Source organism: Pteropus vampyrus, unplaced genomic scaffold, assembly GCF_000151845.1.
Source record: "Pteropus vampyrus isolate Shadow unplaced genomic scaffold, Pvam_2.0 Scaffold818, whole genome shotgun sequence".
Taxonomy (NCBI): Eukaryota; Metazoa; Chordata; class Mammalia; order Chiroptera; family Pteropodidae; genus Pteropus; species Pteropus vampyrus.
In genome coordinates this window covers 881,971-1,002,838 of record NW_011889599.1, presented here as the reverse complement: position 1 = coordinate 1,002,838, position 120,868 = coordinate 881,971, and the positions used below count along the sequence as shown (strand labels likewise).

Genomic DNA, 120,868 nt, shown 5'->3' with positions numbered 1-120,868 from the left:
TATATATATATAACTATCCTTTACATATTCATAATGGTAACCACATGCAAAAGATTCAGATACGAAATATTATAACATAAAACAAAAAGGGCCAGAGGGAAAACACACAAAAGCCAACCAAAATAAAAATAACAGAAACACAAGGACAAGTAAGCAATGGAAACATTGAGCTACCACAAAGCAAAAGATAAAATGGCTATAAGAAGACCTCATATTTCAATAATCAGCCTAAATGTAAATGGATTGAACCCACCAATAAAAAGGCACGAATTACAGAATGAATCAAAAGACAAAACCCAACCATATGCTGCCTCCAGGAGTCACATCTCAGATCCAAAGACAAATATAGACTCAAAGTGAAAGGGTGGAAAATAACATTTCAAGCACATGGCATTCAGAGAAAAGCAGGAGTAGCAGTACTAATATCAGACAAAATAGACTTCAAAATAAAAAAGGTAAAGAAAGATACTGAGGGACACTTCATAATGATAAAGGGAATCATGCACCAGGAAGACCTAACACTTATTAATATCTATGCTCCCAATCAGGGAGCCTCCAAAATATGTAAAGCAATTAGTAACAGAACTAAAGGGAGAAACAGACCAAAACACTATCGTAGTAGAGGACCTAAATATCCCATTGTTGGATATGGACAGATCATCCAAACAAATCAATAAGGAAATAACATCCTTAAATGACACATTAGACCAACTGGACATAATTGACATTTACAGAGCCTTCCATCCCAAAACAGCTGCTTATACATTCTTCTCTAGTGCACATGGAACATTCTCAAGAATCGACCACATACTAGGACACAGAGATAGCCTCGACAAATATAAGAGGGTTGAAATCATACCAACCATGTTCTCTGATCACAATGCTTTGAAACTAGAGGTCAACTGCAAAAGAAAGCAGGAAGAAATACAAATACATGGAACATGCTACTGAAGAATAACTGGATCAGAGAAGAAATAAAAAGAGAGGTCAAGAGATACATAGAAATGAATGATAATGATAGTACAACATATCAAAACTTTTGGGACACGGCAAAAGCAGTCATAAGAGGAAAGTTCTTATCATTACAGGCCTAACTTCAAAAACAAGAATGAGTCCAAATAAACAACCTAGCCCTTCATCTTAAAAAACTAGAAAAGGAAGAAGAAATAAAGCCTAAAGTCAGCAGAAAGAAAGGAATAATCAAAATTAGAGAATAAATAAATGAAATTGAAACAAACAAACAAAAGATAGAAAAAATAAATGCAACAAAGACTGGTTCTTTTAAAAGGTTAATAAAATTGACAAACTCATGGCTAGACTCACTAAAGAAAAAAGAGAAAGGACACAGATAAACAAAATCAGGAATGAAAGAGGGGAAATTACGACAGACATTGCAGAAATACAAAGGATTATGCAAGAATACTATGAAAAAGTATATAATAACAAATTTAATAACCTAGAAGAAATGTATCAGTACTTAGAAAAATACAACCTTCCTAGATGGAATCAAGAAGAATTGGAAAATCTAAATAAACTGATCAGCAGTATGGAAATTGAAACAATCATCAAAAACCTACCAAAAATTAAAATCCAGGACCATATGACTTTACCTGTGAATTCTACCAAACATTCAAAGACTTAACAACACCTATGCTCCTCAAACTCGTCCAAAAAACAAAATGGGCAACAACAAAACAAGAGTGGAAATAAACTCATGGATACAGAGAATATTTGGGGCCATACTAGATGGGAGGGGTTGGGGGGATGGCAAAAAAAAAGGCAAAGGGATTAAGAGGTACAAATGGACAGTTGCAGAATAGACATGGAGATGTAGAGTGTAGCATGGCAAAGATGGTTAATAATATTGTAATAAATATGTAAGGGGGAAGAGGGGTACTAGATTTAATGGGGTGATCACTTTGTGAGTTATTTTGATCTCTGATCACTATCCTATACAACTGAAACTGGTATATTATTGTATGCCAACTATAATTGAAAAACTACTCATTGAATTGTACAATGTAAATACGAGCAACTAATTGTCTTATATTTCAATAAAGCCATGGGGGGGGGGGAAGCCATCTCACTTCTGCGTATAAGAGAAGATGTGTGTACTCTGCATCCATCTCCTCACAGGGCTGAGCAAACATACATGAGTTAAGGGCCTATAGTTAAATGTGGTCGATAATTTTAATCACATCTTGCAAAATGCTGTTAAGTGCAGTTCGCATATTTTGGGCTAGCCAACATTTCTCTATGGACGACACAGTGCGTAGACTCACATTCAGAAGTGACCTCTTTGACCTGAGTAGTGAAACCAGAAAGCCATTTAGTCATGACAGCCGTTCTGTCTGTGCAGATACTGACGCAAATGACCAATTCAGTTTTCCTGATATGTAATCATTCAAAGACTTGAATAGTTTCCGCAGCTGTGGTGTTAGTTGGCAACAAAAGTGCACATATCCTCATGCACAGCCTCCTGGAAAACATATCACACAAAAGCAAGCATTGTTGCCTTGTCAACATCAGTAGACTTGTCAACATGGATTGTGTACCACAGTGACTCATTAATCCTTTCTAACAATTGTGCCTCAATATCTTCTGCTATTTCATCAATTTGCCTAGTTATGGTGCTACCTGAAAGAGGAACACATGCCACCTTTTGAACTGCAGGCTCTCCTAAAAGTTCATGCAAATGTTCTTAGCCTGAGGCAGGATCAACTCTTCACCAATAGTAAAGGGCTTCTTAGCTTTAGCAATGGAGTTAGCCACTAAGAATGATGCTGGCAGGGCAGACACATTTGATGAAGTTGTGGCCTTCAATAATTGCTTCTGTTCTTCGTCTTCACATTTTTTTTTCTTTTGAAAACCTCCAAACCTTTTAATTCAGGGTGCTTGATCTCCAAGTGGCGAAATAGTTTTGAAGGTTTCATGGCTTCATTGGATAGCCAGTCACCACATATTACACAAAGCAGGCTTGGAGAACGTGAATCACCTGTTGCAGTGAACTGTAATTTAAGTAGAACTCTTGGTATTTTCTTTTAAATGCAGCTTTCTTTTTGTTGGCAGTCTTAGAGTCTTCTGTCTCATCGTTGGCTTTTTCCTCCTTTTCAAAGAAGCTTTCCAGTGACGTTTATTTTTTACTCATTTTGGCTAAGGTTAGCTTGTGGGCTTACTAAAACTGTGACTGAGACAAGTGCACAGTGTGGGAAAGAGGCACCAACAAAAGTGGTAAATAAAATAATGGGCAAGCCATGCATGGACTAAAATAAATGTCAGATTCTGACTTAAAGCCTGCCATCAGATGCAGCTGTACAACTGAAGTACATCAACTCACTTGCCACTATAAAGCCTGCCATCAGATGCAGTTTAATTATCACTTGTCATTCACTAATTGAGTTGCTATATGAGTCTGCAAGCAATTGATTTATTATGGTCTCTGTGCAGTCATACCTCTCTGCTAATGTTAATCTGTATTTGCAGCCACTCCCCAGTGCTGGCATCACCACCTCAGCTCCAACTCAGATCATCAGACATTAGATTCTCATAAGGAGTGTGCAACCTAGATGTGCAGTTCACAATAGGGTTTCTACTCCTATGAGAATCTAACACCTAACGATCTGAGGTGGAGGTGGAGCTGAGGCGGTGATGCCAGCACTGGGGAGCAGCTACAAATACAGATGGAGTTTCTCTCCCTTGCCCATGCTCACCTCCTGCTGTGTGGCCCAGTTCCCAACAGGCCAAAGTCTGGTACCATGGGGGAGGGTTTCCAGGTGAGAAGGCCTCTCTCCATAGGAGAACTAGGAAGGTGAGTGGTTTCCTGGGAGGCAGCCAACCCTGGGGACAGACTGGGCTGGTGGGTGGGGTCTCTAAGCCTCCCTGGGAACTTGGCCACATCCTGAAGCATTCCTTGGGGAGGCAAAGGATTGGCATGATCTCAGTTCCAGCCTGGTGGGTAGTGACTCCATTGGGATGGGATGGAACAGGCCAGAGCTGTTCAACTCTACTCCCAATACACCCTGTTCCTCCATCCATGGCTCAGCCCAGATGGGAGACCTGGGTACAACTTGAGAGCTCAGAGGACAGGGCTTCTGTCAGTGGTAGAGCTGGGGGTGAGGTGAGGGCAGCTAAGATAAAGCCTCTGGCTGGGAGGGGCAAGTGGCCTCTCCTCTGTGGGCTCCTGAGCCAGTCACTGTCCCTCTATTGGACTCTGTCTCTTCTTGTGGTAAATGAAGGGATGACTGCTCTGTGCTGCAAGCCTCACAGGGTGGTCATGAGGTTCAGGAAAGGACTGTGCAGAGCTTTTTGCCTTGCTTCACCTAAAAATGGCCTCCCATTTCTTCCTCTGGAGAGTGTGAGCATGAGAACAATTATGATAGTGACGCTCAGCCCTCTAGAGAACCTGTGAGCTAGGTAGAGTTCTCACACTCTCCAGAGGAAGAAATGGGAGGCCAAGCCCCAGGCCCAAGGTTACACACTGAGTGGTGTTAGAGCTGGGATTGTTCTAGAATAGGAGCATGCTAGAGTAAGAGTAGTATTGGTAGCAGCTGACTTGGGTCAGATGTCCAGGGTCTGAAGTCAGGAGTGATGGTAGAAAATGGGATGAGAAAAGTATGAACTCAATGACCCTGTCTTTGATGCTGGCAGAAGCAGCCATCCATATTTGTCACTCTGATAATGAACCTCCAGGGAGATCAGAAGAGGCTGCATTAAAAAGTGAGTGAGCCTGTCTGGCAGGTGCTCCTGGGTTAGAGGAGAGGAGGCTCTGCTTTCCCAGATGGAGTCCCCCAAAAGGGGGTGGGGGCCTTCCACCTCCAGCATGCTTCCTGTTGCCACAGAGCCTGAAATCTTTCATTAGAAGTGACTAGGAGGAGGGCCTAAAAGAACTGGATGCAGGATGTGTATGGGAGTGCAACTAGGCAGGAGACCACAGAGCCTGTGATTTGCCAAAAACAGATCCTGAAGGGGATTAGGATTCCAGAGTTCTTTGAGTGAGGGGAGGGAGGATTGAGGGGAGGCTGCTCCAGATGGGAACCCTAGGGTGGGCCAGGAGGCTGAGGATGAGACACTGTCAGAAGAGGGTCTGTGGGGGTTCCTGAGAGCAGGAGCTCTTGTCCTACCCTCATCCGCATGACACAGTGTGTGCCCTTCCTTGGACTCTTCCTTATCGACCTGGAGATGCTAGATACTGCCATGGGCAGATCATCTGGAAGTGGGTGACCTGGGGCCCAGGCAAGGGTGACCGGGATTGAAATCTGGGAAGACAGAGCCCTGTACTGAGCCCTGAGCTCTCAGTACTTGACAGTCTTCCTGTCATGAGAACCTCACAGCTGCCTCTGGGAGTTGGGACATCATGCCCATCTTAGGGAATTCATGACCTGCCTTCTCTGGAGCCCAGAGCCTGGCCTAGGTCCAAGTCTTGTTTTCTGTGTATGTCTCCCTCTCCTAGGACCTGGTGGCAGTACAACACGAGAAGGGGTGGGCACAGGGTGCCAGTCATGGCCAGGGGGCTCTTTATGATGGACTGTGGCTATCTGCCTTCCAGGGGAGCGAGATCACTTTAGGGAAAAAGAATGTGGTGAACAGCTATGGCGCTTCCTGAGGGGCAGGGGAGGGGAGTAGGAATCAGAGATGCCCAGGGGAGGGGAGGGGAATGGGAATCAGAGCTGCCTCTGGGCAGAACGCTCCTAGGCTCCATCCCCTGCATCCTACATTTATTGAAAGAGTTTAATAACAGAGAAGTGGGAGACCCCTCCAGTTGGTGGCTGGAGGTAGGATGACATCAAGGATAACTTCCTGGAGAAAGGGCTATTGATGCCTATCTCTAAGCACAGGTAGGGCCTAGATGGAATTAGGGAACAGAAGGATTCCTGTGTATGCAGAGACCCAGGACCAGGTCCCCGCCCCACTGCTCACCTCCCACAAGGCCTTACAGCATCCCTCACCAAGGCCACGTCTGCATCCTCTGCTTCCCTCTGGCCCCAGGAACACAAAGTAATGGAGGAGATCATGCTGCTGCAGAAGGCTGCCCATAATTAAACACTAGAGCCCGAGGAGCAATTTGGGGCCTGGTTCAGGGACATGGAGTACCTCAGCGAGAACACGAGGCGAGGCTGGGCAGGAGTTGGGCAAGGTCAGGGATGGATTCTCCCTGCTGGACAGTATAGAAAACTGGTGTCTCTGGCTCCCTGGTCAGCCCTAGACCTTGCTGTGTAGTAACTCCTGGGGCACCTAACACTGACAGAGACACCTGAAGTCTGGCTCCTGGAAGTTCACAGGTGCCACTTTGTCCTATAGTTACTGCCTATCCTGCCAGCTAGAGCCCAGTCCTAGTTGGCCAGCAGAATACTCAAGGCCGAGAACATCAGGGGCGAGTGGGTGTCCAGGTGAATAGTGCAACCTCTTCATTACCAGTGGTAACACAGCTGGGCGCCCAGGTACGCTGGGCCAGCTCCTTCTGTTCTGGATAGAGAACATTATGAGGCTTTCTCTGGTATCCCCTGAAAGCCAGGAGGAAAGGGATGACATTCTCTCCCTCACAACTCTTCCTCAATGCCTATCTGCCTATTGGGAAGGGGAACATTTATTTGTTACAAATAGTAAAGGCAGATTCAATATTATTAAAGTCCTGTTTCTATTACAGACTGGGAGTTGCGGTTTGTTTTTTTTTCACTTCCCATGCTCATTTCAATGAGGTACAGAGTCTCACATTCCTCCTTGAACTAAGAAATATTGCATCATCATCACCGTATTGTCTGTGGGAGAAGGGAGAAAGGCTAGCCCCCTCTCCCTGAAGGATACCTCCAAGTCCTCCTTCCTCAGAGGACAGGTTCATTTCAGTATCATGAAGCTGAGCCAGGAGCAGACACAGACCCTCAGAACCCCCAGGACTTAGAGGTTAAAGGTACTTTCATAAGTATAGCAACCACCACTGAAACTGGATGTCTTTAAAAACGTCACTTGCCAGGGCCACTGTCTACTCCAGGACAGTAGCTGCCTTGCTATGATTGAGGGAAAAAGGAAACATTCTCTGCTTCTCATGTTGAGGTTTCTTTTGACCAAATATTTGTAACTCGTTTTCTAGTTTAATTTCGGGAATTGTATCAGCACAAGTGGGGAAAAGCAAGTAAAAGGATCAAATCTTGGATGTGGAAAAAGAAAAGGCCACAGGAAGATCATTTGTAAATGGACTAAAGGCAGGCAGGACTGTCCATCCCCAAGCACCCCTCTAGGGGCTCAAGGTTCAGCCTTTACTGAGATGTGAATCCTGGGATCCCGGCCCATGATCTCCCCATTCCTATTCCTGCAAGTTTCTTCTCTAGGGGAAAGATTTGTGATGCAGCTTTTAGAGCTACAGCTGGGCATCATTCCATAAACATCTATACTCTGTTATTTAGGATGTCCAGCCTCCCTGCCCTTCCCTATACAATTCTGTTTAAGGCAGAAATCCCCTGGACGACCCAAGCCTCTCTGTCAGTTACATTGTGGCCACTCCTTCCTGGCTGGGTCCTGAAGGATCAAAGATGGGTTTTCATTTGCCAGATTAGGTGTTCATATCTTCAGCTAGGGAAAATCCTCACACACTTCCTTGCTGGCCAAGGTGACTTCTGGGCCATATGATTCTGAGGTCTATGGTCTTAGACAATCACCAGTTGGTACACTCAGTCATGTTGTTACTGACTTGTCCTAAAGTGGCAGCTGAACTAGAGCCCATAGTGCTTGTAGTCCCCGGGATGACTTGGCAGGGGGATTGGGAGATGCAGCAGGGAAATGCCACCAAACTGATGATCCATAGGCATGCATGAATACAGCCTTACCTATTAAAATAATGTACTGAAATGCTTCCCATCTGGGTGGAAAACATCCTACTCTGAGCTGACCCTGAGGACCCAGCCCATGATCTGGAGCTACAGGGTTATTGTGGCCTTTTGAACATTATCCCCTGGAAACACCCTGTAAAAGCAAGACCAAAGTGAATTGCTGAGCAGTTCTAAGTTATCGCCCTCTATCTGAAGGCTGCAAGTGTCACTGGCTCTGCCAGGGAGGCCTTTGCTGTGCAATAGGGTGCTGAGTATAAATCCTGATTCTTAACAACTCAGGCCCTTCCTAACATAGCACGGCCATCCACAAACATGATTTTGCTTAAGGAAAGACAGATAAGACTAAACCTCCAAAGAGAAAGAGATGTCCAAGTTCCAGGGCTAATTGGGAAGGCAACGGTTCCCAAAGGGTTTCTACTGCAGGACTGTGAAACTCTTGCCAATCTTGCTTGAAGTAATATTTAATAACTCTTGTGCCTAATGATATAGCAGAAGAGGAAGAACTTATTGCCTCCTTGGGCATCCATTTTTCAAAAACACCCCAATAGTCATCCAGAAGAGAACCACATTTGCAGCGAGGGTCACATATCATGCAATCTATTTTTTTACATTTATGTAAATTTAACTGACATATAAAACATACAGAAACATGCAAACTTATTCACAACTGAATACAAAAAATATAACAATCAAATCCATGCTTTTGCAGCTAGTCACTTTTTCAGAGCTGATATTTAAAACTACTTTCTTCCATTGCCCATTTCATATTCTCTTTGTTCTCAGCAAGCTCCTCAGCCAGTCCTGGGTTTTGCCTGGTTGGATGACCCTAGGGCCATCATGCCTGGATTGGTTTCTAATAGTTTTCAATTGATTGTATCACAAGGCATGGTAATCCTAAGAAAGCCCCAAAGAGTCTCCTCTATTCCTGAACTCCATTGTGGAGCAGTTCTCTTATTTCCCTTGGTAATCAGAATTACTCAACTAACTAGTACAGAATCTCCCTCTTTACTTATTGATTCAGAGGCATGAGGAAACTTAAGTGGCCGGGTAGCAGTCTTAATTCCCAGCCCAGTGAAATCAATGTGTTTCCTAGAGGAAGCTTTCCTCCCTTTGGAATGAAAACACCCTGATCATGAGGTCACATGGACATGAAGCATAAATTATGCTAGTGAATCACTAGCAGCAACAGAGATAATAATGGGTGGTGCCACACATGTATGTCCACATTGATTGATGGACTTCTGAATCCTGACTCTGAAGAAATCAGTGTTATATAAGGGACACTGATTTAGAGCCTAAAGCAGCCTCCTGGGGACATTATCTCAATCATCCAAGGTATCACAACCTAGGTGGTGCTTCAACTGACTTACAAGCCCTTTCTTCTGTTCTATCAGCTGCTTCAGGATGGGGAACAGGGAAAGACCAGCAAATTCATGAGCATGAGCCCATTGGCACACTTGACTCCTGTGCAGTGAGTCCCTTGATCAGAAAACACGTTGAGTGGAACACCATGATGGTGGATAAGGGACTCCTTGAGTCTATAGATGGTAGTTACCAGAAACACTGTGGGAAGGGAAGACTACTCTGTATCCAGAGTAGGTGTCTAACCGAATAAGAACAAAACTAGTTCATGTATGATAACCAAGCATACAGAAAAACTGAAGTTGGTGAAAGACCTACATCAGTACCTGTTCTTGCTAACCAAAAGAAATCTGAGATCTTTTGCTTTTACCAAAAAAAGAGGAAAGTGAAAATAGAGTTCACCATCTGTTTTGCAGCAACTGTTATGAAGGCAGTGGCACTCAAGCAGCAAAAGTGGCCCTGCCTAGTTTCTTCCCTCTCAGCATCTCAGCATACAGCCCCAGGACTCTGACTGTGTCTGGGAGAATTTGGGCTTTATCTCCATTGACTCTGTACATCTGTTATCAAGATGTGTACTAAGGTATCAGAGAAGCCTGAGAGCAAGTGAGGGTGTTACACTTATTATAAAACTGGGTGTAACTAAGCATTTTGATCATGATGAACAAATTAAAGCCATTGTGCCTGCACTGAATTTTGGGTCTAGGAATGCTCAAAAATTCTCCCATAGAAATTAATGGTAATCACTTCTCTGCTTTCCACCGGGTTGGCTAACAAAGTTTCATGGGAATGCTCTACCTTTGGATATTGGAGGACACACCCATACTTGTTGAAATAATGAATGAATTATAGATGGCTACTTACTTCAGAATTATGAGGAGACTGGCAGGTGTCTTACCCTGATAATTTTCCCATTCTTCCTGAAAGAGTTATAGGAGGCCATTCTATTGTGCATGCCTCCAGAATTACAGACTGGAGGAGCTAACCTGAAGAAGTGTTTTATGGATCCTGTCAAAGAGAAGGATCAGGGCTCATCTTTCCCCACAGCGTTCCCTGCATTCTTGCCTGCACACTGAGAGAAAATGATTCATACTTGGATCACAAAACCAGACACATTTATTTGGTACTGCTTGCCACTACGCCTAATGCCAACCTCTCAGTGTGTGTACTGTGGGGGCAAGTGAGTGAGTTCAGCACAATACCCAACCACACAGAGACTTCTCTTCCTACTTCCAATAGCACAGGGGAACAGGCTGGGAAACAAAGGCTCTGGCAGTTAAAGACTCACAGGGTGGGCACAGGCCCAGCAAGAGTTTTTCAGAGGCAAAATTCAAGGACCTATTGAGGCGAATGCTCCGTTTTAATCATAGCAAAGCTACACCTTTTATGGGGGCTGTAGAATGTAAAATGACTGCTCTGTTGCTTAGAGTCCTGGAGCTGCAGAGAATACCAATTCGTTTACATGCTTTAAATGAACTTACAACCAGTAAAAGTCTAATACTGTAAATGGTAACATCTTTTCCCTTGGCAAGCACTTCAGACAGCAAACTAAACAGTGACAGTTAACGTTTCACTCAAAAAACACTTGTAATGAATTCACTCATTACACATGACTATTCAGCCTGTTAATCATCACCTCAAAGCGAGTTGACCATTATCAAGTCTACTAAAATGTCCCATTAAAGCAATGCACCCAGCAGTGGGGGAAAAAAATGGACCCAGCAGTGAGGGAAAAAAATGCAAACTTTCAAGCTAGGGACACAGTGGCTCTTTAAGAGGGATTTTAAATCTTACACTTCTCCCTCCTCCCCAAAAGCTTTCTCCCCGCTGGTCAGAATTTCCTCCCGCTAAAGTAAGGGCATTTCTATGATCTCTGCCAGCTCTGTGTTCCTAAGGTGTTCTCATATTTAAGGCTCCAGTGTACATGATCTGGCTTATTTTTAGCCAAAGACCATTTAGTGATGAGGCAAGAATTTCAAGCAAGGTTCAAATTTGCAATAACACCAGTAGCCCCGGTGTTACTCGAAGGTCCTCAACAGGACCTAACAGCAGGTCCTCAAATAATGTTGTTTCATTCAACATCGTTGTTTTAACATTGATGAAAAGCCATAGGAACTTAACTCATTTATATCAATTAGCCTGTGGTAAAATTCATTTTACCATACTTCATTTCACTTAAAGTTGTAGAACATATCAACAACATTGAGGACTTACTGTACACAACCTCAGGCTGCCAAACTGGCTTTAAAAATGTCTTAAGAGCTATAGAACCATATCAAACTCTGTATATTACAAATGAGGAAACTGAGACCCAGGAAAATTTAGTTTCTTCCAATCATCCAACTTATCTTTCAAGAGCTAGTTCAGCCACCCACTCAGACACCTTTCCTGCCCACTGCCTGCTATCATCAACACCAAACTTTTACTGAGTGTTGTGTGTCAGCCCCTGCTGTCAGCACTTATGATTCACCAGTATACAACTGAGACAAAAATCTCTGCTTCGAGTAGTTTATGTGATAGCGGGTGACAGGTAATAAACAATATGAGTAATGAGTAAGTAAATCCTACAGCACATGGAAGGCAGTTCAGTGTTATGGAGGAGAGGAATAAAGCAGGAAAATGGAGATCAGGAGTGCCAGAAAGTGTGGGTTGGTTTGTTTTGTGATTTTAAAGTAGCCAGGTAGGCTTCATTGACAGCTGACAAACACCTAAAGGAGGTGAGGAAGTTAATCATGCATGTTCGTGGGCGAGGAGTATTCCAGGCAGGGGGACTGCATGTGCGAATATTTTTAGGTAGCACTATGCTTGGTGAGCCTAAGAAACGGTGAACAGAAAAACAAACAAAACAGTAAGCAGGCCAGTGAGAGGTAAGGGATAAGGTAAACTGATCTTACAGAGCGCTATGGACCATACAGGGGCTTTGGGCACTGCAGAGTTTGAGCAGAGGTGCTGAATGGCCCAAGTTCTGATTTCAAAGTCTTACTCTGGCTGCTGTATTAAGAACAGAATGTGGTGAACAGATAAGAGAAGCACAGACATATGATGCGGCTATTGCAGTAAATCCGCTAAGAGGTGATAGCAGCTTGGACCCAGCAGTGGCAATAAAGTGAAAAGTGGGGAGAAGAAGTGTAATTTTGGCCATTACTGAAAAGAGAACAAGACAATAGAGTACAAGATGATGGAGTATGAGAGAAAAAATGTTTCTGAGGGCTTTTTCTTTTTAAAAATCTAAGCTACACACTTTACAAACACCAATTCGTCGGTGTGTTGTAATCATTTTTTTCTATGTCTTCACTCTACATTATGCTGTCTGAGGGTAGAGGTTGTGCTTTATTCACCTCTGCATTCCCACTGCCTACTGCAGCACTCAATGAATGCTGAATAAATGATCACTAAGCGTGGCGGAGGCGAATTCACATTGGACCCAATATTGTCTTTATTATCTCCCTACTAAATCAGGTTTTGCCTGAAATACACACACATATTGGTCAGGCCCCCAATCTAAGGGCTCAGGCTTCACGTGTGGGTCTCCCTTTCATTGCTTGATTCTTTTTCTTTTTAAAATTTATTGGGGTGATATTGAAACTGGAGGACAAACAAGTCCAGGGCTTGTGCTTCCTGCCTCAGCCAAAAAACCGACACATGAATTGGGCTAGATACAATAAGTGTTTATTTTCAGAGAGTTGCAAGTCCTAGAAACACAGGTCAGCTAGTGCTCATAGGCCTGGTCCTCGAGTATCTCAGAAGCACAGATTATATAGAGAAATAATCAGTTATCATGGAAACTAAGGGACTTGGTGTCATGGGTGCTACTGATTGGACAATTAAAAGGAGATGAGGTAATTAATCATTGTGTTCAGTTCTGGAATCAGCCATGGCACCATCCTTTCTGGTCCTGTGACCTGGTTCCTTGGCCAGTGGGGTTGTAGTTTTGCCTCAAAGGGCCTGGGGCTGAAATACATCTAAAGCCAAGATGTTATCCTTATTCTAAAGTCCAACCAAAACCTACTGTCCTCATGATTGTAGACCTGAGGCTTGGTTAATCTTATGTCCTAAAGCTTAATGATTAAAGGAACAGGCAGACAAAGGAAAAGCACAGAAAAAAAAATGTGAGTCATAATGCCATTATCTGGGCAAAACCAGCTTGAATCAGAGGAAAGAAAAACTATATTAAAGAAATGAAGTTTGTGTGCAGTTACAAGTTATAGGGTAAGAAGAAGTGAGGCCAGGAACACCATGCGGCCCTTAATGATGCAGGACAAATTTCCCCAAGTTGGCGGGGTGGAGACTAAGCCCTGCACCAAGAGAAGAGAGTCCTTTGGTGGAGAGTGTAGAAAAATTTCAACACACACACCCTTTATTAGTATTTTATTGCTGGTTAGCAAGATTAACACAACACACAACTATAGCAATCTCAGCTTCCTAAGGTCAGGAGTCCAGGCACACGGGTCATCTAGCAGAGTCTCACAAGGCTACTGTCTAGCATCAGCCCAGCTGGGTTCTCACCTGGAGCCTGGGGAAGACTCTGCTTCCAAGCTTATTCCTGTTGTAGGCAGTTAATTTCTTTGTGGTTGTAGAAAGGAGGGCTCCAGCTTTTTGCTAGCTGTTGGCTGGAGGATGCCACCATTTCTAGAGGCCAGGGGTAGTTCTTTGCTATTTGAGCTTCTCCAACATGCATGCTTGCTTCACCAAGCCAAAAGTAGTCTTCAGTCTTTTAAGAAGTTTTATGTAACATAAAACTGATCACTGGAGTGACATCCTAGCACGTCACAGATCCAGTCCACACTCAAGGGGCAGAGCCTTCTCAGCTTCCTCCCTGACCGCGTGTTCCTTTTGACCCTGCCTTCGCAGCAGTAGGCGGCTCTGGGCACGCCCCGCCCCCAAACCCCCCGTCCCGCCTACTCCAAAAGCGCCTGCGCCTTTTGACCCCGCCGCCGCGCCGCAGGCCATACTGCAAGCCTGGTGACTGTGATGGCGGATGTGTCCGAGAGGAAGCTACAGCTGTCAATGCTGTTGGCCTTCGCCTCAGGAGTGCTCGTGGGTTGGCAGGCAAACCGGCTGCGGAGGCGCTACCTGGACTGGAGAAAGCGGAGACTTCAGGACAAACTGGCGGTGACGCAGAAAAAGCTGGACCTGGCTTGAGCCCCTTGCTTTCGGCCCCAGATGGCCCCTGCGTGGCCCCCTTTCTTGCCCACACGGGGCCTCTAGCCTGAGCCGGGCTCGCCTCACACTGCCCGCCTGCCGAGCCAGGCTCCTCCCGGAGTGTAGGTGAGTAGTACTTAGAGTGGCTCTTTGGCGTTGGGCAGATGTCTGGGGGCAAGGAGGATTTTTGGACAGCTCACAGAAGGTGGCTTGCTCCCGCAGGCACCAAAAAAGAGGAGGATGTTTTGTTTTCCCCAATAACTTGCACTTTGGTGTCGTAGTTCAGTTCATTGCAATGTATTTAATGGGAACGTCCTACCACGTGCAATATCTCACTGTTGGCAGTATTCAGCTTCAAAATGCAAATACTGGAAAGAACGAAGGAAAAAAGAACGGACTGTGGAGGTGTTCCTGCCATCATTTTTCCCTCTTATCATTCTTTTCAATAATATTCTAGGTAGCACCATAGTACATCTTTGCATTCCTGTTTTGTAATCTCCAGTCTGAATTCTTAGGTTATTGGTAGCCTAGTGGAGTGGAAAGAGCAGTGGCCTGGGTCAGGAGCCTTGCATCTAGTCCTGGCCTTTTCATCAGAGCTGTGCAAATTTTCAGGGTCTCAGTTTTCTTACCTGTAACACTAGATCTTCTAGTTCATGGTATAACTCTACAATAAGATAATTTAAAGTTAATGATTATGATTTCTAATTTTTTTCTCCCTCTTTTTTCTGTTGCCAACAGCATGTTGAAGATGGATACAGAGCACTGGACAGAAATCATTTCACCTTGTACTCTATAAATCAATTTTATTTTTAAAATAAAAATATTTTAAACATCTTAGAACTTTTTTTATTAAAATGAAAATTGGCAATGAAGAGGCTGGGAAACTCCTGCCGTGCAGTTTACTGCATTAAGAGATCTGGGTTCTCAAACTAATATATTGGTATTTTTGAGCAGCTATCTTTTTTTTTAGGGAATCTATGCTTTTTCCTTGGTACAGTTGCAAAGTAGAGTTGGGCCAGGTACCATATTGAGTCATTTTGGTCAGTTATTTTACTGGATCTGTTCAGGAAAGCAAGAAGCTATAAAAACAACTGAGGTAAGGATGATCTATGTGAGAGTTGCACTTCTGAGAGCGACAACATACTGCCAGTACAGAGCAAAAGTTTCATTGGCAAAAATTTTGTTTGTTTCATTATGGAATATACATGCGAAGGAGAAACTCTCTTGAATAGAGCTTAGTGATAGATCCCAACTATATCTAAAAATCAAGAGTAAGTGACCGAGTCCCTGGTTATTTTTGATTTGCAAGAGAGTTTTCTAGAACACTGCTCTTGCTTATTTCTGTAAAGATTAATTTCATGTCGTAGCAAATTTAATTGTAGCACCATGTTAACTTAAGAAAAATCAGAAAAGCTGTTTCCACAGGAGGTTCCCCCTGCCTCCCCATTTTACAGGGGTCATTATGCATTGCTATTTCCAACATTTGTTCATTCTGTGAATGCAGTAATTAAAGACTGAATTGCTGGTTCTTAGAGCTCTGTCCCATGCAGGCTGCAGTTTGCTGAAGTATACTAGTCACCATTGCTCATTGAGGCTCTCTAGGACAAGGTAGGATTTTTTAAGGCACATGGTGCTCCGACAGTGTTGGTATATGCCCTGTTGAACATCCGGGTTATTATGACTAGTTCTGCCTGTTCATATGCCATGTTACTGGTGGACCTGGTCTATCCAATGTTGTTTCCTTTCCCATTACTTATGTGCAGCCCCTGACATATTCAGTTTCCCTCTCCTGTCTCACCTCAATGTTGTCATCTCTGCCTTTTTGGGCAATTGCTGCTTCCCTTAAGTCCCGTCTAGGTCTTTATATGGTTTTCAGCCATACCATGCCACTCATAATCTTCCCCTTGTTTTCTGCTTATTGCTTCTTTACACTGTGGCTGTTTGTCCCCAGCTCTGTGGTGGGGAATTCCCCCTTGGCATTGCCTCTGTCACCATTTTTCCTCTAGCTCTATACCCCTTGCCCTATTTATGTGTTTGTTTGTTTCCCTAAAAATATCTCACATGGAGATGTTACTTTTTCCAAATTAGCTGAAATTGACAGTGAGGAGGCTGGAAGATGGGTTATGATGCCAGTCGTGTATCCTGGAAATGACAAATTGTTCACATATTGAAATACATGTTTTACCCCCTCCCCACCCTACCCTGCCATTTGATGTTAATGCTGTTCCAAGACACAAGGAATAAATGCTTTTAACCCTGAATATGTACAAAAATGTATAAAATCAGCTCTTCCCATAAGCGGCCTGAGGTGACCTCTGAAAATGGTTCATTATTCACTTGACCCAGAAAACCCCACAAAATGATGCAAATCAAAAGGTTCAAATCTTCATGTTTACTTTAAGAACACTTGTGAAACTGCCCAGGCCATCAAGGGTATGCATATCTGAAAAGCCACCAAGTATCAGAAGGATGTCACTTTACATAAGCAATGTGTGCCATTCTATTGTTACAATGGTGGAGTTGGTAGATGCGCCCAGGCCAAACAATGGAATGGGGCTGGACACAGCGTTGGTGGCCTAAAAAGAGTGCTGAATTTTTGCTGCACATGCTTAAAAATGCAGAGAGTAATGCTGAACTTAAGGGTTTAGATCTAGATTCTCTGGTCATTGAACACATCCAGGTGAACAAAGCTTCCAAGATGCAGCACAGAACTTAGAGAGCCCATGGGCAAATTAACCCACACATGAGCTCTCCTTGCCACATTGAGATGATCTTCACTGAAAAAGCAGATTGTTCCTAAACCAGAAGAGAAGGTTGTGCAGAGGAAAAAGATATCCCAGAAGAAACTGAAGAAACAAAAACTTATGGCCTGAGTAAATTTAGCATCAAATACTAATAAACATAAAAGCAGAAAAAAAATGTATAAAATCAAAGTCATCTTTCCACCTGAGGTGAATAAGAGTAATGAACTTTTTGTCATCCTTCTTCATTGCTCATACATATACACATATGTAGGGGTTCATTTTTCTTTTTACCAACATAGAGTTAAACTATATTCATGACTAATTTTTCCACTTAAAATATGGGAATCCCTACAAATCAGATACAGAATATTTTCTATTTATAGACATTTAAAATAAGGATTTCATAAACAGATGGTCTTTAGTGCAATTTTTTTGCTTACCTCTTACAAGATAACTTAGAAGTACTAATTTATTAATCCATTTAAAAATATTTTACAGCACTTACCACGTTCTCATTTGTTACAGGTGTTTTTAATGGAAATACTATGTGGTATTTAAGTGAACTTTTAAGTATGAGCTGTAATGGAGAAATTAATTCAAAATAAAGACATGAGCCACAAAAAGACAGTACCAAGTATCAAGGGCATGAAGAACACAACATACACCGATGGTAGAGAGTAAATTAGTACAACTTTGGGAAAATAGGCAGTATCCACTAAAGCTGTACATAAAACATGCCCTGTGGCTCAGCTTTGTACATATAGGTCCTAAGTACTTGCAATAGCCTTAAACTGGAAACTACTCAGGTGTCCCAACAACAGTAGAACGAAGGAGTGTATTAGAGTACATCACACAATGAAATCTCACAATGAACAAACTACAACTATACATACTAATGGTACAGATGCATCTCACGAACATGTGGAGTGCAAAGCCCTACAAGATGCCAGGACACATTGCTAGTGTTTACTTTTGGGGTAGTGGAGGTGGGTAGAGACTAGGAGAAGGAGAAGAGTACTAGGGTGATGGTAATGTTCTGTATCCTAATCTGGGTGATGTTACGTGGGGGTGTGTTCAGTTTGAAAATTCAGTGAGGTGGACGCTTGTCACTTTTCTCTATATTATACTTGAAGATAAAAGTACAAAATAGTGTGGTAGTTGGGCCCGTATGTAATATATGTTAGTGTAGTTCCCTTGAAAAGTGAGCGCAAATAGTGGAAAGTGGACGTTGGATTTTAAAGATTCAGTCCCACTTGGGAAAGTGTTAGTAAAATCTCTCTGAGAGTAGGTGTAAAATGGGTATCATAATTACTTGCTCACAGGCTTGCTGTAGAACACAAAGAATCACCATCCTCACAGAATTCCGTATGGACAACGTGCAAAACCGGGGTGAAATGAAACTTCAGCAACACTCCAAATGGCAAAGAACTAAAAACTACCTTTTGAAATTAAAGTATGCAACAGCACCGGGTATCCCATGAAGGCCATATTGGAAAACTACCCTTGCAATAAATTTAAGAGTTTAAGATGCTTAAATGGTGTAGCTTACGGTTTAGCAAAACTGGCATCAGAAAACCAATGCCATAACACCGAGTCCCCAGCCGGCATGTGGGAGCAATATTGCGGTATCGTGGGACACAGTCTCCTACGCCTTGAGCATTCCCCCAGCTCTACCCCAGTTAGCCAGGAAAAGACAACCACTTGGGCAGGAAAGCTAAGAGCTCGCGCCCCCTGGAGGAAGTAGGTACACACACAGAACAAACCTCATACTCCGCCCACCCGCACGCACGGCGTCGAGCTGCGAGACGGGCGCGCGCTGATGGCGTCACCCAGTGACGTCACTTGCCGGGACCGCCGCCGTGGTTTCCTTGGCGACCGGCGCGCGCCCTGAGCGGAGGTGAGGAGATGCTGGTTCGGCGGCCGCGTGATCCCCTGCAATCGTTGCATCGCCGCGGCCAGGAGCTAAAGCAGCAGGTATCGTCCGGCTGTCCCGCGGGCCTGGATTGTGCCGCGGCCTGGGCGCTGGTGGGGCGATACCAGGGCACCCGAATCTTGAAAGCCCGCCCGACCCACAGACATTCCCTACTATGACGCTCCCATTCCCAGTATCCCCTACCAAACCCGGGTTCTGACCCCTCATCCTCCCAACCCGACCCTGAGGGCCAAACCACCCGAAGTCGTGACCTTCGACTGAGCCCTCCCCCTAACATCTCAGTCTCAACCGGAACACCTCCCTTAATCCACTTTACTCCCAACCCTAAATTTAACAGTAACCATTTCAAACCACCTCTACGCCAACACTATTCTCTATTCTCCAGGCCCTTTTTTCTTCAGCCTTGCTCCAGTGGAGGCTGTTATTGCTTCACGTGAATTCAAGCAAAGTAGACGAAGAATAGTCCTCATGTGTAAGGCCAAAGGACTGAACTAAAGAAATACAAATAACTCATACATGAAAAAAGTTAACTTCAAAGATAAGTAATTGCAAAGGAAATGAGATATCACAGACATTTTAAAAACCATAATACTCAGTACTGGGGAGAGTGTGATGAAATAGGCACTTAGTACACTCTCCAGGGTATAAGTTAACAGCATTTCTGGATAGCAGTTTGTAGCAAATATTCATGCTCCTAAACTGAGTGATTACATTTCCAGTTTACCATGCATAATAATAATAAAAAAAAAAATGGGACAGATATTGATGTATAAAAGTGTTCATCACAGTGTTACTTATAAAGTAATAGACTGGATAAAACTTAAATGATCAGTAATGAAGAATGGATACATAACTTAGGATAGGCTATAACACTGCGATTAAAATTTTGTTAAAGAGATTTTAATGTGTTAGGGAGAATATTTGTGATAAAATGTCAGTTGAAGAAAACAATTGAATATACAATATTTCAATAAATATATATATGTAGAAAAAGGAAACATGGTAGAGTGGTCACTGGTAGCATGCTGATGGTTATGTTTCTTTTAATACTTTTTGGTATTTTCATAATTTTGAATACCAAATGTGAATTACTTTAAGAAATAAAAAGTAGGAAGTAATTAGTGGGTTGTTAATTTGTTTTCTGAAATTCTTACTTCACTTTGCTAATTTTACTTTTTAATTTTCATATAATCTATTTCTAAGTGTTGTTTTCACTAAATAAAATATTTTCTAAATTTTGGCAGACAAGATTTACTGAATGCTCATATTTTATCCAGTTTTGGACTCTCATTTAAAAAGTACCAAAAATTTGATGGATAAATATTTCTTAAGTGACTCCATTGGAATTACAGTAGTGCAACAGAAACAAAATGCCCTGTATAAATAAAATAAAAAACTCGACAAGACATTGACTTAAGCTAAACTTTGGCTAAATGTGAGAAGTAAACTACAAATATTGTTGTTAAAACAAAGATGAAACAATAACTATTAGGTTTATTCAATGTGGATTATTCAGGGTGAAGAACTGGCTGAGGAGCCTTTAGTACCCTGAATGTCCTGAAAGGGCTCTTTGATAGTGTGAGCAAATTTCTCCCCATCTCCACAGAGGATGTCTGAAGCAAAACACAGAACGGATTTCCAACTTGGTGTCTAGGGGACAGGTGATCAAGAGCTCATGCCTGTGATGACTCATTGTCACCAGGTATGAGAATTTTGTAACCACTCAGGCAGATGCAAAATAGCAAGAGTAGAAAAGAAGATAGTGAACCTTTATTTTTCTTTCTTCATTCACTTTGTTTTCTCTCCATCATTTATAGAGAAGAATCCAACAAAAGTATGTGCCTCTTTTGTGGATACATTGGCAAAGTTAAATGTAGTGTTTGGAAAATACTAAGTCAAGTTATAAGAACAAGGATAAATAAAACGTGGTATGTTCATAAAACGAATACTAAGCAATAAGAAGGAATAAACTAATGATAACACAACAATATGAAGTATCTCAAAAACATGCTATGTGAAAGGATTACAGAAAAGAGTCCATGCTTTCTGGGAACTTTCCAGTGTAATGGTACTTTTCTACGATGGGGTTTGAGTTACACAGGTGTATGTGTTTGCCAAAACTCAGCAAATGTATACTTGAGATTTGTACATTTTTACTGTATGTAAATTTTACAGGAAATCTGAACTCTAGTTAGTGATACCCATGGTGCATTATTTAGGAGGAAATGCATTGATGATTGCAGTTTACTTTGAAATATATAAAAATGAGATGGACTGATGAACCGATGGATCAAATAAGTATAGTAAAATGTTAATGATGGAATCTAGTTGGTGGGTATATGGTGTTCACTGTAAATTTTTTTCCACTTTACTGTATGTTTAAAAGTGTTCATCATAAAATATTGGGAAAAAAAGATTAGAGTTTTATTTCCTAAGGTTATATGGTATTTTACAATTGATATTTTAAACAATCTCCATTTATTGTAGGTTAATAGTTTGCTTTTTGAGAGTCGATTAAAAGGAGCTCTAGAAGCCAGTAAAAGGAGAGAGATTTACCAAAGGTAAAGCATACTAAATTTTATAAGTTTTCCGGGAACTGTATTTGCATTTAAATGAGCAGTGTTTACAGCATAGAAATTGTTTGAGGCATTATTTCTTTCCATTTTTTTTTTAAATACAATTCCTAAAAAAGACAAAATAATAATGGAAAATAATATTGAGGTAACAATGAGTGAAATTTTTTAAAACACATTCTTAAATATTTCTTGCAATTATCTATATCTACCAGGTCTAAATATTGATAAATGATAAGATTAAATAGAGAATTACAAATGTTAAAAAGATGAAACTTAATTTATTTTATTTATTTTATTTACCAAGCAGTATGGTCCACATTTGAGAAACTTTTTCTTAATTTTTGCAATAACATCATGCGATGATTATTAATATAATGTAAAAAATTAAGGTTCACAGTGGTTAGTTAACATCTCTAACATTACTTTGCTATAAGACATTAAGAGTGAGAAGGCAATACAAATGTTTTAAATCTCCTAAAAACTGCAGAATTCAGTCAAGCAAGAGAGGGAACTTCACTAAATCTCAGTAGAGTCGCAAGCTTTGGTCCATTTGAACAAATGGAAAAATTACTTCATGGTTTAACTTAGATCTAGGAGAAAACAACCAAAACCTGAAGGCTGTGGACTTGCTTTCATGAGAGCAACTAGAAACACTGCTCAGAGTGAACCTTAGTGGTTTAGGCAGAGTTGTGGTAGATCCTTGGCCTGTGTAACTCCAATCCTGTGACCTGGTCAGAAATCTCTATTAGTATTTCCACCATGCTCAGGATGGTGACCTTAACTCCTTTGAGGTGGGAAAACTGTTCTCTTGGTGGATAACTTTTTTCATTTTGTTTTGACTTAAAAAAAAAAAAAAAAAAAAAACCTCCCTGGGAGAGTTTAAAATTAAATAGTGTTTAAAATTATGCAGTCGTGATGAACGAAATCGAATTAGACTATTAATACTTTTGTATTAAGTTTAGGACATTGTTAAGATAATCTGAGTTTGGGATATTTAAAGAGTGTATAACATTCAAAAAGAATGTGAGATTCATTCTATTAGTTTAAATGATTCATTCGAATCATTTGAAAAAGTTTTATTTAAATCAGGCATTCAAAGTACTTAAAAGCAAAATAAAATTTATACAAATTTTAAAATGTTGAAGGGAAGTTAATTAACTGCATTTATTAATAAGATTGATTAAGGAATTTAGATCAAGTTGGTAATCAAACAATAATGAAAAAAGTAGAGGTAATTGTACTTGCTTTACTAGATTTTTAAATAGAATAAAATTTATAGGCTGAATTTAGCCCTTATGTTTGATTGATAATTGGCTGGGTATAAAGTAAAAATAATTTCTACTTAAATCTTTGAAGACACGGTCAGGTTTCTTTGTACTACGTTTGGGGACCATTCCTTTATAATGTATGGAAAAACATTTATATGTGAATTTTTAAATGTAAGCCATACAATTGCTCATTGTCTTGCCTGCTTAAAGACTTATGTATGATTTTATAAAATTACATTCTGGTTTTGACAATAGAAAAATAAATTTTTTTTTTTTTTTAAATTTAGGTGTATCCAATTGAAACAGACAATTGATGAAAATAAAAATGCTCTTCAAAAATTAAACAAAGTAAGTATTATGATTAATTTCTTTTTACAAATATTTTCATAAAGTGGGACTTCATTAGAGTGGGGAAGTTCTTGGGTTTTCCTTAGTGGTGAAGTCGGACTGCAGTCAGTGCTGACTCGTCCAGCAGGCTTACTGAGTATGAGCTTTAGAGGAGAAAAGCCAGGGCTGGAAATATTGATGAAAATTCAGCTTTGGTGAATTTACCCAGCACTGAGGACTCAGAAAATCCAGGAAAAAACTATTTTTATTTTTATATTGTGTAAATTTCACATTTTACACCTTAGGATTGTTTTCATTTGAATTACATTGTGGGAGAGAGTAAATTACCTGGCTGAGGGTAAGTGGTAAATAAGCTGCTTCTATCACATGGCAGCTCTAACATCAGTGACTCTGCAGAAATAGGAGGAACTTATTCCTGGCAGTGCCTTCAGGAATTTTTCTTTTAACATAAGCCTGAGCTTCAGATAGGTGCCAGGGCTAGAAGGCTCACAAGCATTTATAGTGGGAAGGCATATACTAGCCATGTCCTATGTATTACTCTCCTGTACTGCATCTGAGACAAGTGGTCACTGAGCAATACTTAGCAAAGAAACAAAACAAAAAATAAGTTATAATTTCATTTTTCATTTGGTTTGCATTCTAACATGATAATCTACATTTCTCTAGGGTAGGCGTAGTCTCACATTGATCTTTACTTTGTCTTCTAGCATTTACTGGAGTTTTTTTCTTTTAAATATAATATGAAACCAAAATAAATTTTTCAGTGAAATGGACTTATCTTCTCTCATAGGCCGATGAACTTGCACCTGTCGGAGACTATCATCAGAAAAAGGAAAAGGAGCACTATCTCTTGGATAGACTTACTCACCAGCTGCAGGAACTTGCCATGTCCTTAAGTGGAGAGAATATAACAGAGTATGCTTTTTTCCTTCCTTTCTTTCAGATACTATGTCCCCAGCAGTTTTAATGTTTGACTCAGGATAAGGACACAATAGTATAGCTATAAACAAATGTCAGCAACAGGATAATCAATTGACATTTGTTTATTGAGTGTGGTAGAAAGTGTGAGATCCCATGAGAGCTGTAAAGGATATCAGCCCGGATTGGTTGATGTTCAGTGACTTCAAACAGCTGTTGTGTATATTTTGACCAGATTTAATAGCTGTTTCCGTAGGAAGCCTAAGTCTAGTACCAGCTACTTTGTCATTCTCAGCACTGGAAATCAGTGGAGGTTCTAGAGTCCTTGCATCTTCATCCTTCAACATTTGAAGACTGAATAGTTGATGTTTTCCTTTTTGCTTCTCACAAATTGAATTTGTTTATACCATCAGGTTTTTTACTTTGCAAAGGCTGTTATTAACATCTACTTCAGCAGGAAAACAATGCATGTTTCTGCCTCCAATTTTTAAAGAATATTTCTGAAAGGAGGAAATATGCAAGTATATAATCCAAATAATTTTTCTGACATATCAACACTGACATTAACAACATCATCCTTTTTTTTTAACATTTGTTTATTTAGCTTATCAGATCTCTGCTTTTTTTTCCCCAACTAGATTATAAATTATCTAACAGCAAAATTATAACATCCTTTCTTTACACCTCTTATGGAGTCTCACACTTTCTACTTTATATGTAGGAACGCTACACAGTATTTTAGCAATATGTTTGGGAGCCACTTTCAGTGGCAGAATTACCAACAATAAGCACAAAAATGCAGAACTGGGGTACTTGTCTACAATACAAGAGCCGGAAAAAAAAAAGGCAGAATGTCATCTTTTTCAACTTCAGCCAGGAGCATGTGCATCAGGAAATTCAGAATTTTTGCTGCTTTGCACACATCCCTGAATGACCACAAAAGTCCTGCAAGTATTGATTTGGGATTACAGATAAATTTTAGCAAGTAGATGAATTTAAAAATACAGAATCCACAAATAATGAGGGTTGACTCTATGTGAAAGTAGAATATATGACAGCAGTGGCCCAGCGATAGCTAAAAGAGCCAGCAGGGTCCATGGAATGATATCAAAGTTCTTTCATTTTTGGTGAAATGTAATATTAATTTAGGTTAGACTATGATAACTTAGGGATGAATATTGTAATACCTAGAACAATCACTATCAAATAATAAAGAAGTACCTGATAAAAACAACATAAATGATAAAATGGAATACTAAAAATGACTCCACTTTAAAGATAAGCTTCTCTGACATAAGCTGTAGGAGAGCAAAGGTCTGTATTTTGTTATAACCCAAGCACATAGTGTCTGTCACACAGTAGGTGCCCCATAAATGTTTGTTGACTTTGCTGAATCGTAAATCAATAAATAAAGCTCAGAGAGATTTAATGACTTATCCAAGCCGTATTATTTGAGCTCCTCTTTCCTCCCTCACCTTCCATTTTACTTCTTTATTATTTTTGTAAAATGTCTTTCTCTTCCACCTCCTTAATGCTGTTTTCCTAGTTTATCCTGTTGTCATTTGTCATTTTTAACGGCCACCTTTCCTTTAGCCCTTCCTCCAATGCATTCCCCACATTGTAATTACCTTTTTAAAATGCAGAGCAGATGCTGCCCTTCCCTCACTTCTTAGGGGCTGCCTTAGAGATGACACTCATGTGGGCATCATTCTGCACACCTCTTCACAGCTTCACCTCTTTCTCATTTCTCCAGCCTCGTCCTACCATCATGACCTCCTTGAGGTTCCTTGACTTTGAGCCTACTTTCTCTACTCCCTCTGCCTCCTTGCTACTTACTTTTACCTGATAACTCCAGCTCACCTCTCAAGACCTAATTCTGACTCTTTCTTGATCCTCACACATGCAGTCTAGGTGTCCTCCTTGCGTTTCCTTAGTACCTTGTGTAAACCTCTGTTGTACTACCTATTGAACTATGATGTAATTATCCATTTTCTGGATTGATTCATTATAAGCTTCCAAGGACAAGAATTGTGTCTGGTTTACCTTTGTATCCACTGTGTTAGACGTGGATCATTATCATCATAGATGACTTTTGTTAAAAGCTTGTATAGGCAAGCATTGTTCCAAACACTGTGAGTGGGTAATTGATCTAATCCTTATGAAGAAGGTTCTATTATTATCTCCACTTTACTAATGAGAAACCAAGAACTTAAAACTGCTGCCTGTAAATCATAATTATTACTCAGTGAGGAGGGGATAGAGCCAGAATTTAAACTCAGAGGTCATACTCTAAGCACTACGTAATAATGCTCAAGCAGCATATGCTGAGTAGATGAATCCAGGTCTCTAAGCCTGTAGTCCAGTGCATACTCTGCCCTGTCACATACCTTCTTCAGGTATATTACTTCCTTCACCACTTAGTCCCTCGAGCCACATATTCAGTTTTTAAAATTTATTGGGGTGACATTGGTTAATAAAATTCTATAGCTTTCATGTGTACAATTCAGTAATATGTCATATGTATATTGCATTGTGTGTTCACCACCCAAAGTTAAATGTTACCATATATTTGACTCCCTTTACCTTTATATCTGCCATCCCCCATTTCCCTCTGGTAACCACAAAACTGCTGTCCATGTCCATGAGTCTCTTTGTTTTGTTCTGTTTCTTGCTTTCAGTTTTATATCCCACATATGAGTGAAATCATATAGTTCTCAAAATTTTCTATCTGACTTATTTTGCTTAGCAAGATAATCTCAAGATCTATCCATATTGCAAATGGCAGTATTTCATCTTTTCTGATGACTGAGTAATATTCCATTCTATAGATATACCACAGCTTCTTTATTCAGTCATCTATTGAATACATGTTTTCAAATTTTGGGGGGTAAATATCCAGAAGAGAGATTGCTGGGTCATTTTTAATTTTTTGAGGAACCTCCATACTGTTTTCCATAGTAGCTGTACCAATTTACATTCCCACCAGCAATGTATGAGGGTTCCTTTTCCCCCACAACCTCTCCAACACTTGTTATTACTTATCTTGTTGATGATAGCCACTCTTACAGGTGTGAGATGGTATCTCATTTTGGTTTTGTTTTGCATTTCCCTAATAGCTAGTGAAGTTGAGCTTCTTTACATTTGTCTGTTGGCCATTTGTATGTCTTCTTGGAAGAAGTGTCTATTCAGGTCTTCTGTTCATTTTTTAATTCAATTGATTCTTTTCTTTTTTCCTAGTTCTATTTTTAATTTATTTATTTCTATTTTTATGATGACATTGGTTAATGAAATCCAATGTTTCATCTGTACACTTTAACAGTAAAGCATATATATATTTACACTGTGTGTTCACCTCCCATAGTTAGATTTCTTTCTGTCACCACATATGTGACCCCCTTTACCCCATCTACCTCCCCCTTGCTCCCCACCCCCCTACCCTCTGGTAACTACCAGTTTTGTGGTTACCAGAGGGAAATGGGGGAAATGGGGGAGTCTCTGTTTGTTTGTCGTATTCATTTGTTGCTTTTAGGTTTATATCCCACATATAAGTGATATCATGTGATTTTCAACCTTTTCTGTCTAGCTTATTTCACTTGGCATGATTAGCTCGAGATCCATCCATGTTGTTGCAAATGGCAGTATTTCATCTCTTCTTATGGCTGAGTAATATTCCATTAAATGTATGTACCACAGCTTCTTTATACAGTCATCTATCGTACGACACTTTGGTTGCTTCCATGTCCTGGCCAATAATGCTACTATGAACATCGGTGTGCAAATATCTTTTCCGGTATGGATTTTCAAGTCTTTGGGGTAAATACCCAGTAGAGGGATTGCTGGATCATATGGTAGATCAATTCTTAGTTTTTTGAGGAATCTCCATACTGTTTTCCATAGTGGCTGTACCAATTTGTAGTCCCACCAGCAGTGTATGAAGGTTCCTATTTCTCCACATCCTCTCCAACATTTGTTATATCTTGTCCTGTTGATTATAGCCATTCTAACAGGTGTGAGATGGTATCTCATTGTGGTTTTGATTTGCATTTTTCTAATAGCTAGCGATGTTGAGCATTTTTTCATACATTTGTTGGCCATTTGAATGTCCTCTGGGAAGAAGTGTCTGTTCAGGTCCTCTGCCCATTTTTTGATAAAATTCTTTGGGGTTTTTTGTTGTTGTTGTTATTGATTTATGTGAGTTCTCTTGTATATTTGGATATTAGGCCTCTATCAGAGGTGTTGCTTGCAAATATATTTTCCCATTTGGATGGTTGTTTCTTTACCTTGTTGATGAGCAGAAGCTTTTCAGTTTGATGTAGTCCCATTCATTTATTTTAGCTTTTACTTCCCTTGCCTTTGAGGTCAAATTCATAAAATCTTCGTTAAGTCCAAGGTCCTTGAGTTTAGTTCCTATGTTTTCTTCTATGCATTTTATTGTTTCAGGTCTTATATTCAGGTCCTTAATCCATTTTTGAGTTAATGTTGGTATGTGGTGATAGACAACAGTCTAATTTCATTCTTTTGCAGGTGGCTTTCCAGTTTTCCCAGCACCATTTATTGAAGAGGCTTTCCTTTCTCCTTTGTATGTTTTTGGCTTTTTTTGTCAAAAATTATTTGCCCATATTCGTATGGGTTTACTTCTGCACTCTCGATACTGTTCCACAGATCCATGTGTCTGTGTTGCTGCCAATACCAAGCCATTTTGATTACTGTCACTTTGCAGTATAATTTCAAGTCAGGCAGAGTGATGCCTCCAGCTTCATTCTTTTTTCTCAGGATAGCTTTGGCAATTCAGAGTCTTTTGTGCTTCCATACAAATCTGATGATTTTTTTTGTTCTATTTCTTTAAAGAATGCCGATGGGATTTTGATGGGGATTGCATTAAATCTGTATAATGCTTTAGGTAATATATGGTCATTTTAACTATGTTGATTCTTCCAATCTAAGAACACAGAATATCTTTCCATTTCTATGTATCTTCTTCAACTCCTTTTAATAGAGTCTTATAGTTTTCATTACATAGGTCCTTCACATGTTTTGTTAGATTTATTCCTAGGTATTTTATTCTTTTTGTTGCAATTGCAAAAGGAATTATTTTTCCACTTCTTTTTCTGACACTTCATTATTAGAGTATAGGAATGCTATGTATTTTTGAATGTTGATTTTGTATCCAGAAACTTTACTATATTTGCTTATTGTTTCTAGTAGTGTTCTTGTGAAGTCTTCAGGGTTCTCTCTATTAGAGAATCAATTGTTTTTTAAATTGTTAAGCTGTATGAGTTCTTTGTATATTTTGGATCTTAGCCCCTTATTGAAGGCATTGTTTGCAAATATCTTCTCCTGTTCAATTAGTTACCTCTTTTTCTTGTTGATGATTTTTTCTGCTGTGCAGAAGCTTTTTAGTTTGATATAGTCCCATTCATTTATTTTTGCTTTTACTTCCCTTGCCTTTGAGATCACATTCATAAAATTCTCTCTAAATTCAAAGTCCATGTTTTTTTTCCTGAAATTTCATTGTTAGTATATAAGAATACAATAAATTTTCGTACATTGATTTTTGTATACCACAACTTTACTGTATTTGATTATTGTTTCTCTATTTTTTTTATTGGAGTCTTTAGGGTGTTCTATATAGAGAATCATGTCACCTGAAAAAAGTGACAATTTGACACCTTTATTCTGAATTTGGATGCTTTTTATTTCTTTCTCTTGCTTGATTGCTCTAGCTAGGACTTTCAATACTATATTGATTAAAAGTGATGAGAGCAGGCAGCCTTGTCTTGTTCCTGATCTTAGAGAGAAAGCTTTTAGTTCTTCACCATTAAGTATGATATTAGCTGAAGATTTGTCATATAAGGACTTTATTATGTTGAGATACTTTCCTTCTATACCCATTTTATTAACTGTTTTGATATTAAATGGATGCTTTGTCTTGTCAGATGCTTTTTCTGCATCTATTGATATGATCATGTAATTTTTATCCTTCATTTTATTTGGTACTGTATCACACAGATCGATATGCAAATGTTGAACCATCCTTGTGCCCCTAGAATGAACTCTACTTGATCGTGATATATAATGTTTTTAATGTATCGTTGTATTTGATTTGCTAGTATTTGGTTAGGATTTTTGCTCCTGTATTCATTAGAGATATTGGTCTATAGTTTTCTTTTTTTTGTGGTATCACGTGATGTTGGTCTCATAAAATGAATTAGGAAGTATTGCCTCTTCTACAGTTTTTTTGGAAGAGTTTGAGAAGAACTCTTCCAGGTATTAAATCATCTTTTGTTTGGTAGAATTCACTGGCAAAGCCATCTGGTCCTGAACTTTTACTTTTGGGAGGTTTTCGATGATTGTTTCAATTTCTTACTGCTGGTCAGTCTACTTATATGTTCCACTTCTTAGTGATTCAGTCTAGGAATATTGTATATTTCTAAGAACTTGTTCATCTAGGTTATTGAATTTGGTGGCATATAATCTTTCCTAGTAGTCTTGTATGATACTTTATATTTTGGTGGTATTTGTTGTAACTTCTCCTCTTTCAATTCTGAATTTGTTTGTGTCTTTTCTCTCTTTTCCTTACTGAATCTAGCCAGGGGTTTGTCAATTTTATTGATCTTTTCAAAGAACCAGCTCTATGCTACATTAATTTTTTCTATTGCCTTTTTGTTCTCAATTTTATTTAATTCTGCTCTAATTTTGATTATTTCCTTCTGACTTTGAACTTTGTTTGTTCTTCCTTTTCTAGTTTTTAAAGATATAATGTTAGGATGTTTATTTGGGCATTTCTTTTTTCTTGAGATAAGTCTGTAATGATATGAACTTTCCTCTTATTACTGCTTTTGCTGTTTCTCAAAAGTTTTGATATATTGTACTTTCATTCTCATTTGTTTCTATGTATCTCTTGATCTCTCCTTTCATTTCCTCTTTGACCCAGTTGTCCTTTAGTAGCATGTTGTTTAATCTCTACATTTTTGTGGTTTTCCCTTCTTTCTTTTTACAGTTGATCTTCATTTTCAAAGCATTTTGGATGGAGAGTATGCTTGGTATGATTTCAATCATCTAAAATTTGTTGAAGCTAGTTTTGTGTCCCAAAATATGGTCTATCCTTGAGAATGTTCCATGTGCACTAAAGAATAATTTATTAGCTGATGTTTTAGGATGGAAGGCTCTGTAAATGTCAGTTATGTCCAGTTGGTCTAATGTGTCATTTAACATTGATATTTCCATATTGATTTTCTGTTTGGATGATATGTCCATAGTTGTCAATAGGGTATTTAGGTATCCTACTATAATTATGTATTTTTCCGTTCTATCTTTAGTTTGTTGTAGTTGCTTTATATATTCGGTACTCCCTGATTGGGAGCATATGTATTGATAAGTGTTATGTCTTCTTGGTGTATTGTCCTCTTTATCATTATTAGTGTCTATCATTGTCTCTCATAACCTTTTTTATTTTGAAGTCTATTTCATCATATATAAGTGTGGCTATACCCACTTTTCAGGATGCCATTTGCTTGGCATATCGTCTTCCACCCTTTCACTTTGAGTCTATATTGGTCCTTGCAGCTGAGATGTGTCTCTTGAAGGCAGCATATGATTGGGTTTTGTTTATTGATGTAATCTGCTACTCTGTGCCTTTCTGTTGGTTTTACATTCAGGGCGATTATTTATTTATTTATTTTAATTACGTTTATTGGGATAACATTGGTTAATACAATTATATAATTTTCAGGTGTACATTATCATTTGACATCTGTATATTTAATTGTGTGTTTACCACACAAGTCCAGTTTCCTTCAGCTACCATATATTTGATCCCCTTTACCCACCTCACCCTCCCCATCCCCCTATATTTGACTCCCTTTATCCCGTCTACCTCCCCCCTCCTCCCTCCACCCCACAAGTAACCACTAGTCTATAGTCCTCTGGTAACCACTAGTCTATAGTCCATGTCCATGTCCATGAGTCTCTGTTTGTTTGTCCTACTCGTTTGTCATAGGGAGATTATTGAAATATGAGGTTCCCATTTTATCTTTAATTTTCTGGTAGCTTGGTGTCTCTTGCTTCTTTGCCCTTTTCTTTCTGTCTGTTATTTTAGTTTGGTGATATTATATGATTTTTTCCTCTGTTCTCTCTTGTTTTATGTTATGTGTCTCAGTTCTGGATTTTTTGTGTGTGGTTGCCATTAAGTTTATGTAAAAGAAAATTTCACATGTATAGTAATCCTTTTTTTTCTCCATGAGTTTTATCTCCATTGCTCTTTGCAAGTTCAGACCTTTATTCTCTCCCCGTTCTGGTTTTGTTGTCTCGAATTGGCCCTATTTATGCTGTGATTCCATTTCTGAGTTGCAGTAGCTATTGTCTCCTCATTTTAAAATATGTTTACCTCCTTTAACCATTACCTAATATTTAAGTTTATAATACCCTATTCTGAATAAATGTTGCAATTTCCTGTTTCTGCCTGTTGTTAGTCATCTTACACAAAGTTTTGTATCATTTTGGTCTTTTTGTTTCAGGTATAATAACCTTCTTCAGTATTACCTGTAATGCAGGCCTTATGGTAGAAAATCTCAACTTCTCTGTCTAAGAATTTCTTTATTACTCCTTCACATCTAAAGGAGAACTTTGCTGGATATAATATTCTTGGCTGGTAATTTCTCTCTTTCAATAGCTTGAATATTTGATTCCACTCCCTCCTAGCTTACAGAGTTTCTGCTAAAAAATCCGATGGTAACCTAATGGGTTCTCCTTTGTAGGTCTTCTTTCCCTGGATACCTTGAGAATTCTATCTTTGTCATTAATTTTTGACAGTTTTAATATAACGTGTCTAGGAGAAGGTCTTTTTGGATTGAGATAATTAGGTGTTCTGTTTGCCCTTGGATTCAAGGATCCAGTTCTTTTCATAGGTTTAGGAAGTTCTTGTTGACTGTTTGAATAGGCTCTCTGTTCCCTTCTCCCTCACTCCTCCTTCTGGTATAACAATTATTTTTATATTGCTCTTTCTGATGGTGTCAGATAGTGCTTGTAGAGTTCTTTCTTTTTATTTTTACTCTCAAGTCTTCCTCTTCTTCTGTGTCATTTCCAGATTTCTGTCTTCAATGTTACTAATTCTTTCTTCTATCTGGTCACCTCTAAGCTTGCTACTTCGTTCTTCATATACTTTATCGAATTCTTCAGCTTCAGAATTTCTATTTGGTTCTTTCTTAGAGTTTCATTCTCTTTGGTAAAGTATTTCTATCATTCGTTGATTTTGTTTCTGAGTTCATTAAACTGAGTTTTCTTGCATCTCATTAATTTTTTTTCAGAATTGCGGTCTTGAAATCTCTGTCATTTAGGCCTTTTGAGCCATGCTTCTCTTGCTTGGGCCCACTTCCATGTCTGGAAGTGTACTTTCTCTTCTAATAAAGCTTTTCTTTCCTGCTGTGAAAAAAAAAAATCTCTGTCATTTAAATTGCATATTTTTATATCTTTAAGTTTATTTTCCGGAGACTTTTTATTTTCTTTCTGAGCTGCCTTGTCACCTTGGTTGTTCATGGTATTTGATAGATTATTTCTTTGCCTAAGCATTTATGGGAATGAACTCTGCTTTCTAAAAAATTTTATTATTATCAATAGTACTCCCTCATTAGCAGGTTGATAAGAAGAGGTTTTTCTTTTGTTTTTCAGTAGGTATTGCACAAGCCTCCTCCACTGCCTAGGCTTCCCAGATCTCTACTGTGTGGCAGAAAAAAAAAATGTTCTTTATTTCCTGGGGAAGTGTGTGTCTCCCCTGTGATCAGGTCGCCTTGGTCCCAGGGCCCTACTCCTGTGGGAGAATGTGATGGATGATGGGGTTCTGAGCCCCTAAAGAGCCCCTGAAGTCCTGGTGCTGCTCCAGCAGCCAAATGCAGTGTTATGCTGCCTGTGGTGGCCCAGTGCCTCCATCAGGATCAGCTTTGATAGGTGGGCATGGGCTGGGTTTGGAGAGCCTGTCAGTGTGCCTAGGGCTAGTAAGAGTGACCAGGCCTCTGTATCTCCACCCTTGTTCCTAGGACTAGCTGCAGTGAGTACATTGTGTCTGCCACTCGGAAGCCCTCAGTTCCTGGGGCTGCAGACTCTCTACTTTATAGGAGGACACTAGCTGCTGCACTTTTTCCTGGGGCCTGCTGCTAGCTCTGAGAGGGTTCAAGGAGGCAGCTGTCGAAGAGTCAGGGGAGGTATCCAGGCTCCGTGACTTACTTTTTAGAACACAGCTGTCACACTTCTTATTCTGTCTCTGCCCTGGTCTCTGTGCTGATTACTCAGGCAGGAGTGCTTGGGGCTACAGAGAGTGCACACCACAACCTGATTCCTCCACTCTTCCCGAGTCCCACAGGGAGCTCCAGGATGTGTCTGTTGTACCTGTCTCTGCTCCTCTCCTTTCCTCCTCCCTTACTTTCCCAGTTTGCCCATCCTCAAATGCTTTGATGGGTAGATCTCTCAAAAGTGTTTGTGTGTTAAGCTGGGAATCTTCTATTGGATTATAGCTGTCCAATTTGTTATAGTTTAAAGGGGAGAGATCAAGGGGGCCCCTCATGCCACCATGCTTCTGACATCAACTCTCTTGAGGTATGTACTCTTAGCTAAATGATAGAAACCATTAACCATGCTTTCCCCTTGTCTCCTTTATTTTCCAGTTCCAAATATAGGCCAGATCTTCTGTATAGAGAATTTATACTTGATATATTCTAAAACGTTATTTCAGGTGATCCTTGTCACAGAATTCTTTTTTTTTTTCTTTTTTGCAGAATTGGGGCACTTAGAGAAGAAGAGGGTGTTTCTGCTGAAGAAGATGAAGACGACAGCGAAGAAGAAAGTGAAGAAAGTGATGGGGAGGAAAAAGAAATAGAAAAGGAGGAGGAGGAGAAACAGGAAAATGAAGCTCACCAGTGGACAAGTAAAGAATACATTGCTGTTGAAGGTTTTACTACTCAGCAGGCTGGGGATCTGACATTCAAGGCAGGTAGAAACAAGACTGGAACCTAACCTCAGGAGCAATTTGCATACCTAACAGAATAAGAAAACTCTACCTGTGTACCTGTAGAACATATTCCTGATACTAAGTTTCTAAAGACTCAATTTGTTTTAAGTAAAACAAATAATAATTAATGATTTAGAGGCAGTATTCATGCAAAATTCTGTTATCAAAGTTACCTGGTAAAAGAGTAAATGCTCTTCTATTTTCGAAAATAACTTTAATGTTGATAAATTCCTATTTCAGGGCTAAATTTTAATTAATATTTTAAAATTCTGCTTTGCTTTAAGAAAGGAGAAATTCTCTTTATAATTGAAAAAAGCCCTGATGGTTGGTGGATGGCTAAGAATGCCAGAGGAAACATAGGTCTTGTTCCCAGAACCTACCTGGAGGTTAGTATTTGTTGTTTATTCTTTCTTTTTTCTCTTTCCAAAGTTTTTCATTTTTAGTAAAACATTAAACTGTATTATTGGATCAACTGAGTAGTGAATGACTTGAGATATAGAATTTGCATTAATTTTAGAGGGACAGGGCATGGGGAAAATATTATGTGTTAATAATCCTGGGACCTATGAAGTACTCTCATGCAGGTGAACCCTGGAATGTTAGCCCACAATGAAGATGCTTTATGGATTAATGCTAATTATAAAGATTAATAGGCATTCATTGTTTGTTGTAAAACAAAACCACAGTTAACTTTCTGTTAATGTCCACAAATATACAGTCCTATACTAGGATATGAACATACTATACATGCATGTTTGTAGCCTATTTTTTCATATTTTATAATACAGCATGGTCATTTTCTGTGCCAATATGCATAGATAATCTGTCTCGATCAGTGCTATCCATTAGAAATCTACTGCAAACTACAAATGTAATTTAAAATTTTCTAGTAGCTATACTGAGATGTCTTTTTTTTTTCTCTGATACCAAATATCTGTTGTTTTTCCACACCCATTCTCTGAAACCAACCAGGTGTCTAATAGTTCATTTATTTCAATTCTGACATTAACTACTGGAGTTAGTACAGACCCCACAAGTTACAAGCTTGGTTCCATAAACCACCCTACTTCAAATGCCAGTCACAAGTCCCAGGGGCCTCCTGTACTTCTGGGTTACCAGCTATAAATTTAGGGGTTCCCAAATTTGATAATTTGCTAGGACTTGCAGAACTGAGGGAAACACCTTACTTGTGTTTAATATGAAATACAGACTCAGGAAGAGCCACATGGAAGAGGTGCATAGGGCAAAACATTGAAAGAGAGAATGGGAACTGGGTCTTCCATGCCTGTTCTGGGTGCCACCCTCCCAGCACTTCGAAGTGGCCACTGACCTGATAGCTCCTTAAACACTGTATTTTAGGGTTTTTTTTATGGAGGTTTCATTACTTAGGCATGATTGATTATATCATTGGCCATTGACGGTTGAATTCAATCTCCAGCACCTTTCCTACCCCTGAAGGTGAGGCAGTGGGTGTAATGAAAGTTCCAGCCCTCTAATCACATGGTTGGTTCCTCTGGCAAGCAGCGCTCTCCTGCCAATACCTCATTAGCATAAACTTCTGTCACTCAGGAAATTCTAAGAGTTTTAGGAACTCTTACCAACTGGAAATAAAGACCAAATGTATATGTTTTGTTATACCACACATTTAAAAAAAGTAAAAAGAAACAGGTGACATTTTTATTTATCTTATATATTTTTAAATAAATTTAAAAATTTTAAATTACAGTTTGCACATAATATTATATTAGTTTCAGGTGTACAACATGGTGATTAGACATTTGTGTGTCTTATAAAGCAATCACCCTGATTGCAATCACCATACATAGTTATTACAATATTGACTGTTTTCCTCATGCTATATACTTTACATCCCGATAACTATTTTGTAACTACCAATTTGTACTTCTTAATCCCTTCCCTTTCGCACCCAGTCCCCCAAATCCCACTCCATCTGGCAACCATCAAAATATTCTCTGTATCTATGAGCTTGTTTCTGTTTTGTGTGTTTATTTTGTTCTTTAGTTTCCACATATGAGAGAAATCGTATGGCATTTGTCTTTCTCTGACTTATTCCACTCAGCACAATACCCTCTAGGTCCATCCATGTTGTTGCAGATGGCAAGATTTCCTTTTTTTTTTTTTTAGGGCTGAGTGATATTCAATTGTATATATATACCACCTCTTCTTTATCCATTCATCTATTGATGGACACCCAGGCTGCTTCCATATCTTGGCTATTGTAAATAATACTGCAATGAACATATGGATTCACATGTCCCTTTGAAGTAGTGTTTTGGGTTTATTTGGATAAATACCCAGAAGTGAAATTACTTGGTCTTTCTTTGTCCCTAGTTATAGCCTTTGTTTTAAAGTCTATTTTGTCTGGTATAGGTAGTGCTACCCTAGGTTTTTGTTTATTTCCATTTTCACAAATATCTTTTTTTCATCTCTTTACTTTCAGAGTGTATGTGTCTTTCGATCTGAAGTGGTTCTCTTACAGGCAGCATATGGTCTTATTTTCTTACCTATTTAGCCACCCTATCTTTTGATTGTAGTATTTAATCTATTTACATTTAAAGTAATTGCTGACAGATATATAGTTATTGCCATTTTATTATTCATATTTTTAATCTTTTTTTCTTCTTAAAGAAATCCCTCTAAAATTTCTTGTAATACTGGTTTAATGTTAATATACTCCTTTAGCTTTTTCTTGTCTCAGAAGTTCTTTATCTGTCCATCTATTTTATGATAGATTTGCTGGGTAGAGTGATCTTGGTTGCAGGTCCTTGCTTTTCATCACTTTGAATATTTTAAACCAATCTCTTCTGGCCTGCAAAATTTCTGTTGAGAAACCAGCTGACAGTCTTTGGGAGCTCCCTTGTAGGTAAATAGATGCTTTTCTCTTGCTGCTTTTAAGATTCTGTCTTTGTCTTTAACCTTTGGCATTTTAACAATGATGTGTCTTGGTGTGGGGCTCTTTGGGTTCATCCTGTTTCAGCTCTCTGCACTTCCTGGGCTTGTATGTTTTATTTCCTTTGCTAGGTTAGGGACATTTTCCATCATTATTTTTTCAACTAGGTTTTCAATTCCTTGCTCTCCCTCTTCTTCTTCTGGTAACCCTATAATGCAAATGTTGGTATGCTTGATGTTGGCCCAGAAGCCCCTTAAACTATTCTCATTTTTTTTGGATTTTTTTTTTTCTTGTTCTTCTCATTGGGTGTTTTCTGCTACCTTATCTTCTAAATCACTGATTGAATCCTCTGCTTCATCTAATCTACTTTTGTTTCCTCCCTAGGGTATTTTTAATTTCAGTTATTGCATTCTTCATTTCTAACTGGTTCTTTTTTATGTTTACTATCTCCATTTTTTGTGTTTTCTATCCCTTTGTTAAAGTACTCATTGAATTCATCTGCTCATCTTCTAAGTTCATTGAGCATCCCCATATCCAGTGTTTTGAACTCTGTATCTGGTAGTTTCTTGTCTCCATTCTGTTTAGTTCTTTTTCTGGAGCTTTGTTCTATTTTCTTATTTATGACATGTTTCTTTGTTTCCCCATTTTATCTGCTTCCTTGTGTTTGTTTCTAATAAGGTAGTGCTCCTATGTCTTCCAGTCTTAGTAGATTGGCCTTTTATAGTAAGAGTCTTATGGGGGGCTCAGTGGCGTACTCTTTCCTAGTCAATTGAGCTGCGTGCTCCAGGTGTGTCCTATGTATGGGTTGTGTGTGCCCTCCTGTTGTAGTTGAGCCTTGGTTGCTATTTGCATGTGAATGAGATAGACTGACCTTTGGGCTAATCAGTTGTGAGTACTTACCAGTGAGGGGCTGACCCTATGGAGTCGGATTTGCTTTGGCAGGGCTCTGGTTCCTGCCCAGTTTGCCCTTTGGATGTGTCATTTGCAGAGGTAGCCAGGTAGTGCTCTGGTGGATCCAGAGCAGCCACCAGGCAGGCCAGCCTTTGGCCTCCTGGGAAGGGTCCCACCACAGGCCAAGTTTAGCTGCCACCAGCCCAGGGCCACCTGACGAGTCACCAGGCAATCTGAAGATGGCCACCACCCATGCTCATTTTGGCAGTTCCTTAATAGGCCAAGCCACAAACTGAAGCTGGCTGCTACTACTGCCAGGCTGGGCCTGCTTAGCAAGAGGTACAGGGCACACCAAGGGCAGATGCTGCTTGTTTGGGTTTTGTGAACCCTTGAGGGATTTTATGAAAGTCCGAAGCATGAGCTAAGGTATGCCATTTGTATGGAAAAGCCACTGGAAGCAGCCCACAAGTTTGGTGGGGCAAAGTCTCAGGGAATCACTAGGGCAAGGCAACCATTGTTAGCTAGGTTGTTGGAGACTCAGATATGAGGGCCACCTGTGTTTGCATGCTCAACAAAATACAGTAGACTCTGCCAGCACTTCTATCTGGGATAAAGCTGCCCCTCCAGCCCTCATCCTGAAGCAGGACAATTCACTTCCTCCCTGTATCTTCCTGGTGTCTTTCAAGCCACTGCCCCAGTGCTATAACTCAAAGTGAGCAAATCTATCACCGAGTAAGTTTACACGTGGGTCCTTCAATTTCAAGAGGAATGTCTAGGAATCCATCCACCCTCCATCTCATTCAGCCATAATCTCCACTGGTTTTCACAGCCAGAAATTTTGGGGACTTTTCTTCCCAGCACTGGAACCCTGGGCCCCAGGACCAGGACCCCTCACATCTCTGGAGAGACCATCATAGCCAATATATCCCTCCTCATTCTCATCTGCCACATGTGGATGTGGGGACCAATCTGTTCCTCATCTCTGCACCTCTTACCAGTCTCGAGGTTACCCACTTTGTATGTTCCCAGATATAAGACTTCTGTTTAGCTAGACTTCAGGCAAATCCCAAAGATAGCTATTTTGTAGTTTAGTTGCAATTTTGAAGTGGTTGTGAGAGAAGACAAGCACAGTTTTCCTACTCTGCCATCTTAACTGGAAACCTCAACATTATTTTTAATAATATATTTTGTATTCAGTATATCAGAAATATTATAATTTCAACATACAATCAATAATAAGAAATACTTTCTTTTTTTGTGCTAAGTCTTCAAATTTTAGTGTGTATTTTGTACTTAAATAGCACATCTCAATTTGAACTAGTCAAATTTCAAGTGCCCACAGGCACATGTGGTGAGTAGCTGCTGATTGCATAGTTCAGGTCTAGATTATCTTTTTCAATGTATTCCATAAGTAGTATTCCAGTGTCATAGAGATGGATATTTATGTTGTTTCCAACCTATAATAGCTATCAGTTACATGGCAACAAAGCTTTCGTTATGATTAGCTTCCCCTAGGAGTTACAAGAGATCCCCAGAATAGAGGCTTAAATAAGGTAGAAGCAGAAGTATAGAGGTAGCGGTCAAAGGGTGGTGAGGCCCAGTTCAGTATTTCACTCTATAAAGTGGGGGACAGCTCTTCCAGAGGGATTATCTCTGTAGTTTACATTGGCTACTAAATCTTTTAATGATTCCAGAGAGCAAAAAAGGAGAAAAGGGGAACAAGAGGCCTGAGCTGCCATTTTTTTAGGGCTGATTCCTGGAAATTATATAAAAACTTCCAATTATATCTCCTTGATCAAAATTTAGTTCTTGGCAACATCTAGTTGCAAAGAGGGCTTGGAAACTGTAGTTTTTTCACTGACTCCTTGCTAAAATGAGGGATTCAGCAGTAGACAACCTACAATGTGTGTTGTGATCAGTCTGCACAAATATCTTTGTAGACTTATCCCATTGTTACCTTAGATTAATTCCCAGATGCTCTGTGCTGGTTAAGAGGCTACACCTTTGAATTTTTTTAATTTTTTTATTTTTCAGTTAGAGTTGGTGTACGATATTATACAAAAGTGATTAGATAATTAACTTCCGAAGTTGTTACACTGAAAAAGCCTAGTACCCATCTGACACCACATGTAGTTATTACAATATTATTGACTATATTCTCCATGCTATACTCTACATCCCCACGACTACTTTGTAATTACCAATTTTTACCTCTTAATCCCTTCTCCTGTTTCACCAGTTTCCCTAACCTCCCTCCCATCTGGCAACCATCAAAAAGTTCTCTATACCTATAAGCTTGTTTCTGTTTTGTTTTTTTTGTTGTTGTTTTTTAGATTCTATAGAGAAGTGACATCACATAGTATTTGTCTTTGTCTGATTTATTTCACTCAGCATATTATCCTTTAGGTCTCTCCATGTTGTTGCAGATGGCAAGATTTTATTCTTTTATCTGGTGGCTAAACAATGCTTCATTATGTGTATGTACTACTTCTTTATCCTTTTATTTACTAATGGACACTTAGGTTGCTTCCATATCTGGGCTATTGTAAATAATGCTACAGTGAACATAAAGATGCATATGTCTTTTTGAATTAGTGTTTTCTGTTTGTTTGGAAAAATACCCAAAAGTGAGATAACTGGATCCTTCTTTGTCTCTTGTTATAGCCTTTGTTTTAAAGTCTATTTTGTCTGGTATGAGTATTTATGAGTATTGCTCCCCCAACATTTTTTTTGGTTTCCATTTTCACAAAATACCTTTTTCCATCCCTTTACTTTCAGTCTGTGTGTGTCTTTCGATCTGAAGTGAGTCTCTTTTAGGCAGCGTATGTAAGGCTCTTGTTTTCTTATTCCTTCAGCTACCCTCCATCTTTTGATTGGAGCATTTAATTCATTTACATTTAAAATAATTAAATATATGTAGTTATTGCCATTTTATTATTAATACTTTTGATATTTTTTTCTTTTCGTAAGGAATTCCTTTTAACATTTCTTTTTTAAAATTTCTATATTTATTTTTGGTGACATTGGACAACGAAATCCAACAAGTTTCAGCTATGCACTTTAACAGTAAGGCATATATATATTGACACTATGTGTTCACCTCCTATAGTTAGATTTCTTTCTGTCACCACAATTTGACTCAGTTTACCCTATCTACCTCCACTGCCCCCCCACCTTCGTAACCATTACTCTATTGTCCATGTCCATGTTTGTCCTGTTCATTTGTTGCTTTTAGGTTTATATCCCACATATAAATGATATCATGTGATTTTCAACTTTTTCTGCCTGACTCAATTCGCTTAGCATGATTACCTCAAAGTCTGTCCATGTTGTTGCAAATGGCAGTATTTCATCTCTTCTTATGGCTGAGTAATATTCCATTAAATGTATGTACCACAGCTTCTTTATACAGTCATCTATCATAGGACATTTTAGTTGCTTCCATATCCTGGCCAATAATGCTGCTATGAATATTGGTGTGCAAATATCTTTTCAGACATGAGTTTTCAAGTCTTTGGGGTAAATACCCAGTAGAGGGATTGCTGGATCATATAGTAGATCAGTTCTTAGTTTTTTGAGGAAACTTCATACTGTTTTCCATAGCGGCTATACTAATTTGCAATCCCATCAGCAGAGTATGAGGGTTCCTTTTTCTCCTCATCCTCTCCAACATTTGTTATTACTTATCCTGTTGATTATAGCCATTCTAACAGGTGCGAGATGATATCTCATTGTGGTTTTGATTTGCATTTCCCTAATAGCTAGTGATGTTGAGCATCTTTTCATATATTTGTGGACCACTTATATGTCTTCTAGGGAGAAGTGTCTGTTCAAGTCCTCTACTCATTTTTTGATTGGAACATTTGTTTCTTTGTTGTTATTGAGTCGTATGAGTTCTTCGTATATTTTGGATATTAGGCCCTTATCAGAGGTGTTGCTTGCAAATATATTTTCCCATTTGGGTGGTTATCTCTTTACCTTGTTGACAGTTTCTTTTGCTGAGCAGAAGCTTTTTAGTTTGATGTAGTCCCATTCATTTATTTTTGCTTTTACTTCCCTTGCCTTTGAGGTCAAATTCATAAAATCTTCGTTAAGTCCAAGGTCCTTGAGTTTAGTTCCTATATTTTCTTCTATGCATTTTATTGTTTCAGGTCTTATATTCAGGTCTGTAATCCATTTTGTGTTAATGTTGGTGTGTGGTGATAGACAGCAGTCTAGTTTCATTCTTTTACAGATGGCTTTCTAGTTTTCCCCACACCATTTATTGAAGAGGCTTTTTTTTCTCCATTGTACGTTTTTGGCTTTTTTGTCAAAAATTATTTGCCCATATTCATATGGGATAACTTCTGGACTCTCTATACTATTCCACGAGTCCGTGTGTCTGTTTTTCTGCCAGTACCATGCCGATTTGATTATTATCACTTTCTAGTATAATTTGAAGTCGGACAGAGTGATGCCTCCAGCTTCATTCTTTTTTCTTAGGATGGTTTTGGCAATTCGGGGTCTTTTGTGCTTCCATACAAATCTGATGATTTTTTTGTCCTGTCTTTTTTTTTTTTTTTAATTCAATGGGATTTTGATGGGGATTGCATTAAATCTGTATAATGCTTTAGGTAATATGGTAATTTTAACTATGTTGATTCTTCCAATCCAAGAACACAGAATATCTTTCTATTTCTTTGTATCTTCTTCGATTTCTTTTAATAGGGTCTTATTCTTTTCATTATATATGTCCGTCACATGTTTTGTTAGATTTATTCCTAGATATTTTATTCTTTTTGTTGCAATTGCAAAAGGAATTATTTTTTCCACTTCTTTTTCTGACACTTCTTTATTAGAGTATAGGAACACTATGGATTTTTGAACATTGATTTTGTACATTACTGAGTTTGCTTATTGTTTCTAGTAGTGTTCTTGTAGAGTCTTTAGGCTTTTCTATATAGGGAACCATGTCATCCACAAATAGAGATGGTTTGACTTCTTCGTTTTCCATTTGGATGCCTTTTATATCTTTCTCTTGCCTGATTGCATTCTCTAGGACCTCCAAAGTTACATTGAATAAGAGTGGCGATCGTGGACAGCCTTGCCTTGTTCCTGATCTTAGAGGGAAGGTTTTTAGTTTTTCACCATTAAGTATAATGTTGGCTAAGGGTTTGTCATAGATGGCCTTTATTATGTTAAGGTACTTTCCTTCTATACAGATTTTGTTAAGTGTTTTGATCATAAATGGGTGCTGTATCTTGTCGAAGGCTTTTTCTGCATCTATTGATACGATTTTTATTATTTAATTTATTTATGTGGTGTATCACATTAATTGATTTGCATATGTTGAACCATCCCTGTACCTCTGGGATGAAGCCCACATGATCACGGTATATAATCTTTTTAATATGTTGCTGTATACGGTTCTCTAGTATCTTACTTAGGATTTTCCATCTGCGTTCATGAGAGATCTTGGTCTGTAGTTTTCTTTTTTTGTGTTATTCTTACCAAGTTTTGGTATCAAGAGTAATATTGACTTCATAAAATGAGTTGGGAAGTATTGCCTCCTCTTCGATTTTTTGGAAGAGTTTGAGGAGAATAGGTATTAAATCTTCTTTGAATGTTTGGTGGAATTCACTGGTGAAGCCATCTGGTCCTAGACTTTTACTTTTTGGTAGGTTTTTGATGATTGTTTCAACTTCCATACTACTGATCGGTCTATTTAGATTTTCCAGTTCTTCTTGATTCAGACTAGGAAGGTTATAGTTTTCTAGGTACTGGACCATTTCTTCTAGGTTATTAAATTTGGTGTTATATACTTTTTCATAGTATCCTTGTATGATGCTTTGTATTTCTTGGTGTCTGTCATAATTTACGCTTACACACCTGATTTTATGTGTGTCTTTTCTCTTTTGTCTTTAGTGAGTCTGGCCAGGGGTTTGTCAATTTTATTAACCTTCTCAAAGAACCAGCTCTTTGTTAATTTATTTTTTTTATTTCTTTTCAGTTTCATGTATTTCTACTCTAATATTGATTATTTCTTTCCTTCTGTTGATTTTAGGCTTCAGTGATTCTTCTTTTTCTAGTTTTTTAAGATGACACGTTAGGTTGTTTATTTGGGCTCATTCCTGATTTTTGAGATAGGCCTGTAATGATATGAACTTTCCTCTTAGTACTACTTTTGCTGTGTCCCAAAAGTTTTGATATGTTCTGCTATCATTATCATTCGTTTCTATGTATCTCTCGATCTCTCTTTTTATTTCTTCTCTGACCCAGTTATTCTTCAGTAGCATGTTGTTTAACCACCATGTATTTGTGGTTCTTCCCATTTTCTTTTTACATTTGATCTCAGCTTCAAAGCATTATAATCAGAGAATATGATGGGTATGATTTCAACCCTCTTATGTTTGTTAAAGCTATCTGTGTCCCAGTATGTGGTCAGTCCTTGAGAATGTTTCATGTGCACTAGAGAAGAATGCATAGATAGTAGTTTTGAGATGGAAAGCTCTGTAAATGTCAATTATGTCAGTTGGTCTAATGTGTCATTTAAGGATGTTATTTCCTTATTGATTTTCTGTTTGATCTGTCCATTTCCGACAATGGGGCATTTAGATCCCCTACTACAATAGTGTTTTTGTCTGTTTTCCATTTAGTTCTGTTAGTAATTGTTTTATATATTTCAGGGCTTCCTGATTAGGAGCATAGATATTAATAAGTGTTATGTCTTCCTGGTGCATGATTCCCTTTATCATTATGAAGTGTCCCTCAGTATCTTTATTTACCTTTTTTATTTTGAATCGATTTTGTCTATTAGTACTGCTTTTCAATGCCACTTGCTTGAAATTTTGTTTTCCCCCCTTTCACTTTGAGTCTGTATTTGTCTTTGGAGCTGCAATGTGCTTCCTGGAGACAGCATATGGTTGGGTTTTGTTTTTTGATCTATTCTGCAACTCTGTGCCTTTTTTTTTTTTTTTTTTTTTGGTGAATTCAGTCCATTTACATTTAGGGTAATTGTTGAAAAGTGAGGTCTTCTTATAGCCATTTTATCTTTTGCTTTGTGGTAGCTCAGTGTTTCCATTGTTTCCTTGTCTTTGTGTTTCTGTTTTCTTTATTTTGGTTGGCTTTTGTGGTTTTTCCCTCTTGTCCTTGTTTTATGTTATATACTTCAGTTCTGAATATTTTGTGTGTGGTTACCATTATGAATATGTAAAGGAAGTTATATATATACAATTGTCCATTTTATTCTGCACGTGCCTTATCTCTATTACCCTTTGCAAATTTGGATCTTTGAATCCCCCCCTTTTCAATCATGATTATCTCAGTTTGTCCCTATGTGTGCTGAACATTCACTTCTATCTTGCTATAGCAATTCTCTCCTTAGTGTTTAAGCTTATAATGCCCTGTTCTTAGTAAGAGTTGCACTTAGTAAGGGTTGCTTCTATTTGCCTGATAGTCACTTTACTCCTAATTATGTATATTTTTTTGTCATTTTATTTTAGGTGAGCTGACCCTTTTCAGTATTTCCTGTAATGTAGACCTCGTAGTGGAGAAGTCCCTCAATTTGTGTATGTCTGGAAAGGTCTTTATTTCTCCTTCATATTTAAAGAGCTTAGCTGGATCCATTATTCTTGTCTGGTACTTCCTTTCCTTTAATAGTTTGAATATTTGATTCCACTCCTTTCTGGCTTTTAAGGTTTGTGCTGAGAAGTCTGACAATAATCTAATGAGTTTTCCTTTATGGGTTACCGTCATCTTCTCCCTGGCTGCCTGAGAATTCTTTGTTTGTCGTTGATTTTTGATAATTTTAATATAATGTATCTTGATGAAGGCCTATTTGGTTTGAGATAATTGGGTGTTCTGTTGACTTCTTGAATTTCAAGCTCCACCTTATTCCTAGTTTGGGAAATTCTAGTCAACTGTTTGCCTGAAAATGCTTTCTAGTCCTTGCTCCTTTTCCTCACCTCGAGAATGCCCATTATTCTTATGTTTCCTCTCCTGATGGTATCAGCTAGTTCTTGTATTTCTCTTTCATTATTTTTCATTCTTCAGTTTGTTCTTCCTTCTGACTTATTTCTGGATTTCCATCTTTGATATCATTGATCCTTTCCTCCATTTGGTCAACTCTATTTTCCAAGCTTGCTATTTCATTTTTCATCTCCTGCAGTGTGCTCTTTATCTCCAGAAGTTCTATTCAGTTCTTTTTGAGGGTTTCAATCTCTTTACTAAAAACTCATTCTGCTCATCTAGTTGTTTTCTCAATTCCTGAAATTGTTGATATGAATCGTTTTAGATCTCATTGAGTTTTTCAGAAGTACCATCCTTAATTCTGTCATTTAAGTCATATATTTCTATGTCTGTAAGCTTATTTTCTGGAGATTTTTCTCTTTCTTTCTGAGCTGCTTTTCATCTAGGCTGTTCATGGTGTTTAATGGAATGTTTCTCTACCTAGGCATTAATGAAAGTGTATTCTGCTTTTTTTCCAGAAAGATTTATTATATTAAGATCTCTCCTTAGCCTATGGTAACTCTTATGCACAGATCCCAAGCTCAGATGTGCTGTTGTGCCGTTTGAGTGTCTTTGTTGAGTTTTAGTTGTCAGCTTATTGGTGTTTCAAGGGGAGAGATCTCGAGACGTCTCTCACTCTACCTGAACATTTCTTGTTATACTGGTTTGCTGTTGATATACTCTTTACCTTTGTCTAGTCTCAGAAGCTCTTTATCTGTCTTTCGATTCTAAATGACAGCTTTGCTGGGTTGAGTGATCTTTGTTGCAGGTCCTTGCTTTTCATCACTTTGAATATTTCAAACCAATCCTTTCCAGCCTGCAAAGTTTCTGTTGAGAAATCAGCTGATAGTTTATGGGAGCTATCATAAACTGACTACTTTCCTTGTTGTTAACTGACTGCTTTCCTCTTGCTGCTATTCTTTTTCTATTTTTTCCTCCGTCTTTATTGAAATAGACAATTATTTGCTTGTATTTACATTGTACAATTCAATGAGTTTTTTTTTCAGTTACAGTTGGCATACAATAATATACCAGTTTCAGATGTATAGTATAGTGATCAGAGATCCACATAACTCATAATCACTCCACTAAATCTAGTACCCGTCTTCCCCATTACATATTTATTACAACATTATTAACTATCATCCCCATGCTACACTCTACATCTCCATATCTATTCTTCAACTAACCATTTGTACCTCTTAATCCCTTTACCTTTCTTTTTGTCCTCCAAACCCCCTCCCATCTAGTATCCCTCTAAATATTCTCTGTATCTGTGAGTTTATTTCTGCTTTTGTTGTTGTTGTTGTTGTTGGTTTTGTTCTTTAGATTCCATATGTACATGAAATCACGTGATATTTTTCTTTCTCTATCCAACCCATTTCATTCAGCACAGTACCCTCCAGGTTCATCAAGACAATATCTTTCTCCATTCCCTTCTTTTCAGTCTGTGTTTCTCTTTTAATCTGAAGTGAGTCTCTGGTAGGCAGCATATGTAAGGGTCGTTTTCTTATCCATTCACCACTCTATCTTTTGATTGGAGCACTTAATTCATTTGAAGTATTTGTTGGTAGGAACGTAGTTATTACCATTCTTTATTCCTGTTTTTGATATTTTTTTTTTCTTAAAGAAGTCCCTCAACATTTTCTGTAATACTGGTGTTGATTAATTCCTTTAGCTTATTTTTCTCTGGGAAGCTCTTTATCTGTGCTTCATCTCTGAGTGATAGCTTTGCTGGATAAAATATTCTTGGTTGTAGATCCTGGGTTTTCATCATGTCAAATATTAAGTGCCAAGTGCTTCTGTCCTGCATAGTTTCTTTTGAGAAATCAGCTGCCAGTCTTATGGGTGCACCCTTGTAGGTAACTAACTGCTTTTCTCTTGCTGCTTTTAAGATTCTCTCTTTTGTATTTAACCTTTGACATTTTAATTATTTAATTTTGAAGTAGGTCTCTTTGGGTTCCTGGATTTTGACATGGATATTTTTGCCTTTAATAGTGTCCCATAAGCTCCTTAAATTATTATTATAGTCTTGGCTTCTTATTTCTTGCCATTCTGATTGAGTGTCCTTGGCTTCCCCATCCTCTATATTGGTCATTCGATCCTCTTCTTTATCCACTCTGTTGATTCTCTCTAATGTACTCTTCATCTCAGATAATGTGTTGTTCATTTCTGACTGATTCCCTTTTATAATGTCCATTTCCATTTTTATGTTTTTTCATCTCTTTATTAAAGTTATCACTGATTTCATCTACACATCCCCTAAGTTTATTGAGCATCTCTATAACCTGTGTTTTGAACTCCGCAACTGTTAGATTGCTTGACTCCATTATTTCTGGATCTTTGTTCTGTTCTCTCATATAGTTTTTGCTTCTTTGTCTTCCCATGTTGGCTGCCTTTCTGTGCCTGTTTCTGTCTACTAAGCAAAGCTCTTAAGTCTCCCGGTCTTATTAGTGCAGCTTTGTTTAGTACATGTCCAGTGGCACAGTCCTGAGATGAGTTCAGCTGCAGGCCAAGTTTAGCCCCAGCCTGTGTCCTTCCAGGGCCACAGGCTGTTATGATTCAGCAAGCAATCCACAGATGCTCTGCTTATAGTTGCCGCAATAGGCCACCAGAAACTGAGGCCAGCTGCCACCAGTGTGTGTCTAGTCACTGCTTGGCAAGGGATACCTGACTAAGTGAGGACACACCTGGATGTGGTTTGGGTGGGGCCGCAAGTTGGGGGAGGCAGAGTTTCAGGGAATCCTCTTGGCAGAGTGACTTCTGTTAATCAGTTTGATGACATCTCCACTATGACAGCACTGGATCTACACACTGGGATGGGAGAGAGCTCAACAGAGAAACAATGGATGCCGCTGGCACTTCTGTACACATCAAGTCTTGCCTCAGCCTTCACTCCAACAACTCACTGTCCCCCTGTAAGTCCCTGGTGCCTTCTGCACAGCCGAACCAGCACAGGTGCTCAGAGCAAGTAGGTCCAGTACCATGAAAGTCTGCTCATGGTAATACCCTCTTTAAGAGGCGTCTGCAGCTACCGGAGCCTCTATCCCACTCAACCACTTGAGACTAGGCAGCCTCGCGTCCTTTCCCCATCCTACCGTCTGCCGTTGCAGGGTGATTTCTTGGATTTCTTCCTAGTTGTATGACTTGTTCATCTAGATCCCAGGTGATTTTCCTTGCTGTTTGCTCCTTGTTTCTTTCCCAACTTTGATTTGGTTGCCAGAGGGATGAACATAGCCTCTATCATTTACGCCACTTTTTTTCCCCACCATATCTCTTGCTGCTTTTAAGATTGTCTCTTTGTCTTTAATCTTTGGCATTTTAATGATGATGTCTTGGTGTAGGCCTCTTTGGGTTCCTCTTGTTTGGGTCTCTCTGCACTTCCTGGGTTTGTATGTCTATTTCCTTCACCAGGTTAGGGAAGTTTTTCCTTATTATTTCTTTAAATAGATTTTAAATTTCTTACTTTCTGTTTTCTTTCTGGTACCCCTATGATGTGACTGTTGATATGCTCGATGTTGTCCCAGAGGCCCCATAAATTATTCTCATGTTTTTGGATTCTTTTTTCTTTTTGCTGTTCTGATCATATATTTTCTGCTACCTTATTTTCCAAATCACTGATTCAGTCTTCTGCTTCATTTAATCTACTGTTGATTCTCTCTCATGTGTTTTTTTTTTATTTCAGTTATTGTATTTTTCATTTCTGACTGGTTCTTTTTTATGTTTTCTATTTCCATTTTTGTTTTCTATATTTTTAAGTTCATAGTAATCACCAAGCATCCTTATAACCAGTGTTTTGAATTCTGCATCTAGTAGTTTGCTTGTTTCCATTCACTTTAGTTTTATTTTTTTCTGGAGCTTTTTCTGAGCTTCATTTGGGACATGTTTCTTTGTCTCTTAGTTTTGGCTACCTCTCTGTGTTTGTTTCTATATATTATGTAGAGCTGCTATATCTGCCAGTTGTAGTAGAATGGCCTTATTAAGTAGGTGTCCTGTGGGCCCAGTGATGCAGTCTCCCTGGTCACCTGAGCTGGGTGCTCCAGGTGTGTCCCTTTTGTGGGTCGTGTGTGCCCTCCTATTGTAGTTGAGCCTTGACTGCAGCTGGCACAGGCTGATTGGTTGCAAGGACTGGCCATGACTACAGTGGGGGAGCTGTTGTGCAGGGGTTGACCCTGTAGAGCAAGATTCGCTTTAGCAGGGCTCTGGTGCCTGCTGCATCTATCCTTTGTGTTTGTCATTTGTTGAGGTACTGGTCTGGTGTAGTCTGAAGCTGGTGACGGGGTTTGTTGGTTCTGGGGCCTCTTGGGAGGGTCTCTGTTGCAGGCCAAGGTCAGCTGCTGCCTGTGCCCTGCCAGAGGCCACTTGGTATGAGCTACAAAGTGATCTTCAGACGGTTTCCACTTGTGTTGGGTTTGGAGGTGTCTGGAAGAGGCTAAGCTGCTGCTAGTGCCAGGCTTGGGGCTGCTTAGCAAGAGGTGTGGGGTATTTGAAGCTAGATGCTGCTTATTCTGGGTTTGTGAACCTTTGATAGATTTTAGGAACGTCTACGGCATGAGCCAAGACAGGCCATTTGTATGGAAAAGCCCTTGGAAGTAGCTTGGGTGATTCTGCAAGTTGGGTTGGGTGGGATCTCAGGGAATTACCAGGGCTGGGTGACCAAACTCATATAGCACCTGCTTGGGTTGGGGTAGGGCTCAACAAAGGAACAGTGGCTTCTGCCAACACGTACATCTGAGAAAAAGCTGCCACTCCAGCCCTTGCTCTGAAGCCAGACACTTTAGTTCTTTTCCATATATTACTGGTACCTTTTGATCTGCTATTCTAGCACTGGAGTTCAGAGAGAGTCAGTCAGTTCTTCAGCAATTAAGTCCATGAGTGAGCCCTTTTGAGGAATGCATGGGACTCCAGCAGCCCTCTGTCTCATTCAGCCATAATCTCCACTTTTTTTCACAGCCAGAAGTTGTGGGGACTTCTCTTCCAGGCACTAGAACCCTGGGAGGGAAGCTTGGTGTGGGACTAGGACCTCTTGCTCCTCCAGGAAGACCTCTGCAGCTAATATATCTCTCCCGATTTTTAACAACCATGTCTGTGTGGGACCAGTTTATTCCACATCTCTGTCCCTCCTACCAGTCTTGATGTGGCTTCTTCTGTATATCTTTAGTTATAGGACTTCTGTTCATCTAGACTTCAGGTAGTTCTCAATGATGGTTGTTCTGTAGTTCCATTGTAATTTTGAAGTAGTCATAGGAGGAGGTAAACACAGCATTTACCTACTCTGTCATCTTGTTTGGAAGCTCCCCTACACATTTATATTTGATTTAATTTGCCATTTTTGACTTTCAGGAAAGTTAGGCCTATTTGTACTCCCACCCCCCAGCAGCTGAGAGTATGTGTTCCCCACACATTTCCAACGATGGCTGTTATTGTTCTTTCTGCCAATGTGATAGGCAAATATAGGGTGCATTATTGTTTTTATTTGCATTTACTGTCCTGCTAATGTAGTTGAGCATCATTTCATATGCTTTACTGCCATTTCTATTTCTTCTTCGTAAATTGCCTTTCAGTTCTTTTGACTAGTTTTCTAAGGGATTTTTTTAAATCATTGATTTATAGGAGTTTTTGTAATATTTTGATAACAAAGATATCAACCCTTGGAAATTTCTGGCAGATAGTCTCTTCGTTGACTTTAAACTATGTTTATTTTTATGTCGTTAATTCTGTCAATGTTTCCATTCATATTTGTTTTTGGTATCTTAAGTGGAAAGGGCTTTCCCATCTCTAGATCATTTTCTTCTAATATCTATATAGTTCTTTTGTTCTACCCTTACTTCTTTTTTTTCATTCGAATAAATTCCACCTGGAATTTATTTTGATGAAACTTGCTCTCTACCTCTATCTTTGTTATTTTTTCAGTGGAGTCATCAACCACATGTTGAAATACTTTGCCCACTGATTTTTGATATGTCCTATCACATAAATTCCCATCTACACTGAGTCTTTCTAAAAGTCTTTTTATTGGTTGATTTTTGCATTGGGTAAAAAAGCACTTCATATTTCAATCGATTTCAGTCGTATCATAAAGAAGAAGGCCAAGAGTCAAGTGAAGAAGTCAGTGAAGAAGATTTGGAGGTGGGGGCTGAGACAGCAGAGGGAGTGGAAGTTAAACAAAGGTAAAAAGGCATGAGAGGATATAAAAATAATGTAAATAAGAGGGTTAAGAAATTTTTGTTTATTTTTACTATGATAAATAATTCAACAATTTCTTGCAATGGAAACAACTTGCAGTTTAAGAACAGTGCTTGTCATATTACTATTTACTTAATTTTGTGAATATTGTTAGTACATTATGTTATTCTGTCTTGATTTCATCTAGAGACTGTTAGGTTTTCAGAACTTACTGACAATTATGTACTTTGTTCTTTGATTGATGAATTTCTCTAACTGAGTGAATAGGTGGAACCTGTCTTGCACTCAACCTTGGGTTGTTGTTTTTCTTTTGCCACCCAGAACAGATTATCATTGGAATGCTGTCCGAAAAGCTCTCTCAGAGGTTAGTATTTCCTGTCTTGTCAATGATGTCTCCCTTTGTTACCTAACAGTATTCAAACAGGGTGGAGACTTTGGAAGATAGCATTGAATCTTAAACAGATTCCAGGGCATGGAATGTACAGAGCATACATTTCTGGTTTAGTAAGCCTGTGCTCCAAGTAACATTTTCTATTATGTCTTTTCTATAAGAAGAGTGGATTTGAGGGCTTGTAAATATCTCTCATTGATTCTGCCTGAATTTTCTATCATTTGAGTAAAGATTACTGTTAAATTTCAATTAACATGAAAAATTCCAAAAAGCTCAAAAAAGTAAGAAATTATCCATAATTTTGTCATTTAAAAATTATATAACAAAATGAAAATTCATTCCCTTCCATAAGTAACCACCTTTAACAGTTTAGTAAATATTCTTTCTGACCTTTTACCCTGCTTCTCACTTACATGGACATGCTCATGTGTGTGTGTGTGTGTGTGTGTACATATATACAAAAAAATCATTAGTTCTTTTGTGTGTATCAGTGTATGACATTAGCTCATCTGCTACACGGCATACATTGGAGGGACATTTTGATGAGGGTTGTGCAGGAGCACAGAGCTCTGCTCATTGGGTGCAGCATGGGGGTTAGGTCCTTGAGAGAGGCCAAGATTCAGTGATGGCCTCCTCTCAGGAATTTCTGTGTTCGTCTGATAAAGAGAATACTATAAATGTGAAGAAACATGAATAAAAACAAGCAAATCAATTTGTTTTTACCGTCTTCAGCAGATAAGCACTGTTGATGTGTTAACCACGATGGGAGCTATTCCTGCAGGATTCAGGCCTTCCATGCTCTTCCAGCTTCTGGAGGAAGGTAACAGGTGTCTATCAGCCACCACAGACTTTTAGTTAATTAGTCAAGCTTTATGTCTAATTTTCCTGTTTTAGCCAAAACAGATTGTTTAAAAAGATGTTGAACCTCACATCTCATTGGTGCTCATCTTTTCCTTATCTTTCCTGTGACAATGGAGAAGGACCCATGGTACTGTCAGAGGCCAGCCTGTCTACTTTTGCTCTTGGCTCCAGCTCCTTTCCTTTATTCCAGAAACATGACTGTCTTAAAGGTCAGCCCTTCCCTGTATCTTCAGCCCACTTCCCTTCTCTCACCAGCTTCTTTCCTCATCAGTAGTACTAGCATGCCCAATACCTCCCACCTCAAAGAACCAGCCTCTCTAGCCCTGTCCCTTTCTAGGTGAAGGCTCCCTTTTTTCACTTTTCTTCACAGCAAGACTTTTCTAAAGTTATCTCCATTAACCTTTTCTGTTTTCTTACTTGTTCTTGCATTTTCCTGTACTTGACAATATTTGTCCATAAGCTCATTTTAAAGAAGAATGATGTTAAGGGAGGATGTCCAGATACATTGAGTTGTGGAGTTATCCATGGAAGGGCTGCTTTGAGGTTCCTCTGCTCTCAGCACCCCAACTTCTCATGAATGCCCAACTCCTTCTCTTCTTTTGGGTCTCAGAGTATATTCCACCTTCCCAAAGAAGACTTCCTTGAGTAATGTAGGTCCCCTGACTCCTGTCCACCTGAGCACCTTTTATGGATCTGAGTCAGCTTATAATTATCTTATTTATTCTCTTGTCTACTTAATTTTTTAATTGTTTCCCTACTCAACTGTAAACAAATAAGGACAGGAACATATTTCCCTGTTCACATTGGTATTTCCAGATCCTAGCATAGTACCTGGCACAGAGTAGGAACTCAAAAGCTGATTTCTTGAATGAATATATGATTTTGTAGGTAAGTATTCTTCATGACTACAATATGGGAGAACAGTATCGAAATGGTTTTAAGATGTGAAATTAACTATTTTATATACATAGTTTAAATCTCCAAAAAGTGTTTACAGATTTTCCGCATATTTCAAAAAATATTTGAATGGATCATCTTTATCATGGGACATGTTATTGGCCTAACAGTCTTTCAGATCTTCCTTAAAGCTGCTCTGAGATCAGCTCTTAGGTGCTTCTATTTTTACATTTCATCCGTTGTTTTTATGTGTAAATCTCCGTTGGTACTTCTGTCTTAGGAAGCCCATTTCCAGCAAGCAGCTTGGCCTTTTGGGTGTCTGTTTCCTAAGTTGGTAGTAAAACGTAGATTTTTGACTTTGAATTTTATTCCTTTCTTTGTAAGAAAATAAAGGAAAAATTATTTTTGCAGGGAATCAGTTTCGAGCAAGTTACTTCTTACAGCCAGAGCTCGCTCCTTCACAGCTGGCCTTCAGAGATCTCATATGGGATGCTAAGACAGGCACTGTAAGTATAGTCACCACCAGTAGGATTATGGCTTTTCTAGATTGTGTTGTTATTGCAAGTATATTAGTAACATGTAAATTGATTAATACATTATAGAAAACAGAAAAAAAAATGGTTTCTGTATTGTAATTTTGAACCACTCAGTGAGTTTCAGCTAACGTAAAACTTGGGTTTGTTACTGTGACTTCATCTTGTTTCTCTTCTTTATTGCTCTTTTCTCACATCGTTACAAAGAGGATAGTACTATGCATCTATCTTAATCACTTTTTGCCTCAATTTCTTCATCTGTGAAAAGTGAATAATAATAATAATACTTCCAACATAGAATTATTGTAATAATTACATTGTATGTATGAAGAGGCTGACGACAGTGCCTGGCTCATGATAACTCAGGAAATGTTAGCTAGTATCATTATCAGTAGTAGTAGTAGTAGTAGTAGTAGTAGTAGTAGTAGTAGTAGTAGTAGTAGTAGTAGTAATATTATTTTGATTAAGTAGGATTGAGGACATTGGTAATACTTTATGATTATACTTCTTTGGGTATAGCTTAGAGTAAAAGATTCTTGTATCCTCAGTATTTGAAGAAGGAAATACTCTTGATATTTAATTGTACACTCTGACTTTTTAGCAGGTATAAACCACATTAGAGCACATCACTCTTCTTCTTGTTTACCTTCTACTTTTTCTCCCTTCCAGAACCTCAGGGGAAGAATAAAAGGACCCAGTGTGGCCACATTTTGTAGGGTGGGGTGGCACAGAATTTTAGTACCCTTTTCCCTGTCAACCTGAGCATTGCCTGGAATTTTCTTAGTATTAAGTATCTTTTATTACAAGTCAACAAAGATGTTGTATTTGGTCCGTTAAGTGTACAAGTACTAGAATAAATGGCATTTTATTGTGTAGACTTCTACCCAAATAACTAAATATTCAGCTCCCGTTTCTTAAATTGCAAAAGTGACAAGCTTTTACATGTTATGTTATTTTTTTCAGTGATATAATTATTTAAATGGAAAGGCCCATGACCAATAAAGAAGAATGTTAAGAATTAAAGATATGCTTAAATAAGAAACCAGAATGCCAATTTATTTATTTGCATCATGAACTATACCTGTGAAGTAGAACTGAATAATTGCTTCCAATGCAGGTCATTTTCTTTGTCAAAACATCTGCATAAGGCCTTTGAGCCACATTTCTCTTGCTTAGGCCCACTTCCATGTTTGGAAGTGTACTTTCCCTTCTAATAAAACTTTTTTTTTTCGGCTGTAAAAAAAAAAAGTCTGCATAAGAAGCCAAGTAACAATGTAGATGGAATTAAACCAATGAGGAGCCAGCTGGGTACTATGAATACTAGTTTGACTGTCTACACTCACCCACATTATAGAAGAATGACTGTGAATGAACCTCGAGTAGAGTGATTCAATGGTCAAGTTACACATTTTATCTGATTCTACTGACTGTTCATCACAAATTTTATGCATTTACCACCCCCAAGCAAGTATTTTACATATGTATGAAAAATTTACCTAAAGTTTTGATTTAAATTGAACATACTGTTGACATTTTTCTTGTGGATATATATTTGCAAGTAAACTTTTTCCTTTTATTCTTTTTTATTCTATATACATATTCTTAAGTATTTATAAAAGATGTTTTGAAAATGATTTTGTCTTATAAGTCATAAAAGTAAACTTTTTTAATGACTAATTTCTCTCTCAGATTAGGTCGAGACCAAGTCGTGTTTCATTGATTCTGACCCTGTGGAGCTGTAAAATGATTCCTCTTCCGGGAGTGAGCATCCAGGTTCTCAGCAGACACGTGCGCCTCTGCCTGTTTGATGGTAATAAGGTGAGCTACTGAAGATCACACTGGTTCATTTCAGAATGAAAAATGTTTTGTTAATGCATGGGGTCCATCTGTCTCTGTGTCTTTCTCTCAGTCTCTCTTTTTTGTCACATGTTTACGTGTGTGTGTATGTGTATATTTATGTGCAAGTGTATGCATACGTGTGTATGTATGTATGCGTGTATATGTTTATGTATATGTGCATATGCATGTATATGTGTATGTATGTATAAGTGTATGTGTGTATAGGTATATGTGTAGATGTATATATTTGTGTTTGTATATGTTTATATGTATGGATATGTGTATGTATATGATTATGTATATGTTAATGTGTATGTAAATGTATATGTGCACATATATGTGTACTGCATAGGATCTGTCTCTGTCTTTCATTCTCTCTTGTTATATGTTTACATGTGTGTATGTGTATGTATATGTATAACTATGTTTATATATAAATATATGTGTTTGTATATGTCTGAATATGTATGTGATTATGTGTATGTATATATGTATGTATATGTGTGTGTTTATATGTGTATGTGTGCATGTACATGTATGTATGTATATGCTATACTCATATATTTGTGTGTATGTATATGTTATGTGTATATGTATGTGTATGTCTATAAAATAATGGTAGAATACAAACCACATGGGTTTTGATGACATAGACTTAATTCCTGGCTCTTTCAGTTGCTAGGTATGTCATGTTGGTATATATATTGCAGTTAACTCCTCTGATCCTTATATTTTTCACCTACAAAAAGGTACTGATGCCTGTCTTCTAGTATTCTATACAGACCACTTTTTAAGTGCACAGTGTGTTGCATTTTTGACAAATATACAGGATGTGGAGTATTACCCTCACCTTGCAATGTTTCCTTGTATCCTTTTCCATTTAACTCCTCCCTGATTCCTAAGAGAATATTTTTACCCAGTACCAAGGAGAGAATTTGAATGACTCTAAAAAAATCGATATGCTCATGTGCTACAGTTTAAATAGTGCATAGATGGAAGTTAATATCTTTAATTACATGTGCTAGACAAGAAGAAAAATTTTAAATCAGTGATCAAAGCTCTCAACTCAAGAAGCTAGAACAGGAAGAAAAAAGAATGGAGGAAATAATAATATAAGATTAGAACTTAATGAACAAAATAGAAAATCAAAAAAGGCAAAAGTTTATTCTTTGAAAAAATTAGTAAAATCGAGAGATGCATAGTAAGACTCATCAATAAATTTTAAAAAGTGATAGAGAAAGAAAACAAATGATCAATATCTGACATGAAAATGGAGACTTCATCACAGATTCCACAGACATTAAAAGGACCATAAGGGATATTATGAACATCTTTATGCCAATAAATTTAACAATGTAGATAAATAGATAAATCTCTTGAAAACCGTAATTACTGAAACTGATACAAGAAAAAATAGAAATTTTAAATAACCTTTGTTAAAGAAATTGAAACTGTAATTTAAAATCTTCCAACAAAGAGAACTTTTGGCCTACATGGCTTCAGTAGTGAATTCCTCCAAACATTTAAGGAAGAAATAATACCAGTATTACACAAATTCTTCCAAAGAATAAATAAAGAGGAAATGCTTCCCAACTCATTTTATAAGGCCAGGAAATATATGATTCCAAAATATGACCGAACATTACAGGAAAGAAAAATAACAAGACCAGTATCCCTCATGAATATCCAAACTAAAATCCTAAACAAAATATTAGCAAATTAAATATCATGACTAATTGGGAAATATTGACTTTGAATTCTAGGGATTCAAATGCACACAGCTGTGTAACCAACATTTAACATTTGAATATAGACCATTGTAATAAGCCATAGTAACAGAACTAAAGAAGAAAAATATATACTCATCTCAATGGATTTAGAAAAAGTATTTGATGAACAAGCCAGATCCCGTCTGATCTCGGAAGCTAAGCAGGGTTACACCTGGTTAGTACTTGGATGGGAGACCACCTAAGAAGACCAGGTGCTGTAGACGTAAATAAAATAAAAAATAAGGATTGTAAACTGACGAGGTCCTTGCAATCTGTGAGGTCAACCAAGGGTTGCCTCGCCTTAAGAAAAAAAGTATTTGACAAATTTCAAGACCCATTCATAATTTTCAAAAATTTTTCAACAAACTAAGAAGGGGATTTCCTCTTTACCAATTTTCCAGATTGGAAAAGGGCAACAAGAGAAGACTAAAGCTAGCTTCATCATACTTAATGGTGAAATACTGAACACTTTTCCCCTAAGATCAGGAAAAAGTCAAAGGATAAGATAATTCAATTGTTTAAATGGGTGAAAGACTTGAACAAGCACTTGAAAATATATGTGAAAAACCAAGAGACATATAAAGAGATACTCAACATATAATAAGTCATCAGGAAAACACAAAACCATAATGAGAGAGATCCAGCCATAGGCTATGTACAAGAAACCTACCTTAAATATAATAATACAAGCAGGCTAAAGGTAGAAGAAAAAGACATAGCACTCAAAAGATATTAATATCAGACAAAGTAAACTTTAGATAAAGGACAATTACCAGGAATAAAGAGGTACACTACGTGATAAAAGGGATGATTCACCAAGAAGATGTAGTAATCCTAAATGTGTATACACCTAACATCAGAGTTTCCAAATACATAAAGTAAATATTGATAGAACCAGAAGGAGAAATGGGCAAAGCCACAGTTATAATTAGAAACTTCAACACTTCTCCCTTCACAATCTGTAGAACAGGCAGACAGAAAATTAATAAGGATATAAAAGAATAGAATAATACCATCAAGCTGTATCTAATTAACATTTGTATAACACTTCACCCCCAAATAGTAAAATACACATTCTCTTAAGTGCATAGGGAACATTCAGCAAGATAGATGAACCCGAACAAATTGAAAGGATTGAAATCATACACTGTATGGTCTTTGATGACCACATGGAATTGAATTAGAAATCAGTAACAAAGATACCTGGAAAAATCATTAAATAATTGGAAATGAAACAACAGATTCTAAATAATCAATAGGTTAAATGGAAATTAGAAAATATTTTGAACAAAATTTTTTGAACAAAAAAGGAAAATGTAACATATAATCTGTGGGATGTTGGCTAAAGCATTGCTCAGGGATATTGATAGCACTAGGTGCTTACCTTAGAAAATTCTCAAATGGATGGTCTGACTCTCTCCTGAGTGGTGAATAGGGCTTTACAAGGCAAAGAGAAAGGGACAGGTGTACCTGATTAAAGAAGCAGCACAGATGAAGGTCTTGGTAGGAAAAGACTTGGGAAAAGGGAGGCTAGTATGGCTAAGGGGAGAGAGCAAGGGGAAGTGTGGACTGGGATGAAATGGGAGACATCAGGAAGGAGTATAGTATAGGACATTGTAAGCCATGGTATAAGTAAGTTTTGTCTTTATCCTAAAAACAGGGAGAATTGGGGAAGTGGCATGATTTAGATTTACGTTTTGGAAAGATCTCTGGCTCCTCTCTGGAAATGAATTAGAGGGGACAGAAGGGGCATGAGTAGACCATTTGGGGGTTATTGTACAGTGTGGTGGTCAAAGGGCAGCAAGTGTCACCTTCAAGAAAATAAAAGCTGGAGCCAGCCTGCCTAGGATTAGACTTGCCTCTACAGTCTTCTAAGTGTGGTATGCTGACCAGAGTACTTGACCTTGCTCTCACTTTCCTCGTCTGGTATACATACATCTCTTAGGGTCAGTGTGAGGAATAAATGAGTTAACATAAATAAAGCACTTAGAACAATACATGGAAAATAGTAAATGTGCCATAGACGATAATGACTTAGATCAGGGAAGTGGAGGTAGAGATGAGAAGTGAAAACCAACACGATTTGGTGATGGATGGATATGGCAGGTGAGGGAGAATGGGGTGTCAGTGGTGGTGATATTTATTGACATTGGGAACACCGAAAGCAGATCAGATCTGGAGGAGTTTGTGGGTTTAGCTTTGTTCACATGGAGTATACTTTTAACTCATGGCATGAGGAAAGTACCTTCCTTTCATTCATCTGAAGTGGGGGTAAATAAATGAACTTGTGTTATATTGATCCTTACTTCCAAATTCTGCACAAAACCACTGCCACAAATGAGACAATAGGTGTCATCAGTGACCAAGAAAAGATGAATTGCCTTTTCCTGAGATCTGGTTTGATATTTTCTGCTTTACCTCTCTCTATTCTCATATATGAGAACATAAGACAAAGATTGGAATTTTATTTTAAATAACATCAAAATAATAGAAGTTATTTTACAGAAAAAGAATAGAAATTATGAAATTAATTTGTCAACTTTCCAAATTAATAAGTTATGGAACAAATACTCATGCTATTGACTTGAGTGCTTCTTTAATAAATCTAAGCCTACTTACAACTAAAAAGCATTTTTATGAAATTAACAAGACACTGCTTCCAATAATGGCCAGGTAAGCTCTTCTCAGAACAACTTGCCAGAGGTGATAACTGAATTCTGGGCAATATACCAAAAGCAGCTCCCTGAAGGCAATGAAAAGCATTCAAAGCAGGCAGATACTGGAGAGGAGTCTGAAATCATTAGTGTGCTGTCTTTTTGGGTGGAATTTATTATTGATTTTCTCTCCTTTTTATTCTTATGTTTTCTTTTCCCTGCCTTGGTATATATTACTTGAACATTTCTTAGAACTCCATTCTGAATTATCTGTAGTGTTGTTTAGTGGATCTCTCTTTTTAGCTTTTTTAGTGGTAACTCCAGGTGTTATTTGTACATACACAACTTACCACAGTATACTAGTGACACCATTCCAGTTTGAATCAAGTATAGAAATCGTACCTCTCTTTACTTCTCTTTACTCTCTCTCCTTTATAATATAATCATCTTAAATATTTCCCTCACATACATTGAGAATCGCATCACACAATATTATAATTTTTGCTTCAACTATCGAGCACAATTTAGAAAACTCAAGAGAAAATGTGTTGTACTTACCCTTTATTTTATTCTTCGTATTGTTCTTCTTTCCTTCCTGATTCTCAGAGATTCCCTCTTTTATTGAGTCCTTCCTGTTTGGAAAACGTCCTTTAGCCAACCTTTTCAAGTTAGGCCTGCTGGCTGCAGACTCTCTTAGTTTTTCTTTATCCGAGGATATCTCTTTTCCCCACTCATTCCCGAAGGATATTTTTACTAGATATAGAATTTTGAGTTGGTGATTCTTTTCTTTGACACTTGACAAATAACATGCCACTTTCTTCTGGCCTCTGTGGTTTCCCATGAGAATTGTTTCCCTGTCAGTTAATCAAGCTGTTGTTCCTCTCTCATTGCTTTCCAGATATTTCTGTTTAGTTTTTAGACGTTTATGCTGTATCTTGGCATGGATTTCTTGAGTTTATCCAGTTTGGAGTTTGTTCAGCTTCTCGAATCTGTAGGTTGATTTTTTTTTTCTTTTTTTGCCATTGTTGTCTCTAATATTTTTCAGCTGCAAACTCTCCTCTCATCTGGGAGCTCAGAATAAATAAAATGCAGTCTCACATAACAGCATGTAATAATCAGGAGGAGTTTGCTCTTTAGAAGTCTGGGTTGAGAATATATATTATTTTAGGAAGAGTTTAAAGTAAATTCGTATATATTAGCTATTGATGGTAATGGGAACTTACTCTATGTGGAAAACCACTTAGCCACCCATAAGTTACTCCTAGCTGCCTACCAGTAGGGACTTAGCAGTGAAATGAATTTGACCTAATATGACATGTTTGGGATAATTTCTAATTACTCTTAAAGGTTAGTTTTAGAAGTGCTCTACTGAAATATTTTTATCAAAAATAAAAAATATATTATCTGTTCATTTGGAAGATGTCAATTTTAGCCATGACTTTACAGAATTTGAACTCTTCTTTATAATTTTTGCTCCTTTTGTGTTTCATTGTCTTATGTATATTATAGGACTATCTTCTTGCCATAGCATTTCCTAAGAAATTAAATTGCAGGAAAAATATAACTTGTGGGCCTAGAGATTTTGAAGAAAGCTGAATCATTTTTCTGAGCTGTTAGCATTGTCTTTCTTGGGGGTTACATTTCTTAAAAGGTCATTTGTACCTGAAATTTCACTTATGTTTCTGGTATACCTATCCCAGCTATTAAGCATTTCACTTAATAGAGTTTATTATCAGCACAAAGATCTGAGTCTGAATTCATTTTATTAGTTCTTTCATTGTTTTATAAGTAACTACTGTAACACTCTTTTGTATGTATTTTAAAAGTTATGTATGTACTTGGTGTTAAAAGAAAAAGAAATTATAGAATTACACAAAGTAAGAAGTGAAAGACTCCCTCTCCCTCTGGTTCACACAGTATAGCCACTGTTAACCATTCGGAGCATGGATGTGGTGATGTTTCAGAGAGCTATCTACATGATTTCAAATGGGAAAATCTCATTTCAGGTTCTGAGCAACATTCATACAGTCAGAGCCACATGGCAACCTAAAAAGCCCAAAACATGGAACTTTTCTCCCCAGGTGAGTCATCTGCTGAGTGAATAGAGTAAACATAAACTTTATCTGTTAAGTGTTGTGCAATTAATGTCTAAAGCGAGGCTATCAAAGTGTATTTCTGAAATAACATGTGTAGGCCAGAGAATATGGGGTCAGATTCGAATCTTTAGATAATTTAATGTTCTTCAAAAACTTTGATAGAAAGTACTCACCAAAGTGAGTACTTAATTCCTATGAGTCATCTTATTCAATGGATTTCATAATTCAATTCTAGAAAATTCCCTCTGATGAAAAACAAAAAAAGATAACATTTAGAAAGTGTTTTTCAAAAACGAAGTCTCCAATCGTGTTATTGAGAGCTGTGCTTTCTTCAGATTAAGTCAAGGGTGATGCCGAGGGGACTGATACATTGCACCCAGGGACTGCCAAGACTGGAACAAAAAAGACTGGAGTGGGGTTGGGTGGTTTCAGACTGCTGAGTCAATTCTATATAGGGGCCATGAAGATGAAGATGGCCATGTTCCTTTTTTTTTTTTATTTTTTTTTATGGTGACACTGGTTAATGAAATTCAATTTCATCTGTACACTATAACAGTAAGGCATATATATATTTACACTGTATGTTCACCTCCCATAGTTAGATTTCTTTCTGTCACCACCTATTTGACCCCCTTTACACTACCTCCCCCTCCTCCATCCTCTAATCTCTGGTAACAACTAGTCTATATTCCATGTCCATGAGTCTCCATTTGTTTGTCCAGTTCATTTGTTGCTTTTAGGTTTACATCTCACATATAAGTGATATCATGTCATTTTCAACTTTTTTTGTCTGGCTTATTTCGCTTAGCATGATTATCTCGAGGTCCATCCATGTTCTCACAAATGGCAATATTTCATCTCTTCTTATGGCTGAGTAATATTCCATTGTATATATGTACCACAGCTTCTTCATCCAGTCATCTATTGTAGGACACTTCGGTTGCTTCCATGTCCTGGCCACTGTGAATAATGCTTCTATGAACATCGGTGTGCAGATATCTTTTCGGATGTGGGTTTTCAAGTCTACTGGAACAGCCCCGCCTTGTTCCAGTAGAGGGATTGCTGGATCATATGGTAGATCAATTCTTAGTGTTGTGAGGAATCTTCATACTGTTTTCCTTGGTGGCTGTACCAATTTGCAGTCCCACCAGCAATGTATGAGGGTTCCTTTTTCTCCTCATCCTCTCCAACATTTGTTATTACTTATCCTGTTGATTATAGCTATTCTAACAGGTATCAGGTGGTATCTCATTGTGGTTTTGATTTTCATTTTCCTAATAGCTACCAATGTTGAGCATCTTTTCATATATTTGTTGGCCATTTGTATGTCCTCTAGGGAGAAGTGTCTGTTCAGGTCCTCTGCCTATTCTTTGATCACATCCTTTGTATTTTTGTTGTTATTATGTTGCATAAGTTCTTTGTATATTTTGGATATTAGGCCCTTATCGAAGGCATTGCTTGCAAATATATTTTCCCATTCAGATCATTGTCTCTTTACCTTATTGACAGTTTCTTTTGCTGAGCAGAAGCTTTTCAGTTTGATGTAGTCCTATTCATTTATTTTTGCTTTTACTTCCCTTGCTTTTGATGTCAAATTAATAAAATCCTCTTTAAGACTAAGATCCTTGAGTTCAGTTCCTATGTTTTCTTCTATGCATTTTATTGTTTCAGGTCTTATATTAAGGTCCTTAATCCATTTTGAGTTAATTTTGGTGTGTGATGACAGACAACAGTCTAGGTTCATTCTTTTGCAGGTGGCTTTCCAGTTTTCCCAGTACCATTTATTGACTAGATTTCCTTTCTCCACTATATGTTTTAGGCTTTTTTATCGAAAATTATTTGCCTGTGATTCGTATGAGTTTTCTTCTGGACTCTCAATTCTGTTCCACTGGTCCATGTGTCTGTTTTGCTGCCAATACCATACCATTTTGATTACTGTCACTTTGTAGTATAATTTGAAGTCAAGCAGATTGATACCTCCAGCCTCATTCTTTTTTCTCAGGATAATTCTGGCAATTCGAGGTCTTTTGTGCTTCCATACAAATCTGATGATTTTTTGTCCTGTTTGTTTTTTTTTCTTTAAATGCCAATGGGATTTTGATGGGGATCGCATTAAATCTGTATAATGCTTTAGGTAGTATATGGTCATTTTAACTATATTGATTCTTCCAATCCAAGAACATAGAATATCTTTCTATTTCTTTGTATCTTCCTCGATTTCTTTTAATAGGGTCTTATTCTTTTCATTATATATGTCCTTCACATGTTTCGTTAGATTTATTCCTAGATATTTTATTCTTTTTGTTGCAGTTGCAAAAAGAATTATTTTTTCCACTTCTTTTTCTGACATTTCATTATTAGAGTATAGGAATGCTATGGACTTTTGAACATTGATTCAGTACATTACTGAATTTGCTTATTGTTTCTAGTCGTGTTCTTGTGGAGTCTTTAGGGCTTTCTATATAGAGAATCATGTCATCCACAAATAGAGACAGTTTGACTTCTTCATTTGCTATTTAGATGCCTTTTATATCTTTCTCTTGCCTGATTGTGCTCGCTAGGACCTCCATTGAATAGCAGTGGCGATAGTGGACAGCCCTGCTTTGTTCCTGATTAGAGGGAACGTTTTTAGTTTTTCACCATTAAGTATAATGTTGGCTAAGGGTTTGTCATACATGGCCTTTATTATGTTAAGGTGCTTTCCTTCTATACCGATTTTGTGAAGTGTTTTGATCATAAATGAGTGCTGTATCTTGTCGAAGACTTTTTCTGCATCTATTGATATGATTATATGCTTCTTATTTTTTAATTTGTTAATGTGGTGTATCACATTAATTGATTTGCATATGTTGAACGATCCCTGTGCTTCTGGGTTGAAACCCACTTGATCGTGGTGTGTAATCCTTTTAATATGTTGCTATATTTAGTTATCTAGTATCTTATTTAGGATTTTTGCATCTGTGTTCATGAAAGATATTTGTCTGTAGTTTTCTTTTTTGATGTTATCTTTAGCAGGGTTTGGTATGGGGGTAATACTGGCCTCATAAAATGAGTTGGGAATTATTGCCTCCTCTTCGCTTTTTTGGAAGAGTTTGAGGAGAATAGGTATTAAATCTTCTTTGAATGTTTGGTGGAATTCATTGGAAAGCCATCTGGTCCTGGACTTTTATTTTTTGGTAGGTTTTTGATCATTGTTCAATTTCCATACGGCTGATCGATCTACTTTGATTTTCCAGTTCTTCTTGATTCAATCTAGGAAGGTTGTATTTTTTCAAGGACTGGTCCTTTCTTTCTAGGTTGTTAAATTTGGTGTCATATACTTTTTCATATTATTCTTGCATGATTTCTGCAATGTCAGTTGTAATTTCCCCTCTTTCATCTCTGATTTTGCTTATTTGTGTCCTTTCTGTTTTTTCTCTAGTGAATCTAGCCAGGGGTTTGTCAATTTTACTAACCTTCTCAAAGAATCAGCTCTTCATTGCACTTATTTTTTTTATCATTTTTTTTGTTTTCAATTTCATTTGATTCTGCTCTATTTTGATGATTACTTTCCTTCCGCTGACTTTAGGCTTCATTTGTTCTTCCTTTTCTAGTTTTTTAAGATGAAGCGTTAGGTTGTTGATTTGGGCTATTCTTGTTTTTGGAGATAGGCCTGTAATAATATGAACTTTCCTCTTAGTACTGCTTTTGCCATGTCTCAAAAGTTTTGATATCTTGTACTATCATTATCATTCGTTTCTATGTATCTCTTGATCTCTCTTTTTATTTCTTCTCTGACCCAGTTATCCTTCAGTAGCATATCATTTAATCTCTGTGTATTTGTGATTCTTCCTCCTTTCTTGTTGCAGTTGATCTCTAGTTTCAAAGCATTTTGGTCAGAGAACATGGTTGGTATGATTTCAACCCTGTTATATTTGTTGAGGCTATCTCCATGTCCCAGTATGGGGTCAATTCTTGAGAATGTTCCGTGTGCAGTAGAGAAGAATGTATAAGCAACCGTTTGGGGACAGAAGGCTCTGTAAATGTTAATTATGTCCAGTTGGTCTATTGTGTCATTTAAGGATATTATTTCCTTATTGATTTTCTGTTTGGATGATCTGTCCATTTCCAACAGTGGATATTTAGATCCTCTACTACGATAGTGGTTTGTTCTGTTAGTAATTGCTTTATATGTGTTGGGGCTCCCTGATTGGGCGCATTCATAAGTGTTATGTCTTGATGCATGATTCCCTTTATCATTATGAAGTGACCTTCAGTATCTTTCTTTACCTTTTTTATTTTGAAGTCTGTTTCGTCTGATATTAGTACCGCTACTCCCGCTTTTCTCTGAATGCCATTTGCTTGAAATACTATTTTCCACTCTTTCACTCTGAGTCTATATTTGTCTTTGGAGCTGAGATGTGACTCCTGGAGGCAGCATGTGGTTGGGTTTTGTATTCTGATCCATTCTGCAACTCTGTACTTTTTTATTGTTGAGTTCAGTCCATTTACATTTAGGGTGATTATGAAATATGAGGGTTTTTTTATAGCCATATTATCCTTTGCTTTCTGGTAGCTCGGTGTTTCCATTGCTTCCTTGTCCTGTTTTCTTTATTTTTGTTGGCTTTGTGAGTTTTCCCTCTAGTCCTTCTTGTTTTATATTTTATACTTCAGTTCTGAATTGGTGTGTGGTTACCATTATGAATATGAAAAAGATAGTTACATATATATGTGTGTGTGTGTGTGTATGTGTGTGTGTGTATTTTCTTCTATGCGTGCCGTATCTCCATTCCCCCTTGTGAATTTGGATCTTTGAATCCTCCCCTTTTTAGTCATTGTTGTCTCAATTTGTCCCTATGTATGCTGAACATTCATTACTATCTCACTATAGCAATTCTCTCCTTAATGTTTAAGCTTATAATGCCCTGTTCTTAGTTAGGGTTGCACTCCTCTGCTTCTATTTGCCTAAGAGTCACCATACTCCTAATTATCTTTTGTGAGGGTTTTTTTTTTTTTTTGTCATTTCCTCTTTTATTATTTCCTGTAGTGCAGGCCTTGTTGTGGAGAAATCCCTCAATTTTTGTATATCTGGAAAGGTCTTTATTTCTCCTTCATATCTCCTTCACTATTTTTGGCTGGTAGTTCCTTTCACTTAATAGTTTGAATATTTGATTGCACTCCTTTCTGGCTTGTAAGGTTTGTGCTGAGAAATCCAACAATAATCTAATCTGTTTTCCTTTATAAGTTACGATTTTCTTCTCCCTAGATGCCTTGAGAATTTTGTTTGTGTCGTTGATTTTTGATAATTTTAATACAATGTGTCTTGGTTTCCGTTACCTGCATGGCTAGAGGGTTAATATTCCTGAGAGGGGGACAACAGAATGATTGAGAAAAACACAGAGACAGTGTATACTAAAGCTGAGACTAGGGGGGACACTGCACTTTGCTTAGATACAGTGACCCCAAGCTCAGTGCAATTATTATATACTTTTGAAGGTTGAGGAGGGAATGGGAGTCTTCTTCTCAGGACTTGAAACTTGCTGGCAGCAGTAATTTCCCAAGGCCTGTCTGTACCCGGTTAGCAGCAGCTGTATGTTAACTGTTTTGCTTCTCTATCCTTGGCAGATTGCTACACAGCCAAGCTTTGCCAATGCTTCGATCAGGTCCAGTTCAGATCTGGCTCTCTACAGTTGGTGTAGGCATTTTTGAGTTGTGATAATTGGGTGTACTATTGACTTCTTGAATTCCAATTTCCAACTCATTCCTTAGATTTGGGAAATTCTTGTCAACTATTTCTCTGAAAATGCTTTCTAGTCCTTGCTCCTTTTCCTCACCTTCGAGAATGCCCATTATTCTTATGTTTCCTCTCCTGATGGTGTCAGCTAGTTCTTGAATTTCTCTTTCATTATTTTTCATTCTTCAGTTTCTTCTTCTGATTCATTTCTAGATTTCTATCTTTAATATCACTGATCCTTTCCTCCATTTGGTCGACTCTATTTCAACTCTTGCAGTGTGTTTTATTTATCTCCAGAAGATTTATTCTGGTTTGTTTGGGGTTTTTTGTTTTTTTTTTTTTTTTTTGAGGGTTTCATTCCCCTTGTTCTGCTCATCTAGTTTTTTCAATTCCTGATTGTTGATATGACTCATTTAGGAACTCACTGAGTTTTGTCAGAAGTAGCATCCTGAATTCTCTGTCATTTAAATCACATGTTTCTATGTCTATAAGCTTATTTTCTGGAGATTTTTCTCTTTCTTTCTGAGATGCCTTGTCACCTTGATTGTTCATGGTGTTTAATGGACTATTTCTCCACCTGGGCATTAATAGGAGTGTATTTATCTTTTTTCCCAGAAAAATTTGTTATATAAAGGCCTCTCTTTAGCCTGTTGCAAAGAAAGCGCTTTTCTTTTGGTTTCCTGTAGGTGGCGCCTAAGCCTCTTGTATCTGTGCTTTATTTGAAGCCTTAATAATGCCCCTTTTTTTCTTATAGATGTTTAATTGCCCTCACTACTCTCAGTCAGTCCCTGTCAGTATTAGCGACAGTTTCAGTAGTGTTTGCACAGATTCCCCTGGGGCTCCTCAGTGTTCGGTCTCGGAGGGTATGAGGGGAGGGGCCCTCTGGGTTGGGGGATAGAGGCTGCGGCTCAGCCTCGGTTTTGCAACTGGGACCGGTAAATATCAACTGTTGTTTCTCTGCCTGCTGCTTCTCTGCTTTCTGCTCTAATGACTGGGCACTGCCGCTGGCCGTGTGGAACTCACAGCTTTCCCAGGCCCGGCTGTTCAGGAACTCACTGCACTTTCTCCCCTCCCCACTCCTACAGAGAGCACTGGAGGCTGCAAGCAGCAGCTTCTTTATTTCTCCCAGTGCACTTCCCAACTCCCGGGGTTTTGACCTATGGTGACTCATGCGCAGATCCCATGCTCATACATACTGGTGTGCAGTTTGAGTGTTTTTTGTTCAGTTTTAGATGTTCAGCTTATTGTTGTTTCAAGGAGAGAGATCTGAGGATGTCTCTCACTCCACCATGTTTCTCCAAACTCTCCATGTTCTTTTAATAAGATTAGTTATCTGTAGTTTATTTTACTTTAATTTTTCTTCCTCCAAGTTTTCATTGCTTTAGTATTTACTTCCCTCCCACACTAGCTTGTGTGTGTCACTGCAGCCTAAGAACCTTCATTAACTTCCTCTTTTGGCTTCAAAAGATATTAAAGCAAGATAGAGTTTCAGTAAGAGGGTACCAGATGTGGCGGAGGCCTGGCCACCATGCTTATGTGTTGCATGTGTCCACATGTTTCTAGAGCACAACTCCTGAAAATCCAGTATGATCTTCTAAGGACTACTTATATTTTGGCACAACACTTCATGATTCTGATATGGCATCTCTGTGTATGTGTAGTGTTTAGGGCAGAATTTTCTAATGTTTTCCCAGATATAAAGATGAACTGTTTGGAATGATAAATAATAAATAAATGTTACTTTGCTGAATGAAATTAAGCATCTATTAGGTGTGAGGTATTCTTCCTAGGTGTCGTAGGAACTTACATGGTGCTAGAGAAGAGACATACAGACATATAATAACTATTTTATGGAATTCTAACCCTATGTATTATCTCATTTAATCCTTAGTGTACTCCTATGGAGTGGGCACTATCGATAACTATCATAAAGGCAGAATATAATGGTTATGGGGCTCCAGGTGCTGTGGAAGCACAGAGGAGGAGGGTGAAATTAATTACAGGCTCAGGAAGATTTTGTGGCAGAGGATGGGTGGGATTTTGTAGGCAGGAAAGAGGGATGTGGTTGTGCAGGGAAGGGGAATGGAATGAGCAAAAGGGAAGGGAAAGGGAAATTCACAAAGCCCACCTAAGGAAAGTTGACCAATGTGTGTATGAAGTCTTTAATTTTAGTTCTGTTTACAAAGAACAATGGCTACTATAAATATCTTATATATGCAAATGATTTTTGTCCACCTCTGGGGATCTAGATATACTACCTGCTTCACATTAGCCTCTCCTCTGAGCAAAGAGTAGGTGAAGGTGAAGGTATTTCCCTTCAACACAAAATTAAATTTTTAACTTTCAATTCATTGGTGTAGATGAGTCCAGTCTATCTGCTTTTTGTTTCCTTTAAAATACCTTTATTATGATTCAAAGGCATAAACCATTTACAGGTGAATGGAGCTGAAACCTGCCTTCCAGTTTAAATTTTTATTAGTAACTTTGTTTTCTTATTGTTTCAGATTACTGGTATCTTGCCCTGCTTGCTTGATGGTGATTGTTTTCTCAGGTCCAATTCTTCATCTCCAGATCTTGGAATATTATTTGAACTTGGAATTTCTTATATTCGCAATGTATGTCATTTGACAGATAAAGCTTTCTAATGTACCAGTTAAAAGAAAAGTTTTTTTAAAAAAAAAAGCTTGTATCTATAAGTGAAATAATTGAGGTTTTTATATGTAATAGAATTTTAATCCTTGAATAATGAGAATGGCAGTCATTCTAATTTATATTTAGTGCTGCTTTTTCAGTAGCTCTTAAAATTAAAATGGAGATTTCAACATCACTAATCACCAGGGAAATGCAAATAAAAACCACAAAATATCACCCCACACATGTCAGAATGGCTATTATCAAAAAAACAATAACAAGTGTTGTTGAGGATGTGGACAAAAGGGAACCTTCGTGCACTGTTTTTATGAATGTAAATTGGTTCAGGCTCTATGGAAAACAATATGAAGGTTCCTCAAAAAATTAAAATATCATTACCATATGACCCAACAATTCCACTTCTGGGTATTTATCTGCAGAAAACAAAAACACTAATTTGAAAAAGATATGTGCACCCCCATGTTCACTGCAGCATTATTTACAATAGGCAAGATATGGAAGCAACCTAAATTGAATGAATAGATAAAGAAGTGGTACATATATACAATGGAAAGGAAACCTTGCCATTTGTGACAGCATTGATGGACCTAGAGATTATTATGCTAAGTGAAATAAGTCAGAGACAAATACCATATGATCTTGCTTATATGTAGAATCTAAAACAAAAACAAAAATAGAAAAACAAACTTATAGATGCAGAAAACAGATTGGTGGTTGCCAGGGGTAGAGAGGTGAGAGAAATGGGTAAAGGGGGTCAAAACATAAAAAGGAAAAAATAAATAAATAAGATGCATTACTGAGCAACACCAGAAAAGTTTACTGTTGTCAAGTGATTTGTGACCAAAAAAAAAAAAACTCTTTTAAGGAAGAAAAACAACCTCAAATTGGATGTAAGCTGCAGATATACTGAAACTTAACAGTATCAACAAAGCCATACCTCAAGTTCAAAGGTTATCTGCCACATAATATATAATATATACCTGGAAGAAATACACCATAATTCAACAACAATTACTTATAATCTTAAATATGACCAAGAGCTTAGAAGGTAAAAAAACAAAACAAACCAATCTGTTTCCAATAAAGGAATTTTCCTGAGGAGGCCCCGCTCAGAAATTTACATCTGTATCTCATTAGCTAGAATAAGAAGGGACATATGGCCACCCCTAACTGAAAAGGAATCTGAAGGAAAAGCACTTTTTTAGCTAGGCATATTGCCTTTCCCTCCCTGGAGGGGAAAAAAAAAAAAAAACTGAGGTTCTTATAATAAATAAAAAAGGTAGGGATAATATTGGGCAGGAAAATAATTAAAAATAAATAAAAGTGTATTTGTTTACATTTATAGCCCAAGTGACATCCATGTTTTTAAAGAATGAAGATATGAAAAGATGGGACTTTTCAGAAAGTGATAGAAGATGCTTGGTGGCATTCCAATGTAGTAGTTCCCCTCTATCCTAGAGTACAGAGTACACTTAACCTTGTGTGAGTGTTCTAATTAAGGGACCTGGCGGAGTGGTGATTTTATAAAGGGAACATTGGAAATTTGGATTAACTTAACATCATGTAAACTATTGAGCTTGTGGGCATGGGTCTGTTATAGTAATCATATGCCTCCATATTCTAATAGCTTGAAAGATGTAGTATATGTATGTGGTCTTATGGTAACCCAGAGAGCCCACTGTTCTGACATTAATGGTATTATACCATCTTTTCATTTCTTTAAGGCAAATTCATCCATATGTGTCATAGTGGGTAGGACAAGAAAGCAGGTCCCCCAAGTGAATTCTGGTGGCCTCTGACATTTGACAGTAGGGTAAAGTTCTGAGCAGGAAGATTTTTGATCAATTTTAACTTTCTCATTCCATCTTTCAGTGAGACAAGACTTCATGATCTCACGCATTATCAATGTGATTGAGCTCATTCCACTCAAGAGACAGAAGCGGCAGTTGTCACATCATTAGGTCTAGGGCTTTTCAAGAACAATTTAACGTGATGAGATTGTCACTTTACCATCTGGCCTGCAAATACAAAGGGACTCTGCTGTGTTTCACTTTGTTTTTTTGTGAAGAATTTTTTAGTTCTCAAGGCAAATAATAATTTTGTTCCTTTAAAAGGACTTGGTATGTGCTTATAAATTTGACTGCTTCAGACATTAAGTTTCATCTACTTTTTTATTTCCTAGTCAACGGGTGAAAGAGGAGAATTAAGTTGTGGCTGGGTGTTTCTTAAACTTTTTGATGGCAGTGGAATTCCTATGCCAGCAAAGTAAGTTGGCTATATATTTTTTCCAAGTGGGTAATTTTATAGAAATTCATTTTTTAAAATCTAGATACCTCAGATTTACAGAATGTATGTTCTATTAGCATTTTAATAACTTGTGGGGAGGGGGCTTTTAATGTTGATTTTAATGTTCTTTTAGGTAGTATATGAAAATAGTATGTACAGTCTCATCCTAAAGAGAAATAAGTAACACATATAGAAAAGGGATTTTAAAACCTGTTTGCACCAACTGTCTGCTGAGAATGTTCTTTCAGTAATTTCCTATGGAATTAGCACATTTCGCAGTGCTAAAATAGAGCCTAATTCTCTCTAAAGAGAGGGAAAGCTAAGTCCAGGATCCCCAAATCCTCTATGACTCTGCCTTTCTTCTGTAGATCGTCCATTGAAATTGTCCTGGTAGCCACTGTAAACAAATTTAAAACTTGAGACCAAAAGACAGACCAGTAGCAAATATTTGCAATATATACATGACAGTCAGAATGTTATTATCCCTAATATAAAAAGGGCTCTCAAAAGTTGAGAAGAAGAAAATCTAAATTTTAAATGGGCACACACAGAAATCTAAGTATAGGATATAAACAAGAAATTAACAGAGACACAAGTGGGTGCTTGGTCAGCAGGGTGATGACAGAGATCTCAGATTTGCAATTATAAAATTCAGGGCTCTAGTCCTACCTCTGCCTATGTTACTGTAGGCAGGTTCCTTAATGTCTCCAAGCATCAGTTTCCCCTAACTTTAAATATTATAATAGTTCCTAAACCCAAAGGTTTGATTCAGATAATGCTCCCCACTCCATCTCTACTGACACCACAGATGGACGTGACCTCCTTACCACAGGACAGAGGTGAAAGTCCTTACTCCACTAGTCCTCTGACATCACCCAGTGGAAGGGGGAGCAGCATTTTATTACCGCCTCCACCCTGCTATCTTAGATGTAGAATCCCGGGCTTCTTTAAGATTTGAGAGTTTTTTCGTTTGTTTGTTTTTAATAATGATCAGGGTTTTAGTTGTACTTTGTAGGAAGGAAAGGTATGTCTATTCAATTTTTCCTAAAGTGGAGTCATAGCTATTATTTTTAATGAGTAGGAGGCCTGTGTTTTGATATAGAAACATTTACAAAGTATATGATTATGTGAAAAAAGCAAGCTGCAGAATAGTACATATACTGTGACTCGACTTTTGTTTATGAAAAACTATGTGCACATCTGTGGGAGGATTTATGTAAACTGTTCCCAGAGGTTGCCCCTGAGGAGCAGGAGTGGGGAGCTGGTACAGTAAGATGAAAGAGGCTTTTTACCTTCCCCTTTCTACACTTTGGCAGTTTGTAGCTTTAAAAGAAAACATGTTTATTTTGAGACTTAACTGTGTGTATTTTTTTGCACTCACATAGAAAAAGATAGGTCAAGGGGCTACCAAAAGGAGGGGGATAAAGAGGGAGCTTTCATATTTTACTTATTTTTATGCCATTCAAACTTTTACAACAATCTACGTGTTACTTTTATATTTAAAAATAATATAAATTCATAATGGCTTTATTTCAAATGTTGACTCAAAATATTTGAAAACACATTTTAAATAACAAGCCATTAAAGTCAAAATAATGACATCAATTAATCTTTCTTATTTTAATGTGGAAAAATATATTTCTGCAGTTAATAGTTAAGAAAGAAAGAAAGACTTTATTTACTGAGATGATACCTCACAGAAGAATCAACAACTTTCATTCTCATTTACCAACGAAACATAAATAAAATGTCTCCAAATGTATCTATGTTTCAAAATGTCCATCACAGGTCTTCGTCATAGCATACCCTTCTTTTGTAGGACTTACGAACTCTACCTGAATGGTGGCACTCCTTATGAAAAAGATATTGAAGTGGACCCTTCAGTATCCAGAAGAGGTACAGCTCTTACGATTCACTTTCCTTACTTTCCTTAGAGATCAAACAAACAGAAGAGTCACCAGAGAAAAATAGCTGTATTCTATTATGTAAATAATAGTCACATTTAAAAAATGTGTCATTCGACATTAAAATTTCAGTCTTTTTTTTTTCAGTGCTTATATTCTTTGTGGTACCTATGAGACTCTACTGTAGGAAATGAGGAATCATGAGGAGGCCACATTTTATCCTCTCTGAATACTCTGTTGAATTAGTAGAACAGGCTAATTCAGAGATTGCCTGTCCCTAGTCAACAGGTGGAGACATTTGAAGTTATGATGTACATGCCAAGTTGCCCTCCAGAAATACTGAGAACCTTTTAAATATGTTCACTGACCAGGCACTGTACTAGATAGATAATGGGGAATGGAGAGTAAGACAGATGTGATCTTTGCCTCATGTAGCTCAGAGCCTGACAGCATTTAATCTACCCCTCTGACCCTGATACCTGCCCGTCTTTATTTCATGACTCAGGACACACAGCACTACTGCTGCCCTGGCAATGCTAGTGCCCACTTCTTGGAACAGGAAGGAGTTGGGTTTCTGAGATGCAGGTGGTTCAACCTAAACTCTGACCTGCTTTATAAACTCCCTTTTCTCTTTGTAATCTGGTGACATCACTGTTTGAAGCTTCTGATGTAGTGGCAGCTCCAGGAGTAGACGCTGGTGCTGAAAATATTTTGTTCTATTATAACAAACTACTTCAATTTATTATTAAAAGACTTATTATACTCACTGTCCCAGCACTTAAAATTTTGACATTTATTAACTTTTTTGAAAGCACATGGGAATGTTTTCCATCAGATGATGACAATGAGAAGGCAGCCTCATCTTCTGGTAAAACTGAGAACTTTGAACAGAAGATCGAGAGACATACTCAGGTTGGTATAGCTTTGACTTGTCCGGTAAACTTTGGTCACTCAGTGTATGTAGAACATCTCTGCTTTTGACTTTTCCTCCTGCTTGAGCATCTTTTGTTGGTTATTTTTTCCTCATTAAATCATCTGCCAAAGATCAATAGGGAAATGGAATAGTAATAAAGTTCAGATTAGCTTATTCTTCTATTTACTAGTTAATACAAATGATAGATTTGGTCAGAAATAGTATAGAAACTTCTAAGTGAGGCTTACTGATCCATGAGCCTATCTTCAGGAAACTTTTTTTAAATGTTTGTTGAGGTATAATTTAGGTACAACAAAATTAATCCTTTTAGTTTATAGTTCTTTGAGTCTTAACAAATGTATATAGTTATGTAACTACCACCACAATCAAGATAGAGAATGTGTCCATCACTCTAAGCCAGTTATCTCTGCTGCTTTGTCATCAGTGCCCCAGCGCCAAGCAACCATTCATCTATTTTCTTTCCAAACAGTATTGCCTTTTCTAGAATGTCATATAAATGAGATCATGCAGTTTGTAGCCTTGTAAGTCTGGTTTTCACTCTATAATGCTTTTGAGATTCATGCATGCCGTTGTATGTGTTAATAGTTTGTTCTTTTTTTGTTCTAGTTAGTACAGGCACACCTCGTAGATACTGTAGGTTTGGTGCTAGACTACCTGCAATAAAGCGCATAGCACAGTAAAGTGATGTTTTGGTTCCCCGATGCATATAAAAATTATATACTACTGTAGTCTACTGTAGTCTTTTAAGTGTGTAAGAGCATTATGTCTAAAAAACAATGTATGTGCCTTAATTAAAAATACTTTATTGCTAACAAATTCTAACCATCATCTGAGCCTGCCGGAAAAATGGTGCTGAAAGAATTGCTTCACGCAGGGATGCCACAAACCTTCAGTTTGTTAAATCACAATATCTTCAAGGCACAATAAAGCAAGGTGTTCCTGTATTCCATTTGGTGGATGTACCATAGTGTGTTTATTCAATTACTAGTTGATAGACATCTGGGTTTTTTCCAAGTTTTAGCAATTAGGAAGAAGCTGCTCTAAGTATTTGCATATGGTTTTTTTGTATGTGGACATATGTCTTAATTTCTCATGGGTATAGACACCTACAAGTGGGGTTGCCTGGACAGATAGTGTTTGTTTACTTTATAAAGAGCTGCCAAACTGTTCTGCAAAATGACTATACCATTTTAAACTCTCACCAGCAATGTATGAAGAATTATTCCATATTCTTGACAACACTTGGTATTACCAGTTTTTTTTCTGTTTGGACCATTTTAATAAGTGAGTAGTGGTATCTCATGGTAGTTTTAATTTGTATTTTCTTCAGGGAGCTTTTACACTAGTAGAATCCCAGGTCTATCATTTTCTAACTCAGGAACATCTTGGACAAGTCATTGAACCATCTCTCTCAAGGTCTCAATGTCTACATTTTTAAAATGGGCACAATAGAAATATCAACCCCATAAGCCATAATGAGGTTAAGTTTAATGAAAAAAAAAAAAGGCACATAGTAAAGCACAGTAGGTATGAACTATAATTATTGACTACAGTTATGATTATGTAAACAGATAAATGCAAATATAGTGCCAGGTAGTTGGTGCTATATGTCAGGGGTCCCCAACCCACAGGCCACATATCAGTACTGGCCCATGGCCTGTTAGGAAATAGGCCACACAGCAGGAGGTGAGTGGCAGGCAAGTGAGCGAAACTTCATCTGTATTTGCAGCCGCTCCCCAGCACTAGCATCACCACCTCAGTTCTGCTTCAGATCATCAGGCATTAGATTCTATAGGAGTACCAGTCCCTGGTGCCAAAAAGGTTGGGACGGCTGCTATATGTCATAAAATTTGTCCAAATGAAGGTGTGCTATGTAGCTGGTAAGATCAAGGGGCATTTGAAATAAGCTTTGAAAGACTGGACAGATACATTGTGTGAAGGTGTGAGGTGTGAAGGAAAGGGCCTTTTCATAGGGGGTACAGTGAATGGAGGTAAAGGGAAAGCATGGCACAGGGACAAGACTGATGCAGTTGGACTGTCCCACTGCAACCTACTTATTGTTGCAGTTATCAAGAAGTAGGGTAATATTTGACATCGCTCTTAGCAATAACTTTTGAATATGTCTTCTCTTCCTGTATAAAAACTTGGCTTACCCCTCTGAATGCTTGCTTTTCTCATTCTAGATCATGTTCTTAATTTAGTTATCTCTAATACTAAAATGTGTTTTATAATTATAGTAGTAACAGTTAAATCTTTCAGTAACCATTAATAATATGTTTATGGGTGTTATTCATTCTTTTGGCTTTTTTTCCCCTTAGATGTTCACAGAGCCTATGCATTCCCTTTTTTGGCCAATCTTTCCTCAAAAAAATTGTTATTTTTCAAGATTAAAAAAAAGAAGCATGGTAGCAGTCTTTGTAACAGAAGAGCTAACATCCTGTTTGGCCTCATTCTTCCTCCTCCTTTACCTCTCTCTACCCACCATTGATAAGCCCAGAACCCAGAGCTCTCCTGAGCATGTCCTTCAGCACAGCTCTTAATAATGTTTCTTTGACCCCAAATACTGGTTTGCAGATATGTTTTACAATCTAGACATCAAATCTGACTGGGTGGTGCAGAGTTCGGATAGGTGAGCCCTTCTTCCAAGGCAGTGAACATTCTGTGTGCTGGGCTTTTAAAGAAAGCTCCTGAGTCCTTGCTCTCCAGACCTCAAGAACTGGAGGGCTTATTTGATTGTAGCACACAGTAGGCACCGAATATGTTTACCTTGAAGATCTTCAAGGTAAAGATCTTCCTTCTAGTGTAAATGTGTACATCTTGGGGGCTCTGCTCAGCCTCCTGCAGTCCCTGGGCCTCCCCTGTCCCACCTTGTCTTAGAGTGTTCTCTCCTCTTAGAACCCACAGAGAGACTTGACTACAGTCTTGAAATTGCCGCTCCACTTTTCATGGACTGGAAACATATATACCTGGTAGTGTCACGTGCAGGTTGGGGCACCTTGCTGGTGGGCTTTAGGCTCAGGCTGGCTCTCACAGAAACCAGGCCATAGATGTAATGAAGCCAGAGGACCCAGGATTGCTTCAGTGCCAGGGGGCTGTGGCTATGGGTTCCAGGTGAAAGGCTGGGCACCAGCATGGGTACTTTTAGGCATCAGTGCTCTGAGCTTATATGCCCTGGAGGTAGAGAGTAAGGCATAACTGATCCATCTCTGTCTCTTCTTCCCCGACCTGCCACCTACAGTGGATGGAGAAGGCATGAAATAATGTGCCATCATCTTCTTCCTTTCCTTCAAAAGTACCTCCCACCTCTGTCCCTGCTCTCTGTTGCTTATAAACTTCACCTTGGTTTAGCCAAATTTCTCTGTTTAAAGGAGAAAGGACAAAGGCTCTTTGCATTATGCCATACAATAGTGCCGTCAGGACCGTGGGCAGGAAGCCCAGTTCAAATTTGTATTAGTGCCCATTTTCACCCAGATCCTTGCCAGTTGGCCTCCTACTGCCCCTTCTCCAGCTAGTAGGCATACATGCGAGTACACTTGGTGTCAGGAGACCTGTGAAGATGCAGTGAATCAATGTAGACTCGCCTCCTTTATCAAAGAAACAGTAGCAGAGTCTTGCCCATGGGTCTCATTTTGCAGACAGTGACCTTCTCTGCGTGAGATGAAAAAGGAAGCAAATAGATTCTTCAGTTTCACCAAGATGTGTCTCTAATTTTGGAGCTGTTTTCCACAGAGGTTTAAGTTGATACGATTTGTCCAAAGGTCCCTGATGAGGGAAAGCCCTGAATTTAGGCTCAGACTCCCAGTGCCTAAGTTTTGCATACTGGGAAACACTGTAGAAGTAGACTGCATGTGTGTGTATATATTTGTTATAAATTTGTTTTATTTTTCTTTGCCTTTTTTATGCATTCTATCTTTTTTCTCTTTCACTTCCATTGTATTATTGCTAAAAATAAATGAGGCAATAGTATTACTTGCCTAGGGCCCATTATTACGTGCACTGCACTTCTGCTACCAGTTTGTTGGTCTATCTGTGAGTACAGGAAGTATATTTTTACTTCTTCAGTTCAGCCAACCTTTTGTAACTCAGAACTTTCAGTCTTCTTGGGTTTGGGAAAATCAGAGGATTTCCCTAAAGAAAACTCTAATATAAAAGAACAAGCAGCATTGTTTCATGTTCTGGAGAGGTATCAGAAGAAAGGAGTGCCTGCACTGTGTGAGGAGCAAGCTGGAGGTGATGCCTGCCAGACAGAGAGAGCAGGAGGATCTGTGAAGAAGGAAAGGGTAAAATAGAAGGAAGAAAGGTTCCATTCTTTCCCTAGCAAAATTAATGGCTGTTCTTCAGCAAGAGACATGAGTTTCGGCATGCGGCTGCAACACTGCCCACATGGGCCATCAACCAGTGGGTGGGACATAGAACAGCCTTGGGAATCACAGCATGAACACTAGGAAGGCATGTAGAGGCATCAGGGCCACTTAAATGGCCCCCTGCAGCTAGTCTTTGAAGAAGTCTGGGTCAGATATACACAAGATCAGAATTTTAGCAGGGTTAGAAAGAGATGATTTCTAACTTTGTGTATCAAATGTTATATATGAATGTAAGTGTGACAAGTGAACCTGTCTTGTATTTTTAGATGTTTCTAGAAATGCAGGGGTCAGGGAGTAGTCAAGATTACTTATTTAAATTTCATGAAATTAATTACCCATGGGGGCCTATTTGTTTCTGTGCCGTCATAGGGGTCACATTTATTCTGTTCGCTGTCAACAGGCTGGAAGCCTGTTACCTCTGTGAATCGTGTGCGTGTCTGTGTGTGTGTGTGTGTGTGTGTGTGTGTGTGTCCAAAATCCTCATTCTAGAAATGACAGAGGATTAATTTATAAAAGTTAAGGTCTCTTTTAAAATTTTTGGTGTTTCTTCTTTGCCCAAAGACATATTCCTTTTTGATAGAGGACATTGTTTGCAAGGTTTCTGATATTTTCTATATGGTCTTCCTTCAAGCTTAGTGACAAAGTTCATGCATTTCTAAAAGTAACATTTAGAAAATGTATATTTAAAATAATTCAAGACATTTTCTTGAGTATCTTCTAAGATGACGCCTATATTCAATATATTCTCAGTAAGTATTTAGGATTTTGAAGCACTTGTCATGTTTCTAGATTATTATTTTGAAATTTAAGTATTGAAATTTTTTATTCTTAAGTATTTTCTTCTTTTTGATGCTATTGTAAATGGAATTGTTTTAGTTTCCTTTTCAAATTATCCTTTGTTAGTGTATAGAAACATGACTGAATTTTGTATGTTTATTTTATATCCTGAAACTTTGCTGAATTTGTTTATTCTAACTTTTTGTGGCATGTTTATGGTTTTCTACATATAAGATAATGTCGTCTATGGACAGAGGTGATTTTACTTTTCCTTCCAAATTGGATGCCTTTTATTCCTTTTTCTTGCCTGATTGCTCTGGCTAGGACTTCCAGTAATATGTTGAATAAAATTGGTGAAAGAAGGCATCTTTATCTTGGTCCTAATCTTAGATGAAAGCTTTCAGTCTTTCATCATTAATAGGAATATTAGCTGTGGGATTTTCATATACAACCTTGATTATGTTGAGGTATTTTCCTTCTATTCCTAGTTTGCTGAATGTTTTTTATCCTGAGAAAGTGTTGAATTTTGTCAAATGCTTTTTTGGCATTAGTTGGGAAGATCATGTGGATTTTTTCCTTCATTCTCTTAATGTAGTGTATTACACTGATTGACTTTTTTACAATGTTGAATCATCTGTGCATTCCAGGAATAAATCTCACTTGATCATAGTATATAAACCTTTTAATATGCTGTTGAATTCAGTTTGCTAGTATTTTGTTGAAGATTTTTTGCATCACTGTTTATAAGGGTCATTGATCTGTAGTTTCCTTTTCTTGTGTCTTTGTCTGGCTTTGGTATCAGGGAAATGTTTCCTCTTTTTTTACTTTTTCGGAAAAGTTTTAAAAGGATTGGTTCTTTAACTATTTGGTAGAATTCACCAGTGAAGCTATCAGGTGCAAGATTTCTTTGTTGGTAGATTTTCGATTACTGATTAAATCTTCTTAATAGTAATAGATCCATTCAGATTTTTTATTAATTTGTGATTTAGTCTTAGTAGGTTTTGTGTTTCTACAAGTTTATCTATTTCATGTAGATTATCCAATTTTTTGACTTAACAATTGTTAACAGTACTCTTATAATCCTTTTTATTTCTGTAGACTTAAAAGTGATGTCTACATTTTCAGTTCTGATTTTAATCATTTGAGTCTTTTTTTCTTAGTCCATCTAGCTAAAGGTTTGCCTATTTGGTGATCTTTACAAAGAACCACACTTGGTTTCATTGATTTTCTCTATTGTTTTTCTGGTCTCTATTTCATTTATGTCTTCTCTAATCTTTATTATTTTCTTCCTTCTGCTACCTTGGGGTTTAATTTGTTCTTCTTTTTTCTAGTACCTTAAATTATAAAGTTAGGTTGTTGACTTGAGATCTTTCTTATTTTTTAATATAAGTATATATAGCTATACATTTCCCCCTTAATACTGCTTTCACTGTGTCCCATAAGTTTAGGTATGTTCTGTTTTCTTTTTCATTCATCTGTAAGTATTTTTCCCCTTCCTTTTTATTTTTATTTTTTTACTTTTTTTCCGGCTTTATCGAAATATAATAAACAATTAGTTTATAATAAACAGTTAGTTGCTCGTATCAAGTTTTTTTCAATTGTAGTTGGCATATATTAGTTTCAGTTGTACAGCATAATAATTAGAGATCTATATAACTCAAAAAGTGATCACTCCACTAAATCTAGTACCCTTCTTCCCCCTTACATATCTATTAAAACATTGTTAGCTATTTTCCTTATGCTATACTTTATATGCTGATGTCTATTTGATAACTATGCATTTGTATAATTTTTAATCCTTTGCCCTTTTTCACTGCCCCTACAACCCCCTCCCATCTTGTAGCCCTCGAAATATTCTTCGTATCTATGAGTTTATTTCCATTTTGTTGTTGTTGTTTGTTTTGTTCTTTAAATTCCACATGTATGTGAAAGCATGAGATATTTGTCTTTATCTAACTTCATTCAGTGCAGTACCCTCTAAGTCCATCAGGGCAATATCTTTTTCCATCCCTTTCCTTTTAGTCTGTATGTGTCTTTAAATCTAAAGTGAGTCTCTTATAGGCAGCATATGTATGGGTCTTTTTTTCTTATCCATTCAGTCACACGATCTTTTCCATTTGAGGTACTTGTTGATAAGAATGTAGTTACTACCATTCTTTATTCCTGTTTCGACACACGTTTTTTTCTTCTTAAAGAAGTCCCTCCAGCATTTCCTGTAATGCAGGCTCAGTGTTGATAAATTCCTTTAGCTTATTTTTGTCTGGGAAGCTCTTTATCTGTCCTTCAACTCTAAATGATAGCTTTGCTGGATAAAGTATTCTTGGTTTATATCCTGAGTTTTCATCATGTTGAATATTCTGTGCCAAGCCCTTCTGTCCTGCACAGTTTCTTTTGAGAAATTGGCTGCCAGTCTTATGGGTGCTCCCTTGTAGGTAACTAACTGCTTTTCCCTTGCTGCTTTTAAGATTCTCTCTTTGTATTTAACTTTTATCATTTTAATTATGATGTGTCTTGGTGTGGGCCTCTTTGAGTTCTTCTTTCTTTGGACTCTCTGAGCTTCCTGGGGTTGTATGTCTATTTCCTTCACCAGGTTAGGGAAGTTTTCCATCATTATTTCTTCAAATAGCTCTTCAATGTCTTGTTTCCCTTTGGTAACCCTATGACGCAGATGTTTTTACGTTTATTATGTCCCATAGGCCCCTTTAAGAGGCATCTGCATATGCCACTGCCATACCCTCTCCCACTCAGCCACTCAGGACTGGGCAACCTCACGTCTTCACACCCTTCTACTTTCTACCATCGCAAGTTGATTATTTCTCTCCCTACTTGTAGTGCTTCTGTTTATCTAGATCTCAGGTGACTTTCCTTGCTGTTTGCTCCATATTTCCATCCCAACTTTGAAGTGGTCACAAGAAGGATGAACAAAGCCTCTATCATCTATGCCACTTTTAGGTTCCTCCTCTCCTTTTCTTTATGATTTCTTTTTTGGCCCATTGGTTGTTTAAGAGTGTGGTGTTTAATGTCCACATATTTGTGAATTTTCCATTTTCCTTTCTGCTATTTTCACTTTCATTCCACTGTGATTGGAAAAGATACTTTGTATTATTTCATTCTTTTAAATCTATTAAGACTTGTTTTGTGGTCTAACATATGGTCTATCACAGAGAATGTTCCATGTACATTTGAGAAAAATGTGTATTCTGCCATTGTTGGGCATAGTGTTCTGTATATATCTGTTAGCTACAATTGGTCTACAATTTTGTTCAAGTCCTCTATATCTTTATTAATCTTCTGCCTGGTTGTTCTGTCCCTTATTGAAAGTGGAGTATTGAAGTCTCTTACTATTATTGTAGATCTGTCTATTTCTCTCTTCAATTTGTCAATGTTTGCTCTGTATGTTTAAGAGTTCTAATGTTTGGTGCATATATAAGTGTTGTAATTTGTTGGTGAGTTGACCCTTTTCTCATTATATATCTTTCTTTGTCTCTTTTAACAGTTTTTGGGCTTAAAGACGATTTTGTCTGATATTATTATTAGCCATCCCCACTCTCTTTTGTTTACTGTTTTCATGGAATATCTTTGTTCATCATTTTATTTCAACCTATGAGTGTCCTTAGATCTAAAGTGAGTCTCTTGTAAGTAGTATATTGTTAGATACTGTTTTCCATTCTGCTAATCTGTGTCTTTTGATTGGGGAGTTTAACCCATTAATATTTAAAGTAATTATTGATAGGGAAAGACTTATTATTGCCATTTTGTTGTTTTCTGTATGTCCCAATGATGTTTTAGTCCCTCATTCCTACCTTACTGCTTTACTTTGTTTTTGATTTTTTGTAGTAACATATTCTCTTTTTATTTCCTTTCAGGAATATTCTATAGATTTTTTCTTTGTGGTTACTATGGGGACTACACATATAACATCCTAAAGTTATAACAATCTATTTTCTGCTGATACTAACTTAACTTCAATACTGAGATTTATTTTTTGTTTTTGAGCCCTTACTGTGTACCAGACATTGCGTGAAGCACTCTTTTAATCCTTTAGTATCCTTCTAAAATGCAAGTATTACTCTCTCCATTCTGCACTTGAGGAAACCAAAACACAAGGAGAATAATTAATTAACCCAAACTCCCATAGCTAGAAAGTTGCAAAGTCAGAATTCAGTCCAGGTCTACCACACTCTCTCCCATGTTCCACCCAGCACCATGAACGGTCTGAACTCACGTTTCCTCTGCATTCATCACATCAGGTGAGATAGCCACATGGATTTGTTAAAACCTGTAGCTGACTAGTCCCTTTCTTTCCAAAACACATAATTGATGACTTTCATTTTTTATTTGACATTTAACATGAGTATATAGTAAAACGGAAGCACAGGAATGGCAACGCAGAGTTGAGACTTGAAAGTGTACACAGAAAAAATGTAAGTTGTCTAAAGTTTAATGTGGCCAACTTAAAGTGGAAATTTTCCTTATAATTGTCACAATTTTTCCAATAATGGAACAAAACTTGAAACTGTTCATTAAAGTAATAAACATAGCTTTAAAAGACATTGTACATTGGATTGTAGGGGATTGTTTAATGAATACATTTTTTTCTTCTTTAATAGTCTACTGCCGGAAACATTAATTGGAAGTATGAGCTCCATTCATTTGTTGATATTTTATCGCCAAATTCTTGGAGATGTGCTCCTGAAAGACAGGATGAGCATGCAGAGTGCTGGTAAGGGGTCTTTGCAATTTCCTTTTGTACAATAACTCATGATGCTTTGAGTAAACATAAGCTATTTCAGCCTATGTCATCTTCTGAAGGTAACATTTAAAATAAAATTTTAAAAATAGTAAAGTCAATAAATTACTGCAGATCCAAAGCACTGTGCTCAGTGTGTATCCTGAGTGCAGTATGTATTAATTCTTTACAATATACGTATTTTCATATTTTAAATTCTAGAGATTTGAGGTCCTGAAATTCAGATATAATCATATTTTATTTTAATGTCTTTGAATAATCTGTTTTTACCATATGTTTGATATACACATCATCTTTTTAGGAAGAGACTGAAATCACCCAAAATAACTGGTTCTTAATGCTCAAAGTGTAAATATCAATGGATTAGCTAAAATTGGTGAATCCAGATAACAGATATTCAGGAGTTCTGTGTACTGTTTTTACTCTTGCAACTTTTATTAAGCTTGAATTTTTTTTCCAAGATGTTAAAAAATAAATTTTAAAAATTAATGAGTTGTCACACACGATTGAACTTGTAAAGAGGAATGCATGTGTTGTAAAAATTGTCTTCAAAAAACAGTTTAATTTTATTGGACTTTCTCAAATTCAGTAAATCAGTAAGAAGGTATTATTGAGTGCCTGCTATATGCCAGGCATTGTGAGACAGGCATGGTTATTCCTACTCTAGTGGAGCAACAGACCTTAAACATAAAATTACATGAGTAATCCTTTTCACCTTTTATAGTAAGTGTTCTGAAGGAAAATACACAATGAGAGCATACGGTAAGAAGACCAGAATTAATGTGTAGGTTGAGGGAAGCCTTCTCTGGACAAGGCATATTTAAGATAAGACCTGAGAGAAGAATTAGACATATTGGGGAAGTGAGTAGGGGGGTGACTGGATAGAGAAACCAGCATGTCTGAAAACCCAAGGCAAGAAAATTGTGTTTGAAATTGAAGCGATTGAAATTGAAAGCAGCCGAGTACGGCTAGACAGAGACAGTGAGAAGGAGATTCCTGTGATGGCTTAGCACTCATAGACTGATAGAATTTATGATTAGACAGGAGTCTTCTCTCAGCAGCTTACCACCTGGATAAGTAAGTAGAAATGGAACTCATAGTCAGAGGACCACAGACATTTCTCAAGGAGTAATTATAACTCAAAGAGAAGGACAGTTAAACCTTTTAATCATCACTTACCTTTGAATTTATTTCAATGACTAGAAAAACTTCATGAATGACATTACTTCCTTTTTTTCCCATGGCACCATAAACCTTATTTATTTTTTATTTATTAAATTTATTGGGGTGACATTGGTTAATAAAATTATATACATGACTTCTTAAAAAGATAAGGCTTATTGTCCTGTAGGTAAGAAGTTTACTCAGAATTATTGATTTCATTTGAACCTGACCATCAGAATAAACCTAGTAAAATCTGGAGAAAGAATTTTTCTCTACTAAAGACACAAGATCATTTCCAAACTGTCCTTCCTGATGTGCTTCCTTGCATAGGCCTTTCATGTGCCATTACCTATTGCAGAATATCAGTATTCTACACAGTATTTAGACATGTGGCCAGAATCCCCAATTCTCGATTCCTTCCATTTTCATCCACCACCATCCGTGTGTCTGGGATCTTTCCCTGAGTGCTGGTGGACTAAAGTCAAGCTCAAGCAGCCTCCTTTCTTTTGGCACTTCCTGATTTCTCTTACTACACCACAGTCATAAGGAAAAAAGAAGTTGAAGAAAAAAAAAATTCTAGCCTTATTCTGTTCAGAGCCTAAATGCTCCCACCCTAAATGCTCTGTCTACTTGGTACAAGATTCATTCCAAAACCCTAGGGTATGAGAATAAGAGCAGATAAAGCTTGAAGGGCCAGCTTTGAGCTCCTAGAGGTTAAAGTTTGAGAATGTGTTATCAACATATCATGTGGCACAAAAATTCTAATCTGAATGAATGTTTTTATGTCTATTGCAGTAAAATACATTGGATAAAGTTTGTATAAAATCCGGTTGGTCTTTGTATTTCAGAGTTTATCAGTAATCCCGTGCTGGCCACCTTCCCCAAGCTCTTGGAGCAGCCTGATGTGATGGATGCACTCAGGGTGGGTAGTATGCATCATCATGGGAACCTGATGGATTCTGCAAGCAAAAGCTTTACCACTGAACTATATATACCCTTACATCTGATGGGTTCTGAAAATAATTAAACACCACATTAGTGAGTTCTCACACCTGCTCTGGGGCTTTTTCCCCCTATTTGGATGACGTCTCCCAATCCTTGTTCATTTTCTAGCTAACTTGGGTTCATCCTTCTTTTCTTAGCTTAAGTATTATCCTGCAGTCCTGGACCCAATAAGCAGATGAGTTAGTGCCTGCTACAATCACTACTGCAATCTCTTGTCTGATTTTTTTTCCTAGTAATTTTTAATTTTTCAATTACAGTTGGCATACAATATTATATTAGTTTCAGGTGTACAACATAGTGATTAAACATTTATAAAACTTATGAAGTGATCACCCGATAAATCTGGTACCCATCTGATACTATACATGGTGATTACAATATTATTGACTACTTTCCTTATGCTGTATTTCACATCCCCATGACTATTTTGTAACTACCAATATGTACTTCTTAATCTCTCATTTTCACTCAACCCCCTAACCTGCCTCCTATCTGGCAACCATCAAAATGTTCTCTGTATCTTTGAGTTTGTTTTTGTTTTGTTTATTTTGTTCTTTAGATTCCACACGTAAGTGAAATCATATGGCACTTGTCTTTCTCACTCTGACTTATTCCACTCAGCACAATACCCTCTAGGTCCATCCATGTTGCTGCAAATGGCAAGATTTAATGCTTTTTTATGGCTGAGTAATATTCCATTTTATATATGTACCCCCTCTTCTTTATCCATTCATCTATTGACGGAAACCCAGATTGCCTCCATATCTTGGCTATTGTAAATAATGCCGCAATGAATATATGGATGCACATGTCCCTTCGAAGTAGTTTTTTGGGTTTCTTAGAATAAATACTCAGATGTGGGATTACTGGGTCCTTCTTTGTCTCTTGTTACAGCCTTTGTTTTAACGTCTCTTTTGTCTGGTATAAGTATTGCCACCCTAACCTCTTTTTTTCTTTTTTCATTTCAATTTTCATGACATATCTTTTTCCATCTCCTCACCCCCAGTCTATATGTGTCTTTCGATCTGAAATGACTCTCTCATAGGCAGCTTATGTAAGGGTCTTGCTTTTATTATCCATTTAGTCACCTTGTTTTTTGATTAGAGCATTCAGTCCATTCACATTCAAAGCAATTGTTGATACTTATGTAGTTATTACCATTTTATTATTCATACTTTTGGTCTTTTTTTTCTCTATTTCTTTTTAAAGAATTCCTTCTAACATTTCTTCTAATACTGGTTTGTTGTTGATATACTGCTTTAGCTTTTTCTTGTCTGAGAAGCTCTTTATCTTTTTTTTTTTTTTTTTTTCAATTCTAAATGATAGCTTTGCTAGGAATGATAGTCTTGGTTGCATGTCCTTGCTTTTCATCACTTTAAATATTTTGAACCATTCCCTTCTGGCCTGTAAAGTTTCTGTTGAGAAATCAGTTGACAGTCTTATGGGAGTTCCTTGAAAGTAACTAACTGCCTTTCTCCTGCTGCTTTTAAGATTCTCTCTTTGTCTTTAACCTTTGCCATTTTAATTATGATGTGTCGGTGTGAGCCTCTTTAGGGTCACCTCTTTTGGGATTCTACTTCTTGGACTTATACGTCTATTTCTTTCATAAGGGAAGTTTTCCATCTTCAAATAGATTTTTCAATTCCTCGCTCTCTCTCTTCTCTTCCTGGTACCTCTATAATGCAAATGTTGGTATGCTTGATGTTGTCCCAGAGGCAGGCACAGGGTTTACCTACTCTGCCATCTTGACCGGAACTCCTCTTGTTTATTGTTTCATTCTTGACTTAAGATGGCTACTAATTGTGTCTTAAGAACAAAAATATAAAATGATCTGTTAGATAAATCAACTGAGTTCTCAGGAGAGAGTCAGGGCATATATATAACTTTTTATTTAATTTGACATATTCTGTCTGTTGTATGAAATAGCAGCTAGTTGAACCATATGAAATCTCCAATTTTCAGCCATTTTTTGACCTTCAAAAATGTCAGTTTTATAAGTTCAATTTAGTATATCAGGGTCAACGAATATCACAAGACCTGTATGACTAAAGGCAAATGCTCAGATACCATGGTGAGTGCCATGGCAACTGCCACAAGGGAAGTATGACCCCGGTCCTTGGAGACTTAAAGAAGGCAACAAATGAGGACCAGGTCCCTGTTTCACTAAGCAGATCCTGGGTGAAGTGGACCTAATACAAGGCTGGGGCCACGTCGGATTTTGACATGCCGAGATGGGATTAGAGCCGAGATCCAATGTGCCATGTTGGACGTCATCAGTAGATGGGCTTGACCAGTGTGAATATTATGTCCAGGGGAGGAGTGCAGTAGGTGATGGGTAACACATGAAGGTTTTGCTTCAGGAAAACTACGGACAGCACAGAGAGGTAGAAAAGCGCTTGTGCAGAAGGAAGGTTAGCTGTGTTTGGAGGTGACTTCTTTTGGTACAGAGGAAGGTCATATGGGTCTGACAGAGAAATGAAAGATTTTTATGAGACTTTAAAACTGATTTCATTTGCTGGTTTGGCTGGGGTAAGGGGTCGTTAACAGTACCAATGAAGTTTTTAGCAAAAACACTTAAGAAAATGTTCATGGTATATGATTACCCATAATTTCAGACAAATTTATTTGGTAGTATAGCTAGATAATGCAGAATTTTTTTCTTCCCTTATAAAGTTATTAGTATCACAATATTTATTCATTATGCAGAGTATATGTACATTGATGCATTCAACTAAGATTCCCAAGATCCCACTCTGCTAGGCGCTGTGCCAGGCGCTGTCGCTGAGGTGCTGTGCTGGGCTCTGTCACTGAGGCACTGTACTGGGTGCCATGGCTAAGACACTGCGCCAGGATCTGTGCTGGACACTGTAGCTGAGGAACTGCTATGCGCTGTGCTGGGCACTGGAATGTTTTTCTAGGTGTGTAACAGTCACAGAATCTGGACTTTGTTGTTATGAGGAATTTAAGGGCTAATCTAGTCCAAATGCTATATTTCCTGATAAGCAGATGGCTCAGAGACATGCCATGACCTGGCTGGCCCTGGAGCTCAGCAGGGGCCAATCCAGCTGCCACTGCAAGTCAGCTCTAGGTGCATCCAGCTATGCCACAGGTTCTTCAAGAAAAGGCATGTGGGTAAAGTTGTTCACATATATTATTAAGTGAAAAATAAGTGCATTTGTGGTATGATTAGTGTGTGAGTGTGTGTGTATTTGTATATGTGCCTATGAAAAGGTCTGGAAGAATAGATTCTAGAAAGGTAACAATGATTACCCTTGGATATCATGGGTTGTTTCATTTCTCTATTTTCGTAATTTTTCCCAGTGAATTATTTGTATAATAAATGATAAAATTTTTAAAGTGCTTTGTTTCTATAGTGTGGTACCTTCTCTTGGTGGTGCCCTGTATGACCTAGGATAAGCCAGGCTGTGCAGCAGTAGCTAACTCAGGTTTCTTTCTTGCTCATGGTACCTTCGGATCAATGGAAGGCCCTACTCCATAGTCACCCAAGGGCACAGGCTGATAGTGTCATCTATCATGAACAACTGTCTCCCTCTGTTGCCAGCTGCCCCTCAGGAAGAGAGAAAATGGGGAATTATCCGTGGGCTTCCCACTGCCTGTGCCCCAAGGTGACATGGACCAGAAGCAGTCACCTGGCCCCACTGAACTTCAAGGGAGCTGGTGGGTAGAGTCTCCTGTTTGCTCCAGAGGAGAAAGAAGCAATCTAGGTGCATAGTATTGAACTCCCCTCCCACATGCATTCTCTGTTCCCTGCTGAGTTACAGTGAGTGAAACCCCTGACACAGGTAACTCAGTGAAAAGTGAAGTGGGACCCTAAAACTTAAATAATGAACAATGAGCAAATGCTACCATCTGGTAAGTCTAAAGCTGCTGAGTGATATTTGTGTTAAGCCAGATTTCTTTTAAGTTTACATTATGATGTGTGTGAGCTTCCTAGTGTTAGCTTAGCTAAGTTCAGTTTGTTGTTGGTGCTTGGGTGATAGTAATGGCACCTGGCCTATTTAATGAAGTACTGTACTAAGTATCAAACTCTCCAGGACTCACATGCACAGCAGTTAGTAGGTGGAGGACCACATCCTTTAAGGTAGTTCTTCCCAGGAGTAACTTAGAATGTTTGGGGACATGGCTCGTGAAGGGCACAGCAATGGTCTCTTGGTAGGAAACTTCTTTATTTCATGGAGAATCTCTGTCTTGGTGCTACCCCAGGGCCTCCCTACTGAAAAAGAGCTGATGCTTCCATGGAACCCATGAAATCAAGTGCCAACTGGCACAACCCAAGGCCCAGGAATGAGCAGCTTAGTGCGTGGAACTGGTACCATGAACATTTGACTCAGACTTCTGTGAGATTAATGAAACTCTGGGTTTTTGTTTCTTTAAAAAAGCGTTGGTGAAACCTCATGGGCACATTGAAAATGTTTACCACAAGCTGTACTGTATTTATGTCAACCTAACCATGTCATCAGGGCAGACAGGTGTGGTATTTGGCAGACAGGTGTGGTATTTGGCAGAGTTTTCTATTGTCATTACTGTCTCACCTTAAAAGCTTGCTAGGGTTTTATTGTTCGGGCTCTGTGTTTGTGCAGTTTGAATGTATGTGTTAGTGTTTCACTGAATCTATTCTTAAATTAGTTTTAACTTGTAAGAAGCACAGACTGCTGGGGCATCTTTCCCTGTCCAGTCATTCTGGTTCCTAGTTATTAGCAATAGCTGCCTGCTGATTCAGTTCTTATGGATGTGGGTTCCACACAGTGTCTTAAACCTTGTCCATAGTTTCAATTACAGTGACATTGTGGAACTGTGGCAAAGACTTGTGAACCATCAGATTAATATAATATTTCTATTTCCTTTTTTAGATTTCATGGGCTGAGAAAGAAAGCACATTGAAAAGATCAGAGAAGGTAATATGCTTTTCCACATAGAACTTAATATTTATAGTGCTCAGTGTGTGCTTGCACATCCTAATAATGCCTCTTTTTTAACTAAAGGAGCCATATACATAATTCTTTTTAATCCATTAAGCTGTCATTATGGTTACAGATACATTCCAAGGGCCTGGATGACCGATTCCTAATGTGAAAAGAAACACTTGATCAGGTGCAAAGAAACATTCAGATCACTGAGTTTCATTTAGTTGAAGGGAAGTTTCTAAACCAAAGTATCCCAGTTGACTATCAGATTTAACTTATTTTTAAAAAATTCCTCTAGCTCTCAAAGTCTATATCAAGTAACAAAAAGGAAGAAGAAAATTAGCCTAAGCTGTATCACATATTGAAAAAGTGCATGGCTCGTGCTTACATTGCTTTAGAAGCATGGTCATTACAAACCAAACAGCACCTGCACTAGTCTGTAAGTAATGACAACTACTGTAAATCTAGGATTCAACGAACTTTTTCTGTGAAGGGCCAGATGACTTTGTGGACCATAAGGTCTCTGTCACAACGACTTAGCTTTGTCATAGTAATGCAAAAGCAGCCATAGGTAAATATATGAGCCTTGCTGTGTTTCCATAAAACTTTATTTATAAAAAGAGGCAGTGGGCCTCATTGCACCCATGATCCATGGTTTTTGTACTTCTAAAAGTGTTATCTGCAAGGAACATGGGAGAACAAACAAACTAAAAACCCTAAAAATTGGAGGGAAAGTGTAAAAATTGTGTTCTTAGTTGAGCTTCCCTTTGACCAGTACCATCTACATTTGACCTTTGCTAAATGAGCAGGTTTAATGGTATTCTAGCACAGCTGTGGACAAGGTGTTGGGTCTGAGGCCTGTAGAAATTGCCCCCTACACAGGGTGCGCTTGGAGGGGCAGCATCTGTGTGCAGACTCCACTGTATGTGGATACTTTCTCCTTCAGAATGCTGTGCTCTGTAATTCCCACCACAGCCTGTCAGTGTCAGCGTTGCTGACAGTGTTGACATTGCAGTAGTCTTGTTATCGTGAGTGGGGGATGGTGGGGGTGGCCTGACTACAAATCCTTACTCCTGGGGTCTCCTTTCTCTGGATTTCATGCAGAACACTTGCTGCCCTTCTCTTATAATAACTTGACAATTCTCTGATGTGTTATAATCAAATTAAGTGCATACAGCTGACTTCACATTATGTTTTAGTTGTATTTACTTGGACTCACACTCTTGTCACCAGAATTAGACTTCAGCACCCCATTCTCCTTGAAGGAAAGTGTGAGACACCCTCAGTAGGGCGTAAGACAGCTTAGGTGTCAAGGAGCCTACCCCAGAGCCTCAGAGAACTGCTCAACTCTGTTCCATGGTGACTTTCTTCCACTGAGAGGGGCTGTGTCCTGACTGAGTGGCTGGTGCAGAGCTGATGACCTGCCAGGCACCATGACACCTCCATCCCACCCCTTACGGCTTTTAGTTCACAGAGTTTATTGAATTTAACACTTAACAAATAATGATGCAGATCCATTCACAGTTAACTGTGGTGTTTTCCCAGAAAGACAGAGAGTTCCTGAAAACTCTGTTTCTCCTGATTTACCATGACTGCGTGGTCCCCCTTCTCCATTCAACACTCCTGCCGCCATTCAGGTGGGCAGAAGAAGAGACTGAGGCTTCACGATGGAAAGTCATTGCAGACTTCCTGAAGCAAAACCAAGAAAACGAGGGCTCCCTCCAAGCTCTGTTGTCACCAGATGGAGTCCATGAACCTTTTGACATTTCGGAGCAGACCTATGACTTCCTGTGTAAGATAAGAAAGAAAGCAGCCTGACGTGACCCCCATGACCCCCGGCTTCCCACCAAATCTCATGGACCCTCCATGATGTCCTGAATAAAGTGACAGAACCAAAATAACTGTCACATTTAACTTAGGCTTTACTCTTCTTTGTACAGACCACATTCTATAAAAAATATTTATGGTAAGTCGAATTTGTTTTAATACAATAAAATAAGTTTTTATAAGGAGCACTGTTATATTTAAATTTAAAGATAATTATTTTTAAAAACCAGCTAACTTAAATTTAAATTTACTGTACTTATAGATTTGTATAAAAGCAAGACTTTATCAAAAGCTGAATTTATGATGATTCAAGTAAGTGAAAATTTGGAATTGAAGATATTTGCAGATCATATAACTGATACATCTAGTATCAAGAATATATAAATATGTGATTATTGCTAATGGGATTTATTTTCTGAAATGAATGGAGAAATCAGAGTAACCTATTTGAGAAAGTTATGTTGTTAATCACTTAATTCAGTCTAAGATTTGAATGTTATTTATCTTAATTAGATATAAAGGAAGAGTTTTGCCTTTTCAAGTCCATATAATAGGAACTCTTTCAAAAAAAAAAATGTTTAGGCTTCGGGGAATGTGTAACCCATCCCTGTGTCCAAGAACATAGGTTTGTTGCATTTCAGATAAAACTGTGAGTGCTAGTAAGTTGTCCCGTTCGTTGATAATGATGGTACAGCTGATATCTGTTGAGTACCAACTGTGCATGCTCTCAGTTAATTAAGTTAATCCCCGCAGCTTCTCCAGGAGCAGGAACAGTTTTATTCCATATCACTACTGAAGGGACAGACCAGGCAGGTTAATGAATTGGCCACGGTCGGAGCTAGTAAGCGACACAGCTAATAAACCAAGTAAAGATACCACGTATCGTTTTCTATAAACTAGGGTGCTCCCCTAGTCAGTGCAAAATGTTTAAGAATTTTATGTGAAAATGAAACATGAGAAGGCACTTGAAGAAAAAACATGGTGAAATTAGAAAAAATGTAACCTAAAAATCAGAATAGCAACGAAGGTAACTTTTTTTGACAGTATGCTACCTTAAAAGAGGCATTTATTTTTAGAGATCCATCATATTATAAAACTTCCAGGCTACATCTTACTCAGCTTATCCTAAAGTCTTAAACTAAACTTAACTTGGGACTCATCTCAGAAGTTAACATGATACTAAAGGTTCCCGGTCACAAATATGACGGGAAAACTTAGCCTTGGACAAGATATTCTGCTCTGTCTCCAAGAGCAGGTTTCTCTGCCTCTATCTCCTCTGCCCTCGGTGACATGTGGGAAGCCGAAGGTCAGATGCCCCCTTCCCAAGATGGTACCCCTTCCTCCCCTGGGCCTACTGCCCTCCCCAGTTCCTGCTCCTGCTCAGTGGGAGGTGGTGAGAGTGCACAAGGACTTCAAACCACTCTGTCACTGAGTTGCCTCCTCTTAGGTCCCTGCAGTCTTATTTGAAGGAACATGAAGCCATGTCACTCTCATTGTGAAGATCATTTTTCTATAGAATCTGTAATTCCTAAGTTTCATCTTTTTTAATCATTTAGCTTATTCTTAACATTAAGCTAGAGTTGGGCATTTTAAATGAAAGAAACTATTGCTGATGAATTCCTTTCAGTGAATAAAGGGAGAGAGCTTTCTTGGAATGTTTTTACTTTCTTCCATGTTCATTTGAATGTGTCATGATCGATGAGTGGGGGCAACTTCATAGTTTCTGACACATAGAAAAACATAGAGACATGAGAGAAGACGTAATGCTTAGGCCAAAAAGTGAGGCACCCAGGCAGATAGTCTGAATGAAGGGGACAATTCACAGGGGTGAGGGTGGCTCCGCCATCAAGAGACTCCACATTCTCTCCTCAGTCAATGGAATCTTTCTTTTTAAGAAACTAGTCTTTTTAAATGCCACTTTTTGGCTTCCAAAACAGAAAGATGTTGTCAAGGAGCCAAAACCATCCTGGAAATGAACCTTGGGGGCTGCATCAAGAAGCATGAGTTGGCAATATGCCAAATTAATTATGCTAGTCATGTTGTGGGGCAGCAGCAGCCTCCATATACAAGGCCCACCTGTGAGGCTGGGGACTCCTCACATCAGAACCATGGTGCAGGCCAGGGAAGGGATTCTGAACTACAAACAACGTGGCCCACTCCCCCCAACCTCCCAGCCTCTTATAACTGGTTAAGCGTTGTATCCATCAGGTCGCTCGAGGTGAAAAACATTGCCATTCCTTTGCTTTGGTCTTGGCTAGATGGTGGGTATGTACCAAAGAGCAGTGGTTTTATGATCTAAGATCTGAGGCAGAACAATTCACAAGGAACCAGCTGAGATATATGATACCACATACACATGGAGAAGGTTTTACCTGCCAGCCCAGTAGCACTTGGGAAACCCATCTATGTAACAAGGGAGGGAGTTGGAAGTCATCCTCTAGCTAAAGGCTTGTTTGTTTGTTTGTTTGCAATATCATAGGAGATTCTTTGTCATGGACTGGCTCAGCTTCCTCTAGTATGAATCATCCAAGTGGATCAGTCTTCTCGAGGCAGGGAGGTGATCAGAGCTGGCTGTCACCTACCTGTTTTATGTTCTATTTCCTCAGAACAAAGAGTCTGAGACAGAATCCCACTACTTTAAAGCACTGAACATGTGAACTTTATGGTTGTCCTCTATTCATTCTCCTGTTCAAAATGTGCTCATTGAGCACCTTTGATGCTCCAGGTACAGCATCAGGCTTGGAGGACACAGTGGGAGCAGCCCTGACGATCCCTGTCCTGACTTACAATGCACAACGTAGACAGTAATCCCACAAAGGAAGAGTGCAGACTGCTGGAGGGCCTGCCATGTTTTTTTTATTGCTGCTATTATATTTAATCAATGCCATGGCCTGAGATGTTAGTAGCACTGGGCAGGCACAGAGTAATCAGGCATATGGGCATTCCGTCCTGTCCACACTTTCCACTCCACTGTCTGATGTTGGGGACTACTAGTTCAGATAAGTTTTTTTAATGGATCCCTCACTGAGCTCCCAACATTCATTGTCTGAAACTTGGAACTTGTGGATTAGATACTCCTCAACATGCAGACTTGCTATCTGAACTCTGGACATTTAAGCACAGTAATCAACAGACTTAGAGAAGGAGGAAGGGCTGGGTGGAACCATAAGTGAGGGTGAGTGAAGGGCTGCGAGTCTTGGATACAAAAAATGGGGCCTCTAGCTCTGTGATTCTGTGATTACTGACGCTGAATGAGGGCATGCAGGTTAGTGGGCAGTGATATAAAACAAATCATTTATGGAATAGAGCTCAATCTTAGGACTTTGGTCATGTGCCTATTGTGTAGTCCGTTTCTCAGGCTCTGGAGCCAGGCTGGACCTTAATCTGTTCATTTGTGTCTGAGTTTGCCAGCAAAGATAAGTTTGCAAACTTTGCCCTTTTGAAGAAGCTACCTTGAGGAATAAGAGAAAAGGCTCCCAACTTTCTGAGCTCTTCTCCACGTAGACATCTCTGGATGACCCAGACATTATCCTGTTGAGTCTTCCCTCTTTCTAGGCAACTTTCCTTTGACCCTGAAGCATTCTGTGCCTGCCCAGACCCCGTAGACCCTGGGAGCCAGACACAGTTCTGTCTGATGCCACAAACACAGCATTAACCACCCATCTGATCCAGGGCCTGTCGGTATACGCATTCTATCTCCCCCACTTGAGAGTCAGGGTGACCTTGATTTGTACATAATGGTTGCAATCCAGCTATGAATCAGCAGGTTAGAGCCAGTAGGACACAGGTGTCCCTGCAACACAAAGGGTGAGGGCTTGGCTCCTCTTTCTAGAGGGAAAGCTACTGGAGTGGGCATCTGATGCTTTTGTTACCTAATATCTATATGCTTTTCTCATGGTAGCTTCACCCCTCCTTCTCTTCTGGAGGGTCCCCCTTACTCTCTCTGATTGGCTCAGGCAGAGCAGCATGTCCCATCCCCTGGTCACGGTGATTAGATAGGGATAGGCCAATAGAGAGTGAATCCCAGAGGATTTCCTCATGAAAGCACTCCCTCCCTGTCCAGTCTAGTGGGAGAGGTGAGGTCTGGAGCCACTGTGAGCTGCAGCAATGTTGCTGCCAGAAAGAGAGAGCCTAGGGCTGTGTGTGCATGGGGGTGTCACTGCGCGAGGTTAAGAATAAAGCTAACTGCAATGACAGTGACAGGCAGAGATGACAAACAGGATCTATGTCCTTGGCAGCATTCTTTGAGTCACTGGATCAAGTCTCACCTGAAACCAACATTCCCCTGAACTTCTCACTTCCCTGAGGCAGTAAATGCCCTCCATGGTTATGAAACAGGTCCTTCTAACTGTTGCAGTGAGAAAACTCCTAATGGATACAACTGTCCATTCTTTTCCCAAGCCTCTCAGGCTTTCTCCTGGCTTGCCCCTGTTTGTCAGGTGACCAATAATACTTTTCTGAAAAATGTGCAAAGCAATATATGGTCAGGAGAGAGTTTGAGGAGGAGTCAAAAAAGAGATAAGCAGTTGTCTCCAAAGTATTTATGACTGAGAGGGTAGATTTAATCATTTGAAAACATGTATTGAGTACCTACTGTGTACCAGGCTGTATTCAATATGAACCAATTTACTGCTCTCCTGAGCCAGCATCCTGGAGAGGGGCAGTGGCAGGAAATACAACATACATATGAATCAATAAACAAAGAAATTAGGTAGTGACAGTGCTAAGCATAGAATCAAAACAAGCTGGTGCCATTTCAGTTCTGGTCAAATAGGGGCATATCTGCCACCCTCTCCTCCCAGAATCCCTGGACAGAGGGAGGGGCAGTTATCTGAGTACTCTAAACAATAAATGGGAGGAGGAAGATTTGGGAAGGAAACCAGAATTAAAATACTACCAAACTGGTGATGTTTCCCATTTCTTTCCTCTGGTATCTCCAGGCCCAGAGACAATGTGGAACTAAAAACTGCACAGGAGACGCAAATAACATCTCCAAAAGATCTCAGTTGCTGGTCTGAGGAATGTGAAAGAGCCCCAACAGTCAGAATGTAGAATACCCTATTTATTTGTGTGATTTCCATTTGCCTGCCCAGCCCCCAGGCATCTAGTGACAGTAGTGCTGGCAATGGATCTGACAGCCAGACAGGTGATCAGAACGCTGAGGGAGGGGAACCCTTCTCTCAGACCAAAGAAAGAGTAGTTCTAAGGACAAGGGAGAAATCATATTGCTTGTTGCTTTTTGGAACAGCAAAGTAGGGAAACTAAAACCCTGGATTTTTAGCCAGAAAACCAAGTGAGGTTGGAGGGGACAGGATATCCTGGGAACTGAAAAAGTTTTGGGGAGAGTACAGAAAGGGCAGAGCTAAAGAAAATGATCCCATAAAGTAGTATATGAATGTCTGAGCTCACCCCAAAGCTGACCCTACATGGCATAGCAAAGAATTTTAGAACTGAGCTCCCAGGTCCATGACTAGCACACACACCAAACAGGTTGAGATAGCACTGCAAAACCTAAAAAACAACTTCCGTTGTTTAGTAGTTTCAGCCCAGAGAAGGCAGACAGGAATTTGCAGCCTGAACCTAACTAGGATGATTTCCTTATTTAAAAAAAAAAAAAAAAACAAGAAACAAAAATCTACATTTTTCATAGGATTTAAGCAAGATCCATAAGCCCATAACAATATTCAAAATGTTCTTGAGATCATCCTAAATTACTTCACATTCGAAGACCCAGGAAAATCTCAATGTCTCTCCAGGAAAAAGACAAGAGACAACAACTCTGAGATGACACAATTGTTGGAATTGAGACATTAAAGAAGCTATTGTAATCATGCTCCAAGAAATAAGGGCAAATCTCTTTGAAATGAAAGTCTCATTAGAGAAGTAAATGATACAGAAAGAACCAAATTGAAGTTTTAAAAATAAAAATGTAATAACCAAAATGAAGTCATTGGATAGATTCAGTAACAGAATATAGCTGACAGTCACTGAACCCAAAGATAATTCAATAGATCAATATTGATCAATGTAAGTTGATCTATAGATCATTATAAATTATCCATCTGAATGGAGTTCCATTCAAGATGGCGTAGAGGGTAGAGGCTTTGTACATCTCCTCTTGCAACCACATCAAAATTGTGACGAAACCACAAAGCAAACAGCCAGCAGAGTCACCTGGAGTCTCGACAAACAGAAGCCCTACAACTAAGGAGAGAAATAGGAAATCTCCTTGGAACAGTAGGAGGGGTGTCAAGATGCAAAGCTGCCTGGTCCCACACATGCTGAGTGAGACAGAGGCTATGGCAGCTGCAGCCGCCAGGTGCAGACATTTCTTCTTAAAGGGACCAGGACCGTGACCATGACCAGGCTTTCATTGTGACAGACTCACTTGCTCTGAGCTTTAGCACTGGGATGGCTGCTTGGGGGGCGCCAGGGACATACTAGAGGACTGAGTTGTAGGGCTTTGGGGCAAGAGCCGAAGAAGAGAAGTGCCCTTTCTCCTAGGCAGAAGTGCCAGTGGTATCCATTGTGCCTTTGTTGAGTCCTCTCCCTCCCAGACGCAGGCACCACCATAGCTGAGATATCATCAAACTGGATGACACAAATCACTCCGCCCAGAGGACCCCCTGTCCCTCCCAACTTGTGGCCCTACCAAAGCCACATTCAGTGGTGTCCTCAGTGAGCCCTGTGCCTCTTGCTGAGCAGCTCCAAGCCCCACACTGAGGGCAACTGGCCTGTTTCTGACGTGGCCTCTTGAGGCAACTACAAGCACAGCACGGTGGCTGCCATCTGTGGATTGCTTGCTGACTCTTACTAAGTGGCCCTGGAGGGGCACAGGGTGGAACTAAACTTGACCTGCAGCTGGACCCCTCTCAGGACTGTGCCACTGGGCCCTACAGGACACCTACTACAGAAAGCCATGCTACTAAGACCAGGAGACTTACGAGCTTTACCTAGTATGTAGAAACAGACACAGAAAGGCAGCCAAAATGCAGAGAAGAAGAAGTATGTTCCACGTGAAAGAAAAGAACAGAAATCCAGATCCAGAAAAATATCTAAACAAAGTGGAGTCAAGAAATCTAACAGATACAGAGTTCAAAACAATGGTTATAAGGATGCTCAATGAACTTAGGGGAAGAGTAGATGAACTCAGTGGAAAAAAAATTGAGATGGAAATTATAATAGGGAAACAGTCAGATGAAGAATACAATACCTGAAATGAAGCGCACATTAGATGGAATAAACAGTGAATGAAGAGGATGCTCGAATGAAGAGGACACCCAATCAGAACAGCAATAGGAAAAAAGAATCAAAAAATAATAATAATAATTTAAGGAGACTATTGGACAACATCAAGCATAACAATACTTGCATCATAGGGGTACCAGAAGGAGAAGAGAGAGAGCAAGAAGTTGAAAACCTATTTTAAGAAATAATGATGGAAAACTTTCCTAACCTGGTGAATGAAGTAGACGTACAAGCCTGGGAAGATTCCCAAACAAGATGAACCAAAAGAGGCACACACCAAGTAACATAATTAAAATGCCACTTAGCAAAGAAAGAATCTTAAAATCATAAAGAGAAAAGCAGTTAGTTACCTACAAGGAGCTCCCATAAGACTGTCAGCTAATTTCTCAAAAGAAACTTTGCTGGACAGAAGGGCTTGGCACAAAATATTCAAAGTAATGAAAACCCAAGATCTACAACCAAGATTACTTTATCCAGCACAGCTATCATTTAGAGTTGAAGGACTGACAAAGAGCATCTCAGACAAGAAAAAGCTAAGGTAGTTCTTCACCACCAAGCCAGCATTACAGAAAATATTGAAGGGACTCTTTTAAAAATAAGAAAAGATATGTATCAAAAATATGAATAAAGAGGGATTCAGTGGAAACATGGCGGAGTGAGAGACGTCCCTAGATCTCTCCCCTTGAAACAACAATAAGCTGAACATCTAAAACTCAACAAAAAACACCCAAACTGCACACCAGCACATCTGAGCATGGAAATCTGCACATAAGAGCTACCACAGGTCAGAACCCCAGGTCTCACGGCCACTGGGAGCTCCCTGTAGGAGGAAGGGGAAGGGTGAAGGCGCAGCGACTTTCCTGAACAGCCCTGCCTGGAAGTGCTGGGGCTTGTACACAGCCAACCGGAGGGCCCAGTCATCAGGGCAGAAAGCGGTGAAGCGGGGTGGGACTGCATAGAAACAACAGCTGATTTTTACCAGCCCCAGGTGCAAAGCCGAGGCTGAACCGCAGCCCCCAACCTCCAACCCAGAAGGCCCTCCCCCCATACCCTCCGAGACCTATTACCGATTACCGTGGAGCCCTAGGGGAATCTGAGCAAACGCTGCTGAGACTGAAGCTACCTCTCCCAGCATCTGGAGCTCCCTGCAGGAGGAGGGGTAGGGAAGAAAAAGTGTGAGTTCCTGCAGGAATTCCCTGAACAGCTCTTCTTTGGAAAGCTGTGAGCTGTGGCCAGACAGTTGCAGGGCACAGTCTACAGGGCAGAAAGTAGAGAAATGGGGCAGGAACGCAGAGGAACAACAGTTGATTTTTGCTGGCAGAGGTTGCAAAACCGAAGCTAAACCGCAGCCCCCAACTCCCGATCAAAAGGGCCCCTCCCCCATACCCTCTGAGACCAATCACTATGGAGCCCCAGAGGAATCTGAGCAAACAATACCGAAACTGCTAGAGATCCAAGAAGCTTCGACGCCACCTACTGGAAACCAAAAGAAGAGCGCTTTCTTTGCAACAGGCTAAAGAGAGACCTTTATATAATAAATCTTTCAGGAAAAAAAGCTAAATACACTTCCATTAATGCCCAGGCAGAGAAATAGTCCATTAAACATCATGAACAACCAAGGTGACAAGGCATCTCAAAGATAAAGAGAAAGCACTTCAGAAAATAAACTTACAGACATAGAAATATGGGACTTAAATGACAGAGACTTCAGGATGGTACTTGTGAAAAAACTCAATGAGATCCAAAACAAATCATATCAACAATTTCAGGAATTAAAAAAACTAGATGAGCAGAGCAAAAAGAGACTGAAATGCTCAAGAAGAACAGAATAGATATTCTGGAGATAAAGAACACACTGCAATAGATGAAAAATGAAATAGCAAGCTTGGCAAATAGAATCGAACAAATGGAAGAAAGAATCAGTGATATCAAAGACAAAAATCTAGAAATAAATCAAAAAGAAGAAAAGAGCAACTGAAGAATGAAAAATAATGAAAGAAAAATACAAGAACTAGCTGATATCATCAGGAGAGGAAACATAAGAATGGGCATTACCAAAGGTGAGGAAAAGGAGCAGGGACTAGAAAGCAATTTCAGACAAATAGTGGACGAGAATTTGACAAAGCTAAGGAATGAGCTGGAGCTTGGAATTCAAGAAACTCCCAATTATCTCAACTTAAAAAGGCTTTCACCAAGACACCCAATTATCTCAACCCAAAAAGGCCTTCACCAAGACACACTGTATTAAAGTTATCAAAAATCAATGACAAAGATAGAATTTTCAAGGCAGCCAGGGAGAACAAAATGGTAACGTATAAAGGAAAACCCATTAGATCATCATTGGACTTCTCAGCACAGACCTTACAAGCCATAAAGGAATGGAACCAAATATTTAAACTATTAAGTGAAAGGAACTACCAGCCTAGAATAATGTATCCAGCTAAACTCTCCTTTAGATATGAAGGAGAAATCAAGACCCTTCCAGGCATACAAAACTTGAGGGAATTTGTATGCCCTCAAGTCCTGTAGTGCATGAGGCCTGCACTACAGGAAATACTGAAAGGGGTCAGCTCACCTAAAACAAAATAATGACAACAACAAAAATACATAATTAGGAGTAAAGCGACAATTAGGCAAACAGAAGCAGAGGAGTGCAACCCTTATTCAGAGCAGGGTATTATGGCTTAAATAAGAAGTGAATTGTTATAACAAGATAGTAATGAACGTTCAGCGTACATGGGGACAAATTGAGACAACAATGACTGAAAAGGGGAGGATTCAAAGATCTAAATTCGCAAAGGGGAATGGAGATAAGGCACGCACAGAAGAAAATAGGCGACTATATATATATATATAGTTATATATATAACTATCCTTTACATATTCATAATGGTAACCATACACCAAAGATTCAGAACTGAAATATATAACATAAAACAAGAAGAACCATAGGGAAAACCCACAAAAGCCAACCAAAATAAAGGAAACAGAAGTACAAGGACAAGGAAGCAGTGGAAACACTGAGCTACCAGAAAGCGAAAGATAAAATGGCTATAAGAAGACCTCATATTTCAGTAATCACCCTAAAAATAAGTGAACTGAACTCACCAATAAAAAGGCACAGAGTTGCGGAATGGATCAAAAAACAAAACTCAACCGTATGCTGCCTCCAGGAGACACATCTCAGCTCCAAAGACAAATATAGACTCAGAGTGAAAGGATGGAAAATGATATTTCAAGCAAATGACATTCGGAGAAAAGTAGGAGTAGCTGTACTAATATCAGATGAAATAGACTTCAAAATAAAAAAGGTAAAGAAAGATACTGAGGGACACTTCATAATGATAAAAGGAATCATGCACCATGAAGGCAGCACTTATTAATACTATGCTCCCAATCAGGGAGCCCAAAATATGTAAAGCAATTACTAACAGAACTAAAGGCAGAAACATACCAAAACACCATTGTAGTAGGGGGCCTAAATACCTCACTGTTGGATGTGGACAGATCATCCAAACAGAAAATCAATAAGGAAGTAACATCCTTAAATGATACTTTAGTCCAACTGGACATAATTGACATTTACAGAGCCTTCCATCCCAAAACAGTTGCTTATACATTCTTCTCTAGTATACATTGAAAATTCTCAAGAATCGACCACATACTGGGACACAGAGATAGCCTCAACAAATATAAGAGAGTTGAAATCATAACAACTATATTCTCTGATCACAATGCTTTGAAACTAGAGATCAACTGCAAAAAGAAAGCAGGAAGAACCACGAATACATGGAGATTAAACAACATGCTACTGAAAATAACTGAGTCAGAGAATAAATAAAAAGATCAAAAGATACATAGAAATGAATGATAATTATAGTACAATATATCAAAACTTTTGGGACATGGCAAAGCAGTCATAAGAGGAAAGTTCATATCATTACAGGCCTACCTCCAAAAACAAGAACAAGCCCAAATCAACAACCTAACACTTCATCTTAAAAAACTAGAAAAGGAAGAACAAATGAAGCCTAAAGTCAGCAGAAGGAAAGAAATCATCAAAATTAGAGCAGAATCAAATGAAATTGAAAACAAAGGAACAACAGAAAAAATAAATGCAACGAAGAGCTGGTTCTTTGAGAAAGTTAACAAATTGACAAACCCCTGGCTAGACTTACTAAACTAAAAAGAGGACACAAATAAACAAAATCAGGGATGAAAGGGGAAATTACGACAAACACTTCAGAAATACAAAGGATCATACAAGAATACTACGAAAAAATGTATAACACCGAATTTAATAACCTAGAAGAAATAGACCAGTACTTAGAAAAATAGAACCTTCCTAGGCTGAATCAAGAAGAACTGGAAAATCTAAATAGACTAATCAGCAGTATGAAAATTGAAACAATCATAAAAAAACCTACCAAAAAGTAAAAGTCCAGGACCAGACGGCTTCACCAGTGAATTCTACCTAACATTCAAAGAAGATTTAATACCTATTCTCCTCAAACTCTTCCAAAAAAATCAAAGAGAAAGCAATGCTTTCCAACTCATTTTATGAGGCCAACATTACTCTAATATCAAAACCTGGTAAAGATAGGATGGCTGAATGGATATGATAACAAGACCCTTACATATGCTGCCTGTAAGAGACTCACTTCAGATTAAAAGACATAAACAGACTAAAAATAAAGGGATGGAAAAGGTATTGCATGATGGACCTAGGGAGTTTTCTGCTGAATGGACTAAGTCATATAAAGACAAATGCCATGTGATTTCACTTACATGTGGAATCTGAAGAACAAAATAAACAACTATAACAACAAAAAATGGAAACAAATTCATAGATACAGAGAATATTTTGAGGGTTACCAGATGAGAAGAGTGTTAAGGGGTTAGTGAAAAGGGGAAAAAGGTTAAAAAATACAAATGGGTAGTTACATAATAGTCATGGAGATATAAAGTATAGCATAAGGAGTATAGTCAATAATATTATAATAAATATGAATGTGGGTAGAGGGGTACTAGATTTATTGGGTTGATCACTATGTGAGTTAGACCTCTAATCACTGTGCTGTACACCTTAAGCCAGTATATTTTATGCCAACTATAATTGAAAAATGAAAATGTTTTTAAAAATCAGAATACGTGGTTTGTCAAAGGAATTTTCTATGCTACTTCTGGGTATAAGAGATTACCTGAGTGATGCTTTTACTTTTCATAAAGCCAGATACTGTAACCTCCGAGCATTTTAATGGTTTATGCTAAAATGACAGAATCTATGAAGTCTGAATTATTCCAAGAAACCCAGTTAGTATGGTCACCAAAGTTACAGTAACCATAACTGAGAGCTCTCCCTGTACTTATTCTATTAGAAAGGAATTGTGACTCTTTTCTTTCTTCGGCATCTCTTTCAGGAAAGGTTGAGAGGGAAGGAGGGAGATCAGCCACCACTGATTGAGGTCCTATCAGCTGCCAAAAGTCCAATATAGAGATAACTTTGGGACTGATATACTTTCCCAAGGAGTTCTGGACAAAGGGAGTTATAGTGCTACTAAGAGTTACAATTTAGGGAGCCTCTGAATGGAGCATTCATCTCCGATCACACAGGACAGTGACCCTACAATAGGCCTGTGCTGAAGAAACCCTTGTGTTTGAAAAATGCTACCGTGAACAAACAGAAACAGTATGTCAGCAACCAAGGGCAAGCAGGCAGACAATTCGTCAAGCACAAACTCATACTAAATTTTCTCATTAGTTTTTTCACCCCAATCCATTTTCTTCAGTCTAGCAGGAAAGTTTGGAAGGGTTATACCCCACTTTGAAAATATCTTTGCTTACAAACACCTATATCCAGTGATTAGCAATTAAGATGTGAAAATAATTAACTATTTAGTAGTTAATTTTACTAATTATCAAAAGTTGTGGCCTACTGGGATCAACAGCATTACAAATAGAAGTCATACTGCATTTCTTAAAACTTTTTCTGAATGCTTAATAGGGCTTGTTCAGTGTTAATTGCACTTAAAATGCATCTGTTTTTTTTTTCCTCATTTAATCTCTGAAAGCTGAGAAGAGGTGTCAATTTATCATTTGCTTTGTAACTCCCTAAATCCAATAGATTCCAACACAGACTTGTGTGACAGGTACAAGGGGAGTAGAAGAATACAACTGCTTTCTGGAGCAAATTAAACTTGTCATGACAATCAGAGTTTGGACTACAGTGGCTTCAGATACTTGTAGTAAGATTCATAGACTTCTGCTTTGTTCAGCGGGAATTTCTTGGCCCACTTGAACAAGTTTTCATGCATATTTCCATCATAGCGGCCAAGCACAGAGCCGAGACACATCCTGAAAATCAAATGCATCAACCAGAGCAAATGTAATCTGGGCAAATCAGTCGGTAATTCTTTGATATGCTGGTGTATTTGGGTAATTTGAGAGTCTGTCAGTATGCTCTCAAGAAAATACCCTGCCTTTTGACTGACTGATTCCATACAGAGAATATAAGAGACATAAATTCCTTAAGACAGCTTGGAGAATTTATTTTGAATTTTGAGTTGTTCTGAAAAGAGCTTAATAGCCACATAGTGGAAATGTGCCACACTTGCTCAAATAAGGTCAGTGGAAGTTAGGTTCTATGCTACCATCTTGCTTTTTCTGTGAATCATTTTAGTTTGAAGGTTTTTCCAGCAATTTCTACTAATCTGGCTGTATGAAATTTATATGCTTTTGTTAGCCTGTCAGGGCTGTTGATATCCACCACAGTTAACCTGACTGCTACTTGTGGCATATCCAGGCAGGCCAATCAAGTAGGATACTATGCCACACACCGTTTCCTGAATGCATCTGCTTATAATTTTTAATCAGGACCTAGCCATTTGTAACACCATGACAGTGTTTTCTCCCTCAAAGGTGCAAGTTGAGATAAAAGTGATGTAAATATTTGGAAGACCACTGCAATGAAAATAGCTATGCATGCCACAAGCCATCTGACATGCTTTGATAGCAGTGTTAGGAGTCAGGAGGTGAAAGCCTTCAGCCCAGTAGTGAGGGCGTGAAGGTCCAGCAGTTCATTCAGGTTTCGTTGGCCACTGTCTTCACTAGTCTGATGATAGGTCTCCTTCGTGTATGCGCGTACAAACTGGAAGCCATAGGCAGTGGCCAGAGGTGGAAAGAGTTTATAAAGGTAGGTTTGAAATTCCAAATCTGTGGTTCTGGTTCACCTGGCTTGATTTCAGACTGGCGCCTCATGGCAATATATTACATGGCAATGGTGTACACCTTAGCCAGACATGGAGCAGCTTCTCCCATAAGGAAGGACTGATAAACAGCATGGTACTCACAACTTAGTACTCATAGATTTCACTTATGTGCCATCAGGCTTCACCTGTGTATACTTCATCAGCATCTTTTCTCTGGGAATATGATAACTGTCCGTCTTCAGGTAGCCATTATCTCTCATCATATCCAAATTTGGGGGTGATATTGCCAATGATAAAACCCGACAAAAGCTTACATGTTCCAATTTCACGAATAAGTACAATGAAGGCATGTAATCCACATTTCCCTTTAGTGGAGAGGTGGGCAAATACTATCACATGATTTGAAGTCTTTCCAAGTCTACCAGGTCACCACTTGATGGAGGTCACAAAAGGACTATTGAGAATGAACTCCTGGGTTTCAGAAACAAAAGTGGCTGTGATTTCCCAGCCTCAAAGGTGAGTTAATGACCCAGTTCCATCTGAGTGTAAGTGACAATTACCTTGAGTCTTTGGATGAAAACAGCCATTTATCTTGCTAGGCAGTAGTTTCTTGATTCAGCAAGGTAGGAATAAACATGGAGTACTTGAGGCCCACAGATTCCACAAAATTAATCATGTGTAGTTTTTTAAAGCACATGATTTCATCAAGTTCTGAAATGCCGAGCTCTCTCATCTTCTTCACCATGATTGCACTCTTCCTAATAACTGGCTCATAATGCTGGCTGCCAGTGAGGAATTTCAAGTCCTCGTGCTGGAAGTCTAGGTTATTCATAATTAGGTTCTCGATCTCTTGGTGGTGATGGGTGTTCTCTCGGCTGTGTCCAGGATGTGAATGAGCAGATCCAGGTTGAAGCTGGCAGGGACCTGCTCCCAGAGCAGATTGTCGTTCATGGTGACAGCCATTGGAGGCAGTGCAAGCTGAGACAGAAGTGACGATGAGTATCCGCAGCTTCTGTGCATGCCAGGCCCTAAGAACCACCTCATGACTGCGGGAATCCCCATACCATCCCCAGCCAGCCCCTTCTCCTTCACTGTGGCCCCTCAGTAGCTGACCTCAGCCAAGGCAGAGTCAGGGACAGCATGAATACTCTGAATGCACCCAATGGCCAGCCAGTTAGTCGCTTGCTCTCAGCCAGGGTAATCCCAGTGTGGTTTCTGGGAAGGAGACCTCAGATATTTATATAACTTAGAAAATGATCCCCCTACCATTAATCTAGTATCCATATGGCACCATACATAGTTATTACAATATTATTGACTATATTCTGTCACTGTTCTTTAAATCACTCTGACTATTGTGTAACTGCCAATTCCTACTTCTTAATCTATTTACCTTTTTCTCTTAGTCCCCTAACCCCCCTTCTATCTGGAAATCATGAGTTTGTTTTCTATATCTATTAGTTTGTTTTTGTTTTGTTTGTTCATTTATTTTGTTCTTTAGACTTCACATAGAAGTGAGATCATATGGTTTTGTCTTTCTCTATCTGACTTATTTCTTTTTTTTATCTTAGAACTGCTTTGGCTGTGTCCCATAGGTTTTTGGATCAATTTGTTTTCATTTTTATTGTCTCAAGGTATCTTTTGATTTCTTCCTCAATGTCATTGTTAACCACTCATTTGTTTAGTAGCATGTTATATCTTCCCTGTGTTTTTGTGTTTTTCAGTTTTCTTCTTGGATTGATTTCTAGTTTCATAACACTTCAATCAGAGAAGTTACTTGATAAGATTTTGGTTTTTCTAAATTTATTGAGACTTGCTTTGTGGCATAACATGTTGTCTTTCTTGGAAAATATTCCATGTGCACTTGAAAATACTGTAAATTTTGCTTTTTGGTGAAATGTCCTAAAAATATCAATCAAGTCCATCTGTTCTAATGTATCATTTATGGCCATATTTCATTGCTGATTTCCCATCTGAATGATCTATCCATTGATGTCAATGGGATGTTAAAGTCAGCTACTATGATTATATTACTGTCGGTCTCTCACTTGATGTCTGTCAATATTTGCTTTATATATTTAGGTACTCCTACTTTGGGTGCCTAATGTTTGCAAGGATTATGTCCTCTTCTTGGGTTGATCTCTTTATCATTATGAAATATCATTCTTTGTTTCTTGTTATAGCCTTTGTTTTAAAATCTATTTTGTCTGATATAAGTATCACTACACCATTTTTATTTAAATTTACACTTGCATGAAATATCTTTTTCCGTCTTTTTAGTTTCAGTTTGTTTATGTCTGTCATTCTAAAGTGGGTCGTTTGCAGTCAGCATATGTATGGATCTTGTTTTCTTATCCATTTAGCTACCCTATGTCTTTTGATTGCAGCATTTATTCAATTTCTATTTAAAGAAATTGTTGATAGGTGTGTAGTTATTGTCATTTTATTATTCATACTTTTTAATTTTTTCTTGTTTCTTCTTCTTAAAGAAGTCCCTTTACATTTTTTGTAATACTGGTTTAGTGGTGATGAATTCCTTTAGCTTTTTCTTGTTTGCAAAGCTCTTTACTTTTACTTCAATTTTAATTGATAGCCTTCCCGGTTAGAACAATCTTGGTTGCAGATCCTGGGTTTTCATCAATTTGAATATTTGTCTCAATTTCTTCTGGTCTGCAAAGTTTCTGTTGAGAAGTCAGCTGAAAGTCCCTTGTATGTAACTAACTGCTTTTCTCTTAATGCTTTTCAGATTCTCTCTTTGTCTTTATCCTTTGGCATTATAATCGTGATGAGTCTTGGTGTGTGCCTCTTTGTGTTCATCATGTTTGAGACACTTTGTGCTTCCTGTACTTGTATGCCCATTTCCTTCACAAAGTTAAAAAAATTTTCAGTCATTATTATTTCAAATAAGTTTTCAGTCTTCTTGCTCTCTGTCTTCTTCTGGTACCTCTATAATGTGAATGTTGTTACACTTATGTCCAAGAGGTCCCTTAAACTATCCCCATTTTTTTTAATTCTCTTTTCTTTTTAATGTTCCTACTGGTTGTTTTCTGCTATCTTGTCTTCCAAATCACTAATTCAGTCATCTGCTTCATTTAATATGTTGATTCCATTTAATGCATTCTTCATTCAGTTATTTATTCTCTTCTCAGACTCGCTTTTAATGATTTCTATCTCTTTTTATAAGTTCTCACTGAGTTTATCTATCCTTCCCCTAAGTTCATTGAGCATTTATATAACCAGCATTTTAAACTCTATGTGGTAGCCTGCTTGCCTCTATTTCATTTAGTTCTTTTTCTGGAATTGTGTCCTGTTTTTTAATTTGTGACATATTTTTTTCTTTCTCATTTTGCCTGCACCTCCTTTCATGTTTGTTTCTATGAATTAGGTAGATCTGCTATGCCCCCAAGTATTGGCAGGGTAGTCTCATGTAGTTGGTGTCCTATGGGGCCCAGGGGCACAGTCCCCATGGTTACCTGAGTTTGGTGCTCCAGGGGTGATCTTTGTGTGTGTTTTGTGTGCTATCCTATTGTAGTTCAGTCTTGGTTGATGTTGGCATATCAGTGAGTGGGATCAATCCTCAGTCTGTGAGGACTGCCATGACTACAGCATATGAAATATTGTGTAGTAGTTGACCCCAAGTAGTGATATTCTGTTTGGGAGGACTCTTGTTCCTGCCAATTCCACCCTTTGGGTGTGTCGTTTGTGGAGCTAATTGGTGTGGTCTGAAACTGGCCACCAAAGGTATTGGTTCTGAGGCTTCTTGAGAGGAACTCCAGTGCAGGCCAAGGTCAGCCACTGCTTGTGTTCAGCCCAGGACTCTTCATAGCTACAAAGTGACCAGGGGTTCACATCCACCTTTTCTGGGCTTGGAGGTGCCTGGAAGAGGCTGTGCCTCAAAACAAGGCCAGCTGCAATTAGTGCCAGGCTTCTGGCCACTTAGCAAGAGGCCGCTGCTCTTTATTTGGTATTTGTAGACCTGTGAGAGATTTTAGGAAAGTCTGCAATGGCTGCTGAGGCATAGTGCTTGTGAGAAACAGCTGCTGTAAGAGTTTTAGGGCAGTGCAGGAGTTGGGCAGGCTGGGGTCTCAGGGAATCAACAGGGTGTGGTGAGTATGTTAGCCAGTTTAACAGAAATTCAGATTTGGTGCCCACCTTTGGTTGCAGGCTGGTTGAAGGAAGGGCTCAACAAAGTAACAATGGTACCTGCCAGTACTCCTATCCTGGAGGGCTGCCTCTTCTGCCCTTACCCAGAAGTCAGACAATTCAGTATCTCCCCATATGTCCTGGGCACTTTTTTTTTAATTGTTTATTGGGGTAACATTGGTTAATAGAATTATATAATTTTCAGGTGTACATAATCATTTGACATCGGTATTTTCTATTGTGTGTTTACCATCCAAAGTCCAATTTTCTTTAGCTACCATATATTTGATCCCCTTTTCCCATTTCATTCTCCCCCTAAACCCCCTTTACCCTGTCTACATCCCTCCTCCTCCCCCACCCCACTAGTAGCCACTAGTCTATAGTCTTCTGGTAACCACTAGTCTGTAGTCCAAGTCCATGAGTTTCTGTTTGTTTCTCTGGCTCATTTGTTGCTTTTAGGTTTATACCCCACATATAAGTGATATGTGATTTTCAACTTTTCCTGACTGGCTTATTTCACTTAGCAAGATTATCTCAAGGTCCATCCATGTTGTCACAAATGGCAGTATTTCATCTCTTCTTATGGCTGAGTAGTATTCCATTGTATATATGTACCACAGCTTCTTTATCCAATCATCTATTGTAGGACACTTCGATTGCTTCCATGTCCTGGCCACTGTGAATAATGCTTCTATGAACATCGGTGTGCAAATATCTTTTCGAATATGAGTTTTCAAATCTTAGGAGTAAATACCAAGTAGAAGGAATGCTGGATCATATGGTAGATCAATTCTTAGTTTTTTGAGAAAACTCCATTCTGTTTCCCATAGTGGCTGTACCAATTTGCAGTCCCATCAGCAGAGTATGAGTGTTCCTTTTTCTCCTCATCCTCTCCAACATTTGTTATTACTTATCCTGTTGATTATAACCATTCTAACAGGTGTGAGATGGTATCTCATTATGGTTTTGATTTGCATTTCTCTAATACCTAGTGATGTTGAGCATCTTTTCATATATTTGTGGGCCATTTATATGTCTTCTAGGGAGAAGTGTCTGTTCAGGTCCTCTACCCATTTTTTGATTGAAACATTTGTTTCTTTGTTGTTATTGAGTTGTATGAGTTCTTTGTATATTTTGGATATTAGGCTCTTATCAGAGGTGTTGCTTGCAAATATATTTTCCCATTCAGATGGTTGTCTCTTTACCTTGTTGATAGTTTCTTTTGCTGAGCAGAAGCTTTTCAGTTTCATGTAGTCCCATCTATTTATCTTTGCTTTTACTTCCCTTGCCTTTGAGGTCAAATTCATAAAATCTTCTTTAAGTCCAAGGTCCTTGAGTGTTCTTATGTTTTCTTCTATGCATTTTATTGTTTCAGGTCTTATATTCAGGTCCTTAATCCATTTTGAGTTAATGTTGGTGTGTGGTGATAGAGAACAGTCTAGTTTCATTCTTTTGCAGGTGGCTTTCCAGTTTTCCCAACACCATTTATTGAAGAGGCTTTCTTTTCTTCACGATATGTTTTAGGCTTCTTTATAGAAAATTATTTGCCCATATAAATATGGGTTTACTTCTGGACTCTCGATTCTGTTTCACTGGTCCATGTGTCTGTTTTGCTGCCAATACCATGCTGTTTTGAATTAACGTTGTTTTGCAGTATCATTTGAAGTTAGGCAGAGTGATACCTTCAGCCTCATTATTTTTTCTCAGGATGGCTTTGTCAATTCGGGGTCTTTGTGCTTCCATACAAATCTGATGACTTTTTGTTCTATTTCTTTCAAAAATGCCAATGAGATTTTGATGGGGATTACATTAAATCAGTATAATGCTTTAGGTAATATGGTAATTTTAACTATGTTGATTCTTCCAATATATTTCCATTTCTATGTATCTTCTTTGATTTCTTTTAATAGAGACTTATAGTTTTCATTATACAAGACCTTCGCATGTTTTGTTAAATTTATTCCTAGGTATTTTATTCTTTTTGTTGCAATTGCAAAAGGAATTGTTTTTTTCCACTTCTTTTTCTGACACTTCAGTATTAGAGTATAGGAAAGCTATGGATTTTTGAACGTTGATTTTGTATCCAGAGACTTTACTGCATTTGTTTATTATTTCTAGTAGTGCTCTTGTTGAGTCTATGTAGATAATCATGTCATCTGCAAATAGTGACAGTTTGACTTCTTTCTTTCCTGTTTGGATGCCTTTTATATCTTTCTCTTGTCTGATTGCACTCACTAGGACTTCTAATATTATATTGAACAACAGTGGCGATAGTGGACAGCCTTGCCTTGTTCCTGATCTTAGAGGGAAGGATGCTAGTTTTTCACCATTAAGTATAATGTTGGCTGAGGGTTTGTCATAGATGGCCTTTATTATGTTAAGGTACTTTCCTTCTATACTGATTTTGTGAAGTGTTTTGATCATTAATGGATGCTGTATCTTGTGGAAGGCTTTTTCTGCATCTATTGATATGATCATATGATTCTTATTTTTTAATTTGTTTATGTGGTGTATCACATTAATTAATATGTGTATGTTGAACCATCCCTTTGCCTCTGGGATGAAGCCCTCTTGATTGTGGTGTATAATCTTTTTAATATTGTGCTGTATTCCGTTCACTAGTATCTTATTTTGGATTTTTGTATGTGTGTTCATGAGAGATATTGGTCTGTAGTTTTTTTTGTGTGCATTATCTTTAGCAGAGTTTGGTATCATGCTAATATTAGCCTCATAAAATGAGTTGGAAAGCATTGCCTCCTCTTTGATTTTTTGGAAGAGTTTGAGGAGAATAGGTATTAAATCTTCTTTGAATGTTAGATAGAATTCACTGGTGAAGTCATCTGGTCCTGGACTTTTACTTTTTGGTAGGTTTTTTATGATTGTTTCCATTTCCATACTGCTGATTGGTCTATTTAGATTTTCCAGTTCTTCTTGATTCAGTCTAGGAAGGCTGTATTTTTTTAAGTACTGGTCTATTTCTTCTAGGTTATTAAATTTGGTGTTATAGACTTTTTCATAGTATTCTGGTATGATCCTTTGTATTTCTGCAGTGTCTGTCATAATTTCCCCTCTTTCATCCCTAATTTTGTTTATTTGTGTCTTTTCTCTTTTTTCTTATTGAGTCTAGCCAGGGGTTTGTCAATTTGTTAACCTTCTCAAAGAACCAGCTCTTTGTTGCTTTTTTTTTTTTTAGCATTTTTTTGTTTTCAGTTTCATTTGATTCTGCTCTAATTTTGATGATTTTTTTCCTTCTGCTGACTTTAGGCTCATTTGTTCTTCCTTTTCTAGTTTTTTAAGATGAAGCATTAGGTTGTTTGTTTGGGCTCATTCTTGTTTTTTGGAGATAGACCTGTAATGATCTGAACTTTCCTTTTAGTACCACTTTTGCCATGTCCCAAAAGTTTTGATATCTTGTATTATCATCATAATACATTTCTATATGTCTCTTGATCTGTCTTTTTATTTCTTCTCTGACCCAGTTATTCTTTAGTAGCATGTTGTTTAATCTCCATGTATTTGTGGTTCTTCCTGCTTTCTCTTTGCAGTTGATCTCTAGTTTCAAAACATTGTGATCAGAGAACATGGTTGGTATGATTTCAACCCTCTTATATTTGTTGAGGCTATCTCTGTGTCCCAGTATGTGGTCGATTCTTGAGAATGTTCCATGCGCACTAGAGAAGAATGTATAAGCAGCTGTTTTGAGATGGAAGGCTTTGTAAATGTCAATTATGTCCAGTTGGTCTAATGTGTCATTTAAGGATGTTATTTCCTTATTGTATTTCTGTTTGGATGATCTGTCCATATCCAACAATGGGGTATTTAGGTCCCCTACTACAGCAGTGTTATGGTCTGTTTCTCCCTTTATGTAATTGCTTTACATATTTTGGGGCTCCCTGATTGGGAGCATAGATATTAATGTGTAATGTCTTCTTGGTGCATGATTTCCTTTATCATTATGAAGTATCCCTCAGTATCTTTCTTTATCTTTTTTATCTTGAAGTCTATTTTTTCTGATATTAGTACTGCTACTCCTGCTTTTCTCTGAATGCCAGTTACTTGAAATATCATTTCCCACCCTTTCACTGTGAGTCAACATTTGTCTTTGGAGCTGAGATGTGTCTCCTGGAGGCAGCATACGGTTGAGTTTTGTTTTTTGATCCATTCCGCAACTCTGTGCCTTTTTATTGGTGAGTTCAGTTCATTTATTTTTAGGGTGATTACTGAAATATGAGGTCTTCTTATTGCCATTTTATCTTTTGCTTTCTGGTAGCTCAGTTTTTCCATTGCTCCCTTGTCCTTATGCTTCCGTTTTCCTTATTTTGGTTGGCTTTTGTGAGTTTTCCCTCTGGTCCTTCTTGTTTTATGTTGTATACTTTAGTTCTGAATCTTTGGTGTGTTGTTATCATTATGAATATATAAAGGACAGTTTATGTATATATATTCTATTTTATTCTGTGTGTGCCTTATCTCCATTCCCCTTTGCAAATTCGGATCTTTGAATCCCCCCGTTTCAAGTCATTGTTATCTCAGTTTGTTCCTGTGTATGCTGAATGTTCATTACTATCTTGTTATAACAATTCTCTTCTTATTATTTAAGCTTATAATGCCCTGTCCTTAGTAAGGGTTGCAATCCTCTGCTTCTATTTGCCTGATAGTCACTTTACTCCTAATTATGTATTTTTTTTTTTTTTGTCATTGTATTTCTTATAGTGCAGCCCTCGTGGTGGAGAATTCCTCAATTTTTGTATGTCTGGAAGGGTCTTGATTTCTCCTTCATATCTAAAGGAGAGTTTAGCTGGATACATTATTCTAGGCTGGTAGTTCCTTTCACTTAATAGTTTAAATATTTTGTTCCATTCCTTTCTGGCTTGTAAGGTCTGTGCTGAGAAGTCCAATGATGATCTAATAGGTTTTCCTTTATACGTTACCGTTTTGTTCTCCCTGGCTGCCTTGAGAATTCTATCTTTGTCGTTGATTTTTGATAACTTTAATACAGTGTGTCTTGGTGAAGGCCTTTTTGGGTTGAGATAATTGGGTGTCTTGGTGAAGGCCTTTTTAAGTTGAGATAATTGGGAGTTTCTTGAATTCCAAACTCCAGTTCATTCCTTAGCTTTGTCAAATTCTCGTCCACTATTTGTCTGAAATTGCTTTCTAGTCCCTGCTCCTTTCCTCACCTTCGATAATGCCCATTATTCTTATGTTTCCTCTCCTGATGGTGTCAGCTAGTTCTTGAATTTGTCTTTCATTATTTTTCATTCTTTGGTTTCTCTTCTTCTTTCTGATTTATTTCTAGATTTCTGTCTTTGATATCACTGATTCTTTCCTCCATTTGGTCGACTCTATTTTCCAGGCTTACTATTTTATTTTTCAACTCTTGCAGTGTGTTCTTCATCTCCAGAAGTTCTATTTGGTTCTTTCTGAGGGTTTCAATCTCCTTGGTCTGCTCATCTAGTTGTTTTTTCAATTCCTGAAATTGTTAATTTGAGTTATTTGGGATCTCATTCAGTTTTTTCAGAAGTACCATCCTGAAGTCTCTGTCATTTAAGTCGCATATTTCTGTAATAGTCTGTAAGATTATTTTCTGGAGATTATTCTCTATTTCTCAGATGCCTTGTCACCTTGATTGTTCATGGTGTTTAATGGACTATTTCTCCACCTGGGCATTAATGGAAGTGTATTCTGCTGTTTTTCCAGAAAGATGATTTATTATATAAAGGTCTCTCTTTAGCCTGTTGCAAAGAAGGTGCTTTTCTTTTGGTTTCCAGTTGGTGGCATCTAAGCCTTTTGGATCCCTGCTTTATATAAAATCTTAATAATGCTTTTTAAATTTTCTTGTAGATATTTAAT

At 38.3% G+C, this 120,868-nt stretch overlaps 2 protein-coding genes and 2 pseudogenes across 14 annotated transcripts; 3 read left to right on the top strand and 1 right to left on the bottom strand.

Moving 5' to 3' along the window:
• Nucleotides 1-14,011: 14,011 nt before the first annotated feature.
• On the top strand, nucleotides 14,012-15,155 carry LOC105309703 (uncharacterized protein LINC00116 homolog; the record flags this gene model as incomplete). Its single annotated transcript, XM_023526334.1, is given in 3 exon segments — nucleotides 14,012-14,140; nucleotides 14,142-14,447; nucleotides 15,060-15,155. Coding segments are annotated over 2 exon segments (309 nt in total), but the record flags the coding sequence as incomplete, so codon positions are not given.
• A 114-nt stretch (nucleotides 15,156-15,269) lies between these two features.
• On the top strand, nucleotides 15,270-18,276 carry LOC111734146 (annotated as a pseudogene).
• Nucleotides 18,277-18,897: 621 nt separating this feature from the next.
• NPHP1 (nephrocystin 1) lies at nucleotides 18,898-98,077 on the top strand. Of its 13 annotated transcripts, XM_023526337.1 has the most exons (22): nucleotides 18,908-19,039; nucleotides 19,384-19,470; nucleotides 20,605-20,700; nucleotides 21,486-21,559; nucleotides 23,130-23,190; nucleotides 23,981-24,105; nucleotides 34,875-35,085; nucleotides 35,392-35,493; nucleotides 52,965-53,065; nucleotides 53,403-53,445; nucleotides 54,205-54,292; nucleotides 55,642-55,736; nucleotides 57,453-57,581; nucleotides 64,032-64,106; nucleotides 72,339-72,449; nucleotides 74,669-74,751; nucleotides 76,592-76,668; nucleotides 77,489-77,588; nucleotides 87,362-87,474; nucleotides 89,514-89,587; nucleotides 94,542-94,586; nucleotides 96,141-96,413. In XM_023526337.1, exons 3-22 carry the CDS (start codon nucleotides 20,674-20,676, stop codon nucleotides 96,411-96,413), a joined length of 2,007 nt encoding a protein of 668 aa, XP_023382105.1. In that variant the 5' UTR covers nucleotides 18,908-19,039; nucleotides 19,384-19,470; nucleotides 20,605-20,673. The 13 variants fall into 13 exon arrangements, with proteins under 13 accessions (XP_023382110.1, XP_011384196.1, XP_011384195.1 ...); XM_023526342.1 differs by lacking the exons at nucleotides 19,384-19,470; nucleotides 20,605-20,700 and adding an exon at nucleotides 20,816-20,926 and having other exon boundaries at nucleotides 18,898-19,039; XM_023526343.1 differs by lacking the exon at nucleotides 20,605-20,700.
• Nucleotides 98,078-109,879: 11,802 nt separating this feature from the next.
• On the bottom strand, nucleotides 109,880-111,829 carry LOC105309701 (annotated as a pseudogene).
• Nucleotides 111,830-120,868: the final 9,039 nt, after the last annotated feature.

What these genes read in the sequence shown, in the direction of transcription:
- NPHP1 (XM_011385893.2), top strand. Translation starts at nt 18,971, where the DNA reads ATGCTGGTTCGGCGGCCGCGTGATCCCCTGCAATCGTTGCATCGCCGC. An exon ending in CTGGGGATCTGACATTCAAG is followed by an intron (nt 35,086 to 35,391) that starts GCAGGTAGAAAC and finishes CTTTGCTTTAAG; the next exon opens with AAAGGAGAAATTCTCTTTAT. An exon ending in TTCCCAGAACCTACCTGGAG is followed by an intron (nt 35,494 to 52,964) that starts GTTAGTATTTGT and finishes AATCGATTTCAG; the next exon opens with TCGTATCATAAAGAAGAAGG.